This window comes from Medicago truncatula, chromosome 4, assembly GCF_003473485.1.
Source record: "Medicago truncatula cultivar Jemalong A17 chromosome 4, MtrunA17r5.0-ANR, whole genome shotgun sequence".
NCBI lineage: Eukaryota > Viridiplantae > Streptophyta > Magnoliopsida > Fabales > Fabaceae > Medicago > Medicago truncatula.
The window spans coordinates 63422162-63562767 of NC_053045.1; the positions used below are offsets into that span (position 1 = coordinate 63422162).

At 33.0% G+C, this 140606-nt stretch overlaps 16 protein-coding genes, 1 long non-coding RNA gene, 1 other non-coding gene and 2 pseudogenes across 28 annotated transcripts; 7 read left to right on the forward strand and 13 right to left on the reverse strand.

Moving 5' to 3' along the window:
* Positions 1–8553: 8553 nt before the first annotated feature.
* LOC11438633 (arogenate dehydratase/prephenate dehydratase 1, chloroplastic) lies at positions 8554–14183 on the reverse strand. 4 transcript variants are annotated; one of them, XM_024781189.2, is made up of 12 exons: positions 14060–14183; positions 13509–13947; positions 12369–12436; positions 12189–12281; positions 11896–12096; positions 11471–11551; positions 11286–11381; positions 10702–10779; positions 10544–10633; positions 10390–10457; positions 9525–9606; positions 8554–9019 (listed from the first exon to the last, which is right to left on the reverse strand). In XM_024781189.2, the coding sequence occupies exons 2-12, from the start codon at positions 13774–13776 to the stop codon at positions 8963–8965; spliced, it is 1182 nt and encodes a 393-aa protein (XP_024636957.1). In that variant the 5' UTR covers positions 13777–13947; positions 14060–14183; the 3' UTR covers positions 8554–8962. The 4 variants fall into 4 exon arrangements, with proteins under 4 accessions (XP_024636957.1, XP_039689789.1, XP_039689788.1 ...); XM_039833855.1 differs by lacking the exon at positions 14060–14183 and having other exon boundaries at positions 11896–11998; positions 12083–12096; positions 12387–12436; positions 13509–14036; XM_039833854.1 differs by lacking the exon at positions 14060–14183 and having other exon boundaries at positions 11896–11998; positions 12083–12096; positions 13509–14035.
* Positions 14184–17179: 2996 nt separating this feature from the next.
* Positions 17180–20803, reverse strand: LOC11439567 (lactoylglutathione lyase GLX1). The gene is made up of 9 exons (XM_003610398.3): positions 20673–20803; positions 20461–20552; positions 20226–20350; positions 18612–18676; positions 18309–18521; positions 18040–18087; positions 17819–17926; positions 17565–17717; positions 17180–17439 (listed from the first exon to the last, which is right to left on the reverse strand). Exons 2-9 carry the CDS (start codon positions 20550–20552, stop codon positions 17398–17400), a joined length of 846 nt encoding a protein of 281 aa, XP_003610446.1. The 5' UTR covers positions 20673–20803; the 3' UTR covers positions 17180–17397.
* Positions 20804–23875: 3072 nt separating this feature from the next.
* LOC11435801 (lactoylglutathione lyase GLX1) lies at positions 23876–26698 on the reverse strand. Its single transcript, XM_024781042.2, has 9 exons — positions 26565–26698; positions 26348–26439; positions 26131–26255; positions 25476–25540; positions 25173–25385; positions 24904–24951; positions 24683–24790; positions 24429–24581; positions 23876–24142 (listed from the first exon to the last, which is right to left on the reverse strand). The coding sequence occupies exons 2-9, from the start codon at positions 26437–26439 to the stop codon at positions 24101–24103; spliced, it is 846 nt and encodes a 281-aa protein (XP_024636810.1). The 5' UTR covers positions 26565–26698; the 3' UTR covers positions 23876–24100.
* A 2462-nt stretch (positions 26699–29160) lies between these two features.
* LOC11439568 (glucan endo-1,3-beta-glucosidase 1) lies at positions 29161–32589 on the forward strand. Its single transcript, XM_003610401.4, has 4 exons — positions 29161–29532; positions 29624–30928; positions 31964–31991; positions 32126–32589. The coding sequence occupies exons 1-4, from the start codon at positions 29460–29462 to the stop codon at positions 32286–32288; spliced, it is 1569 nt and encodes a 522-aa protein (XP_003610449.1). The 5' UTR covers positions 29161–29459; the 3' UTR covers positions 32289–32589.
* A 7942-nt stretch (positions 32590–40531) lies between these two features.
* LOC11442699 (uncharacterized) lies at positions 40532–42957 on the forward strand. Its single transcript, XM_003610402.4, has 3 exons — positions 40532–41340; positions 41636–41746; positions 42145–42957. The coding sequence occupies exons 1-3, from the start codon at positions 40591–40593 to the stop codon at positions 42727–42729; spliced, it is 1446 nt and encodes a 481-aa protein (XP_003610450.2). The 5' UTR covers positions 40532–40590; the 3' UTR covers positions 42730–42957.
* Positions 42958–44788: 1831 nt separating this feature from the next.
* TRNAF-GAA (transfer RNA phenylalanine (anticodon GAA)) lies at positions 44789–44861 on the reverse strand. The gene has a single exon. It is a non-coding gene; the product is annotated as a tRNA-Phe (tRNA).
* A 3608-nt stretch (positions 44862–48469) lies between these two features.
* On the forward strand, positions 48470–52587 carry LOC11435802 (L-ascorbate oxidase homolog). Its single transcript, XM_003610404.4, has 8 exons — positions 48470–48876; positions 48968–49077; positions 50051–50321; positions 50422–50524; positions 50627–50972; positions 51228–51593; positions 51822–51900; positions 51993–52587. The coding sequence occupies exons 1-8, from the start codon at positions 48727–48729 to the stop codon at positions 52203–52205; spliced, it is 1638 nt and encodes a 545-aa protein (XP_003610452.1). The 5' UTR covers positions 48470–48726; the 3' UTR covers positions 52206–52587.
* Positions 52588–52928: 341 nt separating this feature from the next.
* On the reverse strand, positions 52929–54866 carry LOC112420986 (uncharacterized). The gene is made up of 2 exons (XM_024780853.2): positions 54167–54866; positions 52929–53752 (listed from the first exon to the last, which is right to left on the reverse strand). Exons 1-2 carry the CDS (start codon positions 54864–54866, stop codon positions 52929–52931), a joined length of 1524 nt encoding a protein of 507 aa, XP_024636621.2.
* Positions 54867–56300: 1434 nt separating this feature from the next.
* Positions 56301–62384, forward strand: LOC11435791 (U3 small nucleolar RNA-associated protein 6 homolog). The gene is made up of 6 exons (XM_003610405.4): positions 56301–56815; positions 58138–58791; positions 59063–59494; positions 61320–61492; positions 61595–61778; positions 61914–62384. Exons 1-6 carry the CDS (start codon positions 56411–56413, stop codon positions 62007–62009), a joined length of 1944 nt encoding a protein of 647 aa, XP_003610453.1. The 5' UTR covers positions 56301–56410; the 3' UTR covers positions 62010–62384.
* Positions 62385–62526: 142 nt separating this feature from the next.
* Positions 62527–65280, reverse strand: LOC11444183 (uncharacterized). 3 transcript variants are annotated; one of them, XM_003610407.4, is made up of 7 exons: positions 65060–65277; positions 64715–64959; positions 64477–64599; positions 63539–63697; positions 63255–63427; positions 63064–63169; positions 62527–62944 (listed from the first exon to the last, which is right to left on the reverse strand). In XM_003610407.4, the coding sequence occupies exons 2-7, from the start codon at positions 64925–64927 to the stop codon at positions 62915–62917; spliced, it is 804 nt and encodes a 267-aa protein (XP_003610455.1). In that variant the 5' UTR covers positions 64928–64959; positions 65060–65277; the 3' UTR covers positions 62527–62914. The 3 variants fall into 3 exon arrangements, with proteins under 3 accessions (XP_003610455.1, XP_024637410.1, XP_039688833.1); XM_024781642.2 differs by having other exon boundaries at positions 62539–62944; positions 64477–64596; positions 65060–65279; XM_039832899.1 differs by lacking the exons at positions 62527–62944; positions 63064–63169 and having other exon boundaries at positions 63251–63427; positions 65060–65280.
* A 2140-nt stretch (positions 65281–67420) lies between these two features.
* Positions 67421–71191, forward strand: LOC11437303 (aminomethyltransferase, mitochondrial). Of its 2 annotated transcripts, none has more exons than XM_003610408.3 (4): positions 67421–67562; positions 68244–68807; positions 69576–69694; positions 70456–71191. In XM_003610408.3, the coding sequence occupies exons 1-4, from the start codon at positions 67491–67493 to the stop codon at positions 71000–71002; spliced, it is 1302 nt and encodes a 433-aa protein (XP_003610456.1). In that variant the 5' UTR covers positions 67421–67490; the 3' UTR covers positions 71003–71191. The 2 variants fall into 2 exon arrangements, with proteins under 2 accessions (XP_003610456.1, XP_003610457.2); XM_003610409.4 differs by lacking the exon at positions 67421–67562 and adding an exon at positions 67635–67779.
* Positions 71192–73857: 2666 nt separating this feature from the next.
* Positions 73858–80335, reverse strand: LOC120580284 (uncharacterized). Its single transcript, XR_005645985.1, has 2 exons — positions 76445–80335; positions 73858–76121 (listed from the first exon to the last, which is right to left on the reverse strand). It is a non-coding gene; the product is annotated as an uncharacterized lncRNA (long non-coding RNA).
* Positions 80336–85018: 4683 nt separating this feature from the next.
* On the reverse strand, positions 85019–86534 carry LOC11444184 (probable F-box protein At4g22030; annotated as a pseudogene).
* A 3956-nt stretch (positions 86535–90490) lies between these two features.
* Positions 90491–92031, reverse strand: LOC11440102 (probable F-box protein At4g22030; annotated as a pseudogene).
* Positions 92032–95838: 3807 nt separating this feature from the next.
* On the reverse strand, positions 95839–97385 carry LOC11427123 (S-type anion channel SLAH1). The gene is made up of 2 exons (XM_003610412.4): positions 96434–97385; positions 95839–96320 (listed from the first exon to the last, which is right to left on the reverse strand). Exons 1-2 carry the CDS (start codon positions 97295–97297, stop codon positions 96075–96077), a joined length of 1110 nt encoding a protein of 369 aa, XP_003610460.1. The 5' UTR covers positions 97298–97385; the 3' UTR covers positions 95839–96074.
* Positions 97386–104008: 6623 nt separating this feature from the next.
* On the reverse strand, positions 104009–112362 carry LOC11427124 (aspartic proteinase). Of its 4 annotated transcripts, none has more exons than XM_003610414.4 (14): positions 112182–112362; positions 111408–111806; positions 111262–111322; positions 110853–110947; positions 110634–110746; positions 110253–110421; positions 110115–110154; positions 109938–110002; positions 109471–109584; positions 109278–109342; positions 108998–109154; positions 108800–108919; positions 104606–104691; positions 104009–104263 (listed from the first exon to the last, which is right to left on the reverse strand). In XM_003610414.4, the coding sequence occupies exons 2-14, from the start codon at positions 111795–111797 to the stop codon at positions 104179–104181; spliced, it is 1560 nt and encodes a 519-aa protein (XP_003610462.1). In that variant the 5' UTR covers positions 111798–111806; positions 112182–112362; the 3' UTR covers positions 104009–104178. The 4 variants fall into 4 exon arrangements, with proteins under 4 accessions (XP_003610462.1, XP_024638433.1, XP_024638434.1 ...); XM_024782665.2 differs by having other exon boundaries at positions 112096–112233; XM_024782666.2 differs by lacking the exon at positions 112182–112362 and adding an exon at positions 111987–112095.
* A 6965-nt stretch (positions 112363–119327) lies between these two features.
* LOC11439068 (probable WRKY transcription factor 31) lies at positions 119328–121754 on the reverse strand. Its single transcript, XM_003610415.4, has 6 exons — positions 121328–121754; positions 121139–121243; positions 120883–121038; positions 120525–120803; positions 120313–120426; positions 119328–120187 (listed from the first exon to the last, which is right to left on the reverse strand). Exons 1-6 carry the CDS (start codon positions 121580–121582, stop codon positions 119600–119602), a joined length of 1497 nt encoding a protein of 498 aa, XP_003610463.2. The 5' UTR covers positions 121583–121754; the 3' UTR covers positions 119328–119599.
* A 3656-nt stretch (positions 121755–125410) lies between these two features.
* On the forward strand, positions 125411–127241 carry LOC11438635 (wall-associated receptor kinase 2). Its single transcript, XM_003610417.4, has 3 exons — positions 125411–126345; positions 126675–126719; positions 126839–127241. The coding sequence occupies exons 1-3, from the start codon at positions 125514–125516 to the stop codon at positions 126964–126966; spliced, it is 1005 nt and encodes a 334-aa protein (XP_003610465.2). The 5' UTR covers positions 125411–125513; the 3' UTR covers positions 126967–127241.
* Positions 127242–127299: 58 nt separating this feature from the next.
* LOC11439569 (putative pectate lyase 2) lies at positions 127300–129091 on the reverse strand. 2 transcript variants are annotated; one of them, XM_039832514.1, is made up of 4 exons: positions 128326–129091; positions 128124–128227; positions 127776–127911; positions 127300–127667 (listed from the first exon to the last, which is right to left on the reverse strand). In XM_039832514.1, exons 1-4 carry the CDS (start codon positions 129019–129021, stop codon positions 127440–127442), a joined length of 1164 nt encoding a protein of 387 aa, XP_039688448.1. In that variant the 5' UTR covers positions 129022–129091; the 3' UTR covers positions 127300–127439. The 2 variants fall into 2 exon arrangements, with proteins under 2 accessions (XP_039688448.1, XP_003610466.1); XM_003610418.4 differs by having other exon boundaries at positions 127300–127663; positions 127773–127911; positions 128326–129083.
* Positions 129092–138310: 9219 nt separating this feature from the next.
* Positions 138311–140051, forward strand: LOC11438636 (peroxidase 29). The gene is made up of 3 exons (XM_003610419.4): positions 138311–138711; positions 138789–139146; positions 139537–140051. The coding sequence occupies exons 1-3, from the start codon at positions 138490–138492 to the stop codon at positions 139938–139940; spliced, it is 984 nt and encodes a 327-aa protein (XP_003610467.1). The 5' UTR covers positions 138311–138489; the 3' UTR covers positions 139941–140051.
* The last annotated feature ends 555 nt before the right edge of the window (positions 140052–140606 follow it).

The following is a 140606-nucleotide window of genomic DNA, read 5'->3' on the forward strand; positions in this document are numbered from 1 at the left end:
TCACCTCCCATTTCTCATTCAATTCAATTCAAAGGAATCTTCAGACAAGCTAAGGTTCACAGGTGCAATGAAGTGCTCAACTTGGTCATTCAATACGAAGGAACTGCATGCGCTTTGCCCTTAAGCAAAATTGGCCAAACCACGTTAACAAATTTTGTGTATTCATATGTTGTTTTTTCTAACAAATATCTACTATATAACACAACACCAATACCACAATTATATAGTAGTCAGTCACTAAAACAATAAAAACTAGCTACTAGAATTAATGTTACCTTAAAAATAATAGTGTGGATTGTGTAGTAAATGAATTAATATTGTTCGTACTTGTGCCAACATAGTAACATAATAATGCACCTCTTTAGTATGTAGAGCCTGGACCTCTCTTCTTTAGCTCTCTTGAGGAACCTCTTCTTCAAGCTTGAATTAGCCAGCTCCTCACAATTACTAGGGTATGTTTTTGAATAAGAGTTATCCATGTAGTGCTATAGTGTAATTAATGAGAGAGGGAAATGAATGAATGTGATGAAAAGAAATGGGATGCAACATATGAATGAATGAAGTAGTAATTGGGGTATGTATGGGCAACAGTGTCGAGTAGCTAGCATTGTGGTCCTTGGTACGATCTGACTCATACTCTGTGTCTGGGCTCTCTTGGTTTGGTTGGGACTCAATGGATAGATAAGCAGGCCCGTGAGAAGAAAATTGTTTTTTTGACGTTCAAAACGTCATATTGACACATGGAAATGACGTTTTTACTTCAGTGGTAGTTAACTACCAGCAGTAGCAAAGTATATCATTCTGCTATACTTTGACTCATACTCATTTCTATGTTCTTACCAATCATGGAGGACCAACCAATTTTGTCAAAATCAAAACTTTATCAAATGGGTAATAATTGTAGAAATGTTGTAAAAAAAAGGTTCTGCGATGAAGTCCAAGGATAGAAATGTTGTAAAAAAAAAAGGTCCAATAATTGTAGATTTTTTTGAGGTTTGTTTAGATCTGAGAAATTAAAAGGTTGTTGATAAGGATAATGATGATTACGATGAAGCCAAGGAAGACAAGAGAAACATAACACGTCTCGTTAATTTTTCCTGGTTTGTGATGTGTTTGTTGCCCGTCGTTCCTCTTCAACCCAGCAAAGTCTATTTCAGATCCAAAATCTGCTTTTCCAAATTCTGATTTCAATATAATACCGTTTGGAGCAATTTTTTATTTATTTTTTGTGTTGTATACTTGAACGGTAGTTAACTACCGTCGGATAAATCTAATTACCGTTGGGGGATAAAAATGTCATTTCTATATGTAAATATGACGTTTTGAATGTCAGAAAATTAATTTTCCCATGAGAAACCAACCATCTAGTGGATGATGATCCCAACTTTAATTAGAAGATATCCGTTACTTCTGTAAAAATACAAAAATCTACTTATTTTATTTAAGGTTAAATATTGTTTTTAGTCTCTACGACTATAATTGCATTTTTAGTACGTATAGTTTTATTTTATTTTTACTTTTAGTTTCCACAATATATATTTCATGTGAGAAATTTTAGTTTCCTTTGTTAAATCAATGTATGTGTATCTTTAAAAAAAATTCAGACATGTTTATAATGTTTTAGTCTTGATACAACGCAATAATGATGATTCTTTCAATTGAAGGAAGGACATTGAGAAGATGTTAATGTTTCGGTTAGTTGTCATTTTGGTCCTTAACAATGTGGTATCATAATGGAGTTAAGAAACAACAATTCTCATATATGTAAAAAAAAACTTGATACTTGAGCGAAACTTACCAAAAATTGGAAGTCAATTAACGACAAGGGAGCAGAGCAACTAACCGAAGCATGATTCAAGAACTTAAAATGATACTTGTACAATAATTTTAGAATAACTTTTAAATAATTTTGTTTCTTTTACATTCATTCATTGTGTTCTTACTTTCTTTTAATCCTTCCTCATTGTTATTTTTTACCAAGAAGAAGAGAGAGAAAGGAGATTGTTTCAAAAGTTGTCACACAATATGATTGTACAAATATTATTATTCGACTTTAAAATATGTTGAGAAATGTTATGAACATTTTTTTTTAATATTTTCTCTAACGATTACTCTTTTATCAAGGAAACTCATGTGAACCTCATCACGTTATGTGAAACTCATTTATACTTCGTAAAAAGAGGACATGAGTAGAATATCCATATTCTTAAAAGTGAATGTTTGTTCATTTATTCAATATTTTGTAAATAAAATTTTCCTTTAATAAGTTTTTGATAGGTACATCCCACACTTAATTAATAGGTATTCTCCATTTTTTTTTTTTTTTAATTCTCACATTGTCATGTATGGTCGTAAACAAAAATGTTTGGTTGCAAACAATTTACGAGTGAGCACCGCTATTTATCAAGATGTAAATTGTCCTGATCACATTGTGAATAGTAAGTAATTAACCAATCACCTTTCTGTCTAGCCACAAAACAAAGAAGGTTGTGCTATAAATTAGGAAAAAATATTGAGTGAAAAAATTGTCGTGAAACTTTTGCGTGGAAATCTTTCACTATAACTAGCATTACAGTTTACAAGTATGAGCAATGGTATATCGTACAAAAGGGAGCATTACGACATCATTACGAGTAATAATTAGGCAATCACAATGCACTATTTCGCAAGATACATGGAGGTATATGGCGGAAAATAAGGAGGACGATAAATAATTATATATTTTTTTTAAACAAGAAATACATTTTTTATGAAGCCAAAAGTTTATAAACTACCGTTCTCATTTTTAAATTTGTATATCATAGACAGTCATTTATGCTACATAATTTCTATTTCTTCACTATTTATAAATGGATTTTTTTTGGTCGATAGTCTTGTGTAATACACCTTTAAAGTGAATAAGAGAATGTTTGAAGTCTAAACTTTGGTCTTACTTAATTCACTGCGTTTTTTGAAACATTCTTTAGATTCATTTCTTATTTTCTTATATAATAAAAAAGCGGTGGTTTTTTTTTTTTTGTTACAAACGGAAAAAGAGAAAAACAAAAGAAAAAACAAAAAAGAAAACTTAATGCCTAACAAAAGAGATGCTCAGTGCATTAGCAAGCAACATTGAGGATAAATTTAGAGGAGCTGTATCTAAAAGCACTAATTTCTCAGAACTTTTAGCACCTATTTTAGTCAAACAATCAACAACAGAGTTGCCTTTCCGAAGAGTGTGACACAAATCAACAATCCAATCATGACTCAAGAGCTTATTAATTAAGCTAATCAAGTTATCCAATTTGTGTTACCAAATTTGTGAAACATATTAAGTCCTGAACCAACTGAATTACATGCAAGGAATCTGAATAGCAAAAAGACAGTGTTTATATTCATTTTAGAATTTAATTTGTATACACCGTCAGTGTAAAATTATTTTAAATATTTATTTAATGATGTGTTGTGGTATCATTTAATTTATTTAAAAACACATAAGTTGTTATATTTAAAAACCTAGAATTGTTTTTGACTCAAAAATATGTTCTAACTTTAAGGTGGTTTTTGAAGTTTTTGCCTCCAAATATAATTAATTATCATCTTTCTTCAAACAATTTTTTTTTGGTTTGTAAATAATCATCTTTGTTCGATTGATTCAAAACAATTATTGTTATTAATTAAGAAATGCACCAACTAAATAAAGCAGCTTTAATTCATCAAAATTGGATGATAGACACAAGTTATACATGCTAAGTGCTGAATATCCTCCCATTAACCCCCAATTGCTTGGTTGTAGTCTTTCTCTTGCAAAGGCTTTTTAACCACTTTACACAGTTTGAGGCAGTTGCTTTGGCTTTGCATAAAGCACTTGGATTCTTGCTCTTCTTGCTTGTATCATTTTGTGATCTATTATTATTCTCATCTTCCATTGCACCAAAACCTCCAGCACCCCATTGATCTGCCCAACTTGGTGCCTCCGTTGCCATGTGATGTGTCCTTGGGCCTAGACCATAATTAAAATAAAAAAAAACAATATTAAATCAAGTTCTTTTTAGATAATATACCATCTTAATCTTATCAGATCTAGGAAGGTGAAGCCAAATACTCTAATATTGAACCATTAATTTCTTTGATAAATATACTATAAGTTGCAAGATGCATCTCATGAAATCTAGAGAACATTCCAAATTTATAAATATTTTTCAATATAAATAAACTGAAATGCTTAGATACATGAATATATAGTACCTTCAACGATTGAATTGGAGCTGAATGAAGAAGAATTGAGAAGCTTGATGGAGGAGTTAAAACGGACAGAAAGAGTACTGAACCAAATTATAACTATATAGGGAGATATATATCAAACCATGTTAGATAGCCTCTCAATGTTACATTGCTTTTTCTTTTTCTATCTAATTTTATCTTTTTCCTTTTTCATTATAGAACATGACAACTCACCTTATGCTTTGAGTATTTTCCATCCTGTTAAGCAAACTATGTGCGGTAGGTATCTTTCATGCTTATTTAAATTTAAATAATCAACCTTATCATATAATAGTGGATTTGATACTTTGGTTAACAATGTGAGTTAGATTAGATGCCACCACTAAGACATCTTGGTATGGTTGTGTGGCACTTTCATAGAAGGCCAAAGGTATTTGTCATCCAATTAACATTGTTGGCATCAGCTTATCAACTTTTATCAATGCATGGATTTGCATTTACGCCCGTTTTCATACTTTAATTTTTATATATTCTAATACGCAATTGCAATTACAATTACTGTTTTATCACCCATACTTAGTGAGCAAGAAATAAAGGTATTTGCTTATCAAATTCAGATTAAACATTGCATTGATATGAGTGCAATTGTTGACTCAAATCCTTTTAAGTTATGTCTCAGATGGGAGGGGAGATTTTATTAAAGATGGTTCGTTAGATTCTTTAAAAAATATTATTCATTGACAAAGTTGATCGATACTTCACATCAATAACAAAGTTAAAAACAATAAAACTAAATGACGGCTATATACTTTGAAGATACAATAAAGACATGATTATAACATTTATAATCAAATATCACATTTATATGATATTACTTTATACAAGGGGGAATGACTTTATGCGAATGGGGTAGCATTGGCTACCCGAAAAGAAAAAGAAAAAACTTGAAAAAATAGTATAGTTTTGTACGTATAGCTACCCCATTAATATATTATTTGACTACTTCAAACAATTTTGTTGGTTCAAAGAGGGATAATGTTAATAAAATATTGATAATCTATTTAGTTTAGTGTCAATTATAGATAAATTTGACTTCTTAAAATTTTATATAGCTCAACTTTAATAAATAATTATTGTTAGATTTTAGTTTCTTCGTTGTTATTTCATTAAATATAAGTAAAAATTATTGTAAATTTATTTTACTTATTGATTAAGTTTAATAAATAAATTTTTAAAATATAGTTATATGCTACAACCAGCATTCAGTATACTTTAAAAAGAAAAAGGAAGGCTTCAAAAGGTGTAGTAAGGAGAAAAAGGTATATAGATTATGACGAAATGTCGTTTGTTCTAAGGAGTCAGAATTATCCGGAGATGAAGTAAAGTTCTATGCAACCTGCTTTAAATTCAAAGTCAATAAATTTTCCAAAATATAAAATATAAAATCAAAGCCGCTAAATAGAGGTTAGGCATTTTTTGGTTGTCAAAAAAAGAGTATTTTGAAATGAAAATGTCAATTAGATTTTCAAAATCTTCACACGTTGGTCAAAATAATCCGTGATGAAGAATGAAAAATGCCCCCGAAATTCATCTTAATACCTTTTATTTTTTGTTGAATAAATATTTCTTTATTTTCTTAGACCGTTTTTTTGGTATAAATTGGATATCTTCTACCGACAACACAGCTGTAAAGACCGATCTCTCGAGTCAAATATGACTACAATTGATGACAAAAATTTCAAAAAAAAAAAGGCTTAAATGTACTTTCAGTCTACCTATTTCCAAAAAAAAATTAAGTTATGATCAAACCATTTTTTTTTTTGGTCAAGTAGCCTGGTGGCTAGAGCTCACACAATTTAATTGTGGAGAAGTGGAGTGTCCGGGGTTCGAACCCCGGCTCCTGCATATAATATGCAATATCCCTACCAACTGAGCTAAGCTCACGGGGATGATCAAACCATTTTAAAAACTGAATTTTAAAATAGGGGATGAAAACTTCGTGTTTTTTGAAATAGGAGAAAACATCTTCAGCATGAAACTGTTGTATGAGATTATCAATAATTGTTGTTTTTCGATTTCCTTCTTGCAAGTAAGATGAAGAGAGAGAAAGACACAATCTAACACAATACAAGATGGAAGACTTCCTTCTTGCTCAATGAGATTATCAATAATTGTTGTTTTTCGATTTCCAAACTGTTGTATTTGGATTTCCAATTCTATTATCTATTGAAGTTGTTACTAGGTTGAGTCACGACCAGGTCGCTCTTTTAAGACGTTTCGTGGCACTGTCCAAAATTGTGCAAGACAGACTATCAACCACGCCACCTCCAGGATAAAACAAGCCCAACTACAACTGTACGGTTAACTACTGCACTGTAGAAAACCGTTCGAGATTTACACCTTTGAATATGGTACTAAGACCACTCTTTAATACTGAAACCACTTTAATATGGTATTGTTACCACTCTGTTATGGTGCTGAGACCACTCAAATATGGTGTTACCACCATTTCCACTTTTTAATTTCTCCTCAATTAAAATATCGAAAGAATATTTATATACCGTTAAAATCATTCTTAATTCTGACGGGACATTATTATTCCAAAAAGGGACTATGATCTTAATAGTATTCTTTATTCCGAAGGGACTTATATTATCGAATGGGCTATGTTTTTAAGACCATTCCTAATTTCGAAGGGACATTAAACCGAGAATGGACTATGGTCTTAAGAACACTCTTAATTCCGAAGGGACAGAAAAAAGGAGATGAAGAGAAGAAAGACTCGTCAACACAAGTCAAGAAAGGGATAAGAGAGAAAGAGCTCCCGACAACTCAATGAAATTCTTTGGTGTGTTTTTTGAACTGAGTGGAGTCCTCTATTTATATAGAGATTCTGTAACTGTTTTAGCAAAAATTGCGACAGTAGTTACTCTAATGGATGAGATTAAAATGGAGTTTATCTATTAATCAGTTCAACAACACTTGTGGATAGGATCAAAATAAACAAATTGGATTTGAATGAAGGAAATATAAGAAATTTAATTAAATTCTTATTCTTATCACAACCACCATAAGCTAAATTTATGGAAAGTAATATTCTCCAATAAAAATAATAATTGCTATTATTTTTATCATTATCAAGTATTTAAAATTAAATACCGCAATTTAAACACTACTAATGTGTGTGTTCTATTTTATGTGGGACCACCACACTCTATTTTTTTCAATTCACACAACATTAAATCAAAGTATAATTACTTGATGTTTAGTCTTCCAATTTTTCATCCAACATCACATCCAACAATAATCTATTTTGAAAAATAGATTATTGAATTTGGGATGAACTGATTGTTTAGAAATTAGAACAAACAATTTACATGGTAAAAACTAGAAGCCTCCAAACAACCTCCTCACACCATGTCACCAAACATGTTAGAAATCCTTCTTAAATCAACTATTAGTTGAACTGAAGAACGAGGAAACTTTGTTGCTACAGAATCAAGTACATGTAGCTTTTTCCGTTGTACCACAACAGTATGTTGTTAATGCTATGGAAACGTTCAAAGTCATATTTCTTTGGCAATATCATTTCTGACAAATAGGAAAACAAGGGATCTAATTATGATTCTTTTAACTCCAAAATATTTCTAGATAGACTAGTCAACTCTTTGGAGGGAAAGAACAACAAACATTCAAGGCGAAAGAGGGGTTGATGGATTTGGCTACTAAGCGCATCAAATTACATAGATCATTAACTTGATCGTGGCCAAAACAAGATGTGGCTCTAGTTAAAACAAGGAACTCAAACACTGGGTGAGAAAGCCTTAGGATGGAATATGGTATGGCAATATGTTTATAAGTAGAGACAGTCCTCACCTTACAAGTCGGTTTTGTAAGGTTGAGTTAGCTCAAGCCAAAATTCTAATATGGTATCAAAGTTTATTCAAGACTGTTGGGCCATCTAGTATTAAGTTTATCCAGTCCTAGGCATGATGGAGTGTGCTAAAGAGTCTCACATTGGATGAGATATACCAACATGTTATCGCAGTAGCTTGTGGTACTTGACCATTTGAATCTATGTAAGTATTGATCTTACAAGTAATCACTACAATAAGACTACCCTGGTTGATATTTCTGGTGTGCCTTATGCTCTTGACTTGTGTTGAGTGTAACATGGGCACTAATTTTGTTTTTCCCAAATCTCTGTCAAGGGCTGGCTCTGTAGCAATAACAGCTCCGCCCCTGGCAGCTTCATTGCCAGGGCTGTCTCTAGAGACTAATTTGAGTTTTTACTGTAATCATTTTTTCAATAAAAACAGTATATTTATTTTATTATTTCACAATGAAAAATTCTAAATATCCAGCGACTCCTTTTAGATAAAGGGGTCTGCAATTGAAAATTCTAAATTCTGAAACAAAATGGAGGTTTTGGAACAAGGATCCTGCAGTTTTTTTGTTTCCAGAAAGAGTCTGCAAAGGTAACGAACTTTATTGGCGCTATATCCTATGCGCAGATGAATGATAATATATAATGACATAATATAAAGAGCAAAATGATGATGCCTGGACTGCACCAGCATCCATCCCAGAGTAAACTATGACAAGACTCCTTAGGAGATCAAAATAATTTAGAAACAGGTGCATGGAGCAATGCTTTTCTCCCTTTGACTCTGGTAGTAGCCTAGCCGCTCATCCTGTCAGTAAAACAAACAACATCTACTGCTGCTCCTACCTACTTGTAAGACATTGAATTGAACTTCTATACATGAGTATCCATAGGATAACAACCAAGAACTCGAAGAAATCTCGCAATTTCCTGAAATGTAAATACCAACACACAAGATGTTACCAACAATTTGAGATAGCATATGATCTGAAAGCAAAACATATGGTTGAAGTCGCAAAAGAAATATAACACCTTTAGTAAAAACATGGTGAGGACTACAGAAGGGTTTTGTGATTATGTATGGATTCATTTATTGTAGCAAAAGGAAATTTAATAATGAATCATGCAACTGATATATGGAAGAAAATTAATCCACTGGGAAGCTGCTTAACAAGCAAAAGTTAAGGATGTGGCTTTCCTAGCAACGTTGTGGAATACGTTGGATTAATCAATTAGGAAAAAAATATTGAGAAGAGATAAGGTGACTGGGTGGTTTGGCGGAGGGGCATAGAGGTTAGAATGATAAAGAGGTCATAGGTTAGACTCTCTCTGCTAACAGAATAACAACTAACAACTAATATTGTCACTGTCTTTCAACAAAAAAAAAAAAAAAAACAGGGAAAAAAATATTAAACTGAGTTGATCATGAACGAACCTGCAACTGTCCTAAAGCATTTTGTGCTCGAGGTTCTGCCATTGAAGCTTCAAAGTCAATGTAAAAGAGGTAGTCAAAATACCTGCAACCACAAAACGCTTATTTCCGAATCATAGTTTTACATTTAACTGCCACGCAGAATATCAAAATCTTTAACAACAAATTAAAACTAAAACAATAGCTTTGAAAACTGAATCGGCTAGCTTAACCAAAAACCGATCAGATATCAAGTCGTTTTAAACCAAAAGTTAGGCAATGTTCAGAACCAGTTTGAACCCGCAGTCAGGGGCGTCCCTGAGGGGGTGCAAACAGCTCAAACGAGCTGGGCCTCCCTCAAGGATGGGCCTCATTTTTTTTTTATATTCAGTATAATGGTGGTTTCTTTTTAGGCCCCCTAAGATTATTTCATTCCCTCACAAGGATGGGCCTCTTTTAGGATTATTAGAATTAGTTCCTCTTGATTTTGGTGTTAGGTGGGGGTTCCTCATGTATACGGTAGTCATTTTCACCTCTGGGTGGCGGCACCTTGTATTTATCTTTTAAAAAATATAAATGGAACATTGCTCTTTTAAAAAAAATTATGTTTTGATTTTATCACTGGCCTCTTTTCATTTTCAGAGCCGAGCCTCCGAATTCTCAGGGACGGCCCTGCCCGCAGTTATTTTTATAATCCAGTATGAACTATAAAATACGTCCTCCCTTCTTTCCTATTAGTCTGTATAAGTTCAGACACCCATTATCTTCATGAATGTTGACTGGATATAGTATGCAAGCACTTGTCATTGTTCAATTTGTGTTTAAACTAAAAAACTTACACACTAAATTCAACTATGGAAAACCTCAAATAAGGAAAAAATTTACTCACTTGGCACTCCCTTCATTTGAATCATCAACAACCCTTAGCGGGCGCTGCTTCAGTGGCCGACTCTCTATCTGAATTAAAAATAGTTTTAAAAACAAGCAATGAATGAATGTGTGTTTTTAATTTCAAAAGTTCAACATCAAATTAATCAACTCACTTTTGCCAAATTAATATTCCTCATAGAAAACACTGAAAGAGCTTTGAATAGTACACCTGGACCTTCTTCTATACTGAAAACAATGCTAGTCTGAAGAAAAATCATGAACTCATCAGCGATTCAAAAAGTAAAATTATATTTAAACACAATTTGTATACCTTATAGGGCCGATCAGTTCCTGGAATTATAGGCTCCCTTGCAAGGACCAAGAAACGAGTAACGTTTGCATCATCATCCTATGAGGATAACAATGAAATGGTCAACTTTAATCTTAACTTAAACCAGCAAAAACTACTATACAACTGATTTCTGTCTCAAAAACTAAGAACTAGGTTTTTTTTTTTTAAGAAGCCAAACTAGCCCACCAAAATTGGCACCGAGGAGAATCGAACCTGAGGCCTTGAGGGAAGCACACTCCAATGTCACAAGCCAATACCACCAGGCCCAACCCAAGTGGGTTGAAAACTATTAACTAGGTTAAATAAGAGCCCAAAGTCATACTCATTTGTAGATGGGAAATGACGATCATGGTACATTTTTAAAGATTGGCTCATACATCGGGAAAATATTAAATAAACATTGTCCAATCCTAGCTCAGAAGGGAAAACAGTAATTTGGAAGAGGCATCAACTCATATTGCAATGCATGCAATAAAAACCATTTAGTGAAAAAACTGAAAACATAAGCTACAGCTAAGTTCTTTAGCAGCTCATTCTTCAAAAACGTGTAAATGAATTATTACCTGAATTCCTTCTGCAAGAATGTCCAGACCATATATTTTTGCAGCTCGGGAACTTGCAATAGCTCCGTTGTGTCTTAGACAATTTATTGCCAGTGTCTGTCCACAAGATCCTATTAGTTAAGACATGTCACTTTAAAACCTAGTTGATACATACTTTTAGACAAAAAAAAATATTGATAATATACTTTAGCAGCAGCAGCAGTATCATGTGCACCAATTTTGTCAACACCTAACTCATTCAGCACCATCTCACACTGAGCAAGAGCCTGCATGTAAATGTATTATAACATCATTTTAAAATTTAAGAATATATTAAGGATTGGTATTTTGTTCTAAGGTAATATTATTCTAGTGATACAATTTGCAGTCTCGGGAGTCTGCAATTGTCAACCAGGTTAAGACTAATCCCTATATAACTGATAGTAAAGACGGTTGATGCAATCCAATAAATTGTATTAAAGTGAAGTCACTACAATTTCAAAGTATAATCACGCATATCTATGCAGTTGTGTTTGAATAGGAAACATAATGCATCATCTTTGTTCACTCTTTACCAAAATGGCAAAGATAGAAGAGAGTTATACAAAATACATGTTACATAGTAGCCAACCTGAGGATGACTCACGACACTTTTGAGCTCCTCTTTTGCCACGCCAGGCAATCCTAAGAGACAATGGTTAACACGCAACTGCACTTCCCCAACAATGTGCAACCTATGTCGAAGAAGTAAGTCATAATTGCGGTGAATGCTTCCATCTATAGAATTTTCAATTGGTAGAACAGCTTTATCCACCAACCACAATTCAACTGCCTACAGGAAGAATACAAATATGTCAATGCAACAGTTATACTCATACATTAAAGCATCGGGTGGGGAGATGAAGAAGGCGAACATATCGGAACCTTAAATGCAGCTTCAAACTCGTCACAAGGTACGGTCTCACATTTTGGATATGCTTTCAAAGCCGCATCCTCACTATATGCTCCTGGAAGTCCCTGTATCGAGCAATTGACTAGTTAGCAAAGGAAATAATGACTAGAATGTTTCAGCTGAATAGGGTTTAGAACTATTAAGCATTATACCTGATAAGCCACACGCACCTTTGATCCATCGCTTGCAGAAGAAGAAACATCAATTGACGTTAATGGCTCTGCAATTACACAAGTTACATAATCATACTAAAATGTGGGTAATATAGGAAAGGGAATTAAATCGCATTAATACGAACACCACTTTCTTAGCACGCATACTGGCTATGGCAAGCATAGAATCATAAGTTGCATTGATTATATTACAAAATTGTGTCGATCTACATGTTCGCACATGTATGGTAGCACAAGTAGACGGTTCAACACGTAGTTTATGACAAGTAGGGTACAATCTTGCAGATTAAAAACATAACATTTAGACTTATTTACACTAATTTATGAAGCAAGATCAAGGTGATGCATTATACAGTAACTCTCAATTATACTATACATTCAACGAAAACTATAATATAATTAGCATAGTATCATCAGACGGTAACAATGATCATTAAATTACACATATAGTGTTTTTTTGTAAAACACGTATAATGTTCTGTCTTGGATCATTCATAATATCTGAATTAAGACTATGTAGCGCATGCTTGCACTCAAAAATCAAAGCCACTCACAGTTGACGCCATCACACCGTGTCGTCAACATTTCAGGCTTTCTCGCCCTACCTAAGTCCACTACGTATCGCCAAAATGACATAGGATGAACATGGTTAACCAATAGAGAATCTGGTGTACTATAGCATTACTAATCTATTTTCTTTCTGCATATCTTACCTATGAAGCACTGACACAGACACTAGACACGACACTGACACATGGGCACAGTAAAAATTTGAAAAAACTAATTAATTAAATGTAATCACATGTGTCAGTTATCGGTGTACGACATGGACACCAACACGTGTTGAACACCAAATACGTCTTCCATCAAAAGTGTCAGTGCTACATAATATCTTAGTAACACAAATGTCAGCAATTACATCACAAAATTATTTCCCCCAAATGCTAATTGGATATACATTAGTTGATATAATAATAATGATCATAACTCAATGGTGATAGAGCAATGAATCAATGATAAGAAGCACAACACAGCACATGAAAACAAGAATGGTCTAAATGATAGTTAAACATAATAAAAATTAAATTTGATATGATATGATATTATAAAATAACTCACTGGGAAGCATGTTGATGTCCTTATGAAACCCTTTGTTGTGAATGTGGAGAAGGGCATTATCATCAGGAGGAGAATGAACCAATGGCTTCTCATCTTCAACAGGAATGGCAGCTTTCTGAGCTAAAACACTCAAGATAGTACATTTGTGAACAAGTTGATATCTGAGATTATCAGTCAACCCGCCAGAATGAGAATCCAATTGAGAATGAGGTTTTGAAGAACAACCCCAAATGAATGCACCCTTGTGAAGAAAAAGATCAAAAGCCATGAAAATCAAGCAAATGAATCAATCTACAACACTATAGTATCAATGAATCAAGTAAATGAATGATAATAGATGGAAGACAAGCTCAATATTCAGTGTTCAGAGTTCAGAGGCATCCATGAGAATTGGTTGGTTGTTGAATGAACAGTGTGAATGTGATGACCCTGGTTTGAGCTGAAATAGACAAACACAGACACACGTATAAGAATTTTAAACAATGTTTGAGAATTTGAGAAGACCACAATTCTTAAAGGTAGGTGAACTAAGGTAAGGTATGTATACTTACGTTTCTTAAGAGACACTCTGTAACCGACCCAACCAGTTTTGTTTTCTTTGTTTATATTTGTAATAACGTGGGTGAATCAAAAACATAAACGACCACCTTTGATTGGTTGTTGTTGTTGTAAGAATAAAAAATTAAATTAAATTCTTGGAAAAGAGTGAGTTCATGTATTTTGTCTAAATTTTGGATCAAATACATAAATTTTTAATTAAAGAAAAAATTAAAAGATGTGAAAATTGGATTTACCATTTTAAGTTAAAAAATATGAGATGTACACTACATACATTGTACATAATTGGGTAACCAAAAAAAAAATCAAAGCAAAAAAAAAAAAAGGAAAAAAAACTACATAGTTAGGTAGATTCAAAGGACCACAGTTTTACCAAAAATAAAAAGTGCAATGTATCAAAAATTGTTCAAAAAAATACAATGCATTTTAAAAAGTTAATGCAATTAATAAATATATTATTATATGCATTAATACATTATATATTTTTTTTTGAAAGAAGAACTTTCTTATATATGAATTTATACTTTTTTAGTACATTATAAGTTTAGTATGTTTTACTGACGTTCAATGATATATTGTCACATCAATTAATGAATATGATAAACATGTGTTTTCATATTCATCAATTGACATGACAACACATCATTAGATACATGCGTAAAATAATTGTAAAGTAAGAGAGCATACTAATTAGACTCATTGTATGATTGTAATTAATTTAAGCTACTTTAATTAATTAAAATTATATATATAATATGAAGAAGTTTTTTTAAGAGGAATATAAAGACGGTATTTGTTTTTCTTTGAGGGGAAGCTATTTATTTTTTATTTAATTAAATACTAAATTATATTATATTTGGTTTTATTTATAAAAGATATTTGGTCAAAATTTAGACCAAATATATCCAAAAAAAAAAATTTGTCAAGTAGCTTAGTGACTATAACTCACATATTTTAAATGTGGAGAAGTGGAGTGTCAGAGGTTCGAACCTCTGCCCCTACATAAATTATGCAATGTCCCTACCAACTAAGCTAAGCTCACCGGAACCATATCAAATTTTATTAACACGAATATCTTTTATAAATAAAAGAGAGGACAGTCTCTAAATTTAAATTTTATGTAAAGTATAATATTCACCATTTTGTAAAATATTAAAATTTGTCCCATGACCATAATTTATTTGGTATAAACATCACATATAAGTTGTGGAGGTTCAAACTTTAAATTTCTCCCTTATTCACTTTATGGATGAGTTTCTAACAACTATACTATTTGAATAAAATATTTATATTTAATTAAATAATTGTTTAAAAGACATTTGGACATACCACATCAACATCAGACCCTAATGTGAGCACATTTTAATATAAAATATGTTTTAAAGGACTGATTTAATATAAAAAAAAAAAATAATGAAATGGTTATTTGATGGAAACCATGATTGGTGGTGGTTGTGTGATTCTTAGTTTTCATGGACCATCCTATGTGGTAATAGGTATCTCCCTTTTGATAACTGTAATTAAACAAAACTTTATGATTATTAGTTGCTTTAACTCTCTTCAACTGCTTTCATATGAAAGGTAAGTTATGTAGGTAGGAAGAATGCACAAATCACCTACCAGGTATCAACAACTACACCTTTTCTGGTCCAAATACAAATTAATAAATTACTAGTATTAATTTTAGTCAAAAGAAAACTAATTCAATTTAAAAAAAAAAAAAACTAATAGTATTAATTGTAGTTTGTAAAAAAATATATTAATTGTAACTAAGCAAAGCCAAAAGCAAAACGATGATTGTAATCTAAAATCACTTATTTCGGTCAAAAAGTGACCATATTTTTTACGCAAAAAGTGACCAATTTTAAAAATAAAAAAAAAAATTTGAACCAATATGTTGTGTAATGGTTGGCTAATAAGTCTCTCAAACATGTGATCATATATTTAGGTTAGGGATGTCAATTTATACTTGTAAATGAAGATTATCGTATGAGCATTGTCTCATTTGGAGTTCCAACGGGACAAGGATCAAAGATGGGAAAAAGACACCCCAATTTATACCATTTGTCCCTCAACAATTTACTAAAAATAACATTTGTATGTATATGTTCAAGTTTTTTTTTAGAAACAAAAATGGAATTTATAAACACAACAGTGCCTTTTTTTAGCATAAGATGTACTAAAAAGACCATCCCAAGATACAATCTGTCAGATAAGAATTACAAAAATAAAGGTCAGTCGATACCCAGTCAAAGTAACGGGTCCAACCACCATCTCTGAGAACCATACACAAAAGTGGCTTTGTTAGCTTTCAGCCACGAATAAGAATGGAATTTAACTTTTTCAATAAGCTCTCTAATTGTAGTTTGGACGTTATTAAAGATCATGTTATTACGAGCATTCCAAAATATGTTCAAGTATTTTATATGTGATTTAAAGATCATGTTATTACGAGCATTCCAAAATATGTTCAAGTATTTTATATGTGATTTTTATTTTTGTCACAAGATAACAATAATATCATAATGCTTTATTTGTTTTATTATGGTTAAATTTTAAATTTTTTTACTACCATTTATTTAAATATAAATGAAATTTGACCTTTTTTTATGTTGATGGGATCCCCACAAAGATTATGGGGACGGGAAAACTTTTTGAAACGAAAAATGAAAGAGTGTTGTTGCGATATTTTGACGGGTGGGGACAGAAAGCAGAGGAGTACCCCCACCGACCCCGTCGACAATTACTAAGGATATACTTATCTTTCGATCTAACTTCGAATTATTAAGATCCCCTTCTTCTAAAGACCTGAGGACTAACTGCAAAAGAAGAAGAAAAGTTTTTGATTGTGCTTAGATTAAATATTTATAAATTCACATTTTCTCTTTATTTATTTTAGTTCGTTTCAAATATTTCTTTATAATCTTTTCATTTCATCTCAAATACTCTCTACCTCACCTTTCTCACATCTCTATCAATTTGTATACTCCATGCACTTTTATATGAATGCATATAAAATATAAATAATAGATTATGGATGCTTTCATCTCATTTCTTCAAATTGGGATGAGATGAGATGTGGTTCCATTGCTAAAAGAAACTCACTATGTGACTGATCATAAATCAAAATATTAATAATAGTAGTAGATTAACATGCAAAAGGAGTGTTAAGTGTGCTTTAAAATAGATTATTACACAACCACATGAAAGTTAACACAATAATAAACATAATGATCGCCGATAAACATTGCGAGACCGTTTTATTGTTCACACAAGCACTACCCTAGTGTCACTACCTAGGACTGCTACTTATTTCTTGTTAGCTCGCTCTTCACTCCAGTTCCTTCAGGAAATCTTCATTGTCAACCAACGCCTACACAAAAAAATTAAACATGATATTAGAAACCTATAGGCATTGATGCATTTGTAATGTGGTCGTTCACCGAACGACCGACCACTAAGGTTTTGTACGGGAGTTTGGAGGAAACACAAACTTACAGTTTTCCATCCATCTGGATCTAAAAAGGAAGTGACCTTTGTGTTAAGGCCAGGAATTGGCCCTGGTTGCAGAGTGATCTCCCCTCCAAGCTCTTGTGTGACTAGGTTGACTACATCAGCACTCTTGTAGACATCATCAGTACCAATGGCAATCTGTTATAGACACATGAAACATATTTTACCATCAATGGTACATAAACACGAAGAAAGCTAGTTTAAGCTTCAAGGTCATATAATTTAACTTATGAACTAACCTGTGCATAAGCAGTTCCCTTAGAGTATTCGGTGACACCATAATTATATGTCAACTCCAACACAGTTGCGTCGTCCTCCTCTTTATACCCAAGTATAGCAATAGTGTACTGTAGGACATGCAACAAATTAAAACATGTGTTTCTATTGTAGTTGTATAATCTATGCTTTCTGATTAGAATGTCAGTCACATTGCAAAGAAAAAGGCATGAGGAAACATCACCTTGTTCTCAGGATTATCAACCTTCCTCACCACCTTCAAGCCCAAAGCCTATGTAAATATGATCCATAAGAACATATATAGCATCGGTTAATAAACCACATTTGGTTTAAATAATGCATAATTAAATCATAACTCATCAAATACAATTCTCTGATTCTATTTTGTACATACAACCAAAAGCTATCAAATAGTACAAGTACTAATCTTGACTCTTCGCACACAGGAAATCATATCATACTTGTTCTTCCTAGAATATCTTCGATTGTTACCTTTTCATAAAACTTTATGGCACGTTCTAAATCACCAACGCGAAGACTTATTTGACAGAATGGGTCGTGAACTATAGGTCTTTGGACAAGTGCAAAAGTGTAGCCATCAGGATCCTTCACAAAGGCAATAACAGTTGTCCCACCTTGAACTGGACCAGCCTCCCTTGTGATATTTCCACCTTTAGCACGAATGTGCTCAACCAATTTGTAAACCTAAAATAAAAATTGAAGCAATGTTAATTACAATGTTCATTCTCTTCACAAATCACAAGCTTATGTGAAGTTAGAATACTCTTGTCTTACATCTTGAGTTGCAATTGCAAAATGTCCAAAGCCATCTCCAACATCATACGAAGTCACCCCATAATCTAACAATTAATAAAATCGTATAATTAAACAGTTTACAAGAATTCAAAGAAAATAAATCCATGTAGTAAAAAAAAAATAGTGATAATTAGGCTAGCAAAAATAACAATAGGAGTTAAATATGTTTTTATTTCTTATAAAATTCATCCATACAAAAAGTCCTTAGAAAATAGACGATTTTTCAAGTTTAGTCCTATTTTGCTAGACTGAAACACTCATTTTTGTCCAATAAATACAATTCAAATGATAAAAGACTAGAGAGACATTTGATCTGTTGGGAGAGAAGGTTATAATTCACGATTTTCCGTTTCTCTGCACTTAGTGTATGAGTTTTGTCACTAAGCTCTTTGAAAACACCCATCTTGTGTAAGTGACTAAAAACAATCACTTTTTGCAACAAAAAAAAAAGTGTTTTAGTCGAGCAAAATGAGTAAACCACCAAATTGGTCGTGTCTTTATAAGTCACTTTCAATTTAGTCACTGACTCTATTAATATTTCAAAATAGTCATTGTCTTTGTCAAAAGTTTTTCAATTAAATCTCTTATCATGTGACAAAAAAAGAAGAGAAAGAAGTCTAATTGAGAAACTTTTGACAATATTTCAAAATAGTCAATGTCTTTGTCAAAAGTTTCTCAATTAAGTCCATATCCATGTGACAAAAACATAGAGACGGGGAATTAATTGAGAAACTTTTGACAAAGACACAGACTCTTTTGAAATATTAATAGATTCAGAGACTAATTTGAGAGTCACTTGTAAAGACATGGACCAAATTGGTGGTTTGCTCCAAGCAAAATAGGGGACTAAAATTGAACAAAATTTATGTAGGACGACTATGTGTTAATTCAAGGTTTAAATATGCAGTTTTCTCATTGCAATTTTGGCCTTCTAATAAAAAAATAATAATAATTCATCTATCTTTAGAGAAATGTACTCTTGCCTGTATCCCGAGAAGTCATTTGGTTGAGAGAAACTCTCTTCAACCTCAAGGAACTCGGTTCGAGACTCGACACCAAGAAAAATATGCTCTTTTGACCCTCTAACTTTAGGAAAATATGTTTTTTTACCCTTTATCTTTAGGGAAATAAGATATTTCGACTCTTTATCTTTACAAAAAGTTGCGATTTTGGCCCCATGTTCTTCTCATCAGCTTTGCAGCGTTTTATAAAATTAAGTGGTAAAATTTATTATTTTTTTTTTTAAGGGCCAAAATCAAAATTGTTAAGGGATCACAAATGCATTTATGCCTTAATTCAATTTATAAAATTTACATATATAGGAACTAAGCTTAAACAGGAACTAAAATAAAAACATAATTAATCTTTTTTTTTTAACAAATCAAAATGATATATATAATAAACAACGGTGAATCACCCCACACAAGGCGTGCAGAAAGAGAAACACTTGCAAATATTTACAAAGTGAGAGTCCGACAATTAAAAGCACCAACCAAAACAATGAAACTAAATTACACACAAATGCCCATAAATAATGAAGAGAAATAATAAATATAAAAAGGAAATTAAAGGGTGAGTAGCTAAGTAACATACTATATGTTAATTCAACAGCAAAATGGGAATGTTCATCACCAAATCCAACAAAAGCGTTGGCATATTTCTCCTCAGGAACATCTCTCTGCCTCAAAAGTTTCATCCCAAGAGCCTCAGTATAAAACCTGAAAGAACCATATCCAAGACATGAATATGAATATGAATATGAATATGATTATGATGATGGTTTGTATTTTAAGCATGCAATCAATAATCTAACAAAAGTTAAACATACTTAATGGTGCGTTCAAGGTCACCAACACGATAAACAACATGAAGCAAACGACGGTTGTCTTTCTTTGGCCATTCCAAATCAATCTCAGCCATCTGCAACACAAGCAAAATCAATTAAGGCAATAAAACAGTGCAACACAAACACATTCACATAACCAAACCATAAATAAGCTCAAAAACATGCAATCAGCCAAGATAAACGTGTTAACTAACCACTGAACAGAGGAGTGAGTGAGTGAGGGATGTCTGTTGGTAAGGATAAATATCTTATCGCTAGTTTTTCTATATTTTATGAGAAATTATATTTAAACAACCATTTTTTGTCAACTTTTATTATAATTTTCTCTCTCATATTCACATTGTCCTTTTACTTTCTCTCTTTATTACTTTGATTTTTGTGTCACTATCTAAATCCATTTATATAATTTAGTTGTATAAGAAGTTATCACAATAAAGGATTGTTCAAATAACATTGCTCATTTTTTTTTTTTTAGAACATTGCTCATATTTTATTATCAAAAAAGTTCACACCAAGTATAAAAAAATATTATTTTATAAGCCAACGTGTCAAACGTAGCACCATGCCACCATCAATTATTTCAAAATATAATTATATTGTTATCAATATAAACGTTTCTCAAAAACGGCTGAGGTATTTTAAAAGTGATTGATATTTTTTTTCGTTCAGTTAGTCTAATGGTTAGAATTCATCTTATAAGGTGAATATAGGATGTTCGGGATTCGAACTCCGACCCCTGCATATAATAATGCATTGTTCTACCAACTGAGCTATGCTCACGGGATAAAAGATATGATATTTAAACAACATTTGAGACAATTTTTATGATAATTTTTTTCTATAAAAAAAAAAATAGAGAGAAGAAAGGAAAAGAAAATATAACATATGTGTTACAGAGTTATTAAAAAATTATGTAAAAATATCATTTCTCAAATATGAACTAGACTCACGCAACAGAACAAAACTTGTTTTAAGCTTCGGTTGGGATCGGTGTTGACATACTCGAGTGGAGAAAACATATGAAAATAATGGAGGTAAATTTACAACAATATTTAAGGAGAGTTCTTATTTACCATAAGAAAATGTTGGATACGGAACTCTAACAATAAAATTCACCTTAAAGTAGTTGAATTCCCTCAAAATATTATATTTCCTCAAAACATTCATCCATCCAAACACACTCTAAAGATGGTAATTTTAATGAATGAATGATTTTGAATAGTGATTGATTGATGGAAACCATCCATTAAAAAAAATGTTCTTTAAAAAAATCCACTCTAATCTATTCATATAGAACTATTTGCTTAATCGGTTTGGAGATATAACAGGTAGATGTAAGACTTTATTAGTAATCCACAGTAATTATTATGTGTTTTATGTCAGGAGGCAAAAAAATAGGGTAGCTCATAACATTGCTAGAGTTTCCTTATCTCATCTCAGTGCTAAGTCAATAATTGTAGGTTTTTAAGTGTTTATTTTAGTAGAATTTTATGTGTTTTAATTTCTTTTTAGAACTTTGGTACTTCAAATTTGTTTTTTATTTATTTATTTTCAGGATCACAAATGATGGATGATCAAGTCTTTGAACAAAAGAATGGATTAAGATGCATGATTGAAGCTTGTTTGAGATGAAAGCTAAAAAGAGGGAAATTTTGTCATATTTATGTGCTGATTTTGTGCATATTTATGTTCTCATTTGGTGCATATTTATGTGCTGATTTAGTGCAAATTTATGTTCCGATTTAGTGCTAATTTATGATGTTCCTCTCGCTATGAATTGAGGAGCCATCGGACTTGTTTATTCATCTTTGAATCTTGGGAATTCTCTACGACAATTATTTCTTTTGAATCAAAGTTCTTTTATTTTCTTGTTCTTTATAATTCTGCACTCTTACTTTCAGTTGTTTACTCTCATGTATTTCTTCTCCATCTCTTTAATCTCTTTGTCTACGATGAATATGAGTGAGTAGATTTCCTTGTTTTGGGATTGTTGGATGAGTCTAATGACTTAATTCCTATCAAATCAAGCCTAGAACCCTAATCTTATTTAAATCTATTTTCTAATCTAATTTCATCGTTTTCAAACTCAGTAACAAGTATTAAACGAAGGACCGAAATGTGAAGTTTGATAGTTGTTAGAGCAATGATATTTGTACACCTATTCCATAACAACTTTAGTGATAACCTTGTTTTTCTCTCTTCTTATTGGTCAAAAGCAATGGAGAGAGAAAAAGGAAGAGAGAGGATAAGATCATCATGTGAGTATGAGAGATAAAGTTGTACAAAAGTTGTCACAAATTGGTTGTACAAATATCATTTCTCTAGTTGTTATTTCATCATCTCAAATATCAAACGAAGGATCGAAAGATGAAGTTTGATATTGGAACAAATGAAATTAGACAAGACGACACAAAACTTGATGGGAACACCCCAAATGAATAGTCTTGTGAAGTATTGAGGCAATAAGTTTCGCTATTAAAGGGTTTCAATAACAATCAACCATGAGAGTAGGCGTGATTGTTATTGAAACACAATCATGGATTCTGAAAGGAACCATGAAATACATTAGAGAAACTTGTCTTTAGAAACGGATTTAATTTTAGAGGAAAATATAGGTTTGGATTGTGAGTAATTTGTCATTATGATGAACCAATAATTCCGAGACGCTTTTTATTATTTTATAAACACCAAATTTGCTAAACTTCTAAACCTTAAACTTTTCAGCTTATCACAATTGAAAAGAAAATCAATAATTACAATAACTCCCTGCGAAACTATACCTTTACTACTTTGATAAAACCGTGCACTTGCGGATTTTACACATCAAGTTTTTAGCGCCGCTGTCGAGGAGTTAGTAATATTGATTAACTTTTTAGCATCGGTTAGACTGAATTCCCTTTTTTTTCCTTTTTTTTTTTTTCTTTCAACTTTTGGAGTTTTTAATTCTAGAATACGAAGAACCAAAAGTCTTAGAGAATTTGTTCCTGAGATTGAGAGGTTCTTCGACGAAAGAAGAAGAAACACACAAAAACAAAAACGATATGGCTGAGGAACGCACTCCTAGAGAGTATGCAACCCCATCTAAGAAGCAGAGGAGTACCCCCATCGACCCCGTTGACATCCTTAGGTGTTGTTTGGAATTTGCATAGTACCTCCAATGTTGTTTTTAATCCGTTTAATTACTCACTCACACTTGAACTAAAATAAGTGGGAGTTATTAGTTCAACTTCAATTATAAATGGATTAAATGAATGATTTATAGTATGTAACTTATATATATTCCATACACTTTTATATGAATGCATATAAAATAGAAGTAATGGATTATGGTTGCTTTCGTCTCATTCCTCCAAATTGGGATGAGATGTGGTTCCATTGCTAAAAGAAACTCAATATGTGACAGATCATAAATCAAAAGATTAATAATAGTAGTAGATTAACATGCAGAAGGAGTGTGTTAAGTGTGCTTTAAAATAGATTATTACACAACCACATGAAAGTAAACACGATAATAAACATAATTGATCGTCGATAAACATTGCGAGACCGTTTTATTGTTCACACAAGCACTACCCTAGTGTCACTACCTAGGACTGCTACTTATTTCTTGTTAGCTCGCTCTTCACTCCAGTTCCTTCAGGAAATCTTCATTGTCAACTAACACCTACACACAAAAAATTAACATGATGTTAGAAACCTCTAGGCATTGATGCATTTGTCATGTGGTCATTCACTGACCGAACACTAAGGTTTTGTACGAGAGTTTGGAGGAAAGGGAAGGTGAGGAATCTGAGGATAACAGGAGAAAGAAAGATTATGAGAATTTGAAAATAAATATACAATTTTACAAAAATGAGGATGGAAGTAAAGAGGCTTTCCACAAATACAATTAAATAGATATAAATTGCAATCATACTCTTCAATAGAAGCAAAGGGAAAAATGAACTTACAGTTTTCCATCCATCTGGATCTAAAAAAGAAACGACTTTTGTGTTAAGGCCGGGAATTGGCCCTGGTTGCCGAGTGATCTTCCCTCCAAGCTCTTGCGTTACTAGGTTGACTACATCAGCACTCTTGTAGACATCATCAGTACCAACAGCAATCTGTCATAGACACATGAAACATATTTTACCATTAACAGGACAGAGCTGCGCAGAAAGCTAGTTTAAGCTTCAAGGTCATATAATTTAACTTATGAACTAACCTGTGCATAAGCAGTTCCCTTAGAGTATTCGGTGACACCATAATTATATGTCAACTCCAACACAGTTGCGTCGTCCTCCTCTTTATACCCAAGTATAGCAATAGTGTACTGTAGGACATGCAACAAATTAAAACATGTGTTTCTATTGTAGTTGTATAATCTATGCTTTCTGATTAGAATGTCAGTCACATTGCAAAGAAAAAGGCATGAGGAAACATCACCTTGTTCTCAGGATTATCAACCTTCCTCACCACCTTCAAGCCCAAAGCCTATGTAAATATGATCCATAAGAACATATATAGCATCGGTTAATAAACCACATTTGGTTTAAATAATGCATAATTAAATCATAACTCATCAAATACAATTCTCTGATTCTATTTTGTACATACAACCAAAAGCTATCAAATAGTACAAGTACTAATCTTGACTCTTCACACACAGGAAATCATATCATACTTGTTCTTCCTAGAATATCTTCGATTGTTACCTTTTCATAAAACTTTATGGCACGTTCTAAATCACCAACGCGGAGACTTATTTGACAGAATGGGTCGTGAACTATAGGTCTTTGAACAAGTGCAAAAGTGTAGCCATCAGGATCCTTCACAAAGGCAATAACAGTTGTCCCACCTTGAACTGGACCAGCCTCCCTTGTGATGTTTCCACCTTTAGCACGAATGTGCTCAACCAATTTGTAAACCTAAAATAAAAATTGAAGCAATGTTAATTACAATGTTCATTCTCTTCACAAATCACAAGCTTATGTGAAGTTAGAATACTCTTGTCTTACATCTTGAGTTGCAATTGCAAAATGTCCAAAGCCATCTCCAACATCATACGAAGTCACCCCATAATCTAACAATTAATAAGATCACGTAATTAAACAGTTTATAAGAATTCAAAGAAAATAAATCCATGTGATAAGAAAAAAATAGTAATAACATCAATAGTACCTAATTCCGCATAACTAAGTTAACAAAATAAAATAAGACAAATTTTCAAGTTTAGTCTTACATAAATTTTGTTCAATTTTAGTCCTATTTTCTTGACTAAAAACACTCATTTTTGTCCCATAAGTACGGTTCAGGCTGGAGGGATGTTTGATATGTTGGGAAGCAAATTCTAATCCGCAATTCTCCACTTCTCTGCACTTAGTGTGAAACTGTTTCGTCACTAGATTCTTTGAAACCAAAAGAAAAAAACACTCATCTTTAAAAAAGGATAAACAAAAATTAAAAATAAAATAAAATTAGTAAGTGACTAAACACAATCATTTTTAAAAAGGATAAGCAAAATTAAAAAAAAAAAAAAAAAAAAAAAATTGCATAGGAACTAAGCTTAAACCATCATAATTTTATAGGGACTAAAAAAAGTAAAAACATAATTAATCCTAAAACTAATGAAGAGAAATAAGGGCAAGTAAAGTGAGTGAGTGAGTAACATACTATATGTTAATTCAACAACAAAATGGGATTGTTCATCGCCAAATCCAAGAAAAGCATTGGCATATTTCTCCTCAGGAACATCTCTCTGCCTCAAAAGTTTCATCCCAAGAGCCTCAGTATAAAACCTGAAAGAACCATATCCAAGACATGAATATGAATATGATGATGGTATGTATTTTAAGCATGCAATCAATAATCTAACAAAAGTTAAACATACTTAATGGTGCGTTCAAGGTCACCAACACGATAAACAACATGAAGCAAACGACGGTTGTCTTTCTTTGGCCATTCCAAATCAATCTCAGCCATCTGCAACACAAGCAAAAGTAATTAAGGCAATAAAACACAAACACATTCCTATAACCAAACCATAAATAAGCATTTGATCTCAGCTCAAACACATGCAATCAGCAAAGACAAAAGTGTTAACTAACCACTACTAAGTGGGAGAGTGAGTGTGGGATGTCTGTCGGTAAGGATAACTATCTTATTGCTAGTTTTTGCTACATTTTATAATCAAAAAGTTCACACATATTAATATTTTATAAGCCAACGTGTCAAACGTGGCATACCATCAATTATGTCAAAACATAATAATACTGTTCTCAATATAAACGTTTGTCAAAAACAGTTGAGATATTTTAGAAGATAAATGACAATTACACTACCAAAAAAAATAGAAATGACATTTATACACCATTTTGTAACAACTTTCTCTCTTATATTTTTACTTTACACAAATTGTTGTTCAAATAACACACAATAACACACAAAATGTTGTTCACGCAAGAGAACAAAACATGTTTTATGTTTCGGTTGGGACCGGTGTCGACATACTCTGGTGGAGAAAACCTATGAAAATAAGGGAGGTAAATAATTATGAGTGGTGATACATGTACACCCCCATGTGGCAATACACCTCTTACACCCACACAAAATCCTGACATGTGGCAAGGAAAAGGGAGAGGAGATGAAAGAGAAAGTATGGTTGTGAGATGAATTTACCAAAATATCCTTAATGCATGGGGTGTACAATAGAGTGTATGATTAAAGGATGTTCATGTAACATTTTCCAATAATTATAACGAAACTAAATGCCACCTATAACAATATATAAGGAGGGTTCTTATTTACCATAAGAATTTTTATTTTTTTTGAAGGACCATAAGAAAATGTTGGTACATAATGATAAACTTTTAGCAAGTGTACAGAATGATAATTACTATTATTTATAAATCATAAATAATAATAATAATAATAATAATAATAATAATTTTACCCCTTTTCTCATTTTACTTAACCCCACAAAACTATTCTTCGTCGATTAGATATAGAATGTTGATCCCAAACCAAAAATAATCAACCATCGGAAGATCGCGATTCCTCTATATTTGCCGTTTTTAATACCAAATATAGAATTTGATCAAATAGGATAATGATGTCGCTTAGGGATGGCAATTGAACTTGAACATAATGGATACTCACAAAGAATATCCGCAATGGTAGGATGAAACTCCGCTTTTATGGGCTTAGGTTCTGGTAATTATTCGCAACTTTTAATGGGTATGAGTGTTGGTAAATACACTATATTGCACAACCCCACAACCCGCATGTACTTATTTATATTATTTTATGAGTTAGATTTGAAATTTTTTGATTAATAATTTTATTTCAATTGTGGTGTTTTTTTTTTTTTTTATGTTTTCACATTTAAAGTGCTGGTAATGAATGACGATATGAACACTTAGCCGAAACTAATATTTTTTACAAACATGGTATGGAGATGGGCAATGTAGTACCATATCCATTGGTACCCATTGTCATCTCTTGGTTCATCTTTTTCCTCATTTTACCTCTGTATTTCGATGATGACCATGCCAATTACCACCTGCAAATCATTCAAATGATTGCTGATTTTTCGGCTATGATTTCCTTTTCTTTTTTATGAGGATTACATGTTTCAATATTTCAAGTAATAAAATTGTGTTAATGAAAACCAACAAAAATTAAAGCTTTTTATGAATTATTATTGAGGTTCGGTGATCAACAACAACAGAGAGTTGTTATTGGGTTCATTATTTTTTCTTTTCGTCGAGGGCTTGAATTTGAGTTTGCTTACGAACTATTAATTGACATTTGAGTTAACCGCAAAAAACTTGATGTACAGGAAATAATGTTTTGCAGGTGTGAAGTCAAATAGGTAAAATTGAAATTTTCTTATTTTTTGTAGGTAGGGGTGAAATCTTCCTAATTTGAGGTCCAAAGTGTTTGATTTAATCCAAATACAAGAAAATATACCGACAACCCTTGTTTTTGCAATTCACGTGCTAACGTGTTGAAAAGTCGAATGTAAGTTAACTCACGTAATTAAGAACATGAGCAATTTTAAAAAGGAGAAGAGTAATTCTCAAATATATTTACATGTGTTCCTTCAAATCAATTATTTATGATATCTAAGATGACCAATCTAACAACATGTTAACAAGTCGTTTATGAGATTTAGAGAAGATAAATCAAAAGAAAAAAGGAAATGAAAAAATGAAAGTAATAGAGGGAAAAATGATAGATAAAAAAAAAAAAACAGAAAGAAAAAATTAAGCGAAAATAATAATAACACAGAAGTAAGAAAGAAAATTAAGTAAAAATATAATAATAATAACAAAGAAGTAAGAAAGAAAACAGAGAGAAAAAATAATACAGAATAGAAAAATAAAATGACAATGAAGATTGTCTAAATAATAATACTTGATTTAACTGTGATCATGAGTTTAACTCCCCCTATCAGTTAACTATTAGTTTGACCATATTGAACTTTAAGCCTAATTCATTTAAACTTTCTATAACTATATCTATGTAATTAAAAATAAAATAGATGGTAGATTACATCTTAAATTAAAATATCTACAGTACTTTAGAAAGGAAAAATCATGAAAGTCTGCTTTGTAATATACTAAATCGTGGCTTACTTTTATTAATTAGTCCTTTAATGTGGACTTTAAGTTGAAGGGTACTTTAGAGAAAGCATGAGCAACGAATCTTCAAGACTCACAAGAAAGCAGTATAGACTATAGACCAGTAGGAAGTTAGTGAGTACAATCCCTTCCCACTCCTCACTTGCCAGATCTTCTTAACCCTTTCTCTAGATCTTCTCCTCTTCTCTTCTTCTTCTGTTCAGCCACTCAAACCAAACATCATTAAATATTTTATTTTTTTTATTCAAGAACTAAAAATAATATATTATTGATGAGAAATAATGCAAGGTTCTTTAGTTGAAGCAGAAGAAGTAGAGGATGAAGAACTGAACAACCACACACTCCTTTTCAATTCCAATGGCGAATTTTAACAATCTCATCCTTCTCTTTTCCATCCTCTCGTTTTCCTTCCTCTCCATTTCCATCCCAGGTATAATCAACTAATTTTCTCTTCATTCATTCAATTTTCTCTTAATCAAACAATAATCAACTCTTTTTTTTTTTTTTTTTTTTTTTTGCAGGTGAAAGTTCACATTTCCAGATAAAACTAGAAAATGAAGAACAAGAAAGAGGACCTTTCATTGGTGTTAACATTGGAACAGACGTAGAAAACATGGCATCAACTTCAGACATAGTTTCATTTCTCAAGTTACAAAAAATAACACATGTTCGTATCTATGATGCAAATCCAGACATCCTTAAATCTTTGTCTGGTACCAAAATTCGTGTCATCATTAGTGTCCCAAATAATCAACTTCTAGCAATTGGTTCTTCCAACACAACAGCAGCTTCATGGATCCAAAGAAACGTTGTTGCTTATTACCCTCAAACATTAATCACTGGAATCTCCGTCGGTGACGAGGTTCTCACCACTGTTCCTTCTTCTGCTCCTCTTCTTCTTCCTGCTATGGAGTCTCTTTACAATGCTCTTGTTTCTTCAAATCTTCATCAACAAATCAAAGTTTCAACTCCTCATGCTGCTTCTGTTATTCTTGATCCATTTCCACCTTCTCAAGCTTTTTTCAACCAAACCCTTGTGTCTGTTCTTCTTCCTATTCTCCAGTTTCTTTCTAAGACTGAATCTCCTTTGATGATGAATCTTTATCCTTATTATGTATTCATGCAGAACAAAGGTGTTGTTCCTTTGGATAATGCACTTTTTAGACCTGTCACTCCTAGTAAAGAAATGGTGGATCCTAATACTTTGCTTCATTATACTAATGTTCTTGATGCAATGATTGATTCTGCTTATTTTTCTATGAAGAATCTTAATGTTACTGATGTTGTTGTTCTTGTTACTGAAACTGGTTGGCCTAGTAAGGGTGACTCTAAAGAGCCTTATGCTACTAAAGATAATGCTGATACTTACAATTCTAATTTGATTAAGCATGTTTTTGATCATAGTGGAACACCTTTGAATCCTGAAACTACTTCTAGTGTTTTTATCTATGAGCTTTTTAATGAAGATTTGAGGTCTCCACCGGTTTCAGAGGCTAATTGGGGGCTTTTTTATGGCAATATGTCGGCGGTTTATTTGCTTCATGTGTCTGGAATTGGAACTTTTTTGGCGAATGATACAACGAATCAGACATACTGCATTGCGATGGATGGTTTTGATTCGAAGACATTGCAGGCTGCTTTGGATTGGGCGTGTGGACCGGGGAGGGCTAATTGTTCGGAGATTCAACCCGGAGAGAGTTGCTACAAGCCTAATAATGTTAAGAACCATGCTTCTTATGCTTTTGATAGCTATTACCAGAAAGAAGGGAAGGCTCCTGGGAGCTGTGATTTCAAAGGAGTTGCTATGATCACTACTACAGATCCCAGTAAGTGCTTACTATAATTTCTTTCTGCCATTTCATATTGACAAAATGTGGAAACTTGATGCATGATTAATTGAAATGTGTTGTTTCTAATTGATACATTTTGGTAAATTTGGGATTTCAATTCAATGTAGCATCAAATTTGACTTGATTTTTGAAAGGGAAGACCAATGTTGCTGCTTTTTGTTTGATGTGGCTATTCTGGGCCTCAAATTCATGTTGTTTTGCCTAATTAGCTTACTTTATGGTCCTAAAGAAGAATTAACTCTTTTGAGAGTAATAAAAGGCTTGTGACTACTGTAACAAACTTTACTGATGATTTGAAAAAGGTTAATAATTTAAAAGTAGAACTATGACTAGGTATTGCTATGTTATGTAATGATTCATGAAATGAAATGCATTTCTGTGTGGAACCCCACACACTGCAAAGGAACTTTTAATTTGGCTCTAGTCTTATTTTATGTGAAATTTGAAATGAAAAGAGGAAACTGTAGTAGCACTGGCTCCCACTCTCCATGAGTTGGATGTTGGTTTGTCATAGAGCACCCTGTTTGTTTTTCTTGACAGTAGCAAAGATTCTGGACCATGTTTTTAGATTACCTTCACATGTAGCAGAAATTTTTGAAACAACTGGGATTTGTGCTATCACAACCCCGTTTGATTGGACGCGGTCAAGTTAGCCACTTCTCGACCATCCGACTAAGATTGAACTGTTCAGATTTCAAGCTCGTATTTTATAATTAAAAAGAAAATTAAAATATGCATTGAAATCTAGACCGTTCAATCTTGATTGAATAGTCGAGATGTGGAGTCAAGTTGTACACAATCCAAATCCATAATGATCTTGCTTTGCATTTTTTTTAGTTTTGTATATTGTCTTGTATGTAGACTCATCCCAAATACTTTATAGATTGTTGCATAGGTGTAAAATGGGCTCCACAATTTTGTATGTTTTTTTTTTCTTTTCCTTGTTGTGTCTATTTCAGGAATAAATAACACTTGTGATTGATATAATATTCGTGGGGAATACCTTTGCAGGTCACGGGAGCTGTGAATTTCCTGGAAGGTAATAAATATTGATCTGCCAACTTACCTTCTTGTTTTATTTATTATGCTTAAAATGTGAATACTTGAATTTTATTTATATAACAACTTGCATCTTTTATCTAAGTGTGAGTCTCATTTGATGTGATATTGCAGCAAGAATGTAAGCAACAAGACAAAGGAAGTGGTTAACTCTACTCACACAAGCAGTGCTGGGGAGAAGTTAAGGTTCAGAAGCATTAAGATAAATACAGTTAACAATATTTTGCGTATTCTCTTGACAACATGTATCCCCGCATTGTTGTTGGTCCTTTCATAATTCAAAATTTTTCCATTATGGAATTTTGTGTTAGAGTTGAGGTTAAGATTGTAAGAGAAAAGGAATGATGATCTGTAGGTCTAATCTTAGACTTAGTGCTTATGATAGATACTCCCCTTTTTAATAATATTAATAAAGTATTGTGAATAAATTTTCACAGGGATCTTGTAATTAACGTATGTATTTGTTGAAATCACATTTGTTAATTAATTTGTTTAGTGTATGTATCACAATGTGACCTTCATCATCATAATGTAATAATGTTGTAATAATGTATTATGACATAGTGTCCTCTGGGAAATGCAATTTTATAATGTTATCTTTAAAAGTTCAGGCAATTATAAGTGTACAAATAGAGATACACTTGCTTAAAAAGTGTACGAAAGTAGTTGTAGCACTTTAGGAAGCAATATTGTAGACAAAAACATCTTCCAATATAAGTGAATGAATATCAAGTATCTTTGTTAGAGCTCTTTGTTAATAGTAACTATAGAAATAAATCCGTTTTGAATAAAAAAATCCAAAAGAAAAACAATAAAAACAAGAGAAATACTAACATGTATGGTACAGAGGCCGTGTGCGTGAATATTGAGTGATCAATACTATGGAAAGGGGTGATGGGAGAGAGCAAGAACGAAGGCACTGTTGGATAGGGAAGTTGGAAAATTGTTGTTCACATATGCGTTTATGCTGAAACACACATATAAAAGACCATAATGCCCCTCGGCAGTTAACTGCCGCCGGATCCCTTTTTCATCAGCAGTTAACTGCCGATGCGTCCTGAAGTCCAGAATAATAAACTTGTTACACAACCTATTCCAATATTTTCACATCAACAACAATAATAAATTATCAACATTTGATTCAAATAAAAATGTACCACGATAGCAAATTACCACGATAAAATATAAATGTACCAACATTAGTTAAAATACATAATGTGAACCAAATACGAACCAAAGTTAACAATGTTTGAAAATGAAACTAACAATGCCTAAAACTAACAACATAACACTACTCCTTCTCCTGCTCCTGATCGGCATGTTGTCTCCTCGGCCTCCGGCCTCGCCTCTTGGTCAATATCGGTGTGATATGCTCCCTAATATGGTGCATGGCCTCAAACCATTGCTCAGGGTTCATCACCTCCTGACCCATCTGCTCATCAGCATAGGCAACAACACCACTAACCATGTCATAAGTATCAGGCGAGCCTCTCGCCTCGTACTACTCCCACTGTTGTGCAATGATTTGCTCCTCATTAGCTGGCCTCGGAAGATATCCTGGAAGAAGTGGCAAAATCAGAGGGTGAGTCACCCTAGTGTACCATAGTACATAGCCATCCTCCATCCGCCATGTCTCCTCTTTTGTTGGCTCACCTCAATCGGGCTCCTTAATCATGTAAGTACGAAACTCAAGGAGTGCCTGCACAATCTGATCCGATCACAGCTCAACAACATCAGTCGGATTCTAGGGATGTTCTGGACGTATTTGTACTGTCGCCTAACTCTCTCAGGCAAGTGATGATACACCTTAACAACACCGCACGTAACCTAGCCTGAATACCAGAAAATCTCCTCAAAATCCTGAATGTCCCTGTGCTCTTCGTACGACCTCCACATAACGTCATCAAACTGCAAACGATCAAGTAATATGCGATACATCACCCCCTCTCCATGACCCTTTTGTAATGCCCACTTCGCCGCAACCAAATAGTTTTCCATATAGTTGTGATTTGGATCAACACTGTAAAGGCCAAGAAAATAGGCCAAAAACCATCCCTGCACAAACCAAGCAAATCACATTTATAAGTTATTACGCACGAAAAATAAAACAAAAAAACAAAGTTAAGGTTAAAATGTGACAATTTCTTACAGTGAGCAGTGTCACGCTTCCCCCAAGAGCTCTCTCTCCATGCAAAGAGGCCTCAGATAGACAGTGGTATAGGTATGCCAATGTCATCCCTCCCCAAGAATAATTACGCATCCCCGTGTAGCCGTCTTCCATGGTCGTCAGACAGACCAACTCAATGCGTTTGTTGCTTTTATCACCAAACAGCAAGCATCAAACCAAGTATAGGAGGTAACACTTCACACAAGCAGTCATAACCCTCTCCAGCTCCTGTGGATCCCCTAGATGCAACAATCTGGTAGCAGCATCAAGGTAGCCCTCATAATACTTCATCAGCACCTTATAACTAATGTAACCACCATACTCTTCATTGCAATTTTTCACTGCCTCCGCCCGCGTCACATCTAAGTGTCTCTCCATCAGTCTGAGGCATCTTCTTTGGATGGCTCAACATTCGCATTCATTTTGTCAAACATATTCAAATAATCTTCATCTGATACCATTCAAAACCACATTGTACTTAAAACACATTCAAACATCAATTACAACAACTACATTCATTTATAAACTACATACAATCATCAAAATGTCAATTCCTACATCAACCTTAACCACATGCGAACTACCAAATTTTTTATAAAAAAAAAAACCTACACAAACTAACATTATGATTAAAAATCAGTCAAACTACTTACTTGTGATTAAATAAATTTGATTCGCTTAATTTTACTCCAAAATCGAATTGAAGAAATTAGAGAAGTTTTGGAAAAGTTGTTTGCAATGAAAACTGGGTTTCTGTTTCTACATATGTTGAGGACGCATCGGTAGTTAACTGCCGATGAATCCGGCGGTAGTTAACTACCGAAGTTTCTCTTTGTGTCTGGTTGGGATACCTATTTAATGTCTGTTCTTTGGTTGTTAGAATCACCATAGTTGGTGATTATTTGATGATTGTCAGTTCCTAGAGATTTATGAAGACATTGATTGTAACCATTATTGTGGTAGTGGAAGTTTTTGGCTGGACTAGGTCTCATGGTTTTTATTCTCTCACATTGAGAGGAGTTTTCGTCGTTAAAACTTTGGTGTTCTCATTTACAGTATTTACTCCTTTTTATTGTTGTTGCTGGTTGTGCTGGTAAATTAAGTCGTTCAAGTTCCACAAAAAGAGATAATTTAAACTTCTGCATATTGCGTTTTGCGCACTCTAATCCCAACATAAACAATTATTATTTTTTTGGTCAAGCAACAGAAACAATTCTAATGACATCATTATGATGAACGACATTATTCAGGATCGACCTTGAGAATTTTTGTGCTATGGACCAATTATAAAATAATGTTGTCCCTCGTAATTATGTCATTAGAGTTGTTTCATCAATGCACTATATTGGAGCTTGAACAAAAAATTTAGGTTTCAAATTTACAAAATAAAAATATAAAGAGTAATTAAAAGTCAAATTTATTAATATATATAATAACAATTGTACGTTTACATTTTGTTTTCCGGGAACCGGTAGGGTTCCATAAATAATCAGTTAATTCTCCCTTCAAATAAAATAAATAATCAATTAATTCTAAGAAACATCACAAATATTATTAAAATTAGAGATCAAACTTTGATGCTCATAATCAATAATTTAATTTTGAGCTTGATATAAAATTGAGAATTTTATTTTTATGTTTTACAAATATTCTTAAAAAAGAGTGTTATGAATATTAATTGAAGAAAATAAAATATCACAGTTGATATGTCATTAAATTTGAATAAAAAATTAAATTTTGAATATTAGATAAAGAGTAGTGATACATAGACCACCTTAGGTGGCATGTACCACTTGTACACCCACACACAATTTTGACAAGTGTCCTTGTGGTCCCCCCACACACAAAAAAAGTCACATGTATTGTCTCTCACACATTCTCACATGGAGTGGTACAATGTATGTATGGAAAAAAGTGTGTACATGAAACATTATCCTAGATAAATCACATATAATTGATTCACCTTTGTTCGCATGCATAAAATATGATTTTTAGAGTCATACATTTCAGTCTTAGAAAACACCATCAACTACGTAACTCCATCATTATCAAGCAATTAAATACGACTCTCGCATTCATGCATGGTGTATGATTGTAAATATTATATATGCAAGAAATACAAAGTGATTATAAATTTTAACTATAATTACACTTATGTATCATGTATCATTAGACTGGTGCTAGTCAAATCCAAAAAAAACAAGTTACACCCCAGAATGATTAATATACCCTTTAACTAAAATAAAAATTTCAAATTAACTAAATTTACATTAACGTAAATTGAACATAAGTAAACTTAATTTACATTAACCTAAATTGAACATAAGTAAACTTAATTTACATTAACCTAGATTGAAGGTAAGTAAACTGAATTTACAAACTTAATTTACATTAACCTAGATTGAACGTAAGTAAACTGAATTTACATTAACCTAGATTGAACGTAAGTAAACTTAATTTACATTAACCTAGATTGAACGTAAGTAAACTGAATTTACATTAACCTAGATTGAACGTAAGTAAACTGAATTTACACTAACCTCTTATATACATACGTAAACTGAATTTACATTAACCTAGATTGAACGTAAGTAAACTGAATTTACACTAACCTCTTATATACATACGTAAACTAAATTTACATTAACCTAAATTGAACATAAGTAAACTTAATTTACATTAACCTAGATTGAACGTAAGTAAACTGAATTTACACTAACCTAAATTGAACATACATAAACTTGAATTTACATTAACCTACATACGTAAACTACACTAACTCATTTTATATACATACACGCAAACTTAATTTACATTAACCTCTAACTTAAAATCAAATTGACAGACATATCTCATACCAAAACAAACAATAAATAAATAGAAACTCATCGAAAATGAAATTCATGAAATTCACTAACCTTTATGAATATAGTACAGATCAATAACAAAGATGTTGATTCAGATATTGGTTGCACATCTATGGTGATTTGTGGATGAAAGAGGTAAGGGTTCAGAATGATCATAAAATATGGGTTTTTAAAAAATTACATGAAGAGGGCAATTTTGGTATTATTGTAAAATTTTAAATAAATTTAGATGTAACTTATTTTTTTTTTAGGTGTGACTAGCACCAGTCGTATCATTATCTATCAAATTATTGATTTATAATTGAATAATCACATGAAAATTTTTAACAACCCATTATTTTAAGGACAAATTAAAAATCACATCACTTACCACTTTAAACTTTAATACATAACATCATCAACAATAATTATTTGTTTAATTACTTGCTGTCTTCATCTATCATTGATCCAATTAATTTTTAAGAAAATTTCTCTTATAATTTTGAAAAATATAAATAGCCTAAGGTGTTTCGCGTTGAACTAGAGAACCCCCAAAACAAGACTTTTGAATTATATTTTTTGAAGAAAAAAAAAAAAGACTTTTAAATTATATGGTTCCAAATTCCAATGTTTTACTCGTAAGATGGCTCTATTTTTTTCTAAATTTATAATTCCCTTTTTAAATAAGGGTTAAATATATTTTTTATCCTTATAAAATTGAGGCCTTTTAAATTTAGTCCTTACTTAATTATTTAATAGCTTTTTTAGTCCCTATAAAATCATTTTGCATTTAGTTTTAGTCTATTCTTAATCCAAATTTGTTTAATTATGCTTAAATTCTTGAATTTTTAAACAATCTTTTGTACACCTATTAAGAACATTACGAAAAGTCCCTCTACAAAATATTAACTCAAAATTTGATTTCTACGTTCAGATTTTTGTTACTCTTTTCTTGAACTTTTGTCGTTTAAAAAAATCATATTTAAATCTTCTCCTATTAAAAAAATCTATTTTTTAGCAAATGAACATTTTATAATGTTCTAAACATGTCTCCTAAAAATCGTTCAAAAATTTAAGAATTCAAGAATAATTAAACAAATTTAGTTTTTAGAAGGACTAAAATTACATGTTATTTTATTTTTGTAGGGACTAAAAATATTATTAAAATTAAGTAAAGACTAAACTTAGAAGTTTCCAATTTTATACGGACCAAAAACATATTTAATCCTTTAAATAATTAACCATTCATTATTTTTTTCATTTTTTTAGAAAGAGACAATTTATTATTAATAAAAGTGACAATAATAATTATTTTACATCTGTTCCCTAAAAAAAAAGAAAATTTACATCTATCATGAGCGAATTTAAATTGTTGTTTATTACATATTACATATTTGTACAAATATATTGAAATGTTTGCACATTAATGTGATTTCAAACCAGACCCGAACCGGTCTTATCGGGAATCACATTTTGAAACCATTTTTTAATCACGTTTTGGAATCAAAACATTCATAAGCACATCATTATCTAGTGATAAATTGTTTATTGGAATAAAGGAACGCCATTAGAACCAAACAAAAGCAATATATTTTTTTTAATAAACCACTAAATTGATCTCTGTCTTTGTAAGTCACTATCAAATTAATATGTGATGCTATTAATATTTCAGATTACTCCCCTCTTTGTCAAAGTTTATCAATTAGGTCTCTCATCATGTAACAAAAACATAAAGATAAGGATCTAATCGAAAAACTTTTGGCAAAGACAGAAACTAGATTGAAATATTAATAGAATTAGAGACTAATTTAATAATGACTTATAAAAACATAGACTAATTTGGTGGTTTACTCATTTTTTTAGGGCAGACATAATTAATAACAACAACAAAATAAGGAATAATATTTTTTTTATAAATGCAACCTTTTTTTTATATATATAAAAAAAAAAGCATAAACATTAAGAAGTTTATTATCTTCATCTTCTTTCTAGACCCTAGAAAATTAAAAACTGCAACATAAACCCTAAAAATTGGAATTTGAAAGCGAGATTCCGTGAATTTTTGAAAAATCGACACTAGCTCAATTTTGAAACGGAAGCGAGACTACATGACTTGAAGATTGAATGTTTTACTTCTTGATATCTTCTTGATGGTCTTGTTCCTTGTTTGATATCGGCGAGAAGAGTTTTGGGAACGGGGTAGATTCACAGCGTGCCACTGAACTTGGCGCCATTTCAGTCACAATATGATTTTTTTTTTTCTCCTTTGTTTAATAGTAGATGTTAATTAATAAAAAGTCAAACGTAAAATAAATGCATAAATCCTACTCATTGTATATAAAGAATAAGTTTGGTGACATTGACGATATCTCTCCTAATCAATCATACTTTTGTTTATATATTGTGTTAATAAAAAACATCAATCATGTTACAAATAAATTGTCCAATTTTCCTAGAACATGAAAAAATTGAGCCCTTGAAAAACCAAAATCCAATTTTAGTCTCTTAACATAACTTCTTAACCATTTTTTTTTTTTTTTAACAAATCAAAATAAAATATATTGCTGAAAATAATAGTGATTCACCCCGCATAAGGTGTGCTAAAAGTGGTGAAACATTAAAAATCTGTTACAAAGAAAATGGCACCTATCAAGAGGCCGCCATCAGCTGACAAAGAAGAAACTTACAAAACACCCATACAAAGAAGCGGGTTTCGCCACCAATCATGATAACGAAAGTTTAACAGAATTTTACTCAAAAACAATCATAAAAAGGAATTCAGCTTAACTTTTGCAAGAATATTAAGGGGATTGGTGACCGCATTTCTGAAGACAAGATGGTTCCATCCTTCCATACTGCTCATGTACAAGCTAAACCATTCTTGTTTGTTAGAAATTCCTCTCATTTGGTTTTAACCAAAAAAAAAAGAAAATCTCTCATTTCGTACATCTTGTTGAAACTGCATTATCCTTAAGCAACACATTCCTCTCTTTAGTTTTATCCAAATTTTATCTCATTTGAAAACCTATTCTTTAATCATAGTATTTATCATCGTAAGAGATTATTTTGATGAACGAAATGCACAATCAGTAACTATTTTTTATAATTTTGTTAGTGCGGATGTTCGTTACACATTCAGAGACAAAAACAACTATATATCCATTTATTTTATTTTTTAAAAAAGTTGATTAAAAATAAAAAGATATAGTTAGATCTTACGAAATAAGTAAACAAGTAAGGTACAACTATATCATGGCCATAGACTTACACTCATTATCATACGTGATTCCTGTGAAAACGAACGCTACCCATTATCAACCCTATTAATTTTTCCTTTAGTTTTATAAGAAAAAAGTTATTGTGAGCATTGGTGACTACTTTAACATCATAAACTATTTTGATTAATGACATGCACTATCAACAATGCATCCGGTAACTCGGCCACCATAGAAAAGACAAAAAAAAAAAAATTGAGTGATATAAAAGGTGCCGTTGGATTTCAACGAATGTCATTCGTATTGAACGTAGTGCAAAGAGCGGTGCGAATTTTGAAATGAGAAACACGAATGGTTTCGTTCTTTACCCTTTCCCTTTCTTCACGCTCCACTCTTATAGTAAACCCTAGAATTTTAAATTCCAATTTCAAACGTTACCACCATTCCCAAAATTCAAACTTTCTTCAAATTCAATCATCTCCAATGTCTTGGTCATGCAAAAAATGCACTTTCGTCAATCCACCTTCTCAAATATCTGAATGCGAAATCTGTTTTTCATCCCCTCCACACCCCTCTTCTTCTTCTGCTACTTCTTCGTCTTCGTCTTCTCCAAAATGGTCCTGCAAATCATGCACACTCTTTAACTCTTACAAAAACCCTATTTGCCATCTCTGCGGTACACGTAACACCGTTCTTTCCATTTCCAGCTTCAACGATATCAACGACATCGATGATGATTCTTCCGTTGGCTCTGTTTTCTGGCCTCTTCGATCGTGCAAGAGGAAAGCAGTAGATTCGCTTGAAGATTCTGTTCAACCGTTAGTAGCCAAGGAATCCAAAAAGGCTATTGATTTCGTTGATTTCTCTGAAGATTTTGATCAACCGTTAAAAGCCAAGGATTCCAAAAGGGCTGTTGATATTTTTGATTCCTATGAACATTTTGCGAAACCACTAGAGAGGGTTGATTCTGGTAAAGGTGTTAGTTCGTTGAAGATTTTGAGTTACAATGTTTGGTTCCGTGAGGATTTGGAGTTGGAGAAGAGGATGAAAGCTATTGGTGATCTTGTTTTGATGCATTCCCCTGATTTTATCTGTTTTCAGGTTTCTTTATCATTACATATTACTATATTTAAAATCTCTCTAGCATCAATACTTCTGGTAGAAAGCGTGTACGATGTTTGACACATGTCAATATCCAACACCAACACGACACTGACCAACACATGTGATCACATTCAATTATGTCAATTTTCGAAATAATTACTGGTTTCAAGGTGTCAGTGTTAGTATGCGTCTGATGTCTGTGTCTATGTTTGTGCTTAATAGTTTACCATAAAGCTTTTTTTGCATTTTATATTTGTGTGGCTTTGTTTGATTTTGTTCACTTGTGTCGCAGGAGGTTACTCGTGACATATATGACATTTTCAAGCTATCTACATGGTGGAATGTATATCATTGTTCAGTTTCTTCTGAGAAGGCTTATTCAAAAGCCTACTATTGTATGCTGGTAAATTTCACAACCTTCTTATCATTTTGTGATGTAATCTGCCTGATATAGTGGTATGTGCAACAATCTTTCTTTATAATCCAGTTTTACTTTTGACCACAGTGACTCATTTGTTTTGATGATTATCATAGTTTTTGTATATCAAATTGAACTCTGTTGTCATTTCATATATGATTGGCACCACTGTTATATTGTCTGCTAGCATGAAATCTCTTCAGAAGAGCTCCAAGCTTCGTGCTAAATAACTGTATGCCAATGTTATGCTAATATCTATGATCACTGTTACAGTATTCTGGGTAAAGCTCATCCTGTTTTGCTTGAAGTATTTTTTAGACCGTTTTATTTGGGAAAGAGGGTGTTATTCACATGTACTGAAATATCTGTCAAATTAATTTCAGTTAAGCAAACTGCCGGTGAAATCTTTCTCCGCCAAATCATTTAGCAACTCTATAATGGGAAGAGAACTTTGCATTGCTGAAGTGGAGGATGTGGGCGGCAAGTCGTTTGTTGTGGCCACTAGCCATCTCGAGAGTCCTTGTCCGGCCCCTCCAAAATGGGATCAGATGTTCAGCAAGGAACGAGTGGAGCAGGCTAATGAGGCTCTGAACATTCTCAAAAGGCACCCTAATGTTGTTTTTGGGGGTGATATGAACTGGGATGACAAAAAGGATGGTCAATATCCTTTGCAAGACGGGTGGCTTGATGCCTGGTCTGTACTAAGACCAAATGAAGCTGGTTGGACATATGATACCAAGTCAAACCAAATGTTGACAGGCAATCGTACTCTCCAAAAGCGATTGGATCGTTTTGTTTGTCGTTTACGTGATTTTAAGATAAGCAATATTGACATGATTGGGATGGATGAAATACCTGGTGTTTCATATAACAAAGAGAAGAAAGTAAGAGGCGAGATCAAACAACTGGTATGCCCTGTTTTGCCCAGCGATCACTATGGTCTCCTTTTGACACTTTCTAGCAAGTAGTTGTCCCTTTGGAAAATCCTAATGGTGAACCCCTTATTCACACTGTGCTATTGTTGGGTCTAAGGCATGCAGTGCAGTTTTGTACTATAGACCACATGAAATATGTGAAGTTTTTTTGTTTTTTTTGAAGATGTAAAGGGGTTATTGAAATTGACAGGTTGTTCATGGGTACAGGATGCAAACTTTTTATCTACTGTTTTGCGTATTAATATTTGTCTTTTTTTCAATTTTCAAATTATTGGATTAGCTTTGTCTTTATGTTCATAGGCTTTGTGCTGTTCTCTAAGTCTCTTGCCTCTAATCTTATTGTATTTTTGGGTGTTGTTATCTGAATATTTTAACATAAAATCGGTTTAAGGCGACGCTAGTGTTAACAGTTGGTACTTGGTAAGGCCAATGTTCAGGGCTGATATATCCCCTAATTCGTCACTGGAAATGTCAGGTGTGTTTTCCAAGCATTTTTTCCCACCTGAATCTTGTCATATATTAAAGCAGCATTGAGAATTTAGCTAACAAGGAAGGATCTGTGCCAATGGTTCATTGTGTGACTTGTTAATGTTTTAATTTAATGATGAACTCGTGCTTGGAAACTCATTTTTCTTCATTAGTTTTCCCCCTTTGTAATTGATTTTGCATTTGTATATGTTCAATGATTCTGTGACTTGCGTGGATTGTGTATATTTGCCTCGAGATCCAAATATATTGCCTCACATTTGATTTCAAAGGTTTCTAATAGCACTTTTAAATGATGTGTACTATATAGTTAACATGTGTTTGGTTTCAATTCTTTTCGCCGCCACAACACGTCTAGCGTCCCATTTTCCGTGAAAACAAGAAGCTAAGAATAGTAACTTTAAAGTGTGTGCCTAGCCTCGTGCCCTCATCCCACTGTGGTTCCGAACACATTGTTAGTTGTGGCGGAAGTTCTCAAGCAATGCATTATTGGATTTAGGACCAAGGCTTGTATGGTCACAAGTCTTGCTCTGGATTGAGATCAACTTATGAATGGTCATTGTAAAGTCGAAAGATGACCGATGACCATCAACCAAATAAGCTCGTTCAGTTCACTATTGAGGGTGATATTCAATTTGAACCTAAAACAACAATTCTGATGTTTGGGAGCAGGTATGAGGTTTGGGCTTAGTGTTCTAATGGTGACAGCATATACTAACATGAATTAAGCCAGCAAAGCCACTCTGTAGCACTGTAACGCACTCTTTAATTAATTATCATGCCAACAAATTAAAAATTGATTAAGCCGAATAAGGATAATTGACACGGGAATAAGAAACTCGAATACCTAATTTGTGTGGAGTTGATTATCAAATTCGTCCTTAACTTTGTGAAATACTCTTAAATAGATCTTTGATGTTATGAATATTTCAAAAAAGGTCATTGTATTAGACTATGAAGTTGGTTGTTATAATTAAGAATTTACTATCAATAAAGGCTTCTTGAAAAGATTCATAATTTTAAGACCAATTTCAGAGGGTCGAAATTGGTAGTTTACTCAATCAATTTGTGAGACAGCAAGTAACCCAATAGAATACCAACCTAGAAAGTGTAGAGGTAGAATTGTATTTTGTCGGTGTATTTTGTTGGAGCAAAATAGGAGGGCCATTGCCCTGTTCTTATTTTAAGGAGCACTCATTAATACTGTTCTATTTTGTAGGACCTGTCCTGCAATCTATTGAATTGGAAAGAATGGTTTTTACTGCAATTATATTGTATTTACTGTTGTGCTCGCCGACGGTATCTGCTTGTCCTTTTTTACCTGTCTTCTAATGTTGTACATTCAATCTCTCAAAGCCAATTGGTTTCTGCAGCAGCAGCAGTAAAAGAGTGATATTTTGTATTTGTACCTTTGGTGACTATAATAATTGTAGTGTTATTATTATGAGACAAACCAAGCTGTTTCTCTGAGGATACTCTGTCTGGGATTTATTCAAACGTGATATTACATTACATAGTATTTAATAAGAATCTACACCGATCCATCTTGCTAGCATCTATGCATTTAATAAAACAATAAATAGTTAAAAAAGTGAAGAAAACAAAATGCGGTGAGCGTGGATCGAACACGCGACCTTCAGATCTTCAGTCTGACGCTCTCCCAACTGAGCTATCCCCGCAACTTATTTACATTGCAATTGTCTACGTATTTATCATATTGCTATATTACATTTTAGTCAATATCGCAAATGCTTTCCCGTCATTCAAAATATTAGATGTGATGCAATCATTTTTTGAGCAAGTGATGTTTTTAATAGAGATCTTCACCGATATTTTTTTAAAGAATTGACGTTATTTTTAATGCACATTTTAAGTAGGAAGGATAACTTCAAGGCCGCAGCAGCAATTATGGCGTGTGAATCATCAATATTTATCACTTTCATATATCTTAGGCTTTGTTTGGCTGGCAAAAAAAAGTTCAAGGAAAGAATGCAAGAGGAAAGATGGTAAAAGAAAAGATTGAGAGTGAAAAGTGAGAGGATTGTTTTAGTGGTTTGGTATGAGAGAAAGTGAATAGAAAATGGAAGGAAATAATGATGTGTATATTTGTAAAAGGGCAATTACATCCTTAAAATTTTTTAACTACATATTTCATTTTAAATTAAATATTCTATCTATACATTTAAATATATTTTAATTTAGATATAACAAGTTAAGGATTTATTTTAAGTTGGGAGAAGAAATGTTATGTCAAAATCATAACTTGCCTAACATGCTTGTACAAAGACATGATGCAAAACGTTAATATGCTTGGCACAATGCTATAATATATTATATTAGGGCTATTTTGGACTTTTTGTCATAAAGTTGGTGCCTTCTCCATGTTTCTTTCCATGGAGGTGCAGAAAGGTTTTGAGCGTGGGTCCCACCTCAAAACTTTCTTTCCTCTTCTTCTTGAAGTGCTGCCAAACAGTGGAAAGTCACTGTATCCACTCATTTTCTTTCCTTATTCTTTCTATCCTTTATCTTTCACCTATTCCAAACAGATCCTTAGTCCATAAATTTTTAGAATTTTTACAACAAAAATGTAATGGGGGAGTGATTTTACTTATTACTCAATCTCTTCCTTATTAGATGACCTGTTTGATAATATACAATTTTGACCTGATATGTTTTGACTATATTTTTGTACTAATATACAAAGATAAATAATATTATATAAGATGTTGGATTCATCTCGACGAATATTTTCAAAATATTAAATTTTCATAATTTTTTTAAGGGAAATGTTAACCAGTGCCCTCAGGGCAATGATTAAGGAAGCAAATATAGTAATTTTGCATTGAAACTTGTGCATTAAACTTCTCAAAAATATAAAAAATGATATTTTCAACCTAAAACTTTCTTTTTTTAGTTTTTTTTTTTTTTTTAGTTTCCTTAACCATTGTCTTAATGGTGTGTTTGGTTCTCAAGAGAAACTCTGAAGAGAAAAATAGCTAAGAGAGAAATATATGAGAAATATGATAGATTTGAGAGATTGTTTGGTATAAAAGAGAAAAAAGAGAAATAGAGAAGAGAGATAAAGACTAATTTTATGAATTGACAAATAAGTTCCTAACTAATAAAAATAGTTCAACTTTTTTTCTGACGAAAAAAATAGTTCAACTTAAAAATAAGTTTACTCCCTATCAATTTTTTTTTTTTTTAAAAAGAAACAACCATTAATTATTATACCAAAAAAAACTAACAACCAGTAATTTACTTAACATAGTGCCGTGATTTTTTTTATTATTGTATCACAACATATTGATTAAAGAAAAAAAATTAAAACGTAATCCTCCTCTAGAAAAAAAATAATTCAAAACGTTATCCTGACTAGTGACTTGGTGTTGCTATTAACATGGTCCATGTGTCGTGGGTAATGATAAAGTGGATAAAACTGTAATTTTGGTGGTTCATTGATACTTTTTCAGCTTTCTTCGCAAGATAGAGGAGAAACCAAAAAGTAAGAATTTGGTCTCCTCTAGTTCTCTCTCTTCAACTTCTCTCATGCATCAAATTGAAGAAAGTTACTCTCTATTCTCTATTTCTCTCTTCTTTATTTCTTTAGAACCAAACAAAGTGTAAGGGCACTGGTTATGTAATATCAAATACTTCCTCCGGTCCTATTTACAAGAGAAATTTGACTTTTTAGATACATTGAATAATGTATATATCTAGTCGAGAACCTAAATCAAATACATAAATTATTTAATGTATCTAAAAAATAAATTGTTTCTTGTAAATAGGATCAGAGAGAGTATTTCTCTAAGGGTAATGGTTAAGGATATCAAAAATAGAATTTTTTCATTAAAAACAACAACTTTTTGATTTTCATAAAATTAAACATTTCAGTTTTCACCAATTTTTAATACATAATTTCTATATTAATCTTCTTAACTAGTGTGCTTAGAACATTAGTTAACATTTCACTATCTTTAATTATCTATTTAAAAAAAGGGTTATGTTAACCGGTGCCTAGGCACGGGTTAGCAAAATCTTTAAAGATATTAAAAATAAAAAATATGTTTCAGAATAACTAAGGTCGTGTAATAAGTAACAGAGTGACTATATTGTTGTTAAATGAAAATGTCAGAACTGAGAAGCATGTGAATGTATTCATCAACTTCAATAATACAGTGTTAAATTAGTCACAAGCAGAAGAGCTTGAAGATTAAAAAATGAGACACAATTTGTGGGGGGCTGTGGAGTAGTGCGTACCCAAAATAGGAAGTAGGAACTGAGTGATCCACTGCTATTGTTGTTAGTGGGGACCACTTCAAAATTCAAACCATGTGAATGTGATGAAGACGGTCAATTATTGGGCAATTGCATACAACTCATTCTATCTTTCATTGCTTTCGCATCCAAACAAAAATTCCGGGCACTGCCCTTTTCACGAGAAAGTTACTCCGTGTGCTAGTAATTTTGTATGCTTTCTTCTTGTTATAAGTTAAACAGAGGAAGTGCCTTCCTTGTCCAACTCAATATCCAACACATGTTATACGACACATATGTTCTTCAACTCGGAACTCACATTTTTAAGATTTTGAACACGCTTGTCCTTTGAGCCACATTTTAAAGGAGATCCAAACCAGGAGGTAATGGGGTGGTGACGATTTTTACCTTTCCATTCCCATACACTACACCCAAATACTTAATCAATGACCCTATTTATATTCAATGGAGATGAAAAATCTCATCTCATCTCTATCCCTGATGGTTTGAGTATCACCGCACCATTCACATCTCCGTAGTGGATAACTTTTTTAATAACAAATATTTTTCAACCTCGGACTCAATGTTGCAATGTTATTATTCAGAAAATAGATGATAACGATTGATGTTTATGATGATAGAGAAGAGAGAGACCGATTGTGTGAGATGTGGAAGGAGAAGAGAGACAACTTAGAGAAGTGAGTGTCTTCTAACAGAATGAGACTTTGATTGTGTGAATTAAATAATTATTGTTTGAGTTTCTATTTATATAAAAAAAAATATCCAACTTACAATTCAATATAATTCTACTTTATATTTATGATAAACAAGAATGCACCAATTCTTATCAAAGACACTCAAAACAAATAATAGAAAATAAATACTACGTACAAATCTTTAGGCATAAATGCATATGAATTAAATCCATTATTAATTAATTAATTTATGAATTGATATAATGTAACTTCCGTGTACTGTGATGTTGACAAATTCGATATAACACCACCGCATTCACCTGTCGTAGTATCAGCGTTCCATTAACGCAAAAATTATGGACAAGAGAATAAAAAAATAATAACAAAAATAACATAACATAAAAGGACGAAGGAGGACTAGAAAAGTGAAACATTGTTTAGTTGTCGTAGACTTGGTTGTGTTGTGGGTTCTGTCTTCTGAATCTAACTAACAACAAACCAAAGAAGCATAGATAGATCTATATCTATCTAAATCTATTAGTACAAGTTACAAAAACGGAACATAGTTTCAGTTTAGTACTATAAGCAAAATATGAAATCATATTACAATGTTGTTTCTTCTCTCTTTCTTGTCACAATATTATTATTATTTTTTACATCTGTCAAATGTGAAGACCCTTATAGATTCTTCACTTGGAAAATCACATATGGTGATATCTATCCTCTTGGTGTTAAACAACAGGTAACTGCTGTTTTCTTTCTTTCTTTCTTTCTTTGTAATAATAAATAATAACTGTCATTGTTGAAGTTCTCTCTTTCTTTTTGTTTTGTAGGGGATCTTGATTAATGGCCAGTTTCCAGGGCCTCAAATAGATGCTGTTACCAATGAAAACTTGATTATCAGTGTCTATAATTACCTCACTGAACCATTCCTCATTTCTTGGTACGTACTGTACTACTACTACTACTACAATTTCTTGGAACTATTTGCTATTATCAACATGTTTGAAAAAATGCCAGATTTACTACGGAATCTATGTTTAAAAGTTTCTCTCTTTTTTGTTTTTTCTACCAAACAAATCTATATTTATTTTTTATTTTTTATTATTACTTTAGACCACATGACTTCATTCTTTCTTTTACAGGTGCAATTTTTTTCTTCTTATTTAGAATATAAAGGTGTGTATGAGATAAAGAACAAACATAACATAAATTTGACATATTGGATTTAGTTCATTGGGTGGTTAGTGCGGTAATAATTAAACAAAATCTAATAAAAGGGGGATCTTGCAATAAATAGAAGTATGTACCCTTGCTTTTCTGTGTTGTCTTTTTGGGCTTTTTGTCCAATTGCTTTTTACTTTAATTAGATGTTGTTAGCTTCATTTTTAAACGGAGATGCATGGTCCATTCTCAGTTATACATTGATTAATATTTCTACTATGATGGGTTGGGATCATAAACAATGTTCTCTACTTGATTAACTTGCAATTATTCATTGACTGTACCAATCCATTACTATGCAGTGCTATAAAATTGCCAGCTAACAGACTGTATGTGTTTTAATTGCAACTGCAGTAAAATTTATTGCTGTGGTTGAGTATACTATACACTCCACAAATCACATACCGTATGAGCTGGAGAAAGTTAATTTTTTTTTTTTAATTATCACAACATGGATTGATGTAATGTTTTTAACATCAAGAGTTTTAATTTCCTAATTTCAATGCTTTTTTATGTAATTTGATTTTATATGTATCATTTGATCATGTCCCTTTTGTAACAAAGTGCCAAAGAGAAGTTTGTTAATGCTTTAGATTTACAATCCTTAAGTGAATGGTCTAGTTTATTCATTTAGCATAAGTAAATTGTTTTAGTTTGTTGGAATTTTATGGTTTCAAACATATCTTCTGCAGGAATGGCATACAGCACAGGAGGAACTCATGGCAGGATGGAGTTTCTGGCACAAACTGTCCGATCCCGCCTGGGAAGAACTTCACTTACACTCTCCAGGTGAAGGACCAGATCGGTACCTACTTCTACTTCCCATCACTTGGAATGCATAAAGCTGCTGGTGCATTTGGTGGCATCAGAATTTGGAGCCGTCCTCGCATTCCTGTTCCTTTTCCTCCTCCTGCTGGGGACTTTACCTTACTTGCTGGTGATTGGTCCAAGCTAGGCCACCGCGTAATCAAATTCTTTGCATTCATTTCAATTTCTTATTTTTTCTAGTCAGTGTCTCCTAAGTCCTTTCTCAATACTTATTACGTACCCTCTGATGTTTTAGAGATTGAGACGAGTCCTGGAGAATGGCCACAATCTTCCCTTCCCTGATGGCCTTCTTATCAATGGCCGTGGTTGGAATGGAAACACATTCACTGTCGATCAAGGTTGGTAGAAAAAATAACTTGTGATAGTAGTAGTAGTACATTTTGATTTTAATGCATTGCTTAAATGTTGCTTAATGCATTGTTTAAATGTTGAATTTGCAGGTAAGACATATAGATTCAGAATATCAAATGTTGGGCTCGCAACATCCATCAACTTCAGAATCCAAGGACACTCATTGAAACTTGTAGAAGTAGAAGGATCTCATACCCTCCAAAACACTTATTCTTCACTCGACATCCATCTCGGGCAGTCCTATTCTGTGCTGGTCATGGCTAACCAGCCTGTCAAGGATTACTACATAGTTGTCTCTACGCGATTCACCAGACGAGTACTCACAACAACTTCCATTCTTCATTACAGCTATTCACGCATCGGGGTATCTGGTCCTGTTCCTCCGGGCCCTACTCTTGATGTTGTTTCATCTGTCTTCCAAGCCAGAACAATTAGGTGCTCTTTTGTTTCCCTTATTGCCCCTTTTCTTATTGAAGCTTAGTTTCATTATTATCGAGATTTTCATGTATATACATTGCTTTCTTATGGCAAACTCTATTTAGTGTATTATTATGTTTTATAATGTCGAATCAAATTTTGAACTATCCAAGAAAGATCTGTTTCTCACAAAGTCCTCGAGTAAAAAGAAAGTGATTACTTTTTAATTACTTTTTCAGTTAAAAATTTATGTGTTATTGCTCCTGAAACCAGGTGGAACCTGACAGCAAGTGGACCAAGACCAAACCCTCAAGGATCTTATCACTATGGATTGATCAAGCCGACTCGAACCATCATGCTTGCAAACTCTGCTCCTTACATAAATGGCAAGCAGAGGTATGCTGTCAACAGTGTATCGTATATTGCGCCAGACACTCCATTGAAACTTGCTGACTACTTCAACATTCCCGGAGTTTTCTATGTTGGAGGCATCTCTACCTCGCCCACCGGAGGCAATGCCTACCTCCAAACTGCTGTCATGGGTGCTAATTTCCATGAGTATGTGGAGATTGTGTTCCAAAATTGGGAGAATTCTGTGCAATCATGGCATATTGATGGCTATTCCTTCTTTGTTGTAGGGTAAGCTTATAATACATAGAAATATTGCTATTTAACCGACACTTAAATCTTGATACACTGACAGTTTTAAAACTTTTACACTGTTAGCAAATCACAATCAATATGATTAAATAAACTTTTAATGATCTAACGATTATGAATAAGATTAGTTTGCACTGACAGTATATATGAATGAAACCATTTAATAAATTCAATTTTTAGCCTAACACAACTTTATGAAATGAATAGGTTTGGTAGTGGGCAGTGGACACCTAATAGTAGAGGACGCTACAATCTGAGAGACACTGTTGCTAGATGTACTACTCAGGTATAAAAAAGTATTGCAGTTATTAATTTAATGAATGCTTTTAATAGATTAGTAAGTTTTTGCATTCTAAATTCGTATTTGAATGCATGCAGGTTTATCCGAGGTCATGGACAGCAATATACATGGCTCTTGACAATGTTGGAATGTGGAATATAAGGTCTGAGAATTGGGAAAGGCAGTACTTAGGACAACAATTCTATCTTAGGGTATACACACCTTCCAAATCATTGAGAGATGAATATCCAGTCCCAAAGAATGCTCTTCTTTGTGGCAGGGCAAGTGGTCGTGTCACAAGGCCTTTCTAGTTTAATTAGGATAGTTTATAGTATATATATATAACATGATGTCACGAGAGGGTGGCATAATGTTTATATCTATATGACAACTTTCTTCTTCTACTGAGTGAGAGTATACACGCGGGAAATTCATTATTCAAAGCTAGCTCACCTTGAGCTTCCACTGTTAGTCTCATTTTTTTTTAAACAAGTGAATGATGAAGTATATGAATATGTAGTAAGTATGAACTGTCATCATTTTTTCAAGTATTAATAAGATTAGTTCATTCTGTACTCTTTACTAGTATTCCTAGTATGTAACCCATGCCTCCTAAGGGTATCTTTATCTGTATTTTTTTTTTTTTTGGTTACATCTTTATCTGTAATTGATTGTTACAGAATGCATTTTTTTAAAATGATTGTATCAAAATACATATTATCGTTAGTAATATTTATTGTTTTAAATGTGGTATATTGATATCAATCATATTTATAAAGTCTATATTTTGTTGTTTTAACATAGAAATATTTTTGAAGAGAATCAATTTTTTTTTTTTAAGGAATTTTTGAAGAGAATCATATCAACATGTTATTAACTATATAGTATGAATCATAATATTTTTTTTTTTTTTGAACAAGCCAAAATGGAATTATATACGAATTAGTAGTTCCAAACGCACAAGGTGTGCCTTTAGAGACTACCTCAGAAACCAAGAGTTACAACGATTACATACAAAACACAACAGAAAAACCTTAGCCAATACCCAAACAAACAAGAGGGCTTGACCACCACTGCTGAGTCCCAAAAACAAAGGTAGCTTTTTTAGCTTTCAACCAACCTAGAGACAACAACTTAATCTTATCAAGTAAACAGGGGATAGGGGTAACAACATGATTAAACATACGGTTATTACGTTCATTCCAAACAACCCAGGCACAAAGAAGCCAGATTAGTTGCATAAAAGAACGTGCAGCACCACCACCTATCAAATGAGTGAACTGTAAAAAATGAGCTGAAATATTATCTGTGTCCACCCCAAAGCAACCGATCCAATCACGCACCAAATGCCACAGAGAACCAAAAGTATCACACAATAAAAATAGATGTCGAGCCGATTCAGGATGACCGCAGCCAGCAACACACGAAGACATGTCAGACGACAACACCCGTCGAGCAATCAAATTTGTCCTTGTTGGTAAACGATCACGGAGGAGCCTCCACGCAAAAACGGAAACCTTCAAGGGAACCTGTTTGTGCCACACCAAATCCAGATCATCGACGGCGACCGGAGGTACCTGAGAGATTAACAAACTATATGCACCTCGAACTGTGTAACCACCAGATGGGTCCGGAAGCCACACCCAGCTATCTGAAACAATAGGATTCAAGGAAACATCAAGAAGTAAAGCCCTACACTCATCTAGCAACTCCTCCTCCCACTGCCATAAACTACGTCTCCACCTCCACACCTCCCCCCACCGCTCCGAATCAACAGAGAGCAAGTCGGCAACGGACATAGACTTATTCTCTGTTAACTCAAACAACCGCCTAAACCGCATACAAAGAGGAGCCTCACCTATCAGACCAAAACGAAGTAACAACCCCATCACCAACTCTCCTCAACACCTGATCCCCAAACCACCCGCTACCACCATCGCCTACCCCATCCCTAAGACGCCTCACCTCCGACCACCAGCAAGAAACACTCCGGCCCCCAACCTCCAACCTGCCACCTAATTCGCCATACCTGGCGACTAAAACCCGATACCACAAACCACCTCTATCCACCAACATCCGCCAACACCATTTTCCTAACAAAGCTAAATTAAACTCCTTCAATTTCCGCACCCCCAAACCGCCACACTCCTTTTTTAAACAAACAGTTTGCCAACTTAACCAAGAAATTTTCCTATTATCCTCACTCCCCCCCCCCCCCCCCCCCCCCCCAAAAAAAAATTAATAAACAAAGAATCAATAGAGGAGATTATACCTGTTGGAGCTTTGAAGAAGGAAAGTGCATAGACAGGCAGAGAGGTCAAGACAGATTTGAGTAGAACCAAGCGACCACCAAAAGAGAGAAACCGACTATTCCAACCCGACAATCTAGATTTAATACGATTCACAATAGGTTCCCAGAAACACAATCTTCGAGGGTTACCACCAATAGGCATATCTAGGTACAAGAAAGGGACAATTCCAACTTTACAACTCAACACGGATGCAGCCTCATATAACCAGGACGACCCAATATTCACCCCCACCAGCATACTCTTATGAAAATTCACTTTCAAACCCGACATAGCCTCGAACAACACAAGGGCCGCCCTCAACGCGCGGACATTGGCCCAACTTTTAGACCCTAACAATAAAGTGTCGTCAGCAAATTGGAGGTGAGAAACAACAATCGGATTAGCGGCCCCAATGCTGTAGCCAGAGAACAATTGGGCCTCAACCAAAGACTTCATCACAATATTAAGGCCCTCTGCCGCCAACAAGAACAAAAAAGGAGATAAAGGGTCGCCTTGTCTTAACCCTCTCTTCAACGGGAATTCATCAGTTGGGCTTCCATTAACTAAAACAGACGCTGTGGCAGTGCTGACACATTCTTTGATCCATTTTCTCCAAAGAACAGGAAAAAATTTGAAATACTTTGTGTTACACGAATTTGTGTGGACTACAAAATGAACCATAAATTTTAATTATACCAGTTTGTGTGGACTAAAAATAGAAATACTATTTTGATTTGAAAAAATGCAAATGAATTAAAAAACAAATTCTTATCTCGTGTTTTTTTTTACATTTATCGGTGTAAAATATCTATTATCTATCTATTATATATATAAATGGAGGATAGTTATGCAACCTTAATTATCATTTTTTGTCATCTCATGCCAACTTTGCCCTCCATTTTTTGCTATATCATACTAATTTTGCCCTTCCACTCACAATGAAATTGTATTGAGCTGATAATGTCCATAAGGTAAAAAAAACATACACTTATTGATACACTAAACCGTCAGAGTGCGACTGTTGGACAATTATGGTTTTAGTAATACAATTATACAATCCAACCATAACAATGGTAATGCTTTGTAATGCAACTGTACATAAGCCATCAACCTATAATAAAGACGTGGAGATTAATGAGTTGGTTCAAAATATGTTTTATGATAGAACATTTTGAAGTAATTTGATCCATTTAATTAAATCTATTTAGTGGGATAAAGCTCGTTTGTTGTTGTTTTATTTTTGAAGGAGGCTGGCTGTTGTTGTTGTATTAATGAATTAATGGATGACTTTAATCCACTCGACATTTTGTCACCATAATCCGATCCTTATATATATATTTTTTGGCGAAATCATTATTGTCATCTCGTAACCTAATTTTAGATAACAATTCCATCCTTTCACGTCATTTTGATCGGTTTGCATATGAATTTTTAAGATTAAAATCTATTGTTTTATTTTGATGAGTTTTTAGCGTTTAAATCTATCGTCATTCACTCATATTTTTATATGAATTTTAGATATGATGCTTGAAAATACATATAAATATGACAATGGGTCAAAAAGACAAAATAACGTGAAAAGAAGATAAATAAAAAAATTATTATCTGAAGTTATCGAATATTAAAGTTAAAAAACGATAAATATAATTTGACTGTTTCTTTTTCCACCCTATTAGGTTCTCACATGTCCTATGCGGTTCAGATTCTAAAATTCGAACGGCATAAAAATCTCATAAAATCTCTAAAAACACGTTGAAATATTTGGATTTTAGAATCTGAATTGAGGACGCGATAAACTCATATGGTAGAAAAAGTAACAACCATATAATTTTGTCTTTTTTTTCCTTTTTAAGTCAAACGCACACAGACACACAATTATTGCTCTTCTCCCATATGTTTTTGCTCGTTCCCGTCAAAATATTCGAGTGTGACTGCATGAGTTAGCTCACGCATGTACATTTTCAACGTGAGTTGACTCACATAAGTGTATTTTTCAGCGTGAGAATAAGCAAAAACAGATAGCATAGGAGAAGAGCAATTCTCCGGACACACTCCCATCCCATGAGGCCCAAGTTGATGTATGGGCCTAGTGATATAAGAGGTCCAACTAAATCAAAAACCCTTCTTCAACCTCAAACTCAAAACTGTTGGAAACTCTTAAAATATTGCAAGATATTATTCGGCGCAGCCCCTTCGACGGTGGCCGTAACCCTAAACGGTGAACCATGGCTGACATAGTGCAATACAAGCTAGAGCGCATGTTCGACGAGTTCGAAGATCTCGAGCAACGCGGCCTATTCAACAAGCGAGAAATCGCCGAGATTGTTAAACAGAGGCGAAAATTCGAGTACAGGCTGAAAAGGCCGTGTCCGTTGAAGGCGGATTTTGTAGCGTACATAGACTATGAGACGCAGCTCGATGCACTACGTAGGTTACGGAAGAAGTCGGTGGCGCGTGAGTTGAAGAAACAAGGGAATAAGAATTTGAAGAAATCGAAATCTGATTTTGCTGGGTTGATTAGGATTATTGATACTTATGAGCTTGCTTTGAAGCGTTATAAGGGTGATATTCAACTTTGGTTTCGTTATCTTGAGTTTTGTAGGGTTCAAAAAAATGGCAGAATGAAGAAGGTAACTTTTTTCTTTCTTTCATCACGTTGTTGTCGTCGTTTTTGTTGATATTATTTGTGAAGCAAAGAGAATGTGATTTTGAAAAGAACGGGTATCAGTGCCCTGTTTGGATAAATAGCTTTATAGCAAATGGTAAAATTAAATTAAATTATCTTTGTATATACTATAAGCTGTTATCATAAGCTATGTTGGAAAACTTATGAAAATAAGCTGAAAAAAGCTTACGAAAATTGTCATAAGCTGTTTCTATAAGTTTTCCGGAACAGGCTCACAAAACTTATGCCATTAGATAAGCTAAAATAAGCAAATCCTAACAGGCCTATAGCATAAACACGTATCAGATAAGTACTTATTTTTAAACTGTTTTCATAAGCTGTACTAGAGAGCGTATAATTATAAGTTGAAAACAACTTGGTGACTTGTTATAAGTTCTTTCTGTAAGCTCTCTCAAACAGTCTCAGGTTATTATGTCCGTTGATAAGCTCAAATAAGCCAGTTCAAAGAGTCCGTATAGTGTTGACAATTTAAATTGTTTTGGTGGTACTATGGTAGAGTATGAATGTAGGAAACAAATTACTCAATGAAAGAATAGCTAATGAAAAGAACAGACGTTACAGGTAAACTTCAGTTAATCAATACGTTTAGGAGGGTGTATTGAATCATGATTTTAAGGGATTTTAGAAGACTTTTTTATAATGAAAAAGTGTTATGGTATTCAATCAAGACTCTTTTCAATTTAAAAAAAGTCTTGTGTTTTTCAATCAAGATTCTTTGTCATTTTAAAAAAGTCATGTGGTATTCAATCAAGACTCTTAATCACTTAAAAAAAGTCTAGTGGTATTCAAAATCATTCAAATTTCGAAGGATTGTTTAATAAATCAGATTTTGATGGATATTGTGGGATTTTCTAGTGAAATTTTAGCATGAAAAAGTCTTTCATGAAAACATGAGATTTCTTAAGATTGTTGTTTTTTTTCTTTTAAGATTTTACTATCTCTCCCTCTCTCCTCCCTTCTCTTACTCTCTCTTTTCCTCTCCTCTCTCTCTCTCCTTCCTTATCTCTCTCTCTCTCTCTCCAGCTCTAGCTCCCCCGTCCAATACACCCTTAAACTTGAGGTTTTTATAATTCTGCAATAGTTATGCCTTCACTAAACTCATTCCAGCAGGTTTTAGATTATTGAAAGGTGGCCGAGATTAACTTCTAACATGTAGAGCAAATAATTCACCTTCATAAGTTCTGCATTGCATTGGCACTAAGATATTTGGATTTGGATCATTTACTTATTGGATTTTTTGAACATTTTGTTTTTGAATTTTTGCAGGCACTTGCAAAACTTGTTAGGTTGCACCCAAAGGTTCCGGGAGTTTGGATTTATGCTGCAGCTTGGGAGTTTGATCGTAACTTAAATGTTGTGGCCGCCCGTGCTTTAATGCAGGGAGGTCTCAGAGTTTGCCCAACATCAGAAGATCTTTGGGTGGAGTATCTTCGGATGGAACTCACATACATTAACAAGTTAAAGGCTAGGAAGGTTGCCTTGGGTGAGGATGAGGGAACTCTTACTCGTGATCCTAGAACCGTGGAAGAAAAACAATGGAGAGATGAAAACAAAGAGTTGTTTATGACCCTTGATGAAAAAGAGGAAAACGACGTTGCAAATGTTGAACCAGATGAATCAAAGAAGAACAAAGAATTATTTGCTGAGCATGGTATGAACCTTTTTCGAACTGTTTATGGTGGAGCAATTGAAGCCGTCCCTTCGAGTCTCAATCTTAGAAAGAGATTTTTTGAAATATTGGAGGGGACAGAATTATCACATTACGAAGATATGTGCAAGGAGATGCTGAATGACATGAAGAGGGATTTTTCAACTGAACCAGAATTCTGGGACTGGCTTGCAAGACAAGAATGCAATGTTGAAGCTGTTCACGAGATTAACCAAGAAATTATAATTCCTCAGGTGCAAAAGGCAATTCAGGTACGAATATGTAGGATCTACTGAACCCATTGGGCTCATTATCTTTTCCTTGATGTGTTTTATGGTGGCTGAGATTCATGAATGCTTTAACATGAAACTAGGAAAATTCATCATGTTATGGGTTTGTAATTTACTATGGTAACCCATTTTTCCGTGTTTAAGTATTGGGATGGTGAGATAGAGGGAGCCACGGCATTTTTCAGTGCCTCCTTTTTTCTTGTGCCTATATTGATCTAACAAATCATTGGGTTCTGGCTTTGATCTGTTGCAGGTTTATGAAGAGGCTTTGAAAAGTGTGCCTTCAGGAACTATGTTTAGTTTGTATGCAAATTTTCTAATGGGTATTGTAGCTCCTAAAGATGAAGAACCCAATATAGATGGCCCATACATATCACATCTCCTGTCAATATATGAAAGGGCTGAAAGCATGGGAATCATCACTGATGATCTTGCTTGCAAGCATGTCTCCTTACATTTGCAGTTGAGACATTTGGATGAGGCCAGGAAACTGGTAGCAAAGCTTTGCAGCGGAAAACTTGCAGAATCAGTGCAGTTATGGGAATTAAGGGTTTCTATAGAAATTACATGCATTACACAAAGTTCTTTGTTGCCCAGTGATACTGATCTGTCATCCCTTTTCGAACTCCTTAGACAAATTTTGACCAAATTTCATGTTTCAAAATCAGAGAACTTGTGGCTAAGGGTATGTTGTCACCACTTATCTCTTATTTTTGTTGCCATGTCTTGTATCAAATGTGCTCCAATCAAAAGGAATAAACAACATATTTTATAAATTAAACACTAGTGTCAAGTCAATCAACCTCTTGCAAATGCAAGATGTGACTAATAATAGATCTGTGATGGGTTTAGAACACCTGGTTCTCTTTTATCCCTTGATCATTGGATTTTTGAGCAATTTCCTGCATAGAATTACCTGACTTACTTTTTACATATGGTGTCCCAATGCTTTCCCAGTTGAATACTAAATGCATTGTTCTATATTTTTTAGCTTAATTGCACTTTTAACCCCCTAGTCTATCAATTGTGATTTTGGCCCTCCACATTTACCCCATTTCTGATTTTCTAACCCCCCCACACCACTCAGATTTTAACTTATATTAGCTGACATGTGATTTTAATGACATGTTTCATTCCTATTGGCCAGAGTGGGGCATTTAAAAAAAATATCTAAAACAAAAGTATTAATAATCAAATATCCTCATGTGATTTGTTTTCTGCAAAACAACAAAAAACCAAAAAATGAAACATTTGAAAGTAGTCCTTTGATAACCAACTCAAGATTCAAGTTGAAGGATATAATGTGAATGAAAGGTTAACGAAGGCAAGAAGCAAGGTGCTCTCTGCATTGTCTATCAATGAGGTTGATGGAAGAGTGAATTACTCATCCAGTGAAATATATCTATCAATGAGGCTTATGGAAGAGCGAATTGCTCATCCAGAGAAATATATAGATGAGGGGAAAAGCCCCTAAAGTTAATATTTACCACTCTGTTTTCTCAGACAATGTTGTAGTTGCGTCTGTTGTGGTTAACTCAACATCAAAAAATACAAAGAAACTGTAGAACCATGTACGTGTGTCGGTCACAACATGAAACACGCTTCCACGGTTCCTTTGCATTCTTTGTTGCCGAGTTAACCACTTCAAATTCAGCTATAAGATTGTTTGAGAACAACACAGTGGTAAATATTAACTTCAGGAGGAGTAGGCTTTCCCTCATCTATATATTTCTCTGGATGAGCAGTCCGCTCTTCTATTAGCCTCATTGATAGACAATGCAAGCTCTTTGTAATGGACTTGTAGGCAATCAAACTTAAGAAAGCACCTTGCTTCTTTGCCTTCATTAACCGCTCATTCACATCACATCCTTCAACTTCTAAATCTTTAGCTGGTTATCCCAAGACTCTTCCATTGTTGAACATTTTTTTTTTTGAAGGATTGTTGAACATTTTTTGTTGTTTTGTAAAAAACAAATCACGCGAAAGTATTTAATTATTAATACTTTATTTTTGTAATATTTTTTTTTTTAAATATTCACTCTGGCCAAAAAGAACGAAACACATTTCATTCAAATGAGACATCAGCTAATCCAAAGTCAAAATCTGAGTGGGGGATAAAAAATCAGAAAGAGATCAAATGTGGGGGGCCAAAATCGCTCAATTGAGGGCAATTAAACCTTTTTTTAAGTTGGATTTTGATTAATTTTTCTTGCATTAACAAAGTATTTTCCATTTGAAACCAAAGTTGGTGTTTGTTTCTCGATGTCTTATTTTCTATAAAACAATAAATTTCTTTCTGCCTTGACTTGTATGTATTTAAAGATGATGCATCTTCATTATGTTGAAAATATTTGTGTTTACCCCCAAAATTCTGTTATTAATTATGCATGCATTTTGAATTTATTCACTTCAGCCTGAATTTAGTTTTCCTTCACCTGAATTATTTTGTATAGTGTTAAAAGTTTGAAGTTCCTAAATTTGTTCATCTCTCTAACTGTAACTCAATACAGGCCCTTAAATTTTATGCAAGTCATAGACGATACTTTGATAAGCTGGTGGAGATTTCTGTTCTTTCTTTGGCTAGAGATGGTGGCAGTGAAAGTGGATTTTCGCTTTCATCTGCCATTGTTAGTTTTATACTTCAAAAGGATGGAATTCACAAGGCCAGAGATATCTATAAAAGGTATGAGCAGTGGAATCGGTGCAGGGTATTATTTTCCATAGTATGCTGTATGGGATTTCTATCTTGTATCTGTTATAATTCCTCAACTATTTTACATTGCAGATATCTAGCTTTACCGCATCCCGGCCTTGCATTATATAGGAAGTGCATTGAGCTGGAAGCAAACCTTGCATCAACAGGAGATAAAAATAGTCTCGTAAATGCCAGGAAATTATATGAATCTGCACTAGCAACTTATGACCAAAATGTTGACTTTTGGCAAGACTACTATCGCATGGAGGTCAAGGTATCAAAATACATGTATTTAATTGGTCATGTATTTAGTTTTTAATTACTTGTTGGATTTCTTTTGTACCTGGATAGTTTATTAATCAAATCAAATAATGCATATATACCTTTTTATTGGGTTTTGATCTTGCAGATGGGAACATCACAACAAGCTACCGCTGTCTATTGGCGTGCTAGGAAAATACTTAAAGATGCCAGCGAATTTATTGCTTCCCCAGATTTGCGATAATTTTTCAATTAAGAGCATTACTATCCGAGTTCAATTTTGACAACAAATTAAGTTCAATTTGCCTTTTCTTTTTGACAAGTCTAGCTAGACTAAAATGTGTTTTCCTACTCGAGTGAGGATGGAACTTCCCCTGTATTTTTACGTAAGGTATTGGTAATGAGAAATATGTTAAATGTATCATGTGTATTCTTATACACTGGAGCCAGATACTGAGTTTTTTTGAATGTGATTGTATCATGTTGCATTTGTAGGCATCATCAGTTGCAGGAGGAAAAATAGTGTAAGTGAATCGTTTAATACGAAAAGGAAATTTTTAGGGTAATGGATTTTGAAGATTAATTTTAATGAAACAATTCTTTTTGTTGCTTGGATCAACTGATAGTTATTTATTTATTTTGGTCAAATAGCCTAGTAACTAGAAATTCACCTCTTAAAGGTGAATAACCGAGATGTTTGGAGTTCGAACCCTAACCTTTGCACATATAATGATTTTTACTTTACTGGCATTACTGCATAACAAATTATGAAATTGTTCTTAAAAAAACAATTGTACGAAATTGAACTAAAACATTGATATACATAAAATACATGTTTCTTTTCTTTTGTATGAAAAAAATAGGAAAAATACTTGACTATTTATTTTTTCAGTTTTTCTTCATAATAATCCCATTTGATACTTATTGTTATCCTAGCCAGCAAATGTGAAACACAGCTCTACATGGATTGTTTTTTTTTTTTTGTCAAGTAGCCTAGCGGCTAAACTTTAAAGGCAAATAAGTGGGGTGTCTGGGGTTCGAATCCTGATCCCTGCATAAATTATGCATTATCCTTTACCAATGAGTTAAGTTCATGGGGACCTCTACATGGATTGTTGAGAAAAGGTAAACATGATCTGATCTGATTGTCTATACTCTTGGCCACTGTGGACTTACTACCTGCAACATCGAATTCAAGTTTATTATCATATCTGGTAAGTGTATAGACATATGGTAACCATTGTTATGCAAATAAGTTTTCTAAATATCATAGTGACTACAAAATGTAAATTACTGACCTCAAGTGTGCTAAAGACTAATCGCATTCGGCCAGCAACAATTGACGGTGTCTCAGCTTCACCCATCACTGCTGTTTGCTCTAATTGAAGAGTCTTTACAGGAAGCCTTCAGTAAACACATAGTAGCCAGGTAAAGAACAATTCACCCACTAAGTGTGAAAAAAACATGAAATTCAAGCACTGTATCTTACCAAGCCATTCCCTTCATAAAATATGCATTTGCTATGAGAGCACAAAATCCTTTCCACTGAAGTCTCACTTCATCTGACACAGGAGTTGTTGATGACCATCTAACAATAGTTGGTGGGGGTGTACACAAGATGGTGATGAATATGATGCTTAACCACAGAATGCACTCATCAATCTGCATCACACAAAAAGCATGCCAAATAAGGTAACTCAGATTTCTAGCTGAATTCATGACTTTAGAAAATCATCTGTAGCAACAAAGTAAGAAGTGATTAGAATCATAGACCTCATTGGATATGATTTTAGATTTCAAGCTTGTGCTCCCACCGTAACTTTGCATTGCTTCAATTTCAAAGCCAGAGTCCTTCATGTCAGTAAGCTCTTTCCTTAATCCTTCATCAGTACACCCAAGTTCATATGCATTCACCCCAGCAGTGATGAAATCCTGAAAACGAAAAACGTAAATCGCCTCTTATTGGAATATAGGGAAAGAACCAACCAGCAAAAGGTGTAAAGGAAGCGTGTGAAGTGAGCATGTTGAGTTACATAGGAAAGTGATAACTATAGCTAAATCAGTTTGTTCTGTAAACTATTGTTAAGATAGAAACAAGAGTAAACAGAAACTATAGAAGAACACAGAAGAAGAATGCACACAACGATTTTATGTGGTTTATCAAATATAATCTAACACTACTAGAAAAAGCAAAATTAGCGAGGGAAATTAGTGACGGAAAAAAATGAAATTCCTCACAAATTCCTTGGTCGCAAAATTTAGTGACGGAATTAGAGAGGGATTTTACGTTTTCCCTCACTAAATTTCCCTCACTAATTTTTGTTTTTTTAGTAGTGTAACTTAACAAAGTGTCTATAAGTGCATGTTTAGATTGACAGTGAATGTGGCATACATATCCAAACATAGAGTTTTCTATTGCTTTGCCAGAGAACTAACTAATTAGAGAGTTCAAATTCGGCATGACACAATGTGCAATCAATCCTATTACACTTAATTAAACCAGCTCAAAACTACAAGGAATGCATAAAAATGGGGTTGAACTGCAAAATATCAAGTCTCATTACAATTTGGGTCTGCCTATTATAACAACGTACAACGTGTTGTATATCAACTGGTGTACAATTCATTTGAAAATAAGAAATAATTTTTCAAAATCTTAAAAATTTATAGTTGAATATTTTCAATTATGATGCTAGAGGCAGTGGACATACTTTTAGATTGTCACCTCCACCACGATCAGTGAAATTCCTATATCTCCTGAACAAGGTGATGGCTATGTTGCGTGAGGAACGGTACTCGTCATTAGATGACATTGAGTCATGTGATCCACACTGCTGCAATATATATCATGCCAAAAGCATATCAATCACCAAAAGAAAAGACTAACAATAAAATATCAAATGGACCAAAGTAGATGAAGAATTGAGATAACATAGCATGCTTAATTACCAGGCATTTGTGTCGCTTTTCACAATTCCAAGAGAAGGATGAACTAAGAAATATGTTACTACAAGGACTTCCATAAAGTTTAGGAAAAGCAGGATGGAAATTTATGAAATTAACATTATTGATCTTGTATGAATAATATGTTTGTTGCGTTGAAGATGAGTCTTGGTATAGATGGAAGTTTAGAATAGCTCTTGGAGCATAAATCGTTAACATGTTTGAACCATGATATAATATGATATTGCTCCCTTCAAAATAACCAAGAAATGAATTAATAGAAAGAAGTGGTTTAACTATTAAGAGAAATATAACAAAGATATAAAAACATAAGGAAGAGGGATGATATACCTGTTTGATGGTAAGCATAGGCTTGAGCTGAAATAAGGAAAAAATGTAAAGTTGGATGGGAAAGAAAATAGAGAAATATGAATGAAACGGGGAATAAACAGAACCACAAATTGTATGCTTATAAAGAAGAAGAAAAAACCACGAATTGTATGAATGGTTTCTGGCCCTGGCCGCCAAGGATCGTTTTCATCTCCCTCGATAGATATATTTTCCAATTTAAGTTTCTTGGAACTATCCACCACTCTTTTCAATTTAAATTTCTAATATAATGAATATTAACTATATGAAATCTGTCAATTTAATTCCTTTTTTTTTTTTCTCTAAGTAGTATGTTGATAAGAATTTTACTCTTTAATATGAATAAGTGGAAAAATCTTTTCTCAAAAAAAAAGAAAAGGTGGAAAAATCTGAATTTAAACTCCAACCTCTTAAGTATTACAACACGTCTACCAACTGAATTATGTTTAGTTTGTTTACGTGACTAATCGTTACATTTTAATAACAAAGGTTAAATCGTATTTTATATATTTATAGATTACATATTATATTTATATGGTTTAATGAAGAAAAAGTGATGATAATTTATGTTATTATTTCTTGCTGCTTTTATATCCATGCCACTCCTATAGACAATAGTTACGTGTACTGTACCTAAACAATCGATATTTCCTTTTTAACTTCTCTTCTGCCATGATTAAGATTTAAGAGGACTTGACAAAGTGTTATTTTCAACCTATTTTTTATTTTCAACCTATATCTAGTTTTTATTACATACTCTACGTTTTTTTTATAAGAGAAAAATATCATTCTCTATTTTTTTTTAGGAAAGGTAAAACTAATTCATTTAATTAAAGAATAATGGGTACAATGTAGATGGTGCATTATGAAAAATAGGGGGGTTATCGTGAGAGAATAAAGCTCTAGTTATGTTATAAGCTATCCTAATTGCTTGCCTCCTAACATAACTTACAGTAAAATTATTGCAAGATGACAATAAATCCTTACATCTAGAAACAATGACCAATATTTATTTATATTTTCGTAAGAGGGTTGTGTAACTTTAACTAATAGATTACATGAAAAAATTATTATCAATATCAACTAATTAAAATACGTAATATCTTTGAAATTTTATAAATATTTCTCTAGGCATTATCAACCATGAATTTTTTTTTCAGATTAACCCTCAGATTTTTGGGAGAAGTGAACCTTGATAATTTAAGCTTCAATTAAAATGCTAAAGATTATTTAAGTTAAAATTAAAATTTAAATTCTTTTAAACGATTCATGATTAACCTTGAATAAAAATACATGTGCTCAATGTGTATCAAGAATATGCTTTTTTTAAGCATGTAACGAAAACATGTTACTATTAGATTTTTGTATTAGTATTCTAAAAAATATATATAATATTACAATGAAGTGTTATACATGATTGAATGTCTCTAAAGTTATTTACTTCTTGGTGCATGATTATTAAATTCAAGAAAAAAGTATAATTTTTTTCCACTTATTTTATCGTGTGACATTTCAATTCGAAGTAACAAAGTTCATTTGTGTTTTGCTACGTCAAGATGGCAATTTTTTTTTAGTTTTTTTTTTATGGTTTCTTTCTCGATACTGCTGGTTCTCATGCATCATACAAATTTCAAACTATACAATCAAGAAAATATAAAATTACGTTAAAAATACCCTCCAACTTTTTAGATTTCAGACGCAAGTGTGGAAAAAACAAATAGATTTGTGCTCATTATTCAAATGGAATCGCTCATTCCCAAAGTAAATATCCAAAATGTCCATGAACATATTAACATGTGTAGCATGATTTAAGTTGCGCTAGTTATAAGAGGAACGCAACTTAAGTCATGCAGCTTGACTTAAGTTGCGCTACGTGACTTGAGTCACACTACGTGCTGTTATTAGCCGAGACAGAACCTCATCATGTATTATTTTCAAACACAACACACACACACACACAAATCTCAATTTTCTCTCAAATTACCCAACTCCAAAATTCCTTCAATTTCAAATCAAACAATACTCCAACAAAAAGAACAAATAAGCTTTCACTTAATCTAGAGTTTTTTAGGTTTATTGTTTTGTTAAAATTTAATTTTTTTTTAGATATTATGTTAGATTTTATACACTTAGATTTGATTTTTTTAGATTTAAAGTTTGTTTAATTTTTTTTTGCAAGATATGATCCAATATTACGTGCAAATGAGTAATATTGCTTAATTATTTAGGTAAGAAAATACACTAGCGTAGGTTAACATGCACATGAATATTTTGGACATTTATTATGAGAATGAGCGAATCCGTTTAACTTGAATGGTTTGATGAGAAATGAATAGTCGAGAATAATTAGAACGTGTGCGGGTGAGAGAGAGTGTGGTTGATCAATCTCAATCTCAATCTCAATCTCAATGGGATGGCAAAAAAACAAGAGGTGAACCGTTGGATCGGAGAAAGCAAAGCATGGATGGAGAAAAGAAATGAAAGGGTAAGGTAATGGTGATGATGATGTTGTTACCACTCACTAAGGATTGGGTATCCCTCGATTTGGGACACTCACTCACTAAAAAGATGACGTCAAGTGAACTCATCTTACACTCACCAACCCATTCTTTATTTAAATTATTTAATTAATATATAACATTGTATTTCTTTTATGACCAAATCTCTTCTTCTTCATCTTCATTGATTCCGAACACAACCATGTCAGTGCTCTCTTACCTCTTTTTTTCTTTAATTACTACTTTACTCCCATTTTACTATCTGCTTTGCTTTGCATATCATATCATATTTTTATTCAATTTAGATCTACACAATTCATTTTTATTGTGATTTATTTATTTATTATTCTCCAAATAGTTAGTTTTATTTATTGCTGCATTACATACATTAATCCGTTGATGCGCGTCGATTCTCATTTTCTGTTTCTGTTTTTCTTACTTAAAACAAACAAGAACTTGCATTTTATGATATTTTTATTAACGCTGACAGACACTAGTCTGCGAAATATGAGATTTGAACTCCATCTTCAAATTTCAATCTCAACCTCACTCTTACCACTCAGCTCAGCTGACACCGAATTTTAATTATTTCAATATTTACATCGAAATTTTGTCATGTTAAGTTAATGTATGTAATTTCATTATCCTTCAATCCCTTGCTACTGCAGAACAAAATGAGAGGGGGCTTGTGGCAACTTGGCCAATCAATCACTCGCCGTCTCGCCCAAGGAGATAAGAAGGCTGTTGCTAGGAGATGTTTCGCTACGGATTCTGACCTGAAAAAGACTGTTCTTTATGACTTCCATGTTGCTCATGGTGGTAAGATGGTTCCATTTGCTGGATGGAGCATGCCTATTCAGTACAAGGACTCAATCATGGATTCAACCTTAAACTGTAGACAGAATGGTAGTCTTTTTGATGTTGCCCATATGTGTGGTTTAAGCCTCAAGGGAAAAGATGCTGTTTCTTTTCTTGAGAAACTAGTCATTGCCGATGTTGCTGCACTTGCACCTGGAACTGGGACATTGACTGTTTTCACTAATGAAAAGGGTGGGGCTATCGATGATTCCGTCATTACTAAGGTCACGGATCATCACATTTACTTGGTTGTCAATGCTGGTTGCAGAGATAAAGATTTGGCTCATATTGAGGAGCATATGAAGGCATTCAAGGCCAAAGGTGGTGATGTGTCGTGGCACATTCATGACGAGAGAACTCTACTTGCTCTACAGGTCATTTATTACTCTATTGTACATTACCATCATGCAAGCAAAACACACACTTTTAACTTGTCTTTTTGTTTTGTTTGATATATAGTACCTATCTCTTGCTGCTGTTGAGTTTTCTCATCATTTCCCTATTTGCACCTCTTAATTTCAATTTTTAAGATCTATAGCATAGTGGAATTATTCTTTCAAGTGTATTATACTTCTTAGAACAAAAAGTGTTTCAACTTTTTCTTCAAACTTTTTTCTTGTAAACTTTCCTCCATCTGTTTCACTCAAAATGGCTGTAATGTGCTCTAGAGTCTAGACACTAAAGCAATTATTATTAGGAGTTGATCCAGTACAATCTAAGGTGCCCTGCGCCATAACCTGTGTCTCTTTTGGTGCAGTCAGTGTTGTCAAATAGTGACTATAGCACATTGAAATTTGAACAAATTGCTATTGTTCTGCGATATGCTAATTAGTACAAAGTGTTATCAAATGGCGATGCTATTGCATTGTTGTCTAGCAGTTGTCTAGCAGATTTGAACATACTTTTGTAATTCCGCGATTGGCAGCATTGACTGTAGTATGATACATACTTTGTTTCGTCTGGTCATTAAATGATTCCAATTTACTTCAGGTGGTCTGTACCCATGTTAATGTTGAAAATATACTTCAGGTGGTCTGTACCCATGTTAATGTTGAAAATAAATTGAGAGACTTCTAAACTAATGACTTGTACCTCACTGTAACGAACATCAATGAAGTTTTTCTTACTGTCTTTGGAAGCAGGGTCCCCTTGCTGCCCCTGTTCTTCAACATCTGACAAAAGATGATTTGAGCAAGCTATACTTTGGGGAGTTCCGTGTGTTGGACATCAATGGCTCGCAGTGCTTTCTCACACGAACAGGGTAATGCTTCCTTTTTTTTGTGTGTGTGGTTTTCTTCTACCAAAGCTAGCAGTTTATTCTTAGAAGTTCATCTGAGTTACAATTATGTTTCCTTAAATTGCTTCTTGTGTCACTTTGACTATCTTGTCTTTCCTATCACAGTAATTTTATTTTGTTGATTAAATGATTTTAATTAGAGGTGTTCACGAATTGACCCAATCTGATATAAATCACTAAATGTGACCTGACAAATCGAAAACAAAAAACGTGTTTATTTGATTTGATTTTTTGGGTTACATTTTGAAGTCTGATTTGGTCCAAATCAAACTGAACTTTTTAAACTCAATACAGAATTTGTTTTAAATTAGATTATTGTGATTTAAAACACTAAGCAACAATAAACTGATTTTATTTATATTTTAAATCCAAATCACAACACCCTGATATACTGTGCATTTCAATGTTTTATTTATCATCTGTTGTAAAGCAAATAAAGTTAAATAAAAAAAGTTGATTCAGACAAATCACTTTATATTACCTATTGATTGGATCGTAAATAAGGAAACTGATTGATGAATTTTTTTCTCTCTCTCAAAGGAAGACATAATTCAACCCTCCAATACCTCTGTTAGATATAGTTTGGATATTTGTCAGGGAAAGTTGGTTACAATGGTTAGTTAGTTTAGTTTGGATCACTATGCTTATATTTTTTTTTTGTATGTTTGTGTTATTGACTTATAGGAACACTTACATAATAACACACTCTATAACGGGACTTTCAGGTACACCGGAGAAGATGGATTTGAGATCTCAGTTCCTTCAGAGCATGGAGTAGATCTTGCCAAGGCAATACTTGAAAAATCTGAAGGGAAAATAAGACTGACAGGACTTGGTGCTAGAGATAGTTTACGCCTTGAAGCTGGATTGTGCCTCTATGGCAATGACATGGAACAGCACATTACACCAATTGAGGCAGGACTGACATGGGCTATAGGTAAGAGGAGAAGAGCAGAAGGTGGTTTTCTAGGAGCTGATGTTATCTTGAAACAGCTCGCAGATGGTCCTTCCATAAGGCGTGTCGGTTTCATTTCATCTGGTCCACCTGCTAGAAGCCACAGTGAGATTCAAGATGAAGGAGGCAACAACATTGGTGAAGTCACTAGTGGTGGATTCAGTCCTTGTCTCAAGAAGAACATAGCTATGGGATATGTAAAATCTGGATTGCACAAAGCAGGTACCAAAGTAAAGATAATTATTCGAGGAAAAGCGAATGAAGGAGTTGTCACAAAAATGCCATTCGTACCCACTAAATACTACAAGCCTACATAATTCCCTTCAGCATTTCTCCTTTGTTGACTAATTTTCCTACAGAGTGTTACATTACATAAAGGTTAATGTCATTATTATGTTTCTCACATCAAGTACAAGGCTTCATCTTGGTTAATAACTCAATTTCATTTTAAACATTGTACTGCTTGAACTTGATGTTATCATGAAATTTTCCTATATTTTTCATCATGCATACTGCGCTATACGTAGAACAATACACACTATAGATTCATGAACACCATTGCATGTACTAGTTCCTCTAAAAACAAAAATCATCAACTACACGTTAGGTAAGAAACTGCTTGTGTTGAAACAAGGGAGTTAGGTTCTAATGTCAGCTCAACATTCACATTATCTCTGGGGCACAATAATGTTCATGTTCTAAAGTTTGACCCTTGACTATTATTAGATCACAAAGCTCCCAAGCCATGATTTATTGCATTCTATGACAATCCCACCGTTGGGAATTTATGGCCTTTGGACTGCATTAATTTCAGGCATTTCCTACCTGTATCAATACTATATTTTTCTACAGTCCAAATCTACTGCCTTCTTATCTTATATAGTTCAATGAAGCTAATTCATGATAGCAAGTCAAAATCCTAGTTGCCGGGTAAGAGTATTTCGGAACCAGTTTTTCATTCATTAAACAGAAGCTAGTGATAAAAGACTAAATCAAAACAATATAATATTGTTGAAAATTAGAATTTTAATGAATTTATCTGTATAATTTGCTTGACTGGATTTATAGGAAACAATATAAAACCATTTTTTATTAAAGTTATCTGAATTTTATTAAGATTTGAAAAAGAAAATGTTTTTAATTTTTAGACTTAATAAAAAACTAACGTCTTGTTGACCATAAAAAATGAAAAATGAAAAACTAGCGTCTTGTTTTTCACTTTGTTTCATGTTTTTAAATTATTGTATAACAAATTTTTCATAGCCAAATATTTATATATCAGTTGTTATGTTAATATTTTGTCTGCCGCTAGAGTTTGAGCTATCCAACCCTACATTTGTATAGAGAATTTCTTTAACTAATCACATGAAATCTCATTTTTCACTTTGCTACTCATTGAGAAAACGGTCAGATAATCTTAGGTACGAGTTTTACAGTTTCTTCACAAGACTTTAGTGTGTTTTAATTAATCAAAAGATAGAAATCAAATTCTTAAACAAAATTCACATTATAATATTTACCTTATGACATTTGTGTTATTCTTAGTTCTGACTTCGCAACAAAAGGAAATAGGATTGTGGACTTGTGATGGATAATAATAGTTATGAAAATCTAATTCTTGAACCTACTTGGTCCAGTCTAATTTATTGTATGGCTATGTCATTGACAATGATCGACTCAATACTCAATTTACATAGAAGAATGAAAAACACGGTGTTGAATGTTAACGTTGTTGCGTTCTTCGATGGTTTTATATACGAAACTAAAGCTGTTCAGAGTAAAATAATGGTTCAAGAAATATGATCGAATCAACGTGTTTTAGAGAGAGATGAGAGGAAGAAGAGGGAGAATCAGATTTTGGAACACAATTTTCTTCATTTTATTTTTTTTTAATTATTTTTTTTCTTCATTTATTTAATTATTTAATTTATATGTGGCTTTTTTTATTTATTTTTAATTAAAACAATGCACACATGGTGGCTTTGAAGTGCCACGTCAGCGTTGACCGAGTCAAAATTGATCTAGGGGTCAAAACTGCCAAAGATCCAATACATAGGGGGCTGTTTTATATTTTAATTAGTTATGGGACTAAAATCGTAACTTCTTAAAACATAGGGGGCCAAAAGTGCAATTAAGCCAAAAAGAAATATATGAATTGCTTTGATTAATGTTTTATGTTTTTATCTGTCATGTGTTGTTGTGATTCGTTGCTTGTTTGTTTGTTAATTTCTTGGTTTTGTAAGTTGTGTTGATTGTGATGTGAGTTGATTATCCGTATTGATTTTCACAGTTTTGGTTTGATCACAAGAACCATTAAGCATGTGGAATTTGCTTTCATGAATATGGTTTTCCACAAAACCTTATCTATGTCAGTATAGCTGGTAAACTTGGGTCGTCTAAGTCCTTTAGGACTTGCTTGTTACATGCATTTTGTTTTCGGACTTTGATCTGAAAGGATTGGGATGAGTTAAAGATTGGTATCAATTATCCTCTCGCATTGAGTCTAGATGTTTTGAAATAAGGATTTTTTCCTTTTTATCACTTTAAACCGATTTGTAATTGGGTGTTGGATAAGATACATAAATAAGTCATTTTAATTAAAACTAAGTTGATAAATTAAATGGTTGAATTATTACTTATTGTCAAATCCAATTCTTTTTTAAAAAAAAAATAAAAAAATTGTTCTAGGCATATGTTAAATTACTAGTATTTCCACCCGTGCAACGCACGGGCAAACAAAGATTTTTTGTGGCATTAACAAATTATTATAACTTTGAACATATCAAAAAATTAAAAACATATAAATGCAATTCTTAGATAAAACAGTTACCGTCTTCATGAAAATAAAGATGACATCCATCCATGTATCGTTTGATTTAATTTAAAACGGTTACACAATATTAGCCAATAATTAAATTATTACATAAGTTATAAGTGACACAAAAAGTAGTTGACACTTGAAAGAGCAATTAATCCAAAACAAAAATCCTTCTTAAAGATAGATGCATCATTGCTTGATAGCTCCAAAGTTATCTACGAAATAAAATAAAGTTTTTTGAATTTTATAAATACAACTTGGATAATTCAATTTTATTCAAAATTCACTATGCGGAGGAAGGTTCTGTAAGCCTCCCGTGTTTTTTGGGCATATGTTTGAAAGTATCCTAATGAATGGGTAGACAAATAGTGATTCTTAAGTCAAATAATAATTTTGTTTATGTTACAAAGATAAATTAAAAAAAGCAAGTAATTATGGTTACCCAAATTGATGTCAGCCTTATTTGTTTACCCATAAGAATAGTTGTCTCTCTATCATTAGTAATTATTCAAGTTACACTATGAGGAGGAAGATTATCAAAGCCTCGTATTTTTTGGGGGCGTACTTTTGAAATTATCCCAATAAAATGGATAAACATAAAATGTGTCTTAAGTCAAATAGTAATTTGTCTATGTTTAGATATAAGTCTTTGAGCAACTCTCCAAGAACTCAACTCGTCTTTGCAATAGCTTCCCTGTGCCGCTTTCCAACCACACAACCAGTGCAAATAACGGGAATCCTTGAGCACCGGTAATCCTCATATCGTCCCCCTTACACATACGTTGCTGAATCACAACAATCAGACCCTTCTGCTGAAGCTGACCAACATTAAAGAGATTATTTTGCAAGGTATGTAAGTAAAACATTATTACTATTGTAGGATTTGAGTTACTTTTGTTATATAAAAGAATAAAAAAATAGGCAAACCAAGTCATTATTAAAGCAACATATTGTTTAATTCTACTCAAGTATATCATAAGTATTGTCAAGTAAATAAACAAAAAGCTGATTTAGAGATAGAATAAAAGCTAACAAAACATAGTTTTAAAACATTGGTTGCAGATCTCAGCATATAGAAATTACTCAATGTACTTAACCACATTCAAGAGTTCTAAAACTCAACCACGCAACTTCATTGGTCATTTGCAACTAAGTTGTTTTAACAAAATTCGAAGAGACACACACATTGGTACCGACCTGAATTAAGACATGAAAAAACCAAACATTGGTACTGACCTACAGTTTTATATCACCCAATTTCCGTTAAATCATCAATCCTTCAAACATAAAAAAACCTTATTAGCAAAGGCAAGTGAAATATTAATCCATTATATTGAGCACTTTAGTCCCCTAACTTAAGATCAGAACCTGATAGCAATTAGCAAAGGCAAGTGGACATGAAAAGCAACCTCGCCATAAAAATAGAACCAAAAGGCACAAACACAACACTATATAGTATACCCTGTGATTCCATGCAAATAACTGCTCCAACAATCATTCACAGGACGAACCAAATTTATCAAGAAAGCAAAATATAGCTTTGTGTAAGTAAGTATCACTTGTTATGAAATTAACAAAACATGCCTTGCAATTCTGTTGAATGAAGTAAAGTTTTTAGAGAATTATATGACTATAATTATACAAAAAGTTAATGAAAAAATAGACAATGAAAAAATAAGATTCCTAAAATAAATAATTATCAATGTCACGTGGTTGAGTAAATAAAATCGATCACAAACCTGCCCAATTGTTCTCATCATTGCTTAAGCCCAATATATAATTCATGATTTTACAACTTCTCATTGTCTACCTAAAAACTCTATATAAAGTATATTCAAATCTAAAATCAATAAATTTAATTTCATGACACTTGTAAAATAAATTAGAGGCCAATCCATACAAAGAACATATAGATTATGAACATATATTCCAAAGGTATCCTAAATTCTAATGACAACAAATTATTTGATAAAGAGATATCAAGTAAAATAGAATCAAACTAAAGTGACAATTTTGTGGACTATTTATTTTACACATTTAACAGGATCTTAGATTTTCAAAAGCATCTAATGACTGCAATAATTTGTATTGTCCAAATAGGCTAATATTTTTGTGGACTGTTTTAAATATTCCTAATTTTGTCATAGCATAAAACTTACAACTAATTGTTTCAACTTAGCATAAAATCTATCACCAAATAGTTGTGTTTATGATATGATAATTAACTGAACAGGGAGGGAAATAGTGGGAAGAATCAGATTTTCATAATTTGTGTTCATCTGTCATTTTTAAAATTAATCTGGCAAGATTATATTACTTTTTGGGAGAAACTATTTCAGTCTGTAATTTAAAAACAACAAAACTAATATATTATAGCTTGAAAGACACTATAAATCACTATAACATCAAACAAATAATACTAATCAAGTAATAATACTGGGGCTATGACAATCGAAATAAAAATGGTGCTAACCAAGAGAAAAGCAAGCTACTTTTCATTCATTCTAAAGACTCCAAATTTCCACTGCACTATACATCTAAGAAAGATTAGACATTCAAAATTAATTTACCTTATTGTGCAAGGATAACTGACTTGAGATCATTCACTAATTCCTGCCCTGATTGCATGTTTAACCCAAAAATAAAACTTATAGTTAATACCAAAACACCCAAAACAAACCAAGTGATAACCAATAAAAGTACTTCAACAAACAAATTATATAAACTATTCCAACAATAACACAAAGGTTAATCTAACCAAGTGATAAACATAAAAAGTGAAAAAGTGTGTGTGAACATGATAAATCTCTCTTATTCAAACACAATCTTCAATCATAGTTTGAACAAAGATATCAAATCTTTTTAGTATATTTTCCAGTACACATGTATCAAATGTTTTTCATATTAAAATAGTTTGAACAATAACTAAAACACATGCAACCTGAATTTGACCCCCCAAAATGTTAATTAGCTTCTGTCTCTCAATTCAAGATAGATATTTCATTTATCTTCTTCTCGAACTCCTGAATTTGTACAAAAGAACAATTATAAATTTGAATAACCATAATACTTTATATAAATAATGAGATCTTATAGTCTTATCTAAAACAAAATAAACGAATATGAAACAAAATAAAAACATACCATTTCTTATAGTCTTACACCAATTAAGGTAGTTTGAAAATGTCTATTATTCAAACCATCAAAATTGACATCAACTGATACAACATTATCCAAGGAGAGTAGATATGACTCTAAAGATGATCTCCCAAACATAGGAACAAATATTTACAAGATTTGAAAGAGGTTTGTTTTCCAAAAGAAAGTGGGTCTGATTGGCATTACAGCAAAGTGTAAAAGGTGTTTGGTGAGGACTCAATTTTCACATATTCATTTGATTCCCTAGTTACAAAACCAAAAAATTCACCATGACAAAATCTAGATACCATATCAATACAACTACCAGAAAACAATGTAGGAGAGATGTTTAATACGGTGGGCAGTGGTGGTGGGATAGCAGCACTGTCAGGTGGCTCCAGTGGGGAAATCTCGGCCGAAATGATACGACCCAATTCGAGTAGGGATCACACTCCAGAATTTAGAAGTAGAAGCTAGAGATAAAAGAAAGGAAATTCATTATTATTTTTCATTCATCCTAATAATGAGGCATACAATGCTTATATAGACTTGTGCTGTTGTGCATACCCGTAATAAGATAACTACAATAACTACACAATAGCACTGCTTAATAACTAACTAATAGAATATGCCTAAAAGATCCCATCTAGATTAAGATGAGTCATACTACCTTCTAGAACTAGCTCGGCCACCTCATTTATATTCATTATTCTAGATATCCTATCAGTTTATGCATCAAAGATGAAGGTGGATTAGTAGTAGCAAATGGGATCCTTTCACAAAGGAAGCTGAAGGGATAGGTTTATGGAGTGAGCGGACAGTATGGTTATTGATGCAATGACTAGTAGTTTTTCAGCTATAATTGAGTTCAGACCCATGATTTCAAGACACTATATTAATGTATAACCGAGCCGAAAGGTTAATTTTATAAGGAGACAAGTCAAACAAGTTGCTCATTCATTAGAAAAAGTATCTAGTTTTATGTTAATCACCATGTTTTTTATTAGGGTAGAGCCAACTTGTGCCCTTAGGGCACATGTTAAGAAACCCCAAAGAAGAAATATTTTTTAAAATTTTGTGCATTCAATTCATTAAAAAGTTAAAGATTAAATGTAATGCACAAATTCCAATAAATTATTTCTATATTTGATTCACTAACTTGTGCCTTAAGGGCACAAGTTAGCATTCCATGTATTGAAATTTCGATTATCGAAGAAATATGAGTTTGTTATTACTTCTTTTATAATAAGGAAAATGGGATTTTTACTTCTTTTATTATTACAATCTTACGGTATTCCCTCTTCTCTGCAAAATTTACATCTATAGCTAATTAAGTAGGGAAACCGTGGTTCCCCTTCGCGATCAATCAAAGATCCAAAACCAATTAACATTTCCATCACAAATCTTTGAATCCTTCAAAATTGTGATTAATAAACACAACAGGACACACACCGCACACCTACCTAAGCACTACAAATGAATGTTGCACATTGATCGGGTCCTAATATACAAATGCAGCAGAGCAAACACAGCGGCAACACATCGTCAATGGGTACTAAACTGATGAAATAACAATAAGCCACAACAGATGTTAAACAGAAACTCAATCAGTTCTGCCCCCATCTTTGCTACTAAAGAAAGTAGAAAAATAAAAACTAATAAGCTTAGGTTCCAAAGACACTAAATTGAGAGATTAAAAAACATGTTCACATGTAAACGAAAACCAAGCAGACCCCATGAAGCAGCAGGAGCAGAAAACACAGCAAACCCATAAACACATTCGTTTCCAAACCCGACAGGTAAAGCGCCAGTTTTTGCAATGTTGAAGAAAATCAGTCCCTGCACCAAACTCCTACTCACCGCATAAACAACCCAAAATGTCTCACAGGCCATTGACTATTGCATAATTAAAACCTTTTGATTTGGTTTTAAGTGGCCAAGTGCAAATAGAAATATCAGATGATATGCACAATATAAACAGCCGAACATTGCACGATTCACAACACCAAGCTGAAAAAAGACACCAAAAACTAGCTGCAACATTATGCATGAACTTAAACCAATATGAAACCTCACAGGATGATACCTAGCAGCACCACAAAGAGAGGGAGCTGGCCTAACCTGCAAATTTATGGCATATACAGGTAGTAAAAAATACCTAATAAGGTTTGAAGTCCTTATCACGTGTGAAGAGAACTCATGTTTGTCAAATTTCTTGGAAAGGGGAAGAGACAAACACTGTACTTACTGTCTCAATGCTCATGGTTACAGGGGTGCCAATCAATCATAAGATGAAAAAATATAGAATACAAACACAATTAAGATTCAAAATAACAAACCTGCACTGTTTTATTGTTGAATGCACGATAAATAGTTGATTAAATTGAAAGAGAGGGAGGGAGCTGGCCTAACCTGGCTGAAAGCTTGATTTTTTATGGCACCCACGATTTTGCAGAGATCAAAACAGCCTCTGGAAGTCTGAAGCAGAGTGGGAGTGAAGTAAAACCCTCTGTAACCCAGGTGATAACTAAAATAAATATGACAGACCCTATAGAGGTCCCAAGATGGAAACTATGGAAATGTGAATCAGGACACATTTTGAGACAGTGTATCATCAATACTACAATTTTCATAGAAAAATTAAAGGGATTGAGAAGATCCAAATAAGCTCAAATAAGTCAATCGAAACAGGTGCTTAGTAAATTGAACCTAGCTGAGGAGTCTAAGCACCACCAGATTCATACATAGTACTCTATGGAAAATCAGACGAAAGCAGCCATAATATTCCCATTGAAATATAAATAGAATAATAGTTAGTTAGGTTCATCAATTGTATAATAAACTACAGCAAGCAAGCATTGGAGTATAACTAAAATTATAACATCCACTGGAATATAAGTGAGTATTCCAATCCATTAATTATAAGAAGTTATATATATATCTACATCTTAGTGATTCCATGACAGATGTCTTCTACATTCATTCTGATTACTGATTTCAAAGCGGATAAGAGGGCAAGGCCGGCCATATCTTCGGGAAAGACTTCCCTAACCGCAGCGGAGATGTCAGGCTCGACCAGTGGTGAATTCTTGTGACGTATTTTGTTATGCTTCGAAGCTTTCTGAGCAAGCTTCAACATCATGTCTGTTAAGATAGTGTTCATCAATTCCACAGCCCCGGCAGATATAGCAATGTCAGGGTGAACCTTCTTCAGAACTTCGTAGATGAATTTGTTCAACTTTAACATCTCCGACTTTTTTACTTTCATTTTCTTCTCTTTTTCGACGGTATCTACATCCATCACCGCCGTCGAATTGTTCTGTGCCATCGCCAATCGATAATTCTGAGAGACAAATTGGGTTTTGTTTTCGTAGAGAGAGAGAGAGAGAGAGAGGGTACGGATTCAATTTTGCTTGGTGATCTCTATTTATAGGGGTTTTACATTTTAGAAAACGCTTAATGTGTGTGTGTGGGTTAGTTGGTTACTATCCAAGATATTTCTCTCTCTCTGTTTTTTTTTTTTGAAGGAGGATATTCTCTTATTTACTCAAAAATATATATTATTTGTTATAAATATTAATAATAGATGTCCAAATAGCAAATGTGTTAGTGGGTCATAATACTATTAGGTTATTGAACTTAGTTCATAAACTACTTTATTTCCCTATAAATAAAGCTCATTTGTTACATTGAGAAAACATCAGTGAATAATAATACTTCTCTTTATTCTCTCATCTTCTCATTCTCTCTATTTCTGTTTCCATTTTTCTTTCTTTTTGATTTGGATTTAGCAATTTAATTTAGTTACATACCGAAAGAAAAAAAAAAACTCTTATGAATTCATATAGTGTAATCATGCGTTTGTGTTCTCTTTGTCAATTAAAATATATAAAATAATTTGTAATTATGTATCGATGATTATAGATTACTCTTACAATTCCATCAATTGGAATCGGTACCTTATAGATACACATAATTGTTATTATGCAAATTATACAAGGATATTGATAAATGTGTAATATAGTTCCTGAAGAATAAATACTTTGATATTGATCATTTGGGACATGCTTCTTAAGAAATAAAAGGATTGGTTGATGAAAGAATTGTTATTGGTCATCATTTATGATGATTTGGTCGTGTGTTCTTGAAGAACTACGTATTTAAAACATGATAAAAATTTATAAGATCTATTTGATATGAAAGAAAGAAAAAAGAAGGGGAAAATATGAAAGCTAAGTTGGGGAGTGTTTGATAAGTGCTCAAAAGTAACATATTTTATGTATTAATCTAGGAAGTTTAGTGACTTGTTCTGCAAGTTATCTAAGGAAAAACTACCATTTGAGTGTATTTGTACCATTTACGCTTTACATGCCTGATTCTACCCAATTTATACAGGAAATGACAAGCGAGGACCAAAACAAGGAAGCTCCTAAACCAAGGTCAGTTCGCTTGAGCGAACTCCTGTTCGCTTAAGCGAACCAGTTCCAGAGAGTACCAGAATAGTCGCTTACTAGCACGCTTTCTGTTCGCTCATGAAGAAAAGTTCAGTTCGCTTAAGCGACCTCATGTTCGCTTAAGCGATCCAGTTCCAGAAAGCTCCAGAATGGTTCGCTTCCTGTACGCTTACAGTTTGCTTGAGCGAAGTTCATCAAACTTCGTAAGATAAGGACCACGTGGCAGCTCCTCAATGGACAATGGAAGATTCCCTGGATGTTCGCTTAAGCAAACGCTGCTTCGCTTAAGCGAACGAGCACGAATTTGGCCCATATAAATAGTTTTCTCTCCTCTTTCCACACATTATTTTTTACATTGTCTTTGATATTTTTCTGGTTTTAGAGAGAGACTAGGGCATTTCTAGAGAGAGAAACACATAGCAAGATAGTTAGGAGTAGATATTCAACCCAAGATTCATTGAGACATCATGAATCTAGGCATGAAATCTTCATCTTTTCTTCATCCATTCCAAAGCTATCATAGACATATGTAGCTACATCTACCCTTGTGGTTTTGAGGTATTCAAGCAAGCTATTATGCAATCTTTTGATCATTTAATATATGGTTCTAGCTTATTTATTCAAAATTGTTGTTATTCTTGTGTTTAATGCTTTATTGAGATTCAAAATGATATGGACACATACTTTTGAATCTAGAAATAGAATAACAATCTATCTTAAGTTATCACTTTAGACATGGATGTTAATATTTGATAATCACTTTTAATCTAGAGCTTAATGTTTTTGGGTAATTTAATCGGGAAATCGTCGGTTAAACTATCCAATCGACTTTGTGATCGTTTAAATGTTTGGGAAATCGATGTTTAAACGATCCCTTAGAAATAACGATATCATTTGGACACGAATGATATTGTCGAGTGATTGTGATAATATGTCTAAAAAGCTGGAATCCGTTAATCGATCGAGAGATTGCAGTTGTTACGCTTGGTTGATGTCTCTGACCCCAAGCGAAATAGCCCTGTCTCTTCTCGTTTTACTTTTATGTCGAATAGGAAAATAGTTTTACACAAACAATCAATTTATACCCAAACACTTAATGTGATAAATATTGTGAAAATGCTTATGAAATACGCAACTCCCTGCGGAAACGATCATATTATACTTACGTGTAAATAGTTTTATGATATGTAAAAATCTTACATCAGTAGGTAAATATTAATATATTAATTTTTTGAAGAGACTAAAATGGGATATAATACCAAAACAACGAGACTCTCCTAGCACAGGATGAACTAAGGTAGTAATATTAATATATTACTACATGGGAACCGATGTTGAATTGAAATATTGTTGGAATTGTTTGAATATAAGGCTCAATTCTTGGGGTAATAAGTATTTGAGCCTGGGAGGTAGGGTAGTTCTCCTTAATGTGAACCACCCTACCTCCGAGGTAATTTCTCTACATGGGAACCGATGTTGAATTGTTTGAATATAAGGCTCAATTCTTGGGGTAATAAGTATTTGAGCCTCGGAGGTAGGGTGATTCTCCTTAATGCGGTGTTGAATGCTATCCCAATTTTTTTATCTTTCCTTTTTCAAGCTACCGGTGAAGGTGTGGAAGAAAGTGGTGAGAATTCAACGTCAATTCCTTTGGGGTGGAGTGAAGGGGGGAAATAAGGTGTGTTGGGTTAAGTGGTCAACGATGTGTCTTCCTCATGCAAGTGGTGGTTTGGGAGTTAAAGATATAAGGTTGGTCAACCTTAGCCTTTTGGCTAAGTGGTGGTGGATGTTGGTGCAACCGGAGCAATCGTTGTGGAAGAAAGTCCTTATTTGTAAATATGGGAACCGTATTTCTTATCCCTCGTATCCGGAAGAGAATGCTTGGCCGTCTTTTGCCTCTAGTTGGTAGTTAGATTTGATGTCTTTGGAAAGGGCGGTGAGGGAAAATTGGATTAATAGGGAGGTGGTGAGGAAGGTGGGGAATGGGGAGAATACTAGGTTTTGGCTAGACCGTTGGGTGGGGAATGAGGCGCTATGTAATAGATTCCCAAGGCTTTTCTCCATCTCTTGTCAAAAAGAAGTGATGGTTGGGGAGGTGTGGATGGATGGTGTGGGAGGGGGTGATTGGAATTTTATGTGGAGAAGAAATCTTTTTGTGTGGGAAGAGGGTTTAGTTGTTAATCTTCTTGAGTCTTTAGAGGGTTGGGAAAAGGTGGAGGAGGTCGATTCTTGGTGGTGGAAGTTGGAGGAGAATGGGAATTTTTCGGTAGCCTCATCTTATGTTTCCCTTGAGAATTTGTTATTGCCTCTACAGCCATTGGAGAGGACGAAGAAAGTGGTGTTTGACTTAGTTTGGAAAAGCCCGGCGCCTTCAAAAGTGGTGGTTTTCTCTTGGCAAGTGCTCCTCAATCGAATCCCAACAAAAGATAACCTCTTGAGTAGGCGTATCCTAGCACCGGTGCCTTAGGAAGGTGTGAGTTTTGTGATCATATGGCTGAAACGGCGACTCATCTTTTTCTCCATTGCGAGTGGACTTTTAAAGTTTGGTCGAAGGTTGGTGGTTGGTTAGGGATTAATTTCATTACACCTCAATCTCTTTTTCAACATTTTGAGTGTTGGAATGGGGAGATAGGGAGGCGTAAATTTCAAAAAGGATATTGGTTGATTTGGCACGCGGTGTTATGGACGATTTGGAAAGCGAGGAATGATAGGATTTTCAATAACCTTTTGAAGGATTTTGGTGAAATTGTGGAGGAAATTAAGGTGATTTCGTGAAATTGAACGAATTCAAGACTTAAGAGTTCTCCTTGCCTCTATTACGAGTGGTGTTGGAACCTCAAGGAATGCTTATTGAGATAGGTGGGGCAGTTTTAGAGGTGTCCGTGACTTTTTCCTGTTGAGGTTGCTGGTTTTTGGTGTGTTTTAGGCCTTCTGTTCTCTGCTGTAGCAGTTTTTTGGTTTGCTGTTTTTCTGTTATTGCTAGCGGATCAGGTGTTGGTGTTTTTTGTCTGCTGGTTGGCTGCTGCTATCAGCAGTTTTACAACTATAGCAGTTTTCTTTTTTCTTTCTGTTTTGGTGTTAATATTATAAGCTGTTCAATATATATATATATATATATTATAGTACCTCCTTCTTTAATTATAAGATCTTTTTGTATTTTTTCTGTCTCTTTTTATAAGAATTCACATTATAATATTTACCCTAGACAATTTTATTGTTCTTAGTTCTGACTTCGCAACAAAAGAAAATAGGATTGTGGACTTGTGATGGATAATAATAGTTATGAAAATCTAATTCTTGAACCTACTTGGTCCAGTCTAATTTATTGTATGGCTATGTCATTGACAATGATCGACTCAATACTCAATTTACATAAAAGAATGAAAAACACGGTGTTGAATAGTTGAGTTGCATACTAGTATTAAATAAATAATACTCACAGTAAAGGTCCTTTCTCAATAACGACCACAGAGTATACTGACATCCAATAGAAATTCAGTATATTGATTTTATTTACAAATTATTGTAACAAAATGGACTTAGAATTTCTGGTTGGCCTAACCGAATCCCAAAAAATTTATTTTTGAGCTGAAAATTACTCTCAGTTTTAAACACTTGTTCATGTCATCTTTTAATCAATGTAGGACTCTTTAACACATCCTCTCACGTCAACAATATTGAACTAAATGCGTGGATATAAATGGTGGATGATCTAGTAACAGGTAGCTATGATACTACGTTATAATTTATGGTTGGACTTAATACAACCTCACAAAACCGACTTATGGTAAGAATTGAGCACACTCATAAACACTTGCTTGTTTAAGCTATCTCCCAACCAATATGATACTCTTTTAACATCGAGTTTTTCACGAATCCTCGTTGGATACCGTTACAAAATTTTCATTTTTTGGCAATACATCTCCACTAAACTCAATATTTTGTTACATAAATTATAAAATAAACATCTGTACACAAAGAATAGGAAAACATGTTTTCACATATAATTAAAAAATGAATCAATGTTATGTGCAATTGAAACAACTTGCTCACTAATCCAGCTACATCAGTTTCCTTGTGTCATACGCAATTAGAACAGCTTGTTAGCAAATTCATCAACATCAATTCCTTTCATTCGACAAGAACCTGATTTTGAAGCAAGCTCTCTCATCTCAGAAACATTTCTTCCCAACATCAAAGCCATTTTCATTTCAAATAACTCTCCATTTTCTCTCATCTCAAAATCTTTCTCTTCCAATGTTTCATCAACAGTCTCTTCCAACAGCTTAAGGAATCCACCACAATTTCTATACATTTCAAATACCATACCAATTTGTCCACCATGTTCAAAAGCATTCACTACAGCACCTAATGAACCAGCCATTAAAGCAACTATAGCTGCAACAGAATTGTTTCCTACAAATGCAGAACCTATAGCTGCAATTCCAGTGAGTAATGGACCAGCAGTTGCTAAACTCTTATTAACCTTTAATGCTATATTTCCAAGTCTTTCATAATCTTCAATATCTTTCATTTTCACAACTTCAATAACTTCTCTCAATTCCTTTTCTAATTCCTCACTCCATCCATTATTACTATTTTTCTTCTTCATCTTTCTTTCTGCAACATTTCCTTCTTTTCTTTTTGCTGGCCACCAAACAGCAGGTTTATATTTTGCAGGAAATTTTTCAAGCATAACACCTAATAAAGGAAGTGGATAAGCTTTGTCAAGTGCCAAAACTTTCTCCATGAAACACTTCACATCTTGTTCTGTTTGATTTCCAAGAGCAACTGTGTTTTCGATTTGGCTTCGAAGATGTTTGAATAATCTTGTAGCGTTTCTTTGTTCTTCCGCGAGTTGCGAAGGCTGAATTTTGTTCATAATAAGAAGTATACTTGTAGCTGCAGAAAATAAAAGTGTGGATGATAGTTTAAGAGCCAAAAGTGGGGTGCCAATAGCACCACTTGCAGCCACAACACCGGTTAATGTTGTAGCAGTAAGTGTGATCATGTTGATGTTGTTTAGAAGTAGGTTGTTCCAATTCTGTCGCTGTTGGCTGAGGTTGTTGTGCATTTCGATTCTGTCGGATACAGAATCTAAAATTGCATAGAGTTGCATGGTAATGGTGGAGTTGTTTGAGTTTGAGATTTTTGAATTGGAGACATTATTTTGATCATGTAATAATGAGACTGATTCTGTAAATGTTGTTGATCCATCAACATGCTTTCTAGTAGGAATCTTAGGCACAGAGAAATAATTATTGGTTTTTGGGAAATTGATTGTAGCATTAATAACTGATCTTCTTAAAGGAATGGAAGAAGAAGATAATAATGTTGTTGAGGTATGTATGGAGGCCAAAGCCATGAAATGATAAATATTAATTTGAAGGGTATAATGTATTTTTGAGTATGTTTTGTTTTGGTATTTTGATTTATAGATTGATGTAATGGAGGATGTGTAGGTGTTGGTATTTATAATTATATTGATATAAGTAACAAAAAAGAAGGGGAAAAGTCAGAATCAAAATAAAGACATAGGAGACTGACCAATATTAATTGACCTGGTCCTGTTCAAAATTTCCAGCCAGGTGCTTGGCTTAGGTCTCAACATGCGACATATAGTAAAATTAAAACCAACTTCATAACTTTTTTTTTTAATGAATAATACTAGTTTATACGAATACGGTCTCGAAACTCATCAGAGTAAGGACAAATCTCAAATCTCAAAATTTAAAATATATTTATAAAGATATTTAAAATACATCTATTAAAAAATTCTTCACGTTAACGACGAGAGTTAAACTCACTTTAAATATGAACAAACTTCTTACCACTTTCACTCAACATTCATTGACAAACCAACTTCATAACTTTTTTAACAGCTTTATATATATTAGTCTTCATACTAGCCAATAGAATACTAATTCCTTCTTATTTAAAACCAATAACTTTTCTAAAAATAAATAAATAAACCAAGAGCTTTTACCTTTTCAATCTTAAACACATAAGCGGATGATTTTCACACATAAAAAAGTTATCACATAATTTTAAATGCAAAGACAAACCCTACATAAATGACTTAATCTAAATTATGTCTTGCAATTATTAATGATACATTTCTCTCATTTTTTGGACAAACAATGACATTGATTTTCTGTTTTTTTTTTAATCCAAACAATGACACTAATAAATAATGATACATGTATTTTGAAGCATATTTTTATTTTGGTAAAATGTTTTAAAGCGTACTTAATAAATGAAAAAAAATTATTTATTAACATATAAATAATCATACATGTGTTTTGAAGTGCTGTCTTTATAAAAAAAAAAAAAAAAAAAGGGGTGTATTTACATGCATAGTAATATTCATTGTAATAAAAAATTATTACTGTCTTTAAATATGATTTCTTTTAAAAGATTGGCAGTTGGATTAAAAAATATTATAACATAGACAATTTTTATAAAATTTGATATTAATAAAATATCGTTTGATATGTTTAATAAAAAATCATTTGATAACATAGATTTTTGTGGGGTGACGAGTTTAATTTTTTATTTTGGAGTTTTGTACGATGTCCGTTGCTTTGCAATTTTTATTAAGCTTGTCTTTGTTCTTCTTTAGCAGGGACATGTTATCAATATATTTAACCTTTTCAAATAAAAAATATTAGTGAAAATAACAAAAGAACTTATACATAGACAAATGTATCGGTGAATAAAATAGACACATGAAGTGTTCAAGATCGATAAAAGACTGATGCTGAAAATAAGCTTCTTTTATAAAAAGTCATTTCTTGTCTAGTAAGATAAGACAATGTCATATAATTATATATAAATCATATTTTAAGAGAAGTCAATCGATTTGCAAATGTTATTTTTCCTTTTACTAATTTGGTTAATTAATAGTTTTAATTTCATTCCAGTCCTAGTCCAAGTATAAAAAAAAAATTAGATTTGGTAAGTTGAGCGAAATCTAATACTTGCACGTCACGTGAAAGGCATAGATTACAAATAAACAAAACATTCTAATTAATTAATTAATTGATTGATTAAAATCCAGTCAACAGAAATTTACAATCAATTAAAATAAGCGAGTGACATGACCTTTCTATGTGAGATGGACTTTGTTGCACAATATCTAATTTTATTGCAACACCAATGAGGAGTGAGGATCTCTCCGATTATAAAAATCAATGGAGGGTATACACAAAAAAATAAATGAGGGATCTTATCACTAAATTGTCTCACATTCATTAATTAATTTGTATTTTGGATTTTTTTTTTATATCTTTATCTCTTTAAATATAAGAAATTGAAAAGATTTTAAATGAAGAGAATCCCTTCTCAAGAATGAGACTAGCCATATATGAGAAAAACAAAAGGAATAAAATGTATTAATCGGATATTTTATCCAAGCAAAATAATACATCTTTAAATCAAATACATGCAACTTTTTACTTATATGTAAAATCAAATATTATTTCATGGGACGAAGTGTATATATAATATTTGATATTTGTTTTCGTCTTTAAAACAGTAAAATAAAAACTTTTAGTCAGGGAATTTTTTTTATCAATGGGAAAAAACAAGACAAAAAAGAAAACTAAAGTCTATAATGAAAGATACCTCTCCTATAGTAACAGCTATGCCGATACCAAGTAAAGGAGGGCAACAATAAAAAAAGTCAAATCTCATCATCAAGAGTAGCTTCAAATTTAACCAATCAATGGACGCAAGAGTTTCTTTTCGATAAGATGTGCACAAGAACAATGTTGTCGTCCCTAATCAAGGATCTAATGTAATCAATAATCACAACATATAAGTGAGTATGCAAAACTCCCTCTTTAATAAATTTTATTGCGGAGAGAGAATCATAATTTTAGTTATATGAATGAACTAAATGTCCATATATAATATCACACATTTTAATCTTACCCACATAAGAGACTTTGACACTATTAAATTCCAACACTTTGTTTCACACTTCTTGGTCACGTCTATATATATTGGTTATTTACCAGAACCCATCGCAATTGGACAGTTTCAATTCCAAAAAGGCTAACTACTAAGTCAGGTACTGAACTTTTCCTACTTGAAGCTTATAATTATGGACGTGTAACATCATAAAAAATTGAATAATTAAATATGTTCAACTTCAAATAAGTTTCTAGCTTAATTGCTACAATAGTTTTTGACAAGTTTTATCGTTTAGCACGGGTTTTGTTATTAAATTGTTTCTTCAGTTGAGTACTGAAACAAAAAACGTGTGATCACTTGGATTGTTTAGCAAGAAACAGACTTATTATATCACATATAACGAAAAGAAGATAAACGTTATAACAATGGAGGACATCCTAGCTAAAAGGATTTTGGACATGGCCACCGTAAAAAAATATTATTATTATATTTTTACTGGAAACTCACTCAGTATCACGACAAAACTATAAATATTTTTAACCGTAGTATTCATCTCAATATTTTTATTTTCAAAACAAGCCTTGTTACGAGCAAATCGAAGACCAAAACATAAGGATAAAACATAAGAAATGACCTCTTAATCGAGTGGGATATGCCATCAACAAACATTGTATTATCATAGTTAACCCCTAAAGACGAGTGAACCAAACTTATTATTTAACCCACACAAAATCTTTAAAAACATGATCAATATCTTCTTCAGCTAGCCGATTTCTTTTTACATATATAATAATATTACATACTATTTAAGTTATTACTGTTTCTCACGTGAGATATATATATATATATTTTGAATTGAAATTATTGACATTGTATTTACTATCAACAATATACTACCCTCTCAAAAAAATCTATTATATACTATAAGATTGATTAAGAGATAAGATATTTGTATAATTGTTTTGAGACAACTTTTAATCAACTGAGCTATAAATTTATTGTGTTTTTAACCTCTCTTACTTCTCCTTTTCCTTTCTTTGTTGTTTTTTATCAATAAAAAAAGAAATGAACAAAGTTGTCTTAAAAATGGTCACAAAATATATGTACATATATCATTTCTTATTGATTAAATAAACTTTCTTGTAATAAAAAAAAAAAACCTTTAATTTCTAAACCTTAAATGTTTATTTAAAGAGAAAAGTGAAAGGAGAAAAATTCAAATTATTATGAGAACACTATTTCTCAATTATAATCAAGATCCAGGAGCTGACCCTACATAGTTTATTCAAAGTTTTTTAATTACAAAAGATTAATATTTACTCATTCTTTCAAATTTAAATTCAGAATCACAAACTCTTTTTAACTCTTAGCTTAAACCAATCGAACTACTCAATCACCCATTTATTCTTAAAGTTTATAGTAAATTAAATTTATATTTGAACACCTTTAATTTTCACATGCAAGAAGTTTATGTTACAAAAATTAATTAATATAATGTGTGAAATAAACTTGTCACAAGTAATGAGTAGCTAAATATTATTGAACAAAAATAAAGAACAAAGAATGTTGATCACCAAAAAAACATATATAAGAATGTAATGTTATCTAAAAAAGTTTGCTGGCAAATTCATCTATAGAAATTCCTTCCATGCAACAGGCAGCAGATTTTGAAGCAAGTTGTCTTAGCTCAGAAACACTTCTTCCTAACATCAATGCCATTTTCATTTCAAATATCTCACCATTTTCTCTTTTTTCCAAATCTTTCTCCTCAAGTGTGCTTTCAATACTCTCTCCAAACATCTTAAAAAATCCACCACAGTTTCTATACATTTCAAACACCATACCAACTTGTCCACCATGCTCAAAACCATTGATTGCACAAGCCATTGATCCTGCCATCACAGGTACCATAGCTGACCAAAATCCGTCGTCGTTTCCTACAAATGCAGAACCTATTGCTGCAATTCCAGTGAGTAATGGACCTGCTATTGCCATACTCTTGTTAATCTTCAATGCTATATTTCCAAGTCTCTCATAGTCTTCAATGTCTTTACTCTTTACAACTTCAATAACTTCCCTCATTTCCATTTCTAATTCTTCACTCCATCCATTTTTACTATTTTTCCTCTTCTTGCTTTCTTCAGCATTTCCTTCTTTTCTTTTTGCAGGCCACCAAACAGAAGGTTCATATTTTGCAGGAAACTTTTCAAGCATAGCTCCTAACAGAGGAAGTGGATAAGCTTTGTCAAGTGCCAACACTTTCTCCAATGAAGATTCCACATCTTCCTCAGTAATAAGATTACCAAGATTGATTTTGGTTTGGATTTGAGTCCATAGTTGTTTGAACAATCTTGTAGCATTGCGCTGTTCCTCAGCGAGCTGCGAAGGCTGAATCTTGTTCATGATAAGCAACATACCAGTTGCTGCTGAAAACAGAAGAGTGGATGATAGTTTCAGAGCCAACAGTTGTGCACCATCAGCACCAGTTGCGGCTGCAATACAAGTTAATGTTGTAGCAGTGAGTGTAATCATGTTAATGTTGTTTAGAAGTAGGTTGTTCCAATTTTGACGCTGTTCGCCGATGTTTTTGTGCATTTCAATTCTGTCAGATACAGAATCTAAGATAGCATAGAGTTGCACGGTGTTGGAGTTATTGATTGAAGAATTGGATAAATCATGGTGTAAATTATGTGTCCTATTGATGACATTTTTTTCAAGCAATAATGAAGGAACTGAGTCTTTGAAGGTTAACCCTTCAACCAGCTTTGCAGTGGGTATCCTATTCTTAGGAAGTAAAGAATTGGGTCTTGGGAAATGGATTGAGGCATTCACATTACCTCTTTTTGAAGACAAGAAAGAAAAAGAAGAAGTTGAGGTGTGCATGGAAGCCATGAAAATGAAATGATTGTACGTATGTTAATTATGTTTTGATTTGTGTTTAGTGTTAGTGAGGAAAGGTTTATATATATACTATTGTGACAGGGAGGATGAGTGCAACTTGTAATGTTATAGTTTTATTCAATTTTTTAGTACAAAGAGTTATGGGAGGTATTAAACAAATAGGTTCTTAGATACCTATGGACCAAATGTAGGAATATTTGTATACACACAATAAAATAACATGTTTTTAGTATTAAAAAATGAAGCTAATGAGTTCATGTCATGTGAAATTAGAACAGCTTGCTAGGAAATTAATAGACAATAATTCAAGATGTTATACGAAATTAAAACAATTTTCCCAGGTTATAAAACTTGTTCACAATTGCAAAGACAATTATTTTCTGTCTCAAATTAAAAAAATGTTTTTGTTCCAGCTTAGATGTCTAGTTAGTTGTCTGTTCCATCTGTTGGAAGAAGAAGAATCAGCTTAGTTGCCACAACATAAAACTTGAATCTGTGGAATTCAAATAGCATATATGCACATATCCATCCACTTGCTCAAAATCAAAAGCGAAGGTATTGAATTGACTGCAACAGCCAGCCATTGACTTAGTCTTCATTAGAAGAATGATCATAATGTTTTTATTAAGCATATCAACTCTTCACATTTTCAAAAACCTTCCCTACAATTTATACAATGCAACACTAGACAGACAAGGCCATGATCATTGTCTCTTTAATTTCTTTTTGTTTGCTAATTTATTTTAGTTGTGCATTTCAATTCTAGCTATCTGCTACTGCATTTTCATTGGCACAGTTGATAAAAACCATCATGTACGTACATTCTGTTATTTTTGTTAAGCACTATTTATTAATTAAGGCTTAATTAGATAAAGGTGGTGGCTAGAAGAGATTTGATTTGAATAGTGTGGATTGGAATTAAGACTTAGGTGAGAGTCAATTCATGATGGAACCATACCAAACCAAAATGGAAGTGAAGAAAATTTTGACAAATTCATAAAACAAGAATTGTCCTTCTTGTGTTTGGCTGACCCTTTCCAGCTATAATTAAGACTACTTATATGTAACTTTCAAGTTACAAATTCAACCCCCCAGGTTTTCCATTTTCAACATGAGACGCAGTAAAGTTAAAGCCACCAAAAATGCATTTTGTCAAAGTGTGATGTAGTTGTAGACCTTTGAGTGGATATTTCACAAGCATCAAGAGAGGATATTTCTTTATTTTAGATTTAGAGGGTATTTAAAAGGATTAGAGATATTGTAATTTGATAGAGTTTGAGATATATATAAAGAAAATATTGTTGGAAAATATTTTATTCCCTCCGTTTCAAAGTGAAAATCTTTTAAGGTTTTTATGCAAATATTATGAAATGCAACGATTAAAAGAAACATAAATGTTATTTTATCAAATTATCTTTATTAACTATCGATTGTTTTCCATTAAAGTTAAACTAATGTTTTAGAAGTAGTATGCATAATATTAATTGGAAGGTACAATTATAAAGAAAAAGTTAATACTATGTTAAAAATTGAAAATGATATTCATTTTAAAAAGAATTAATTTTTTTAATGTAACACTCATTTTAAAACAGAAGATAATGTAATAAAGATGATCAAAACTATAAATACAAGTATAAAAGCACTAATATAGAGATAATGTAGCCTGCAAAAGAAATCTTAATAGTTAGCCAATTGTGATTAATTTTGTAGTCTTTTATAACTTCTTTTATAATAAAGATGTTAGTTTTATGTTATTCATCAAGTTTAGGTTGCTATATTTAAATCAAACTATTAGATAATTAACAATTTTATATACCGACTTCATGTAAGTTATATACAGGACAAATATTTGCAACGAAATCTATCATTTTTTTTTTCCACCATGTTTCAACACAACTTGGTAGTTTTTATGGATGCACTAAATGATTTGAGAATTTGAGCAGTCTATAGAAAACAACACAAATTAAAAAACCCCCACTATAGGTCATTTAGGCTTGTCAAAAAAAAAAAAAGGTCATTTAGGATGAGCAAAGACCAATATGAGACATTTTATTGAGAAATCAAAATAGAGGGATTAATGTGTCATTTTATTGATGCAACGCTTATTTGAGCAAAATTAGCTAACGACTGGTCTGAGCCATTTTAGTAGATAATATTAAATTAAAAAAAAAAAAACGTGTTAGGGACTAGCTTAACCTTATGATTTTTGTTTTTTTGAAAGAAAATTAGGAGCCAGAGTGGGCAAAATAGGGCCCAAGAAAGAAGAGGGTTGTTCATTTCTATCCATACCACACCACACCTCCTTTTCCAATACTGCACTCACTAACTTAGATTATTTTTCTCACACAATGAATGAATATTCTTCTTCAACCTTTGTTCGTTAACCCCCCCCCCCCCCCCCCCCCCACAGTCCCATCATCTTTTTTCTGATTATTAGTATTATCAGTAGTTGTTTGATGTAGCCTATTCAGTTTATGATTTATAAAACTTGTGTTGAAGGTTCCGTATGAAATGGTATCAATGTCGCATCACCTTTAACATAACTGTGAACATTTTTAATGGCCTAGACAATTTTTAGGAGTCATTTCAGAAGTCAGAACAAAGAAAAAAGCAGCAGCATCAATCAACACTTCGTAACACTACGACTAGTTGTTGTACGAGGAAAACCAAAAATGGATATGACATTGTTGGTTTGCTGAATATCTGTTTTTGTTGTTGGAGTTCCCCCAGTTGTTTGTTAGTTTGTTTCTTAGGCCTTAAGAAATTTGATATTACTTTGGCCCTTGGTGTTTGTTAGTTTCTTTTCATTGTTGTGTATGATCCTCCTTCTAAACATGGTGTAGCTCCTTTGATTAGGCCATGATTCCTAAATAGATTGTGCCTTGACCCAGTCCGAAATAGTATGTACTATAGCAAAGTGTAAATATTAGACGTCACATGAGCACTTTTATAGAAACTGTCGCCAATAACTAGTACTTTCGTAGATATGTCATGATAACAAAGCAACAAACGCAGGAAATGCAAGCAGCTTGCTCATAGCACTCGGCGTTTTTGAGTTCAGTTTCAATTAATTTGGTCTGTCAAATAGAGGTAAAAATTTAGTGTCAATTTATGTTTGTTCTTAGTGCATAGATAAGTAGGCAACTTTTCCTTTTTCTGCTTCACAAGTTAAGATTCCACAAAGTACCTAGAAAGAGTGGTTAGGGGTGTTTATCTTGGGAGAATTTATTCTTGTTGCTTTTCAATGTTCCACATCCACTCTTGACCATTCCTTTGGGGCTTTACTTATTTTGAGACCAACGATTTTGTTGATACGTTTACCATTTGTGCAATGGGTGGGCTGCAGTATCGGAACAATTCAATTGAAATCGGATGGCTCATGTGTCTATTTCACCAAAAAATATTCAAAATACGTACGTGGAAGTAGTCATGACTCGTGTGATCTTCACATAACTGTTTCAATTTTGTGAGGGAGTTAGCCGTGTAATTTCTCGATTTTCATTCAACTGTTCAAGTTTACACTTCGCGTATCTCTTAGGCGCAATTGTACACATTGAGCTTTGAGATAATAGTAGCTAGACATGGATTTGGATTCTCTGAAGTTGCAATTCTAGCTTTTGTAGATCTCAATAGTTGGATGAAGGTTGGGCAATTTGTTACATTTTAAATTCGACTTTAAGAAGACAATTGACAGAATACAAGTTATCCCAAGGCATTATTCCAACCTCCTCATTCTGATACCTATAAATTATTCTATTATTTTTCTTTTTTAGCAAACATTGTTTTTTTAGTTTGATATAGGTTAGAAAAGTTGCAAATACCATTAAAGTGTGTGTGTTTTCCTTGTTGGATTTTCCGCACCGAAACATAAGTGAGAAGTTTATATTGTCCAAACCAATTATACTCAACTCATGTGCTTATACACTTTTGCTTGTCTTAGTTTGTTTGATACTAATATTTATAATTTTCCAATAGTCCTTTTTATCCAAATCATACATGCTTCATGAAGACAATTTGGAAAGAAGAGTAAAGGGTAAAGTATATTCAGACAAGTTGGTCTACTTTCATTTGCTTCCTTCCAATGGAAAGAAAGGAGTTAGGCCAGCTCGGCATCCATTTCATTATATAACTAACCAGTTTTTGGATTAGAGACATCATAATTCATTTACTAGGAGCTTTTTTATGCAGCAGCTTCTCAACTTTGAGCACAGTGGTTAGCATCAAAAAGACAAAAACCAGAACAGACACAATACATATCACCAGCATTAAAGCAGAGGCCATACTACTTTTCACCTCATGAGCATATTCAGCACAAGCTAAACCAAGGAATGTTAAAGGGAATGAGTAAATCCACCATGTAACGTTTAACCTTTTCATAGTTTTCTTGAACAGTGCTGGTCTGCAAGCCTGCATTATACAAGCCTTGATCATTAAAATGAAATGGATGATTAAAATAACCAATTAAATATATATATATATATATATATATATATATATATATAGGGGAATTTTGAACCTACCTGAGATATAAAAAGGAACAAAGAGAGAAAGAACAGCATCTTCGATGAGATGAGAAAAGCACCTGAGATGGATTTCCAAGCAAGACTTGCCATGCTTGGTGCAGCAAAAAACAAAAAATAAGCTGGCCTTAGCACTACAGGAAACTGATTACTACTTGTTAGACGCTGATACAGCGTCACAAATAGAATCAAATAATGTACCATTCCTAATGAATACATTGAAATTGCAATCTCGTTCCAACCAATTTCAGTCATAACTTGAGCAGCCACCAAGTTCCCTATAACAGAAACCAGGTTGACAGGGTTTGCTACTACTGACAGAAACCTCTTTTCAGTAGTGAACCATTGTCCAAAAAGTTTTACATCAAGCAGAAATATTACAAAAGAAAATGCTAGACAAAGAAACTCATAGTAACAAGTTCTCGAAACAATCCAAGGCGGTGATGCTTGCAGCATGAGAAGATATGAAATCCAAGGAGTATACATGTAGTTAACTCCAATATGATGTGCAAACTCATCATTCACTGCATTAAAGTGCAAGATGGACTTGAGCATATAAAGAAAAGACAAGGTGGCTGCAATGAGTACTGCAAGACACCAAAGTAATAGATAAGCAACAGAAGGCATGAAATTAAATCCATGCCAAAGAGTTTGTGATTCATTGTTATGTTCACTTAAACTCTTCCATAGCAAAGCTTGAGCACCAAAGGAAACACAAATGAAAAAGTAGCCTGCATGGATCTTAGTTAAGAATGGTTGTGACTGTGAATGTGATGGCTTGGTGATTGGTTTAGCATTAGTAGTATTGTTTGTGGTAGCACACACAATTATGTCAATTGTTGGCTTGACCGCAACCTCACCCATTCTATAGTTAAATATAGGAGTGATTCAAACTTGATTTATATGGATTGGTGTTTGCTTCTCGTTTTGTCCCTATCCAATTGAGCATCTATATATATATAGTGCAAATTAAGTAGAGGATGATTTCACCAACATGGTGTTGCATAGATATATCATTTGAGTCATTTAACTATATATTTTGGGAGGAGTTTGATTTCTGACTCGTGTATGTTAAAAAAGATTAATCATCTAAATGGATCTCAATTACTTTGAAAGAATATTAGTCTTTGCAATTGCGTATGAGAATTAGTCTTTACAATTAGATACGAGAATATTTTAATTTTTTTAAATAAAAAAAATAAAAAAAAATGACTATGCAATCAAGAGACATTGATTTTGAATTTAAAATAAGAAAAGCATTCCTCAAAAGTAAAATATGAGCAAATTTACTTTAAATTTTTCTATGGTGCATCTTAAATTTAAATGATCAATGGTGCGTATAACCTTACAACTGTTAACTTTTTCCTTCTTCTTTGTGTGGATTTGTCGGGACATGTGGAAATTATAAAGTTTGGTTAGTAATTTAACAGAAAATTCCTTTGCATGCACTACCCACCGGAGCATTTTAAATACTAAGAGCTGTCATCATATGCTTCTTGTTCCCTTCCTCTACTTAGGATAAGAAACACAATGAAGAGTTACATCTCAAATTCATTTTTGAATGGCTGAACTAAATTGACGGGAATATGCTGTAGATAATATTGAAACCAAAGTTATACTTCCAAACCAAATATAACATGTGTTTGATTATTTATAAATGTTTTATTTAGGTCCTAGTTGACAAAACTAGTAGTCCACAATAATTTTAGTTATAAGGAAAAGTACACTTGCCTTTGTATAAGGAAATTAGTTGAGGCTCGAACCCGCTTGATACGTCGTCAATCAATGCTTGCTAGCTCAACTATTTTAACTTTCAATCCTTTGGGGTCAATTATCACTTTTAACATTTAAAAAATAATTTCGTTAGTGAAATAAAAACTTTAACTTCAAATACACATCACTAAGTAAACTCTACAAAAAAAGCTATAAAATGGTGCTTTAAAAAAAAGCTATAAAATTGTATTAAAAAAAGGGTTAATAAGTTTTTAGTCCTTATAAATATATCATATTTTATTTTAATATTTACAAAGTTTTCTTTAAATTTTATGTTATCAATTTTAGTTCTTATTTTTTTAATGAAAGTCAACATAGCAAGTTCAAAGTCCACTTAGAATAATATTGACAAAGTTTGTTTGTTTTGTTTTAAAACAAAATTTGTTTCATGTTATCTTTAAATTTAAACAAATTTTTTTTACCTATGATAATAGTTCCATGAAGAATTAACATGAGTAGTACTTGTTAAAAATTTCAAGAGATATCCACAATATTTAGAAAATTGAAAATTGTTTGTTATAAGAGAAAGATAAAGCGTGCAAAAAAAAAAAGTGAGTAGTACCTAACAATTGTCTATTACATATTAAATTTATTAGACAGATAAAGTGTGTGCAAAAATATAGGAAATTATTAGTGGATTAAAATGAGGGTATAATATGAAAAAAAATGTGCAAAAATACATTTCGCTATTTTTGTGTTAAAATTCTAAAACGACACTTAAAAATTCTAAAATGTGTTAAAATACATTTCAATATATATATATATATATATATATATATATATATATATATATATATATATATATATATATAGTATAATCAATATTAGTCCTAAAAAAAAATATCAAAGTTACTTTGATTGTATGCTGCGTAAACACTCTGCTTAAATAAACTTAAGAAATTATGATTGTAAACTTGTCATATATATAGATATTAGTGTACAGTTTGTTACAAAAAAAAAAAAAACAAGTTAAGTTTGTTTTTTTTATTTAGTTTCATTTTCTTACGTAACAAAAAAATAATAAAAATCTTTCTTCGAAAAAAAAAAACTTAGTTACGTATGTTACTTTAGTAAAATAAGTATATAACAATTTTGTTACTCATGCACCGCCAAAGATAACTAACATTATAATTAAAATATATGTTTTTTTCTTAAAAAAATAAAAATAAAAAATATATGTCTTGAAAAACTGGATCCAGAGAGAATCGAAGGAGGTTACATAAATTCATAAACAACTCATGAAAATTTTGGCTTATTAAAATATGGCATAAACAACTCATGAAAATATGATAAGCTAATTTAAAATATATGTCTTGAAAAAGTGGATCCAGAGAGAATCAAAGGAGGTTACATAAATTCATAAGCTCCTTGTTAAACCGGATGGTAAGCTGAAAATTTTGGCTTATTAAAATATGGTATAAACAACTCATGCAAATATGATAAGCTATTTTTATTTATTTACCCAAACATCTTTAAAAAGGCTTATGAGAGTAGATAAACCCACATAAGCTCAAAATAAGTCAATTCAAACGGGGCCTATGTATTTTTTTTTAAGGAAATGCTTTATATTTTGCTATAACTAACCTACTGTACACCACACAAAAAATAACTAGCCTATTGTATGTTGTAAAATTTTATATATTCTAGCTCACATTTTGTTTCCACCTTCCTCTTATTTTTGGGATTCATCATAAAGCAGAGATCAAAATTGTCGATGAAATTTTTTTGAAAATTAAAAGTCGGAGAAATTTTTTATGGAGACTAAGACCAAAAGTTTAAATATTTATTGGAACAAAAACATATTTAATTATAAATTAAATATTAAAAAATAATAAAATACAAAAAAATGTGTGTGGATATATATATTTAAAAAAAAAAAAAAAAACAAGTCTGTCATTTTATACATATCAGTCAGATCAACAGCTAATTTTACCAAACACATTATTTTTAATAAGCAAGATTTTCAGCTATAAGCTATCAACTATCAGTCATCAGCTAGTTTTTCAACTATCAATTAGTTTATAGCTTATTTTTACCAAAGATAGCCTTAATAAACAACTCTACATGACTACAAGTACGCGTATTCCAAACCATGCAGGCACTTTTACGGACACTACAGGTACTTATGTGTGAGCAATTTTATCATAATTTTTTTAAGGGTACTAAAGCAAGTTTATCATCATTACTATTGTTATTGTTATTAGCTTTATTTGTTATGTAAGGGGGTCATTTAAACCATAATCCCTTTATCTGGGTTTAAAAGCAATTATCAATTGTCCTTTGAGCATAGCTCAGTTGGTAGGACAATGCGTTATTATATACAGGGGTTGAGGTTCGAATTCCGAACATCCCACTTACAAATTTTATAAGATAAATTCTAGCCACTAGGCTAACTGAAAAAAAAGCAATTATCAATTTAAAAAGCAATGTAACAACTAATAATATGTGAAGACTACTCTAGAGAGAGCACGCGGCAGAGTAGGGGATGATAAGCTGCCTCAGTTATATATTCTTCTCTAATATTGCTTGCAAAATAAATATTCAATTTAGCAAGAATACTATGAAATATATCTTCTTAATTAATGGGTGGTGATGTATAAATGGAGCACATTAGAACCTCTCATTTTAGTGATTGTGAGCTGCTTGAATGGTTTCTGACGTGTATTAATTCTCAAGTGGATAATTTATATACAATAAAATGTATAATTAGATGGATACCCAACAATTAGTTGCAATAGCATAAGAGCAAAAGAAAAGCAGGGATATTCAAACAATCGCCACTATTGTATATCTTTTTCCATTTTAACATGCACTGGTAGAACAATGATAAGATCTTATATGCTTTTCCTAACTTTTTTTTCAATAATCATATGCTTTTCCTAACTTAATAAGGAGATTTCTTTTTTTAACAAAGTTAATAAGGAGATTTTAATTTGTCGTGGATTCCACTTAATTATATTAGTTTCCACTCATCAAATAAACAATCATTTGAGAAAATCTTATCCTTTCATTCCCCGAAGTGACGCTTAATAAAAAGTTGACCTTGCAAGATGAAACAAATTATAAATTTGGTGGAGAAGCTGTTTTTGGCGTATCAAAACATATATTGTTTTTATTTGATTCAATCAGAAACAGAAATATTTGGTCTCTAAAATAAAATAAATTGCCTAAACTCTCACTTGTGTCTGTCTGACTCGAGGATTGACTTGACTGAACCATGCTGATGTAAAAGGCATGCATGGGAGAATACCGATAATAACCAATTAAACCTTACATTAATTCAATTAGAAAATTAAAAAATAAACTCATTAACTACTTTTTGTTACCTAATAAAATTGAATTGAGCCATCTTGTTGTAAGCAGAGGTCAACTGAAAATGGTAGGGATGTTAGATGTATCAGGCATGTTCCAACACACAATTCTCATTTCTTTACATCGAAGATATGTGATTCTCATCATTAAATTATTATTTTAAAAAAAAAATTATTGAACATTGTGCCTCTTAATTAATTTTCTGGTTTAATTTTGGTTCAATATCCGTTATTCTTTACATTTTTATCCTTTCAATATGATTTCGTTTGTCAACTTAAAGTGAAAACCAAAAATAAAATTGAATTGAGTCATCTTGGCACTAAATAAGCCAAGTTCATTGATCAATGATGAAAATTTACGTTGAAAGTATGTATTATTTATTTATTACTATCACTATTTTCATATATAATGCGTACCTATTTAATTACTGTTTTTATATTATTTACCAAAATACGAAATTCGTAGAGGAATAAAGACAAAAGGAAGATGGAAGAACCAATGTTTTTAAATTTAATTTTTTTGTCTTCTCGTTTTTTTATTTTAGTCCCTCTACGAATTCCATATTTTAGTTTTGGTCTCTTTCACTATTACGCCACCTCGATTTGCCATATATATGATTTTGTAACAGATGATAAAGGCAGATAAAAAAAAATCAAAAAGTTTAGAAGGGATATAACTACATCTATATTGATTTTTAGTCCAAAAGCTTGTTTGAAGAAATACCAAATTTTAGTAATTTCTTTTCCATCTATCGATAATTTTTAGGATTAAATATATTTTTGGTCCCTACATTTTACGCAATTTTGAGAATAGTCCCTACATTTTAATAAATGTTTTTAAAATCCCTACATTTTTCCTCCATTAGCGTAAATAGTCCCTGTTGTCAAATTTCTAACGTGATGTCAATGTTGGCGGTTCAATCTCCCCGAAAAACGGCGGGGAACTTCACCACGATCTTTCTCCGCAGGGTCGTAGATGCGGATCGCCGGTGTTCGTCACATTTCTAGTGAAATATCTTGGTTTAGAGGGGAAGATTTGGAGGCCGAAAGCGATGATGTTATCGTTGAAAGTGCTTGCTGTTGCGGGTGTGGAAGGTGTTGTGGTGGAGATTTGGTGGGGTGGGGTTGAACTTGTTATGATGGCTTGTGTTTCATCAACATGGCACTAACGAAGGAAAATGTAGGGATTTTAAAAACATTTATTGAAATGTAGGGACTATTCTTAAAATCGCGTAAAATGTTGGGACCAAAAACATAATACCCTAATTTCTAAAACTCCATCCAATTTCGTCCGAATGCAGATAAAACATGATGAATTTCGTCTGTCTAAAGCGATGCATCCTAACAATATCTGGTTTTAGAAATGGTGGTGGCTGAGTGGGGGTAAGTAACTCTTGAGAGTGAAGTTAAAGTAATTTAACACATTAAAATGTATTTGATTAATAACTTTACACTAATTTACCCGATCAAAATGTGACAGACAAGGTGCCCTTACAAAGCATCCATTTTGTCTCGAACTTACTAGTACAACAAAGTTGAAGACACCTGGTATGGTAAAAAGGAAAACACAAGTTGATACTCCACAGATGCATTCCATGTTTTCCACTTGATATGTCTGTCGTTTTTAAGAACCACATGTAGCAACAAGACACAATCAATTTACCAATTGAAATTAAATTTCAATTTCATATTGCAGCTATCCTAAATATACGATCCTTAGTAAATTACAAAAAATAACATAGTTAGTTCATGCATTAAATTTATTAAAAAATGATGTTATTTTCAAGTTGCAAAAGAAAAATCCAACATAATTACAGTTATGTTAGTTAAGAAATATTTATGTTGTTGAAATTTTGAATGGTCTTACAAAAAATGGGTAAGAAAAATGTAATGCGATACTTTTTAATGGTAAATGATGACAAATTTGTTATATCAATATTTACTTCGTTCCAATTTATTTGGTGAAAATACATTATACTTTATTTTTTAAAATATATTTTCACTTTAACTTACTAATAAAAAAAAGAAATATACAATGTTGTCCATAAGTTCTAATTCAATGAAAATTGTCGCAGTTGTTAGGCTTGAAGTCGCGGTCAGATTCGAACTAAAATCCTTTGTTGTGTGAATTTTCAAGTGACTATTGTCATGTTGTGTATCTACCAAAAATACAATTAACCATTGTAACTAACGGAAAATGAACTGCTAACTAGGGATTGGTTTTTATAAAATAATAAAAATAATTCCTTTAGTATTTGTATTATTTTCAAAATATTCAACACAATTGTTCATTTCGATAATCTATTATCTCATTTTTAGCGATTAAAATAAACACAAATTTTAAAAACAATCTCCAAAAAAAATTAAACGTATAGATTTTTTTACTGGCCTACCTTTTCTTTGAAGGGTTTTACCTGTCTACATAGTAAATAATAAATTCCATTTTTATTATACCTTTTTTTGTACTAAAACCGCATGCATACCTAATCTGTGGATCCAATATGGCCGTAGTCCCACATAAATCTGTTAAGCAAATTAGTCATTAAAAGTGTGAGGGACAAACACTTAATTAGTATATATACATAGTTTAGAGTATATTATGATTGCCAGCATACACAGGTAGATGGCAAATAAGAGTGGACTTTCAGACAAGAGCATTTTCTAAGCTGCTTCAGCAAATCCGACTCTTGATTTTCCAAAATCAAAGACTGTGTGGTAACGGCCCATGAAGATATCTCCAAGGATCCTGCATTTAGGTAGATGAAATTAGCTTATAAATGAGAATCAAATCAGAATTCAGACACATCACGATCCAAATACAACGAAGAGTGAAATAGAGGCAAGTGACATGATGTGTGGATTTATATCATGTGTCCCTATATTCTGTTCATTTCTATGTTACACTAATAAATAATATTTCAGCGAAAAAATTTGAATGCTAAGAAAGAGAATTATGGGTAAAAATGAAGTGTTATATTTAAGGAACATGAAAAGGTGTCATGTATCTACTGAAAGGGTCATGAAAGGAGTAAGAAGATCTCAATTATGCCGGTAAATGTCTCAAAGTAATGAAAGATATTTGATGTACCAGATAGGACCACGTGGAGGAGGAACATCTATAGCAACAAAGCCGCTAATGCACTGAGCCGCAGGACCTTCACCCACCTTTATGTACTGGATAAATAAAACAGAAAACTGAATGAGGATTGAGTTGATGGTAAATTGGCAATGGAGAGCATGAAACAGGACAAAATTGATACATAAAAGTATAAAACTGCAAATTGTACATTGCTACTGCATAAGATTATTCCATCAAGAAAAATTTGACAAACAGTCTAGTTCACACAGTTTTAGATAAGTAGCATGATGTTGGGCAGAATGTAAATAAGGAGATTTCTAAGCCTGATCAATGATTGTGTCATCCTTTAATATTAGGGGTTTGGGAGGTGCTTTGAAGAAGAAGAAGATTAAGGAGTTGATCCGAAATCATGGGGTGGATTTTATGGCAATTCAAGAAACAAAGTTGGAGAATGTCTCTCCGGAGTTGTGTTATAATCTTTGGGGGAGTATTAATTGTAATTGGGTTTTTCTCCCTTCAAAGGGAAATAGTGGTGGAATTTTATCTTTGTGGAATAAGTCGAGCTCTAAACTTATTTTCTCGTTTAGTGGTGAAGGTTTTGTCGGTGTGTGTTTGGAGTGGGGTCCGTTGGCGACTAGATGTTTTTTGGTCAATATTTATTCAAAATGTGATCTTGTCTCTAAAAGGCGTTTATGGGATAACTTGGTGGAGTTGAAGGGGGGTTAGGTGACGGTGTTTGGTCTATGATGGGAGATTTTAATTCGGTGCGTGCTCGTGACGAGAGAAGGGGGGTTCAAGAGGTGGAACCTAGCGGGTATCGTAGGGAGATGAGACTCTTTAATGATTTTTTTGATAAGGTTGAGTTGGAAGATAAAAATACGCTTGGAAGGAAGTTTACGTGGTTTCATTCTAATGGGGTGGCCATGAGTAGAATTGATAGAGTCTTGGTGTCGGAGGATTGGGAGTTGGTGTGGGGTTCCCCATCTTTAGGGGTTCTACCTAGAGACGTTTCCGATCATTGCCCGTTGTTACTCAAGTCAGGTGATTGTGATTGGGCCCTAAACCTTTCCGTTTTAATAATTATTGGATCCTTAATCGCAAGCTCAAAAAGGTGGTGGAGGAGAATTGGAGGGATGTGAACTCCAAGTTTTTCCATAAAAGTGTTAAATTGAGATCAAATAATAACTCAATTAGAGCTCTTCAAGTGGATGGAGGTTGGGTTCAAACTCCGGAAGAGATTAGAGGTGCCGTAGTGGAGTATTTTGGAAGGCAAGTGGCAACTACTCACTGGGAAAGACCAAAGTTAGATGGGGTGGCTTTTGATATGCTTTCGGAAGATGATAATAGGGGCTTGATTGCTCCGTTTACGTTGGAGGAAATTGAAAAGGTTGTCAAAGATAGTGATGGTAATAAAAGCCCGGGTCCGGATGGATTTAATTTTGCTTTTATTAAAGAATTTTGGCACCTTATCAAGCATGAAGTGAGAATTATGTTTGACCAATTCTATGCGAATGAGAAGTTGCTGAGGAGTTTTTTGTCTTATTTTGTTACTTTAATCCCTAAGGTAAACAATCCTTTCACTTTGAAGGAGTTTCGTCCTATTTCCCTCTTAGGGTGCCTTTACAAACTTCTTGCTAAAGTGTTGGCAGGTCGTTTATCAAAGGTCATGAATTCTATTATTTCAACTTCCCAATCGGCTTTTGTTAAAGGGAGAAATTTAGTGGATCGGGTGATGGTGATTAACGAGGTGGTTGATTTTGCGAGAAGGGCAAACCGAGAATGCTTAATTCTAAAGGTAGATTTTGAAAAGGCCTATGACACGGTTGAGTGGAGCTTTTTGGAGTATATGCTTAAGAGGGTATGTTTTTGTCCAAAATGGGTAGCTTGGATGAAGGCATGTGTTTTTGGAGGTAATATGTCAATTCTTGTTAATGGCACACCGACGGCGACAGAGGAGATTTGTATCCAAAGAGGGCTAAAGCAAGGGGATCCGTTAGCTCCGTTCTTATTCCCTTTGGTGGCGGAAGGATTTAGTGGCTTAATGAGGAATGCTGTTAATTCCAATTCTTTTAAAGGTTTTGATTTTAGGAATAATGGCCTTGTGGTATCACACCTTCAATATGCCGATGACACTCTTTGTATTGGGGAGGCGTCCGTGGAGAATCTTTGGACTCTAAAGGCGTTACTTAGATGTTTTGAGATGATGTCGGGGTTGAAGGTTAACTTTGCCAAGAGTTGCTTGATTGGAGTGAATGTAGAAAGGGAGTTTATGGAGGCGGCGTGCAATTTTATGAATTGTAGGGAAGGCTCTTTACCATTTAAGCACTTGGGTTTACCGGTTGGGGCAAACCCGAGAAGTGCGTCGTCTTGGGAGCCGTTGTTGGAATGCTTGCATAAAAGGCTTAATTCTTGGGGGAACAAATATGTGAGCCTTGGTGGCCGGGTTGTCCTTCTTAATGCGGTGTTGAATGCTATCCCAATTTTTCATCTTTCTTTTTTCAAGTTACCGGTGAAGGTGTGGAGGAAGGTGGTGAGAATCCAACGGAACTTCCTTTGGGGAGGTGTCAACGGTGGTGAGAAAGTGTGTTGGGTTAAATGGTCGACAGTTTGTCTTCCTCGTGCAAAGGGGGGTTTAGGTGTGAGAGATATAAGGTTGGTAAATCTTAGTCTTTTGGCCAAGTGGAGGTGGAGGTTGGTGCAACCGGATAAAGCGTTGTGGAAGGAGGTCCTCATTTGTAAATATGGGAGCCGTATTATTTTTCCCTTGTATCCGGGGGACAATGTGTGGCCGTCGGTGGCATCTCGGTGGTGGTTAGATTTGATGTCTTTGGAAGGTTCGGTGGGGACGGATTGGTTTAACAGGGAGGTGGTGAAAAAGGTAGGGAATGGTGATACTACTCGTTTTTGGTTAGACCGGTGGGTGGGAAATGAGCCTCTTTGTGTTACTTTCCCGAGACTTTTCTCTATTTCTTGTCAAAAAGAAATGATGGTGGGGGCGATTTGGGTGGGTGGAGTTGGTGGGGGAGATTGGAATTTTATGTGGAGGAGAAACCTCTTTGTGTGGGAAGAGGGGTTAGTTCTTAGCCTTATAGAGAAGTTGGAGGGTTGGGAGAGGGTGGAGTTGGCTGACTCATGGTGGTGGAACTTGGAGGAGGAAGGGGTTTTTGTCGGTGTCCTCTTCTTATGTTGCGCTTGTAAATCTCTTAATGCCGATCCAATCTTTGGAGAATACTAAGAAAGTGGTGTTTGATTTGGTGTGGAAGAGTCCGGCACCGTCCAAAGTTGTGGTTTTTTCATGGAAATTGCTCCTCAATCGTATTCCGACAAAAGACAACCTTTTGAAACGGCGTATATTAGCACCGGTGTCTACGGGGAGATGTGAGTTCTGTGACCAAGTTGGTGAAACGGCGGTCCATCTCTTCCTTCATTGTGAGTGGGCCTTCAAAGTGTGGTCAAGGGTGGGTGGTTGGTTGGGGACTAGTTTCATCACTCCTCAATCCTTATTTCAACTTTTCTAGTGTTGGAATGGGGAGATCGGGAGGCGCAAGTTGCGAAAAGGTTATTGGATGGTTTGGCATGCGGTGATGTGGTCGATTTGGAAAGCGAGGAATGATAGGATTTTCAATTCTCTTGTCAAGGATGTTGCTGATATCGTTGATGACATCAAGGTGATCTCGTGGAATTGGGCGAATTCCAGACTTAAAAGTCCTCCTTGCCTCTTTTACGATTGGTGCTGGAACCCCAAGAAATGCCTTTTGCGATAGGTGGGGTAGTTTCAGAGGTGGCAGGGACTATTGTAGTTGGTGTTTGCTGTTTTTTGGTTGTGCCTTTCTGCTTCTGTTTATCCGTAGTAGCAGTTTTTGGCGTCTGGTTGTTTCTGGTTTTAGGTAGTGCTGGTTGGTTGCTGCTGTGTTTTGGTTACAACCCTTAGAAGCTCCTTTTTTCTGTTTTGGTTCTTTGGCCATCGCCTTGTAATTGTACTGCTTGTATAATTTGGTGTTTAATAATATAAGCTGTTTAAAAAAAAAAAAGATAAGTAGCATGTTTGGAAACATGCTATATTTTTTCTTCAAAAATACCTAGTTCTCCAATCTCCAGAATTATAATTTTTATCGGCTCGCATGAACTTATCTTATTTTCATAGCATAAAATAATCGGTGACCAGTCATTGCAAAAGCTCAATCAGATATGGGGACGTCGTACCTCCTCTGGGGCAAGGTCGAAAGTTCTTCCACCAATTGTGAAGGAAATTACAGGCAACGAAGATATATTCTCACAGTCAACAGATGATTCTCCCATTGGGCTGGGCATTTTATCACAAAGCTGCAACATCATCATGAAGCTGAGAATCAAGAGATGAAACAGGAAACTCAAATAGCAGGAGTAAGACAACTAACTCACATTATTGATATAGGTTAGTATCTGATCTTGGGTCTTATTCTGCCTCAGCTGGTTCTGCATCCAAACAACTGCCATCTCACAAGCAGAACAAGAAGCACCATGAAGACCACTAGATGATTTCCTTTCATTCCCATCCACTACACTCTCAATAGCCAAACTAAGTGGAAAAATTGGAAGACGGGTAAAATGTTAATCACAGTGAAATCGTACAAAAGCATTATAATATTTTGAATTTGATGACCAAAGATTCAAAGGATATAAAAATATAATTGGGCCTTACTCAACACCATGAGTGCCATCAAAAGTGCATAATCCAATTTCGGAACAGATCTTCTTTGGTTGAGCCTGAAGGAGTAAAGGAAAAGCATAAGAAAATCCCCTAAAAGAACCTTTCTTCTAACATACCACTCATGACCATAGGTAACAATCTAATCAACCAAGATATGCCAGAAAAGATTACAAATGGTACTCACTTCAGCTAAAAGTAAGTTCAATATTGTTTGTCCATACTCTGCAACAATGGTCTTGCACTCTTTGCTTACAACTCCTGATGCTCCAATTGCATGATTTATCATGGTAATTACAGTCTACAATAATAAACCACATGGTCATAGAAACAAGCTAGTCAAAAGCATTAGTCAAGACCTTTTTTCGGTTGGAAATTTAAACCATACAATAAAAGTTTTCAATCTCTAAAGGCCCCAACTATGTGACACTTCTCATCAACGAGACAATATTGTGCTGCATATTATAGTTATAGTATAAATGTTAAAACTGAAAACATATTGAAAAGAAATAGAAAGGAAGAAGTAATCACTATCCCAGGTGACGATTGGTTTGCAATTTCTATCATTGGCAAATCTAACAATCTATCATATTCCACAGTCAATAAAAGAAAAAGCTATATTGACTTCAATCTATGTGTAACATTTATTCATACCGTTGGACCTGCCAACAAAGATGTCCCCGAATCAGCAATTGCCGAACAGCCATCAACGCAATATCCTGAATGACAATAAAAGCACATCAAACCAATGAAATTAAAGCTAAGACCAATTTAAAAAATCTCTGCTAGGAAAATAAATTGGTATTTCTTCTGACAGTAATCTACACGTACCAGTGGATTTACCATCAATAGTTACATCTCCCATATCAAACTGAAAAAAAAAAAAAAAAAAAAAAAAAAGCAGAGAAAAAGGTTAAAAAAGATCAATACAAGTATGGAAAAAATTTTATTTACTGATTATTGATTAACCTGCCAATATCCTTTTCTTTTCACAGGCACATAAGTGTGATTTCCCTTGTAGTGAGCAGGATCAACACCACCGAAAACAATCTCACCCCCTTCTTCTTCCTCTGGTTTACGGTTGAGCCAAAATGAAAATACTGGTTCCTGGATAAGACCTTGTTCAACCATATTATACCTGTGACACGTAAAATCTGATAATGATACGGGGATTCAATAAACTTTTAACAAAAAAGGGAAGCTTGGAGCTGTAAGGCTCCCACTATGAACAGGTCTAAGGAAGGGTCACATCCACTGAGTGAGTCTACAATGAACCTTACCAAGCATTTGCAAGGCAGTCATTCAATAAAACCGTAAGAAAATGATGAACCAAAACTTAAGTAAACATACCACACTGGAACAGCATTTCCAACTGATATCTCTTGAAATCCAAGTCCCAATATACCATCAAACTTGGCCACCAAAAAGGTAACACCAGGCTCCTTAGTTGCTTCAATAAACTCCTAATAGTAAAAAGGTGCTATGTGGATTAATAACCGAACATACTATGAAAGGTACAAAGTTGCACCTTCCTTTATTGACATAAAAGACACCAATGATCAGCATTACCTGGTTCTTTACAACTATGTCACCAACTTTGACACTGTCATAGCTAAAGAAACCAGAAATTGCTCCGGTACCATATTGAATTGCAGCAGCAGTTCCTAGATAACACCAAGAAGCGAAGAAAAATCTTATACTACAGACAAAGACAGCAATGCCTCTATGGATGCAAAATATCAAGTGAGCGAAAATAGAAGATATGCCAAAACAAATTACAATATGTCAAAAACTAGGAATTCTCAATAACCAAAGGGTTGTGAATGGTAGAATTCTCAATAACCAAATTTTGGGAAAGGAATACATGCTTCTTCCTATTCAGACACCTCAGAACACAACAAAAAGAACACTACACAGTAACATAGATACATGAGAGAATTGGTTTTGTTATTCATAAAATAAAATGAGGGAGAAAAACCATTTTTCCTATAAGTAGTTGATTTGGTGGACTTGTACTTGGCGTGGAAGTAGCATGCAACCTGCAACAAAAATGTAAAATGAATTGAATAAACAAATAATAGAAATGACGAAGCAAATACGATAGATGAGCACATGAAAGCTCACCGAGAAGGTACATTTAGAGGACGGAACCCATAAATTAGAGCTGCCAGTATCGAAAATGACAGTGAACTTCTGAGGAGAGGTACCAATGGATATTTCACCATAGTATTGAGCATCTAAGTAATTCTTCAAAGCAACAATATCAGTTTCTTGATAATTGTTAGCAAGGTTATACTTTCTAATGGAAGATTGCAATGAATCAGTATCTTTGGTTCTCCTTCCTCCAGCAGCAGCAGCAGCAGCAGCAGCAAGCTTGTTGTTACGGTCCAATTGAATCTTTTTGAGTGCAATCCTTCGCAATCCATCACTGCTGGATGCTGCAATTGATACTGCAGAAATCAAAAGTGTTGACACCAACAAACAGAGAACTATCACATGCAATTTGTTCCCCATGTTCTCCTCCTGTTCATCCAAATTAACCGATAAAGGGTACGTGAGAATTGAAAATGCATGACATATATAACAAATTTTATTTATAGACATTGGAGAATAGAAACTTATAGAATCCATTGAATATGAGTAAAATAGATAGAGATCAATTCCATGATCCAACGATAAATAAAAGAAATGCATGTAGAAAACCTTTGTGAAAGCGAGTCTAGTAATATGAACTTAATGATTAAAAATATAGAAGAAGAATGGGAATGGAGAAGGTTACAAATAAAGGAAAAGAAGAGAAGATGATACATACGATCAAAAATTCAGAAGAAGGAAATACACATTCTTAAGTAAATAAATAAGTAACTGTGTGTGTGTGTGTGTGTGTGTGTGTCACACCTTCCTAACTGTTATTCCTTTCTTTGACTGAGAGAGAGAGAGAGGGTTCAGCCTAACAACAACGCAAACCCTTTTTTATTTATTTTGTTTTCTTTTGAGGCGGTGCATTCTTTCAATCTAAAAGGGCAGTTTTGACCCCACACGCTCCTCACGTCTCCCCCGAATCACGCTTTTTATCATCGACTCGTTACAACCGTATCATCTTTCATCCTCCTTTGTCTTTCTCTATGATTTTTCCTTTTTATTTACGCATAAATGAAACTACTTAAAAATCAGTTTGTGAGAGAGATCGAGTTTTTCAAAATTTATAGATAAGGGCAGTTTTGGTCAAATATATTAGCAAAGCAAAAGGAAGAGGATAAAGTTTGATTAAGGCACACACTAGGTTCTCTTTGGTAAAAATAGGTGATAGCTGATAGTTTTTAGCTGATAAGTTAGCTAATAGCTTTTAGCTGATAAGCTAGTAGATAGTTTTTAGTTGATAAGCTAACTGAAGTGTTTAGTAAAAATAGCGGTTCAACTAGCTAATAAATGTAAAATGACATAAATGGTATTCTTAATTCATAATAAAAATTATATCAATTACTATTTAAGTATTTGTAATTTTGTAAACTAATTTTTCTTTAAAAAATACTTACCTCAAAAAAATAAAAAAAATAAAAGTAACACTAATAGAGTAATAGTATTTTGTTTCGTAAAAAAAAAACGAAGGTATATATTTTTTCAAAACAAAAATAAAAGGGTCAGCTGATATATATACAAAAATTGAAATAAAGGAATAATAGTCTTTATTACGTAGCTTATTATAAAAATTGTAATGGATAAAAATGGAATTTAAATGAAATAATAAGGGTAAAATTGAAAGAAAAAGTGAGAAGCTATAAGCTATAAGCTCAAACGCTACTTGGAATAGCTTCTGAAAAATAGCTTATAAGCTCGTGAAATAAGTTATAAGCTCATGGTGAAAAAGTGTTATCAAACAGAGTTTTTTTTATCAAACGAGCCAAAGTTGATTTGATAGAAATGACCTATCTGAAACAAACTCGAAACTTAAAGGACATATCTGAAATCTTAACAACTTAAAGGACCTATCCGAAACTTAAAGGACATATCTGAAACCTTAGAAACTTAAAGGATCTATCTGAAACAAACGTGAAACTTAAAAGATCCAGGGAGGTATTTGGCCACTAAATATACTATTTAATACATTTTTTCTGAAATTCTTATTCCCGTAGGATAAATGTTCTACATAATATCCAGACAATGTTTACGAGAATTGAGCATAATAACAAACAAACAGAAATAAATTAAAGTGCGATAAAGAAGAAACTCCTCTTCACCTAATGTTACCCATGTATTTCTATTTAGGACTCCCCTTAAATATAAGAAACCCCTCACACTTTCTCTAGATCAATATCCACAATTGTTGACTCAATGACAGTTATAATAAAGTAGGAGAACAACTCCAATACACAAACCTAAATCTTGCTAGATGCACTAGAGTAATATACAAAACACAAGTTACAATTCAACTAAAACAAATCATCTTTAAGGCTTTGATTATCAATGGCGGCGCATAGAGAGGTATATAAAATAAAACACAACGACTCAAAACATGAAACTCCAATGACTCAATTCTTCGATGTTGATTTCGTAAGTAGAAGCTAGGTTTGAATGTCCTTATATAGTCATTGTTCTGCATGAGCTTTTTCTTCAATGGGCTAACACAATCCAGTTGTCCATAATTATATTTTCAACAACAATCTTCTAGAAACACAAAATATATGTGTCCCAGATCTATTTTGGAAATGACTACAAGCACACGGCAACTTAAACCGGCAAAGAAATACTTCTAGAAAAGCACGTTTCTTGAAGCACAAGTAATATGACAAAAGCTTCTTGAATATATGCGAGAAACATTACTCCAAAGAATGCGAAAAATGGTACACCGCCTTGGCTCAAAATGTCGTATTACATGATAGAACGTCGTATACCACATCTTGTTTGAACGAATTGTTTTAACAAAATGAAGCCAATTAGCATTCAAAAACACAACACCTTAAAAAAAAAGTTTATCTCTAGCCTTTATGTCTCTTTGTGTTATGAATATTATTAGGAATCAGATGTAAAATCATTCGAAAGATGAATGATTAAACGATTGTTTGGTTACATATATTAAAAATGATACTTTTATTGACATTGAAAATGAAAAAATTATTCAATATTTATACAATATGAAAAATCGGATAGAACAATTATAATATATATATTAATATTTAGTGTTACAAATTATGTTACCTACACCATTAAAATTTTATGGATCCGTTGTTGCCTTCAAGTATCGTGTTTGTACGCTCTAAATCATATATTTTTTTAGCTATTTCTTTTCTAAGTTTTTCTACTTTGCAATTTGTTACTCATAACCCCAATTTTCACCTATTTTATGTAAATGTGGCAAAAATAAATGAGGTTGAAAGTCAACTAATATTTTTCACATGACTGTAATTGATATGTTTTGCTTGAGTAATTTTTTTACACATGCATCTAATGATACAACAAAATTTGATAAATGCATCTAATGATATATTGTTAGATCATTTGATAAGTTACAAACATATTATTTGTTATACTTTATTAATTGACGTCACAACACATCATTTGATATACATGTAAATTTATTTACAATTGACAGTGTATATAAATTAAGATCTTTCAACATTAACTTTTGTTTACATTAAATACTAAAAGAACCAAAATATGAGTGGCAAATAAACTCTAAAAGTGTCCAAATCTCAAACCAAAATTGTACTCCCTCTGTTCCAATTTAACCGAGTCAGTTGATCATTTTACACAGATTAAGAAAAATGTATAAACGAAAGAGAAAGTAAAATGGTGGTGAGTGTCTTTGTCAAGTATTGGCGCATTCTTCTTTATCATAAATGTAAAGTACAATATATTGAATTGAGAGTGATGAAAGTAATATTAATTAGAGTTATAATTGAAAAAAAAAGTAATTAATATTGTATTGAAAAGTGAAATGAATCAATATTCTAGGAACAATATTTTTTTACAAATAGCTTGGTTGTTATGGACCGGAAGGAGTATACTGTTCTTCTTTTCTGAGAGGAAACACAACATATAAATTCATACATTCTTTTTCTTCAAAGTTTTAGACTATTGACATTAATCAAAATACTTAGAATGTCTCACACAAATATTCAAGTTCTCTTTACTTTTTTAAAAGGATTCTATTCCATATATAAATATGATTTTATTCGGATACCGCATAGCAGTTATCTTCCACACCTATATGACTCTAATTGATATTTATATTTCATATAATGATTATAGTAAATTGGAAAATGAGTTTAAATGTTGACTTATTTCCATCTTGGCTCAGCTGATTTTGAAAGGAGTTGAAATAAAATCCATAATGTGTTCTCCGTCACATGCAAGCACAATAACTATTCAAAGAAGTTGGTCTATAATCAACCAACCCAAACGTTAAAATTAAAAGACATTCACATATTATTCTTCATGTACATAATACGGCACACACTTTACTTGGATCGGTCAAATAAAAATCGAATACCCGTTATTTAAGAGGATGAATGTACGTATGACCATGCAAAATAATAGGTCACACCAAACCAAAAATGACACCTAAAATCAAGTTGTAGAAGAAGTTATTCATAAAGATTTTAGTGATTGAGTGCTCCATTGTATAAATCATATGAAAAAAGGTTTATTTTTGGATTTTATTTATGACTATTCCAGCAATTTTACTAAATCCAAAGAAGAACAAGTTAAACAATCACGTTGACCAAATAATGCATAATTACGATGGTTTTATATTGATCATACACATGCTAACCAAATTGCGTAAAGTATTCATTTCCTTTATTTCTATGAGAAACTAAATATGTGAATTTAACGACATGATCCAAACAATTATTTATCATTGCACATCTAAATCCCAACGAAGATAAAACATCTACCCATACTTTTTCAAAGACAAGACAATGAAAGAATTACTAAATGTTTAGATGTTTTGTTCAAGTTATATCCATCTACACATGAATAGATAATAAACTTTGCATTCCAATTCAAATTAAATTATCTTTGATTGAAAGACAGTTATATAATAATCTCCAAACAAACAATGATATCACAATCATGATTGAGATGTTTTGCAAAATCACTTCTTTTTAAATATATTTTTAAGGAAGCACAATTTTTTTTAATGTTTGTTTCAAATCTTGTACAACACATCATTAAATGGAAAATCATATTTTTTTATCACACATGTGGTTCTTTGTGAAAGTTTAGAATAAGTTGAAAGATACCGCAATTGTCACAACGGGTAACATAAAAAATTACAAAATTATACATATTTTCGCTTGTTTGATGATATTATTTTGTAGTAAATATCAAATACCATGCATATAGGAGGTGTTTGTTTATCGGATTAATGTAACTGAGTTTTGCATAACTGATTTAACTGCACCAATACCAATTAATGTAAACAACTGTTTATATATATATATATATATATATATATATATATATATATATATTTATTTTTTTATCTTTTACAGAAAATGTTCTGACAGAAAGAAGTTGGAGATAGAGAACTTGTGTTGTCCTTCCTTGACGATTTGTCAGGAGAGACTACCACCACTCCGTCTCGATTTGCCAACATTATTTTTGTGTCTCGAGACGAGGACTTATCGAGGTATCTTGCAGACTAAAGAAGACTAAATTGCAACACAGGGGTTGTTGTGAAACCAACAGGTAAATCTCATAGCAGCATGTTGGCTAATGTAGATATCATTTGGGAGTTTTCATGCTTCATCAAACCAAATTCGTATATTGTTCCTCTTTTTTTGAGAGGAAGCACATCATATATTCTTCTTCTTCAAAGTTTTAGACTATTGACATTAATCAAATACTTGAAATATCTCACACAAATATTCAAGTTCTCTTTACATTATTTTAAAGGATTCAATTCTCTGTATAAATATGATTTTATGCGGATACTACATAACAGTTATCTTCCACACCTATATGACTCTAATTGGTATCTATATTTCATATAGTGATTATAGTAAATTGGAAAATGAATTTAATTGTTGACTTATTTTCATCTAGGCTGAGCTGATTTTGAAAGGAGTTGAAATATAATCCATATTGTCTTCTCCCTCACATGCAAGCGCAAGAACTATGCAAAGAAGTTGGTCTATAATCAACCAACTCAAACGTTAAAATCAAAAGACATTCACATATTATTCTTCATGTACGTAATACGGGACATGCTTCACTTGGATCGATCAAATAAAAATCGAAGACCCGTTATTTTAGAGGATGAATGTATGTGTGACCACGCAAAATAATAGGTCACACCAAACCAAAAATGACAACTAAAATCAAGTTGTAGAAAAAGTTATTCATAAATATCTTATTGTAGAAAAAGCTTTATTTTTGGATTTCATCTATGACTATTCCAACAATTTTATTCAATCCAAAGAAGAACTAGTTAAGCAATTAGGTTGATCAAACACCGCGTAATTACGATGATTTTATATTGATCATACACATGCCAACCAAATTGCGTAAAGTATTCATTTCCTTTCTTTCTACGAGAAACCAAAATATGTGAATTGAACGACATGACCGAAACAATTATTTGTCATTGCTCATCTAAATCCCAACCAAGACAAAACATCTACTCATAATTTTCCAAAGACAAGACAATCAAAGAATTAATAAATGTTTAGATGTTTTGTTCAAGTCATGTCCATCAACACATGAAGAGATAATAAACTTTGCATTCCAATTCAAATTAAATTATCTTTGATTGAAAGACGATTATGCAATAATCTCCAAACAAACACTGATATCTTCAATAGAACAAACTTATTTCAAGTGACTTTAAACAGAGGGGAATCAACAATTGCTTCAAAATTTGATATCAAGTTATAAACTTCTTTAAATGAAAACATATTGTCGTCGTTGATATCTCAAATTAAGATATAGGATTTGAACTCCAAACTTTACAAATGATACATCTGATAATTACCAACTGAACTATGCTTATGAACTAATTTAGACTTTCATTTAAAAAGAAATTAAGGCAAAACCTCTCCATTATATATTCATAATTCATTAATCATGCATATAATTTTATAAATAAATAACTGATTAACTTATTGGTGTATTGTTAAAAAAAGTTAATAGGTCTTTACTCCCTGTAATATAAATCATTTCTAATTTTCTTCCTGTAAAATTTTTATTTTGATTCACCCCCTGTAAAAAAAAATTGTTTTGATTTACCCCCTAATAGGCCAAACAAAAACCAATTCAATTTTTTTTTTCAAGAAAATTTTCGTTTTTGTTTGGCCTATTAGAGGTGTAAATCAAAACAAAAAATATTTTATAGGGGTGAATCAAAATAAAAATTTTACAGAAAGAAAATCAGATATGACTTATATTACAGTAGGATAAAGATCTATTAATCTTAAAAAAAGAAATAACTTATTGGTGTACTCAAAGCCAGGAACACAGGGCACACGTATAACGTATTTTTGAGACTGATAGTCGCCTGCACATTGATTTAATTAATTATACGAAAACTTATTATTAATTATTTTTTTAGAGGATACAAGTCGTTATCTATCTATATCGAAAAGTAAAAGCAGTGTTTATTGACCATGGAGAAAATTATTAGTAGTATGTTCTTCCGAAACATTTTTTATTGTTTTAGACGCATTTTTAGGCTCATTGTGTACATGGTTGTTTTAAATACTTTTATAATAACACCACAAAAAAAATCTTTTAGAATGCAGGTCAAGTTAACAATTCGTGGTCATAATTTTTATGAAGGAAATTAAAAGCAAAGGGGTGGTGCCCAAAAAGACCTTAGACTCAAAAGAGAATTTACATTTATCTCTTTCTCAAAAAAATTAGCTTAGGTCAACCCGAAACTCTTAGAAAATGAACCAAACCCATTAGAGTTAAAATGTGGCCAAGTTCAAAAATGACAAATAAAATGAAAATTACCAGGACCTTGTATTTTTTTCCTCTGCTAAATTGGAAGGAAAAAAATTAATTATATTTATCATTTTTGGGTACCTAATATCCGAACTATTAAAGATGAAACAAATCCTTCAAAATAAAAATAAAAATAAAGATGAAACAAGGAAGAAAAGAATGGAATGTTCTATTCTGAAACCTATAGTGAGCAAAAGTAAAATGAACATCCACAAATTCATTTTAACTGTCCCACTTTCTTTTTAAAAAACTAAAGAATGTTATGGCTAACAAAATTTAAACAAAACGCAAATAGACTCATAGGCCATAAGCTCTCTTGCCAAACAGACTTATAGAACCCAAGAGCTTTTAGCTTCCTGAAAAATATGCTACTGATTGTAGGTAGCACTGTTGATGATATTGGGATTACTGTTATTGTTGCTGGGAGGAGCAGCACCAATTATGGAGGAGATAGCAGCTGCGAGTGCTGCCGTGAAGTTTGGATCCGCGGTGATGGCGGCACTTAGTGATGATGCCTGTTGAGTTGGATGCAACTGGGAAGAGCCTCCAACATCTTGAGACATTTGAAGGCCGGAGAATTTGGATTGGTTATAAAGTGCTTGTGCAATCACCTGTGGTAATTGTCCTGATCCAAAGTTTTGAGGCTGTCCAAGCTGGAATTGGGAAGGAGAATTTCCGTTATTATCTGTAGTGTCGCGTGTAAGGTCTAGTGTCACAGTAGGAAATGGTGCTGATGCTGAGAGTGTGGCCATGCTAGAAGAGCAATTAGGAAGAATTCTGGCTAGTAAATTGGGGTTCATCACCCCATCAGCACTTGACATTGACCCAGATAGTAACACGGTAGCAGCAGCTGCGGTGGTCGATGCCATTGGCATAGCAGCAGGTGGGAGTGGATGGCTATGTGTCCCTTCATATGTTGTTATCAAAATTGATCTGTCCTCCGCACATCGTTGAACCTAGAATGTTTCAAATGAGACACATAATATGAGAGTAAACGAGTAACATTTTTGTAGAAGCAATAATAGCTAGTATTAGACTATTAGAACTATACACATTGATTCATCAGAATAATAAGACTCACTTGTTTGCGAACGGGGCAACCAAGAGCCATTGTGCATCTATAATAGGCACGAGGACAAGGGTTTCCTTTAGCCATTTTTTGTCCGTATTTTCGCCATTGGCATCCATCATTGATCTGCAATTGTGATCAATTAGTTAATCAATTCAGCTATAAGTAATCAATGATATAATTGAATTAGATTTCTATTATCGATGCACACTAATATAATATACCATGTGGGCTTCTGATCTAGCACGGACTGAGACTCGTGCTTTTCTCATAGTGGCTTCTGCATTGGCTTGATCAGCAGCGTTGGAGGGGTTTAATCTGGGAAGCTGACTTCGGTCCAAAAGTTGTACTAGTTCTGATGCGTCCGGATCAGGCTCTTTATGATTGTTCTGAGGTGTGCATGGTTCAGGCTCTTGCTGATCATCTACTTCTGCTGCTGGACCATTCATGAACTTTCTAGCCACCACACCATCTCCTTTCTCCACAGCTTTTCCATTGACAATCTGAAATGTAAAAAACATATACATTAAGTTTCATAATATCATTTCAATTAATTGGGTATAAACAATATTAATTAATTACATGATCATGTTCTGTGGTTTGGTTCTGTTGCTGTTGCATTAAGGATATAAAACGGTTATGCAAGTTTGTGTAGCTACTGTTCATGTCACTAAGCATGTCCTTCAGCTTTTGGTTCTCTGCATTAACACGACCAAGCTCCTCTTGCAATTGATCAGTCTAAAAAAAATTGTATATATTTGCAAATAAGTAAGTAGTAATGAAATTTGATAAGATTGATTGAGCAGCCATGATATATGTTAAGAGATATTGACCTGACCTGTTGAGTCTTGGCACGCTTATTATCTTGAGCATTTATTGAAGTTCTATCATCCATCATTGATTGATCACTTCCAGTGTTTGTAATAAGGAGTTGTAAACCGGTCTACAATCAAAATAATAGTAATTAGCATGTAATGTTGTTGTTGTTGTAATCCCTATTTTAACAGAAAAACAGGCTTATACGTACGTTGACATGGTGAGCGCGGAGATTGCAATGAGGATCGTAAATCTGATTATTGTTAGTCTTCTTGATTGAAACATGATCATCAAGTTGTTGTTGTTGTTGTTGTTCTGATTTATCATTTGAGAAGAAATCAACTTCATCCATAGTTACACGATTCATGCCACCGCCGCGGTTTTCATCATCTTCATTCTCATTCTCATCACACCATGTTGCTCCTCCGTTTGTGCTTATTAGATTCATCGTCGGAAATGTTAACATCTTAAAGAAAGAAAAAAGCTAGATCATTAATTATTATTATAATAGAAAATAAAAATGATTTAGAATGAAGAAAGATATATAGAGAAGACGTGGAGAAGAAAGAAGAAGAGAGTGACGAAGTCAAAGAGAGAGAAGTAATAGTAATTGTAATTGTGTGAAGTCTTCTTCTACCGCTGCAATTGCCTCGCCTACAAAAAGGGTTTACTTGGGACAATATAAACCAAATATTCCTTTTTCCTTTTTCAATTATTTATTTATTTATTTATTTCATTTTCAGTTGCATTGCATCAGATAATGCGTCATTAGGCTAGAAAATCTCTGTTTACTTGGATACCCATAACTTACCTCATCTGCCTCAAATCTCAACGCTCCACCTCATGTAACTAATATTTTTATTCAATTTCATTTGACTTTTGACTTTTTTTTTTTGGATATAAAACTCACTTTGACTCTATCTTTAATTTAATCCTTTTCATAATTAATACTACGTGTCCTCTTTCACATGGAGTCTTCTTTTTTGTTCAAACTTCATCCCTTCAATTAAGGTAAATAAGGAAAGTCAAAGATGGCAAACAGATCTAGTAACAATGTTCTAGTTACTGCTTTGACTGGATTTCTGAATCAATGCTCCAAATTTTTAAAACTCAATTTTTTAATGTAAATTTGTCTACCGTTTATAATTTTGTGTGATTAGTTATAGTGGTTATTTGTATTTTATTGTTGTAATTTATTATTTTCGCTCATATAATATGATAGTCCGTTTAAAACCAGACATTCATCAAAATAGAGACACAAAAAGAGTTTACAATAAAATAAAATAAAATTCCTAAAACAAAAAAAACAAAACAATAATAATGGGTTAGAGGGAGGGGATTCAAGGTTCGAGAGTGAGGAACATGAGAAAAAATATGTGAGAAACTTTTTTATAAGAAAATTCATTTTCTCATTTGCCATGTTTATTATTAATAATAATAATAATGTGATTTCCGTGAGCTTAACTTAGTTGGTAGAGATGTTGAATATTATATACAGGGTTGGAGTTCGAACCTCGGAAACCTCACTTCTCAGACATTTAAACGTGTGAACTCTAACCACCACACGTGACACCACTTTGATAGAACTCCAAATTCCTCCTTTCTCCACACTTAAATGCGTGAATCTTATTTTTTGATAATCATTAATTTTCTTGACAAAAAAAAAATCATATAATCATTATTTTGAAATGATAAAATTAAGTGTAATAATTTTAACCTAAGAGAGAATCACCGTGTGATTCAAACTTCTCTTATCAGAATAGGTGCATATTCCTGTATTATTATATTCAAATTATTTTCATATAAGTTCTTCTTCAAAAAGTGAAGCCTTATTAATAAAAGATTCTTATCTTCATACAACTTTTTCTTCTTTCCATGAATTGAAAGTATTGCTAGTTTCAATTTCTTGTGACGACGTTAGTTTTCAACTTCAGTTCCTTTGAATGGCCTTAATGATTCTTTTGAAAAATAGCACGAGAAAAGGCTTTATTTGGCTTTCCTTACCAAACGAAGAAAAAAATCCATTATTTATGGCTTATATCTTCTTTTCTATACCTTGATACCTTGACTAGGAAGAGTTGTTTGAAACAAAACTTCTACCAAAAAAGAAGAAAACAAACTTCACCGTCGAACATTGAACATACCCTTTTTGAAAGAAAATTAAAGGCATGCTGGTTGGAACATTGACTGTTTGGTACGTAAGTTAGAACCTTAAAATCAAATCAAATCAAAAAAATATGCATAGTTGATCACATGGCTAATGTCCAATATTCTTTTCTTATGACGAAAGAGAAAAAAATTATAATTAGATTAACAGATTACAACAATATTTCACAATGGAGCCAAACTACATCATAGAACCTTTACTTTATTTAAATGGAATAAATTGATCATTTAAGTTTTTTTCGTACCATTTATATCCTTTAAATTATTTATTTGTAATAAGTTAATTTTTAAGTTTTTCGGTACTAATTAGGTTCTTTAAGTTACTTCGTAACAATTTCAAAGATTTGATATTAAAAATGTAAGTTATTCGATGTTTAAACAATACAATTAAATAAAGATCTAAGTGGAATGAAAAATATTTAAAACTAACTTGTTACAATTAAATAAATTAAAGAATTTAAATCATAAAAAATAAAAAAGACCAACTTTTTATAATTAAATAATTTAAATGACCTTCGCGTGTAATTTGGTCTTTACGATAGTGTCCCAAAAAACTATATTTTACAATACCAGTATTTTCAATTTTTCCTATTCTATCAACTAGCGTATCTGTTTTTATTTAGAAGAAAATTGATTGATTTTATTTGTTGATTTGGTTGCTTGTCGACCCTTTTTTTTGGTTAAAAAAAATAATGAGGGATATGAAAACTCTTATTTTTGCGAATGTCGTTGACGGAGCAACACTTAACTATCGTCACTTTTCATCTCTCTAACGGTAGTTAAGTGACAATCGTCACTTTTTAGATTGGATGAATCACTTTTTAAATCGGTTTAACCAATTTAAAAAATGTTCTGAGCAAAAGTTAACTATTGTTACGAGGATTTTGGTATTTTCGGATGGCTAAGAGAAAAACTGAAAGTGAGATGAGAAAATTTCTTATTTTATTCTATTGTTGCTTTTATAATTGACATAGTTAAATACAAAGGCCCAATGTTCATATATTACATGAGTCCAACTAAAGAGCTAATGATGGGGAACTACATTGACAATACCAATGAAATAGCCGCATAAATTGGTGTTTGTCTTAAGCCATAAAGTGATTTGTTGAGTTATAAAACATTGTCTTCTCCACCTTTAACTATGAAACCCTAAGGTTGTTCAACATATACTTCATCCTTAAGTCTGCCATTGAGAAACGCAAACTTGACATCTAGTTGAACAAACTCACACTGGAAGTAGTTTGCCACAACTATTACCAATCGCACAATATCTTTTCCTACAACTGGTGCAAAGATTTACGCGATGTTAAGGCCATGGTTTTGCAAGAATCCTTTTGCAACTACCCTTACTTTATGATTTGCAATGGAGCCATCGAGCTAGTTGGGGGTATTCAGCTTATGGTCGACAACAAATCAACAACCGACCTTGCTGAACATTCCATAGCTCTTGGGAGATGCAAGCACATTGAGGTCAAGTTTCACTTCCTTAGAGATCAAGTCAACACGGGAAGGATCACTCTAAGCTACTGTAAGACTGATGATCAAGCTGCAGATGTTCTTACCAAGCCATTGAAGATAGAAAAGTTCAAAGACATGAGGAAGATGCATGTGATTAGCCTAGAGAATTTGAAATAAGCGGGAGTGTTGAAGTGTAATTCAAATTAGATATATTTGTATAGGCTAAGAATCGGGTATGTGTGTTAAATTAGTTGTAATTCAACAAGTTAGTTACAGTTAGTTGAGTTACTTGCAGTGCAAGTAACCAACTAACTAATATGGTTAGGCTTAGTTTTTCTTTTTTTGCTAATAACATGGTTAGGCTTAGTTGGTCAAAATAGTGACTCCTGAGACGTTGTATAAACACATACCTGTTGAAAGAATACGATTTTGAATTTCACATTAAACTAGCATTAATCGATACGTTTGTAATGAGTGCAAAATTAAATTGTGTGTGCAATTTACTTCAATGATTCCAAACATCTTGTAGTAGATTCTCTCCATAATTTGTGCAAAGCTTAACAATTGAGAAAGAAAAAAAGAGATCAATAGTTTACGATTAAAGAAACTATAGTGAGGGAATAATAAAAGCAAAAGGAGGTCCTCAAAAAAGCAACAACACTTGCAGATATAATTATTATTCTCTCATACTTCAAGCTTTAAAATTCTTAGACCACTTTTGACTCAAAAACCATCAACCTAGTATCTGTTCATGCATTCATCTCTAAATTCTAATGATGAGTTTCCATCTAATTATCACAAAAAAACAAAAACCAATCTTATTACTATCAATAATTCAACTCATTTACTTATTCTCCATTCTCACAAAATCTCAATCCACCCTTTGTAGAACTTCATGTGGTTCCATTCCAATCCAATATCCTTTTTCCATTGATGATGGCTGTGGAAGTCCATATTACAGATTCATTCTTTCTTGTTCTGATACACAAAAGCTTGAACTAAGAACACCTTCTGGTAGATACCCTATTCATAATGTTAGCTATATTGATCCACACATTGTAGTCACTGATCCATTCATGTGGAACTGTGAAGACGGTGTCAATTATCGACCAACAAGACCATTTAGTTTAGACACAAGCACACGTTTCAAGCTTTCGTCTCAAAATCAGTATATTTTCTTCAATTGTAGTGAAGAAAAAGTTATTGTAAAACCAAAGCCTGTGTTTTGTGAACAATTTCCTGAACACTGTGATTCATCTTGTGATAGTGCTAGTTATCTTTGTAGACATTTGCCAGAGTGTTCTTTTGCGATGAGTGGTAGTTCTTGTTGTTCTTATAAACCTAAAGCTACTGAATCATTGAGGTTGATGCTTGAGTATTGTACAAGTTATGCTAGTGTTTATTGGAGAAATGTTGGAGCTCCTCAGCTTTATGATCAAGTTCCTCAATATGGGATTAGAATTGATTTTGATATTCCAGTGACGACGCGGTGTCTTCAATGTCAGGACCAATCCAAAGGCGGTGGTGGAACTTGTGGATTTGATACACAGACTCAGAGTTTCTTGTGTTTATGTAAGGAGGGAAATTTCACTACTCATTGTAATGGTATGTCAAACAAACACATTATCCTATTTTATCTTGTGATTGTGACTTAGGAAACAAAACAATTATTACTTTTTTAATCATGTTATTGGTGCAAAGTATCTATCGACTTGGATGATTACCTTTTTAGCAGCGGGGTCTCGCAACTTCGTTTTTTTTTTTTTTTTTTTTTCCATCGACAAAGTTCGAACCTCAGAACTTGCTTAAGGGATCTAAGTCTAGTTTCAGTCGTACTAACATAGTGTTGGTAGGAAGACGATTATTGCACCATTGAGTAACAACTTTTAGATGGTTTTGAATTAATTTAATTGGATTTATTATTTGTTTGGCAGATCATGAGAATGCAAGGCACAGTAGGAATGTCCATGTAATTGCAGGTGATTGAAATGAACTTAATTAGTAATTAATATTCACAAAGCCAGGGTTTTTGAAGTTGAAAATTAGGCTTATGTTTGTGGTTTTGTTTTGTGTGTTGGATTTGGAATTCTGGCTGCAGGGACAGTTACTGCTATTTCAGCTTTTGGAGCACTTGGAATTGGAGGTGGCATTTGGTACTTAAAGAAAATGAAAGCTAAAGCACCAGTAACATGTGGGGTTCAAAGCAATGAGAACAGGCTTTTCTAAATGCAAACCAACCACATACATACAATTATGGGGCCTCTTCTTACTCATAAGCCATGTTTTGATTGCTATATTTGAGTTTATCTATTGTTATAAATATTAGTGAGACTACTTGAAAAAACTTATAACATGTACGTAAGTTCATAATAGCTTATGAAAACTACTTATAGCTCATATGATAATAGTTTGACTTTATTTTAATTTTTTTTTTAAAATAGCTTATTATAAACACTTATTTGATTATCCAAGGATGGTCAGGCCATAGACTTGCTTCACAATTTTTCTGATAATTACTTGTTGGCATCTTAATGTTTGATTATATTTTATCTCAAGTAATTGAGAAAGAAAAAAAAAACACTGTTGCAATGCATTATCCAAAATAATATTGAAAATGCCAAATGATACAAAGCTAATTTTCTACAAAACAGTTTCATTAGATGTGAACTTGTGATATGTGATACATTAATATATCTTCACTATATTAACATGACCTCCCAACAAAACAACTCAATGGACCTGCATTGAGAGTTATAGCAGGTACCATATAACCTGGAACAGCCACAAAAGATTGAGCAGGTGTATAATTTGGTGCACAACTTCCATATCCAGATGGTATAAAATAAGCACCATTTGAAAAATAATCCTTTGAAGATCTCCATTTCCAACTCTTCCAATTTCCCTTTGATTCCCTCTTGGTAATCTGTCACACGTACAAAAATAAATAACCACACCAAAGTCAATATCTTAAATGATTGAATTATGAAATTAATTAAACTATATATTATTCTTAATACTATGTTTGTTTTTACCTGTTTTTTAGTATGGTCATTTGGTGCATTATAAAAGTTGCCTTCACTTAAAATGGTTGGGTTAGCACTTCCTCCTATAGCATACATTTGCCACTGATCATATTTGTTGTTCACCACATGAGCATAACCAAATCTTACCCTGCACATTCATCAACAACTCAATATTTTAATTTATATATCATCAAAGTCAATATAATGTACACCGTATAAATTAGAGTTTTCAATGTGTCGGTGTGAGTATCCTCCTATCTTGCGCTTGTGTCTGTATCAGTGTTTCATAGCAATTTAGTCGCTAAGTATATAATATAATAGATAGATGTATACTTAATCCATAAATAGCATTAGTCTAACCTTGGCATCCTTTCAATTAGCCCACTGCCAAACCGATTGAAGACTATTGTTACTTTCATTATCTTATCTGCAGTGTATTCATCATTGTGTCCTAGCAACATAACCTGAAAGAACTTATATTAGTCAATGCATGCATATATTATAATAATCAATTAAGAGGTTGTTAATTCATGGTAAAAAGAAACCATATTGTTAAACTTACTTTGTCATGCTGGGTGAAGTAATTGTTAGAAATGGTAATAGCAGTTGAGGCATGAATAATATCAATTAGTCCATCAGTTGAACGAGCCAAAAAGCAATGATCAATCCAAATATTTGAGGAAGCAAATATACTAATAGCATCGCCATCGGCACCTCGACGACGGCCGACATGATCAGGAGTACTTCTAACAAGTCCAGCTTTACTTGGTTTACAATCATGAATGCTAATTCCATGTATAATAACATGACTAACACCTTGTATTGTAATACAAGGTCCATTTCCAATCTCAACTTTAACTCCTCTACCATCAATAGTCTTGTAACTATTCATAATAAGTTCATTCTTTAGAGTAAGAACCATGTTCCTTTCGAAAATGATCCAAAGCGGCTTCGTTTGTATCGCGCCATAACGAAGTGTACCTGGTTTTGGATTTGCAGGGTCATCGGAGGAATCTGTAACAATATATATTGCACCATATTTGCCTCCAATTGAATCTTTGCCAAAACCAATAGCACAATCAGCTAAGGCTTTTCGATTCAACGCCCAATTCGGTTTGGCGCGCCAACAAGAATCTATCTTGTTGAGGTATGGTTTGTTAGTGTTATAGTAGTTCTCTTTGGAATAGGCATTAACAAAGCTTAGAACAATTGGTAGTAAGAAGCATGAAAGTAAGAGGAGTGAAGTTGAAATGGCCATGATTAAGTGATTGTGTTGAGGTTGAAGTAATTACAAAGGGAACAATGTGCTCATTTAATAGGTGAGGAGAAGGTTGTGCATACATTTTAGGAGCTTGACTTAAACATTTTTTGAGTTTAGTTAACATTAAACGTGGTTGCACGAGCTTGGTTAGTTGACTTACTATACAATTTCTTAAACTTTGATACAAAAGTTATACTTCCATTTTATTTTTTTTTAAAGTGGTGTGTTATTAGAATAAAATGATGATGATTCAATGGACATAGGAAGTTAATTAGTGTTTACAATAGAAAGCTCCTCAGAAATCTATATATTTGGACGGCTTTTAAGTAGGACAAGCACGTCTTGTGAAATTCTCATGCTTGGATTCAATATAATAACTTATATTTAAGTCAAAAGCTAAGTAAAATTAGAATTTAGTTTTAAATATTTAACTAATTTGTCAATTATGCTAGAAGTTACAATGGAGCCTAATTTAGATTAACTTTAATTCGTTTATGAAAACTTATCAACTTACATAAGTATATATTGTTTGACTTGCAAAATTGTTAGGAGTATTATAAATTTAAAAGTACTTCTTCCAGAGAATGGAGAGTGTTTTTTTTATAAAATCTAAAACAACTTAGTACGATCTCTTTTTAAAAAATAATTTATTCATAAAAAATAAGTTGTTTTTCATAAAATAAGTTGTTTTGAATAAGTTGTTTTTTTAAATAAGTTGTTTTGCATAAAATAATCTTTTTTTTTTTAAAACAAGCTGTTTCATAAAATAAGTTGTATTGAATAAGATGTTTTTTAAAATAAGTTGTTTGCATAAAATAAGTTGTTTTTTAAAATAAGCTGTTTTGCATAAAATAAGTTGTTTTAAAATAAGCTGTTTTGAAGCAAGGTGTCAGTTGGGACGAATGTTTACCGTTGATTGAGTTTACTTACAACAACAGTTTACATTCTAGTATCGGAATGGCACCGTTTGAGGCTTTGTATGGTAGGAGGTGTAGGACACTGTTGTGTTGGTTTGAATCAGGTGAAAGTGCTTTGTTAGGACCAGAAGTTGTACAAGAAACTACGGAAAAGGTTAAGATGATTCAGTAGAAGATGAAAGCGTCTCAGAGTAGACAGAAGAGTTATCATGATAAGAGGAGAAAGGATATTGAGTTTCAAGTTGGTGATCATGTGTTTTTGAGGGTGAATCCTGTAACTGGTGTTGGTCGAGCTTTGAAGTGTATGAAGTTGACTTCTCGTTTTGTTGGACCGTTTGATGTTATTGAGAAGGTTGGGGTTGTAGCGTATCGGATTGCGTTACCACCGTCTTTGTCGAATCTTCATAATGTGTTTCATGTGTCTCAGTTGAGGAAGTACGTGCATGATGCGTCTCATGTGATTCAAGTGGATGAATTGGAAGTAAGAAATAATTTGACCGTTGAGACTTGGCCGGTTAGGATTGATGATCGTGAGATGAAGCGTTTGCGTGACAAAGAGATTGTTTTGGTCAAAGTGATTTGGGTTGGACCGACCGGTGAGAGTGCCACTTGGGAGCCGGAGAGTATGATGACGGTTTCGTATCCGGAGTTGTTTCCTTCAGGTAATTTTCGAGGACGAAAATTCTTTTTAGGGGGGAGAGTTGTAACACCCCGATTTATTTATTTTAATTACTTTTATTACGTGTTATATGTGCTTGTGTGTGAATATTCATCATTGGGTGCATTTTCATGGGTTTCCGTGTTAGAATGGTATTTTAATCATTTTGGACTTAACGGTATTTTGGTCATTTGGTGAGAACGGGTAAAATTGTAAGTTTTGGTGAGAGTTACTTTTAGTGATTAGAGAGAATAGTTATTTCATTAAGTTACTAGAGTAAAATTGAGATTTTACCGTTTAGTGACCGTTAGTGACATCTTACCGTAATTAACCGTTATTAGTGAATTGCCGGTTAGAGTGTAGAAACATTTTTGGTTTGAATAGAAATGAGTTAAGTCCACTAGAAACTAAGTTAAGCCCATTAAGGGCAATATACCTTATGAGATGCCTTAGGAAATATCATTCATTTCATTTCATAAGATATTTCTAGAGAGAGGTAGAGAAAGAAAGTGGGGAAGAGAAGAAAAAGGGTTAGAAGAGGAGAACTTGAAGAACCAAGAATTGGGTGAGCTTAGGAGCTAAATTGAAGCCTAAGTTTGGGTTGATCCTTATCTAAGGTAAGGGGGTTAGTCTTCATCATAATCACTTTTGAAATTTTCAATTATTTGTATGATAAGTGCTTAATTGGATGAATTGATTAATTGTTCATATGTGATGAAATTCGTGCTCTAATTATGATGACATGTTTAGATGTATGAAGTTATGAATGATTGAATTGTTGTTAGTTGAATTGTATGTTCTAAGTATGAAAAATGGGTATGTGTGAAAATATACTCAATTGGTGAATTATACATTGTTGTTGATGAATTGTGATAAGTTTCATGATCAATTGTTGTTGTTGTTGTTAAATTATGTTGTTGATGATAATTCATGGCTTGGGTTTGCATGATTCATGATTTGTTGTTGAGAAATGAGATGATGTTGGTGTTTTGATGAAAATGGGTTGATTATGATTTTGGATGTGAACTTGATGATTTGAAGTGGTATAAGTGTTATTTACAAGTGTTATGATTATGGGTAATGTTTGATTTAATTTGGGAGTCTTGTGTGTTAAGTCTAGTGATTTAAGAGTGATTCTTGAGTCAAAAACGCATTGTTAAGCTGATTTTTAAACTGCTATGAAGCCCAAAATCGGCCACCGATTTCTGAGCTGATTTTCCAGTTTTGGTTCGACGAAAATCGGCCACCGATTTTCTGTCAAACAAATCTGGAAAACATTCATATTTTTCACCCGTTTCTGTTTTGAATTGGCTTTTGGTGTAAACATGAAAGTTTTAGATAATTATGTTAGCTTTCTAATGGCTTTGGTTTGACTTCCAAATGATTTTTAGAACTTGAGTTATGATCAAATTATTACACATGGGTCATGTGGATTTTTGTGAAAACTTATCATAACTTTTTCTAGGAGCTGTGGAACTTTTCCAAACTTGATATTGGGTTTAATGAAGTGCTTAGAGTAAATAATTGAGTATGCATTTATGTATTTGAGAATGTGAATGTGTTGATGGCTTGAGAAATATTTTGGGCGAAGTTGAATCGGTGAAAACGGGTTTTGTGCTAAAATGTCGTTTTGTCTTGGGTTTTCTCATACGAACTTAGGCTAATCTTTGAGCTAATGATTGATAATTCGTAAGTGGCCTATGCTCATACTTATATGATTGATTAAGATTGAATTGTAGGATTTCAAACTTGAATAAGTTGCCTAACTTTGAAAATTATCAATGTTGGTCGTTTGCCACATGATTTGGATTTTTGTCGGAAATGTTTCTTAAGTCAATTGTCTTGTGAGTTATTGTGACCATTCTTATATGACTAAGTGAAGTTGTAAAATTGAATGATTGTATTGAATATGATGTTTATCATGAGATAAGTATGCTATCTTACTTAGGATGTAAGAAATGCTTGTATTGGTGAAACTATACGTGATAGTTGAATATGGAATGTGATGTTTATCTTAAGATGACGTATTTTCCTCTTTACTTGGAATGTGAGCAAATCATGTATTTGATGTGAAATTATGTGAAGGTGATGATATTGGTGGATCCATATACATTATTTATTATGATATGGTGGGTGAATATATATATATATATATATATATATATATATATATATATATATATGATGTTGTGAATTGTTGGTGAGTTCATATATGTCGAGAAATGATAAATTGGTGTGGATGCATTTATGCAAGTAATATTGGTGAGATTGTGTGAATTGTTTGTATGAACATATTTATTATTGTTGAGGTATATGTTTATGCATACATGACTGATGGTGACGGATTGTATATCCAATGTGGTGAGTTATTGTGTGAACATATGCATTGTTGTTGAGTCATACGTTCATGCATACATGACTGATGGTGACGGATATTTTTATATATCCAAATGGTGCGATGGTGTGATTATGATGTTCTGTCGGCATCAGGGCGACGGCCTAATATTGGTGTGACCGGTACCGCATGCATATAGAGTTGTGTCTAGGATCATATCATGATTGTGGCATGAGTCCTAGTTGTGAATGTGGTTGGTGATTGTTCATGAAATGTGATTAATGATTGTTCATGATAAATGTGGTTGGTGATTGTTCATGAAAGGTGATTGATGATTGTGTATGAATATTTGTGATTTGATGATTGTTCATGACACATAAGATTGGTGATTAATTGATGTGAGATATTGGAATTATGATGTAAGTATATATATATATATATATATATATATATATATATATATATATATGGATATTATTATTGATTAAGTGCATGATGTTTAAATTGAAATATCCATGTTAACAGTTATTGGATTATGTTTATGTAATACTTACCCCCAGTGGATCTGTGATGGACCGCCTGCCTATCTGTATGGATGGGTAGACGTTGTGCATGATTAGATGCTTGGTGAGTTTTATGCTTGGTGGATATCGGGAGATATCGGTGTTTAGTGTGTAGTCGGCTCTGATCTAGGCTTCGTTGTGTCAGTCTAGATTATCTTTATTTTGAACTTTTGTTATGTCTGGAGATTATCCTTATGTTTGGATTTTTGAGATGCATCTATGTTGATGTAATTATTGTTTCATGACATGTATATTGGATTACTCTGGTTTATATTCCGCTGCGACTGTTGAGGTTTATATACATGTTTATGATTTTTGAATTTTGAATGTGACGTAGCCTCTATTTCTTGAATAAATGTATTATTCGCATGTTTTATTGCTTAAATAGAAATAGGGTGTTACACCCATGACATGCAGTTAATCTTCAAAGGGGTTTGATATTATTCGTCATGGTGGAAATTGATGAGTATGGCTTATAAGCAATGGAAAAGGGGAAAGAGGCGAGGGAGTTTAGCGAGCTTAGCAAGTAACAACCTTGTATTTGTTGTGGGCGACTGGGGGTGCATGGGCTGATAGAGCCCCACGGTGTGGTTGAGTGGTATTGTTGTAATCTGAATTGTATTATTATATATATGACTTGTAAACTGTCAACACTAATTCATTCAATTAATACTATGGAGCTACAACTGCTTTGTAATCGGGACGTAGACATACATGATTGTGAAGGTGAGAAAAAACACAGGAAGGGGGTTTGAATTGTGTGAGTTTTTCCTTCATTTTCTCCTAAGCTGAAAACACTGATCAGAAGCAGATAAAGTTCTACTTCTGAAGTGATGTTCAAGACTAAATGCAGTGGATAAAACAGAGAGAGAAAGAAGAAAGACACAAAACAATTATACAGGTTCCTTCCACAAAACGGAAGTAGTCATGTCCCCCTTGCACTTCCAAGGAGAGTTCACTAAAAATGTAATATCTGATTACAACTGCTCACTGCTAAACTTAGCAAGAGACTTCAAATTACTCAAGCACAACTGCAAGAGATTTCCTATGCTCCTGAACACAATCAAGAGACTTCTATGCTCAAGCACAACTGCAAGAGACTTCTATTCAAACAGAATTACACGGAAAATTGTTTGAGGTTGAACACTTGATATACAATCAGTGGTGTTCACAATACAAATCAGATACAATTTCTAAGATATGAACTTTGATAAGAAATTCTAAGTGAACTTTTGATGCAGAACAATTTCAGCAGAGTTTTGGCGCTTTCAAATTGTTGTATAGTCTCGCCATTCTCTAAGTCTTCACTCCTTTATATAGAGGTGTGAAAGAGACGTTGTGAATTGTTAGCACATAAAAATAGAGTCGTTTGAAGCTTTGATCAATCACCAATGATCTTTTGCCTGATATGGTTATTGTCCTATGAAGGATCAATTTCAAATTCATTCCAAGTATGAAGGAACATTGTTGCAGGCAGAGCTGTTATTATTGTCTTGTAGCAGAGACACAAACTGAGTAGTGGAGATAGTGGTTGTACACTTCGTACAATTGTACTATGTCAACGCTCTTCAAAGAACAAGCATCCAATGCTTTCAAATCCTTTCAAAATAGTTGTTGCTTCACTCTTCTGGTCTTCTGCAATGTTAGGCATGATTAAATCCATTGAACAGCCTTTTGAAGCTTTAAGTCTTGCATCTCCTAATGAACTTCAGCTTCTGATGATCTTGCTTCTGATGACGTCATCACTTCAGGAGCACTTCTCTTCAGACGCTTCAAGCTTCCTTTTTGTTGATTCCTTAGCTCTCTTTTGTTCTTCCAGAACCAAATAAAGATATCAAACTTGTCTATGGTCTTGTACACTTGAACAAATGTTAGCAAATCCAATTAACAATTTTTAATACCTTGTTATCATCAAAATTTTCAAAGGATAATGTTAAACACATTTTGTTCCAACAGATTGAACTATATGAACTAACGATTGTGGCCATTGTCTTGCTATTTATCTTTTCTTTTATTCTTCTATTACTATTACTATTACTAGTTAGTAGTTGTTGTTATATCGATTAGAACTATGAAAAGTTTTAATTAAGATCATCTCACAACAACTCACGAAGATGTAATTGAGGGCTAGCATAAATGACAAATAAAATGCAAGGACTCACTAATAATTTGAACAGAAAGAGCTTTAGTTTTCCATAAGCACCAAATACCACCGGAGAAGCCAATGGCTTCAACTCTAGCCAAACCATCAAAACCAATTCTAGTCTCAAGGAGAGCTACATAAGACCCTTCAAAATTCCAAATAAGAAAACTTATCGTCAAAAACAAGAGAAAAATGCGAGAAAATTGCACTAATGATTTCCCTGCATTCAAAGTAGCAAAATTTAAAGACTAGAACTGTTGCATACAATTGTTTGTTGACTTAAAAATCGGAATGCATGGACACCAAAAATAATTAAATTGAAAGATTGATACCATTAAGTTAACTATTTTTTGATTAAGTTAACTATTTTTTTATCAAGTAACCCAAGGACTAGAGCTCACACATTATAAATGTGAAGAGGTGGGGTGTCTGGGGTTCAAACCCCAACCCCTACATATATATCCCTACCAACCGATTTAATTATTATATCCATAAATCTCTAACAACGGAGGATGAGTAAAAAAATAAAATAAAAGGTCGTATTAATGTTCCAAAGGTATTGTTTAAAGAACTCATAACAAAAAATTGTTTCAAAATTACAAGTCAAATATAGGTAAAGGTTTTTTTTGAAGGAATATAGGTAAAGGTTATAATTACGCAATTTTATATGTAAAAAATATTATTTTTATTGCTTAAACCATACTTTAATTATTATTTTTGATTGCTTAAACTATACCTAAGAGCATGGGTCAACATTTTTTCAAAAATAAAAGCAAATGAAGGAATTAAACAGAAATAATAGTATAGTAATGATATTGAATCAACCAAATCGGTTAGAATATAATCATTACATGAAAAAAAAAATCTACTTGTACCAAAAACAAAACAAAAATAACTTTGGGTTATCAACCATTGACTACTATTGGATTCAATCATTGTCATTTCTTGTATTAAAGTCCTTGTAACCGATAAATAGATATGAAAAAATTAAATTGGTATCACGGAATTTGCCACAACTTTTGATCTATTGTTTCGATCACGACCGAACAATAGGTACGTTCCTTACTAGTTGAGGAGAGACATGTTGTGTTGTGTCTGTGTCATATTGTTATTGTTATTGTTATGTTATTACAAATACAAACTTTAATTTGCTTATGTTTAATTCATAACACACCATCTCCCGGCTACTTCATTTATGGCACATGACCTATTATTGTTACACTTCAACTACCAACTAATTCAACTCTTTCATTTACTCAACATGCATGGGATACAATGCTTTTTTAATTATAGATAAACAAAACCAACTTCACGTAATAATTTCCCGTTTCATCTCAATAGTATTTTTGGAAGATTTTAACTTTAATTTGAAGGAACTTGTGCTTGGGTGCATGAATGTGGACTGAGGATCATAAAGTGTTACTGTAGTTCCAAATCCCAATGTTGGTATGTTATCTTTTAACACTCCGGCTCAACATTCTTACATGGTGGTCCCACTTCATTCCTTACTATCCATTTCATAGTCAAGGAAAATGCAAGCAACCCCCAATGTAGTTCTCACTTTATGGTAGCACTTTTGTGACATTGTTGTTGGTAATATTGGTGATATTTGTCAACCACAATATTACAAGTGTACAAAAAATAAAGGAGAATTAGTCATTTTAGTTCTTGAATGGAAAATGAGTAGTCACTTTAGTCCGTGAATGCAGAGAAATTGCAAAGCAGTCCTTGAATATAGACTAAAGTGACTAACGGAGTCTACATCCAGGGACTAAATTGACTAACGGAATCTGCATTTAGGGACAAAATTGACTAACAAAGTCTACATTCAGAGACTATTTTGCAATTTATCTGCATTCAGGGATTAAAGTGACGACTCATTTCCTATTCAAGGACTAAAGTGACTAATCTCTCATAAATAAAACATCTTTGTGAGAGAGAAAGAAAAAAAGTCACTTATAACATTATGATTAATGAGTGTCACCCAAATGCAACCCCACTTTATGTGGGGTTTCAAATTTGGTTCTTAAAAGAGTGTAACCTATAAAAATTTCACTTAAAGAGATTGTTAAAAAAGAGTGTTGTTAGCCCTTTTCAAATTAAAATCTAATCTTCTATTAATCAACTAAACTTTTAATATCGTCTCTAAACTTTAAGCTTTTAATATCTTCACTAAACTTACATCACCTCTTTTATTTTACATCTATTGTCCACTTTAGTCATGTATATCCAGGGACTAACGTGACAAATGTAAGAAAATGTTATAAACTAAATGTAAAATACTAAAGTCTGTTTATAAAACATTAGTAACTACATATTTTAATTAAACTAATATTTTAATTTGATATTGGCAGATAAATTGGATTGATATGGACAAACCATCAACATATTGTTGATCTAAGTAGTAAATGACTTAGACATCTTAATTAAATGGTTAGAGAGTCGATTTCTGACTCTTACATATAAAAAAAAAACTAAATTAAAATGAAAAAATATACATTGTGTATCCAACATTTTTCCCGACAAACATTAATGACGGCAAACAATAGTTGATATTTCGTGCCTATAACATTGTTTTAAAAAAAAAAAATGCCGTGTAACATGATTATAAAAAATATATATATAGACAGCCTGATCAAAAGGTGTGTTCTGTAAATAGAAGGACCCAGTTGACAAGGATATGTCTATGACTTTGGCAAATGTATATGCCTACTCAACCCAATTATACTACACAGCCAACCGTATCATTCAAATCAGCAACAAAATCACAAACACTTGCGCAAATATAAATAAATTTCCATTATTCCTCATATACTAACACTAACACATTCCTTCTGCACAGAAGAGAAATGGAAATATCTCTTCCTTTGATTCTTCTTTCCACTGTGGTTATTATGGCTATGCCACTTTCATTTGGTGTAAAAGGAAACCAACTTTCTTACAACTACTACAAGAATTCTTGTCCAAACTTGGAAAGTTTGGTCGAGAGAGAATTGATGAGCGTATTCATGACAGATATTCGTGCACCATCAGCATTTCTAAGGCTCATGTTTCATGATTGCCAAGTTCAGGTAATTCCTAGATAGGTGTTTTTTATGTCGTTCAAGGTTGCTTGGACCTCACTTTGTTTGTATTAATTTGCATGCAGGGATGTGATGCCTCGATTTTGTTGGACACAATCTACGCTACTCAAAGCTCTGAAATAGCTTCTTCAGGAAACTTTGCAATCAGAAATAGGGAAACAATCAACGACATAAAATCGGTATTAGAAGAAGAATGTCCGGGGCAAGTGTCTTGTGCAGATATCATTGTATTAGCTGCTAAGGTATCAGTGTCACTCTCTGGAGGACCAAGTATTCAGGTTCCATTTGGAAGAAAAGATTCAAGAACTTCTAGTTCTAAAGAGGCTGATGCTAAGCTTCCTTCACCGACAGTAACAGTTGATGAATTTTTATCCATTTTCAAATCTAAAGGAATGAACATTCAAGAATCTGTTGCCATTTTAGGTAATGCATACCAACCATAAATTAGTTGAACTCATTTCGTCAGGGAAAGTCTCAAAAAGTATAAGTTTTACACAATTCCCACGTGCAGCCAACATTTTTTCCTCCCTTTTTACCAAGAATTATGGGTGTGACTTGTGAGAAATCTCAAATATCTGCTCTTTTTGTTGGTGGTTGAGAACTATTAGCTTCATATAATCCATTTTCGGGATAGACCTCATGATATCCAGATATACAACTCATGAACACTTAATTTTTAAATTCCTAATAGCATTTGACATTTTATTTTATTTTTACTTTTGTCATTTAAAGTGTTATACTAATTAATACAGATAAAAACTGTTACCTAAGACAAGCAATAGTTTTTGATCTGTTACTATTATTATTTTACAGGTGCACATACATTAGGTGTTGGACACTGCTTAAGCATTGTTGGCAGATTGTATAATCAAAATCAACAGATAGGAAACAATATGAATTTGGGTTATGAAACCTCACTAAGACTAGCATGCCCAACTGTTATTCCTATGACAAACCTAACATTTGTGCCTAATGACATGACCCCAACAATATTTGACAATCAATATTACCGAGACATTATGATGGGAAGAGGTTTGCTTGGTATTGACTCGAGCATTTCTAGAGATCCACGAACTGCACCCATTGTCATGAGGTTTGCTATGGATCAGAGCTACTTCTTTGAGAACTTCTCATCTGCATTTGTTAAGCTTTCTGCTAGCAATGTTCTCACAAATATTCAAGGTGAAGTCAGAAGGAAATGCAACCAGCTAAACTAGCTCAAGAAAATGTTTGCAATTATTATACTTCTATTTGTAAGAAAATATACAATACAAGCACAAGACTTGTCCAATTCATTTGTCCTATAATTCATGATTGAAGATTTATTCACCCGGACGGTTTTACATTATCATTTTACATGTTTCAATTGTATGATATTGATTTTGTATGGTGCAAATGTATGTAAATCAACATGATTTTAAAAAAATGGAGTGACCTACATACATTTCACTCGTAAGAAAGAGTGTTGGAATGATCGTTATTAACATTACTCAAAATGAGATTGTTACAGCTAACAAAACTGTAGATATTGCATAAATAAAACATCAAATTTCATGACAGGCCCCACTCCATGAAGATATTGCCTCTCGTTCTCTATCACTAAGCTGTTAAGATTAAGACTTAGACAAGCCTTAACGAAGTTCATCAAATTTTCAAACACGTGTAGACTGCAAGAGAGCACTTTCTTTTCAGAATTGCTTTTCCCACCTCCCGATTTTGGCAATTACACCACCGTCCTCGATTTAACTCTTCTCCAAAAATACCTTCAATACAGATCAGTAAACACTACCCTTTCTTATTTTCCATAACACTCGACAATTGCAGAGATGAAACAGATCGAATTCCACAATCATGTTGTAGCATTCATATGTTTTTTGTTTCTT

Excerpts from the sequence above, each read along its gene's own strand:
- LOC11435802 (XM_003610404.4), top strand. The coding sequence starts at position 48,727 with ATGAAATCATATTACAATGTTGTTTCTTCTCTCTTTCTTGTCACAATA. Across the intron at positions 50,525-50,626 it reads CACATTCACTGTCGATCAAG|GTAAGACATATAGATTCAGA; the intron begins GTTGGTAGAAAA and ends TTGAATTTGCAG. Across the intron at positions 51,594-51,821 it reads TATTCCTTCTTTGTTGTAGG|GTTTGGTAGTGGGCAGTGGA; the intron begins GTAAGCTTATAA and ends TGAAATGAATAG.
- LOC11438636 (XM_003610419.4), top strand. The coding sequence starts at position 138,490 with ATGGAAATATCTCTTCCTTTGATTCTTCTTTCCACTGTGGTTATTATG. Across the intron at positions 138,712-138,788 it reads TTCATGATTGCCAAGTTCAG|GGATGTGATGCCTCGATTTT; the intron begins GTAATTCCTAGA and ends ATTTGCATGCAG. Across the intron at positions 139,147-139,536 it reads AGAATCTGTTGCCATTTTAG|GTGCACATACATTAGGTGTT; the intron begins GTAATGCATACC and ends ATTATTTTACAG.
- LOC11439569 (XM_039832514.1), bottom strand. The coding sequence starts at position 129,021 with ATGGCCATTTCAACTTCACTCCTCTTACTTTCATGCTTCTTACTACCA. Across the intron at positions 128,228-128,325 it reads ACTTCACCCAGCATGACAAA|GTTATGTTGCTAGGACACAA; the intron begins GTAAGTTTAACA and ends AAGTTCTTTCAG. Across the intron at positions 127,912-128,123 it reads CTAATTGAAAGGATGCCAAG|GGTAAGATTTGGTTATGCTC; the intron begins GTTAGACTAATG and ends ATGAATGTGCAG.
- LOC11438633 (XM_024781189.2), bottom strand. The coding sequence starts at position 13,776 with ATGGCTTTTGATCTTTTTCTTCACAAGGGTGCATTCATTTGGGGTTGT. Across the intron at positions 10,458-10,543 it reads GGAATATTAATTTGGCAAAA|ATAGAGAGTCGGCCACTGAA; the intron begins GTGAGTTGATTA and ends TTTTTAATTCAG. Across the intron at positions 9,607-10,389 it reads TCAAATGAAGGGAGTGCCAA|GTATTTTGACTACCTCTTTT; the intron begins GTGAGTAAATTT and ends TTGTGGTTGCAG.
- LOC11439068 (XM_003610415.4), bottom strand. The coding sequence starts at position 121,582 with ATGTTAACATTTCCGACGATGAATCTAATAAGCACAAACGGAGGAGCA. Across the intron at positions 121,039-121,138 it reads AGCGTGCCAAGACTCAACAG|ACTGATCAATTGCAAGAGGA; the intron begins GTCAGGTCAATA and ends AATTTTTTTTAG. Across the intron at positions 120,188-120,312 it reads GTTGCCCCGTTCGCAAACAA|GTTCAACGATGTGCGGAGGA; the intron begins GTGAGTCTTATT and ends GAAACATTCTAG.
- LOC112420986 (XM_024780853.2), bottom strand. The coding sequence starts at position 54,866 with ATGGTTCATTTTGTAGTCCACACAAATTCGTGTAACACAAAGTATTTC. Across the intron at positions 53,753-54,166 it reads CTTCTTCAAAGCTCCAACAG|GTGAGGCTCCTCTTTGTATG; the intron begins GTATAATCTCCT and ends TTGGTCTGATAG.
- LOC11435791 (XM_003610405.4), top strand. The coding sequence starts at position 56,411 with ATGGCTGACATAGTGCAATACAAGCTAGAGCGCATGTTCGACGAGTTC. Across the intron at positions 58,792-59,062 it reads AGGTGCAAAAGGCAATTCAG|GTTTATGAAGAGGCTTTGAA; the intron begins GTACGAATATGT and ends GATCTGTTGCAG. Across the intron at positions 59,495-61,319 it reads CAGAGAACTTGTGGCTAAGG|GCCCTTAAATTTTATGCAAG; the intron begins GTATGTTGTCAC and ends AACTCAATACAG.
- LOC11439568 (XM_003610401.4), top strand. The coding sequence starts at position 29,460 with ATGGCGAATTTTAACAATCTCATCCTTCTCTTTTCCATCCTCTCGTTT. Across the intron at positions 29,533-29,623 it reads CCTCTCCATTTCCATCCCAG|GTGAAAGTTCACATTTCCAG; the intron begins GTATAATCAACT and ends TTTTTTTTGCAG. Across the intron at positions 30,929-31,963 it reads GATCACTACTACAGATCCCA|GTCACGGGAGCTGTGAATTT; the intron begins GTAAGTGCTTAC and ends ATACCTTTGCAG.
- LOC11444183 (XM_003610407.4), bottom strand. The coding sequence starts at position 64,927 with ATGTTAACGATTTATGCTCCAAGAGCTATTCTAAACTTCCATCTATAC. Across the intron at positions 63,170-63,254 it reads TTTATGAAGGGAATGGCTTG|GCTTCCTGTAAAGACTCTTC; the intron begins GTAAGATACAGT and ends TGTTTACTGAAG. Across the intron at positions 62,945-63,063 it reads TAGTCTTTAGCACACTTGAG|GTAGTAAGTCCACAGTGGCC; the intron begins GTCAGTAATTTA and ends TCGATGTTGCAG.
- LOC11442699 (XM_003610402.4), top strand. The coding sequence starts at position 40,591 with ATGGTTTCGTTCTTTACCCTTTCCCTTTCTTCACGCTCCACTCTTATA. Across the intron at positions 41,341-41,635 it reads CTGATTTTATCTGTTTTCAG|GAGGTTACTCGTGACATATA; the intron begins GTTTCTTTATCA and ends CTTGTGTCGCAG. Across the intron at positions 41,747-42,144 it reads AAGCCTACTATTGTATGCTG|TTAAGCAAACTGCCGGTGAA; the intron begins GTAAATTTCACA and ends AATTAATTTCAG.
- LOC11435801 (XM_024781042.2), bottom strand. The coding sequence starts at position 26,439 with ATGGCTGAGATTGATTTGGAATGGCCAAAGAAAGACAACCGTCGTTTG. Across the intron at positions 25,386-25,475 it reads TTGCAATTGCAACTCAAGAT|GTTTACAAATTGGTTGAGCA; the intron begins GTAAGACAAGAG and ends TTTTTATTTTAG. Across the intron at positions 24,791-24,903 it reads TTGATAATCCTGAGAACAAG|TACACTATTGCTATACTTGG; the intron begins GTGATGTTTCCT and ends CATGTCCTACAG.
- LOC11427123 (XM_003610412.4), bottom strand. The coding sequence starts at position 97,297 with ATGGGTGAGGTTGCGGTCAAGCCAACAATTGACATAATTGTGTGTGCT. Across the intron at positions 96,321-96,433 it reads TGTTCCTTTTTATATCTCAG|GCTTGCAGACCAGCACTGTT; the intron begins GTAGGTTCAAAA and ends TGTATAATGCAG.
- LOC11427124 (XM_003610414.4), bottom strand. The coding sequence starts at position 111,797 with ATGGGGAACAAATTGCATGTGATAGTTCTCTGTTTGTTGGTGTCAACA. Across the intron at positions 104,692-108,799 it reads TCGACCTTGCCCCAGAGGAG|TACATAAAGGTGGGTGAAGG; the intron begins GTACGACGTCCC and ends TTATTTATCCAG. Across the intron at positions 104,264-104,605 it reads CCTCCACGTGGTCCTATCTG|GATCCTTGGAGATATCTTCA; the intron begins GTACATCAAATA and ends ACCTAAATGCAG.
- LOC11437303 (XM_003610408.3), top strand. The coding sequence starts at position 67,491 with ATGGCAAAAAAACAAGAGGTGAACCGTTGGATCGGAGAAAGCAAAGCA. Across the intron at positions 68,808-69,575 it reads GAACTCTACTTGCTCTACAG|GGTCCCCTTGCTGCCCCTGT; the intron begins GTCATTTATTAC and ends CTTTGGAAGCAG. Across the intron at positions 69,695-70,455 it reads TGCTTTCTCACACGAACAGG|GTACACCGGAGAAGATGGAT; the intron begins GTAATGCTTCCT and ends CGGGACTTTCAG.
- LOC11439567 (XM_003610398.3), bottom strand. The coding sequence starts at position 20,552 with ATGGCTGAGATTGATTTGGAATGGCCAAAGAAAGACAACCGTCGTTTG. Across the intron at positions 20,351-20,460 it reads GACCTTGAACGCACCATTAA|GTTTTATACTGAGGCTCTTG; the intron begins GTATGTTTAACT and ends TGGTTCTTTCAG. Across the intron at positions 18,522-18,611 it reads TTGCAATTGCAACTCAAGAT|GTTTACAAATTGGTTGAGCA; the intron begins GTAAGACAAGAG and ends TTTTTATTTTAG.
- LOC11438635 (XM_003610417.4), top strand. The coding sequence starts at position 125,514 with ATGATGAGTTTCCATCTAATTATCACAAAAAAACAAAAACCAATCTTA. Across the intron at positions 126,346-126,674 it reads TTTCACTACTCATTGTAATG|ATCATGAGAATGCAAGGCAC; the intron begins GTATGTCAAACA and ends TTTGTTTGGCAG. Across the intron at positions 126,720-126,838 it reads GAATGTCCATGTAATTGCAG|GGACAGTTACTGCTATTTCA; the intron begins GTGATTGAAATG and ends TTCTGGCTGCAG.